General features: G+C 51.9%; 8 protein-coding genes and 1 long non-coding RNA gene across 16 annotated transcripts in view; 4 read left to right on the top strand and 5 right to left on the bottom strand.

Moving 5' to 3' along the window:
• Nucleotides 1-2,506: 2,506 nt before the first annotated feature.
• Nucleotides 2,507-11,303, bottom strand: LOC133343232 (dual specificity tyrosine-phosphorylation-regulated kinase 4-like). The gene is made up of 11 exons (XM_061552670.1): nucleotides 11,202-11,303; nucleotides 10,500-10,648; nucleotides 9,628-9,764; nucleotides 8,922-9,062; nucleotides 8,081-8,219; nucleotides 7,079-7,160; nucleotides 6,234-6,406; nucleotides 5,486-5,546; nucleotides 4,772-4,889; nucleotides 3,306-4,164; nucleotides 2,507-2,524 (listed from the first exon to the last, which is right to left on the bottom strand). The coding sequence occupies exons 1-11, from the start codon at nucleotides 11,281-11,283 to the stop codon at nucleotides 2,507-2,509; spliced, it is 1,959 nt and encodes a 652-aa protein (XP_061408654.1). The 5' UTR covers nucleotides 11,284-11,303.
• Nucleotides 11,304-20,318: 9,015 nt separating this feature from the next.
• On the bottom strand, nucleotides 20,319-44,787 carry LOC133343263 (regulator of G-protein signaling 12-like). Of its 2 annotated transcripts, XM_061552712.1 has the most exons (17): nucleotides 44,725-44,787; nucleotides 36,356-38,145; nucleotides 35,157-35,246; nucleotides 33,092-33,113; nucleotides 29,474-29,655; nucleotides 28,859-28,951; nucleotides 28,397-28,540; nucleotides 27,961-28,137; nucleotides 27,419-27,583; nucleotides 27,148-27,221; nucleotides 26,053-26,179; nucleotides 25,322-25,424; nucleotides 24,871-24,941; nucleotides 24,270-24,420; nucleotides 23,029-23,673; nucleotides 22,215-22,403; nucleotides 20,319-21,335 (listed from the first exon to the last, which is right to left on the bottom strand). In XM_061552712.1, exons 2-17 carry the CDS (start codon nucleotides 38,099-38,101, stop codon nucleotides 20,989-20,991), a joined length of 4,326 nt encoding a protein of 1,441 aa, XP_061408696.1. In that variant the 5' UTR covers nucleotides 38,102-38,145; nucleotides 44,725-44,787; the 3' UTR covers nucleotides 20,319-20,988. The 2 variants fall into 2 exon arrangements, with proteins under 2 accessions (XP_061408696.1, XP_061408697.1); XM_061552713.1 differs by lacking the exons at nucleotides 33,092-33,113; nucleotides 35,157-35,246; nucleotides 36,356-38,145; nucleotides 44,725-44,787 and adding an exon at nucleotides 31,038-31,281.
• Nucleotides 44,788-45,047: 260 nt separating this feature from the next.
• On the top strand, nucleotides 45,048-49,099 carry FAHD1 (fumarylacetoacetate hydrolase domain containing 1). Its single transcript, XM_061552774.1, has 6 exons — nucleotides 45,048-45,194; nucleotides 45,982-46,081; nucleotides 46,483-46,672; nucleotides 48,153-48,235; nucleotides 48,506-48,623; nucleotides 48,796-49,099. Exons 1-6 carry the CDS (start codon nucleotides 45,124-45,126, stop codon nucleotides 48,903-48,905), a joined length of 672 nt encoding a protein of 223 aa, XP_061408758.1. The 5' UTR covers nucleotides 45,048-45,123; the 3' UTR covers nucleotides 48,906-49,099.
• A 2,466-nt stretch (nucleotides 49,100-51,565) lies between these two features.
• HTT (huntingtin) lies at nucleotides 51,566-98,865 on the bottom strand. 3 transcript variants are annotated; one of them, XM_061552700.1, is made up of 67 exons: nucleotides 98,696-98,865; nucleotides 94,062-94,145; nucleotides 93,617-93,737; nucleotides 93,258-93,317; nucleotides 92,581-92,660; nucleotides 92,124-92,262; nucleotides 91,655-91,796; nucleotides 91,241-91,419; nucleotides 90,802-90,988; nucleotides 89,294-89,338; nucleotides 88,789-88,896; nucleotides 87,953-88,296; nucleotides 87,038-87,170; nucleotides 86,630-86,730; nucleotides 85,414-85,525; nucleotides 84,598-84,729; nucleotides 84,050-84,196; nucleotides 83,134-83,210; nucleotides 82,560-82,699; nucleotides 82,250-82,310; nucleotides 81,249-81,343; nucleotides 80,899-81,057; nucleotides 80,619-80,736; nucleotides 79,826-79,971; nucleotides 79,223-79,353; nucleotides 78,722-78,921; nucleotides 78,205-78,331; nucleotides 77,482-77,606; nucleotides 77,151-77,261; nucleotides 76,412-76,489; nucleotides 75,638-75,858; nucleotides 75,235-75,313; nucleotides 74,692-74,853; nucleotides 74,017-74,072; nucleotides 73,768-73,916; nucleotides 72,846-72,982; nucleotides 72,365-72,481; nucleotides 71,512-71,634; nucleotides 70,860-71,248; nucleotides 70,341-70,483; nucleotides 69,624-69,828; nucleotides 68,923-69,049; nucleotides 67,996-68,175; nucleotides 67,347-67,523; nucleotides 66,709-66,785; nucleotides 65,642-65,792; nucleotides 64,686-64,808; nucleotides 64,033-64,252; nucleotides 63,700-63,884; nucleotides 63,328-63,505; nucleotides 62,487-62,582; nucleotides 62,093-62,268; nucleotides 61,495-61,621; nucleotides 60,992-61,095; nucleotides 60,176-60,330; nucleotides 59,723-59,862; nucleotides 59,196-59,278; nucleotides 58,430-58,557; nucleotides 58,102-58,231; nucleotides 56,100-56,255; nucleotides 55,428-55,618; nucleotides 55,006-55,120; nucleotides 54,494-54,707; nucleotides 54,155-54,266; nucleotides 53,754-53,916; nucleotides 52,941-53,101; nucleotides 51,566-52,338 (listed from the first exon to the last, which is right to left on the bottom strand). In XM_061552700.1, the coding sequence occupies exons 1-67, from the start codon at nucleotides 98,800-98,802 to the stop codon at nucleotides 52,137-52,139; spliced, it is 9,441 nt and encodes a 3,146-aa protein (XP_061408684.1). In that variant the 5' UTR covers nucleotides 98,803-98,865; the 3' UTR covers nucleotides 51,566-52,136. The 3 variants fall into 3 exon arrangements, with proteins under 3 accessions (XP_061408684.1, XP_061408685.1, XP_061408683.1); XM_061552701.1 differs by lacking the exon at nucleotides 89,294-89,338; XM_061552699.1 differs by lacking the exons at nucleotides 94,062-94,145; nucleotides 98,696-98,865 and having other exon boundaries at nucleotides 93,617-93,970.
• Nucleotides 98,866-99,010: 145 nt separating this feature from the next.
• On the top strand, nucleotides 99,011-102,043 carry LOC133343298 (uncharacterized). Of its 2 annotated transcripts, none has more exons than XR_009755235.1 (4): nucleotides 99,011-99,318; nucleotides 100,167-100,216; nucleotides 100,884-100,931; nucleotides 101,420-102,043. It is a non-coding gene; the product is annotated as an uncharacterized LOC133343298 (long non-coding RNA). The 2 variants fall into 2 exon arrangements; XR_009755236.1 differs by having other exon boundaries at nucleotides 100,144-100,216.
• A 1,899-nt stretch (nucleotides 102,044-103,942) lies between these two features.
• On the top strand, nucleotides 103,943-117,562 carry BORA (BORA aurora kinase A activator). Of its 3 annotated transcripts, none has more exons than XM_061552732.1 (12): nucleotides 103,943-104,026; nucleotides 106,003-106,183; nucleotides 106,901-107,007; nucleotides 107,469-107,514; nucleotides 108,047-108,131; nucleotides 109,505-109,570; nucleotides 110,079-110,135; nucleotides 110,568-110,788; nucleotides 111,814-111,934; nucleotides 112,990-113,846; nucleotides 115,635-115,688; nucleotides 116,196-117,562. In XM_061552732.1, the coding sequence occupies exons 1-12, from the start codon at nucleotides 103,968-103,970 to the stop codon at nucleotides 116,268-116,270; spliced, it is 1,929 nt and encodes a 642-aa protein (XP_061408716.1). In that variant the 5' UTR covers nucleotides 103,943-103,967; the 3' UTR covers nucleotides 116,271-117,562. The 3 variants fall into 3 exon arrangements, with proteins under 3 accessions (XP_061408716.1, XP_061408717.1, XP_061408718.1); XM_061552733.1 differs by having other exon boundaries at nucleotides 104,005-104,036; XM_061552734.1 differs by lacking the exon at nucleotides 103,943-104,026 and adding an exon at nucleotides 104,594-104,623.
• A 1,188-nt stretch (nucleotides 117,563-118,750) lies between these two features.
• On the top strand, nucleotides 118,751-131,052 carry FRG1 (FSHD region gene 1). Its single transcript, XM_061552767.1, has 9 exons — nucleotides 118,751-118,867; nucleotides 119,296-119,354; nucleotides 121,513-121,635; nucleotides 122,673-122,727; nucleotides 123,522-123,633; nucleotides 123,810-123,914; nucleotides 125,515-125,606; nucleotides 126,886-126,996; nucleotides 128,022-131,052. The coding sequence occupies exons 1-9, from the start codon at nucleotides 118,803-118,805 to the stop codon at nucleotides 128,059-128,061; spliced, it is 762 nt and encodes a 253-aa protein (XP_061408751.1). The 5' UTR covers nucleotides 118,751-118,802; the 3' UTR covers nucleotides 128,062-131,052.
• On the bottom strand, nucleotides 128,854-134,271 carry LOC133343297 (uncharacterized). The gene is made up of 6 exons (XM_061552778.1): nucleotides 133,927-134,271; nucleotides 133,038-133,391; nucleotides 131,916-132,099; nucleotides 131,065-131,136; nucleotides 130,191-130,372; nucleotides 128,854-128,958 (listed from the first exon to the last, which is right to left on the bottom strand). Exons 1-6 carry the CDS (start codon nucleotides 134,269-134,271, stop codon nucleotides 128,854-128,856), a joined length of 1,242 nt encoding a protein of 413 aa, XP_061408762.1.
• A 4,559-nt stretch (nucleotides 134,272-138,830) lies between these two features.
• Nucleotides 138,831-139,092, bottom strand: part of LOC133343285 (uncharacterized) — a 7,489-nt gene continuing 7,227 nt past the window's right edge. For both annotated transcript variants that reach the window (XM_061552757.1, XM_061552758.1), the window contains exon 7: nucleotides 138,831-139,092. This exon is cut by the window's right edge. The gene's annotated coding sequence lies outside the window, so the exon portion shown is untranslated.

The raw sequence follows: 139,092 nt of genomic DNA, 5'->3' as shown, positions 1-139,092 counted from the left end.
CCACCCGTGAAGGACTGTAAAGTTTAACTTGAATAATCACAGAACTCCTCTGCGGTGACATTAGGGGACGATCCACATCTCAGATCCACTTTGTGGGGTTATCCGCGACTTATTTTGCTGCTGACTCCGTGGTACGAGGAAGAGTTTGCCGCCTGACGGCGCTGTGCGGGAGACCCGCGAGGATGAGGACGCCGCCGCCTCACGATGCCTTGTGGGTCAAATTCGTGGATAATGGGAAGAGAGCTTTGGGGACCCTCCAGCTGGGAGTTCCAAACATGCATGAAGAGCATGAGACTACCTAAACCCTGGACACTGTCCGTGCAGCACGCCAAGGAGTCCGTGACAGCTGTCGAAGAAGAGGCTGTGATGCCGCCGCCACGAAGCCGTTCGGCAGGCGCCCCATCCCCGACCTCGCCACCACCAAGCAACGGAGCCAACCCCTCGCCCCCCGCACCTCACCTCACATGAACACACCCGCACGCATTTTCCCCCACCCATAGAGCTGGAAAGGGAGATCACCTGATCGACCGGTTTTTATCCGAGAAACCCTTATCGGGATTAACTCTCACGGTTTCCGGCGATCAGGGAATTGGACGACCTCCCCCGTGCTACGTTGCGCCGCGGCGCTGCGACCAGCCTAAATATGGTATGGTCGCAGCGTGGGGCATTCGGCCACCGCGGTTGAGGCGCATCCCCTCACACACACCCCCACGGGTCGACGAGACAGGCGGAGGAGGGAGGGGACAGCATGAATAGCGGGACCGCAGGGGCTCTTGCGCATAGTCATGGAGGGTTGGGATCATTACGCTTGAGCGCGCAGGCCCCATTGTTAGGAAGGGTAAGGGATTAGTTAGGATTTACGCCGCGCACGCCGCTCACTGATTAGCATATCAAAAGCGCCCGGAACCGCCGTGCGCGTGCTCGAGGTGCGCGAGCCCATTGTTCAGCGCAGCATCCTTTTGAGGTAGGGAGGATAAATAGGGGGCGCAAAGGGGAAATCAGTCTCTTCTCTCCAGCGCCAGGCGACAGGACGCTCTCCAGTCCAGCGACCCGAACGTCCGTGAGACGCATCGAGGCACGCTGCGAGTACAGGATCAACGAACCGCCGTGGGCATCTAACAGGGAGTAAGAAGGTGAAGTAGGATAATAGCCGATGGATAGGGAATAGGTACAGGTTTAGTGGAATAGGCCAGCCTCGTCGACTCACTGATTCAACATTAGTTACCAGGTAGCAGGTAATAAATCATTAATAGCGAAGCGTGGCCTCGCGTGATCTTGTCGAGCAGTGTGAGCATGTGGGTGAGCGTGTGTACACAGTGGTTCGCCACGTGAGTGAGTGCTGCGCGGAGCTGAGCGTGTGGGTGAGCGGGTGTACACAGTGGTTCGCCACGGGAGTGAGCGCTGCGCGTGTGGGTGAGCGTGTGTACACAGTGGTTCGCCAGGTGAGTGAGTGCCGCGGGGAGCTGTGTACGTGAGGGCAGCGTCATCCGCCCTCCGACCCCTGACCCCCGTTAAATAGCGCGTGATCCGTGGAGAGACAACGCAGCGTTTGCAGGTGAACGAGAGTGGGCGGCGAGCTATGCCTCTCACACGAGCTCGCGGAGGGACGGACCAGGGAGGGGAGCCGTCGGGCGATGAGCCCAGCGACAGCAGCAGCTACTCGCAGAGCAGCGAGGGGTCGGCGCACGGCGGAGCCCCTGCCATAAGCCCGGAGCACGGAGGGACTTCGGGGGCCAGCGACCCCGACAAGGCTGCCATTGTGTTCTGGCGTCAAAGCCCAAATTTGCCAAGTTTTAAAAGTAACTCACAAATTTACTCAATTGGGAAATGCGTAGCGGTTATTATCCGGCCCTACTGTAAACGCGAACGAGGCCCTCCTCAAAGGGGTTGAGAGTCTGCGAGGTTTCCCCGGGTCAGCAAGCAGCACACAACGCACGTTGACCTGCACTGCGCGGTTTGTTGAACGTCTTCCTCTCTCTCTGCACGTCGCCAGCCGCAGCTCAAACTTCTACCCCGTGGGGGGTTTGGCGGTGGCTCGCGTCGGGGACGCGCTCACGAAAGGTGCGACGACGACGACGAATATGGAAACGACGCAAATCAAAGCAATTCTCAGGGAAGATTGTGGAGGCGGCGGATACGAGAGAGCGAGAGAGAGAGGAGGCTGCCGTCAGCGGGTGGCGGTGTTCATGAGACAGTGACGAGGCGTTTGCGACACGACGCTAAAGGGGGAGACGTAGGCTGTGGTAGTCCCGTACGGTGTTTGATGGCGAGTACAGATCGCAGTCTTAACCAGGGATGCTGCTGGGCTTGATATTGATGAGCTGTGCTTGTAGACCCAGGGCTTCATGGTGGTGGTGGCACCCGCCGTTTGATTTGTCTCCACCGGCCCTGATCGTGCGCCGAGTGTTGCATGAGGTGGCAGTGCGCATTTGTACTCGTGGAGGATGCGGGATTCTAACTTCACCACCTGGAGATAGAGAGTCAGTGTGCGTCGCCTCGCGTTAACTTAAAGAGCCGCTTGACTCTGCCCGCGTGTGCACGTCACAGGCGCGGGTGTCGCCATCCTGTCCACGGCGATGCGTGAGGCATCGAGGCTGCGTTTTTGTGCAGCTGATCGAGCTTCTTGGCCACTCAATAAAGGCGCTGAGAAGAGACACACCACAGAGATGGAGACCGCACGGCAGGAGGCGTGCAGCGCGCCCTGGTGGACACATCGGGCGACCGAGTCGCTTGAGCACGAGGGCCGTCGCAAGTCCATGGCAGTGACGACGACTCATCATCGGGGCCACCATTCTCCTCCCCAGTGAGTCAAAGTGCATTGCTGACGAGGTAAGTCTCGTCAGCAATGCAGTGTTTGTGACTTTAACGAAAGAACCAAGAATATGAGCTAAGTCTCACCACGGCGTTCCCGATCTGTCATGAAACGCCCTGTCTCCGCCCACATTCACTCCGAGTTGTACGACACACCACTTTGAATTGATTTCACAAATGCATTTTCATATTTTAGTGTTTTTATTATTATTATGCGGTTTACAACAACGTGAATATTTACAAAAAAGTAATCAGGTTGATCCTGCATCTCACACCCTGGCTCGGCTATCCTCTTCCATGACCTGAAAACCACGGCGAGGTCATCCTCTGAGGACTGCCTGGAAGAAAACCAGCATGGAAGAGCCCAGGGTGGGGCTGGCTACTAGACATCACCACACTTAGTTCCTCCACTATTCTGCGGTGGGTGAATCAACGCAGTAGAAGAGAGCGCGGAAGATTGAGCGGACCACTCTGCACGCTCGAGCCAGGGACACGTGCTTCTTCTTCCTATTCTCCTCCTCCCCATTCTTCTGCTCCCGATTCTCCTCCTCCTCCTCGCTCTTCTTCTCCTCGTCTGCCCGCTGGAGCCCAGGCTCGTGCTGCTCCACCTGGAGCCCATCCTGGAGCCCAGGCACTTGCTGCTCCACCTGGGGCCCAGGCTCGTGCTGCTCCACCTGGGGCCCAGGCTCGTGCTGCTCCACCTGGGGCCCAGGCTCGTGCTGCTCCACCTGGAGCCCATCCTGGAGCCAAGGCTCGTGCTGCTCCACCTGGGGCCCATCCTGGGGCCCAGGCACGTGCTGCTCCACCTGGGGACCAGGCACGTGCTGCTCCACCTGGGGCCCAGGCTCGTGCTGCTCCACCTGGGGCCCAGGCTCGTGCTGCTCCACCTGGGGCCCAGGCTCGTGCTGCTCCACCTGGGGCCCAGCTTGGGGCCCAGGCACGTGCTGCTCCACCTGGGGCCCAGCTTGGAGCCCAGGCACGTGCTGCTCCACCTGGGGCCCAGGCTCGTGCTGCTCCACCTGGAGCCCAGGCTCGTGCTGCTCCACCTGGAGCCCATCCTGGAGCCCAGGCTCGTGCTGCTCCACCTGGGGCCCAGGCTCGTGCTGCTCCACCTGGGGCCCAGGCTCGTGCTGCTCCATCTGGGGCCCAGCTTGGGGCCCAGGCACGTGCTGCTCCACCTGGGGCCCAGCTTGGGGCCCAGGCTCGTGCTGCTCCACCGACGCGTCCTGTTGCATCTCATCCTCCTGGGCGGATGCCGCTGGCTGCCTGGGCACTCTCTCGTCCGGTGGCGTCCTTCCCAGCCAAGGGTGCACCAGCGCCTCGACAGGCGTCATGCGCAGAGTCGGATCCCATCTGGCAAGATGGGGGCACACATGGCGCACGAGGGAAGGGTGATTATGATTTCAGCGTTCACGTGCGTCTCCCCCTATCCGTAAACTTATAGCGGCCAGCAGCTGTCCTCCACTTTTAACAATCGTCGCCATCATCATCGTCACCGTTAACCATCTGCTGCTGGGATGACTGGCAGGTGCATCTCCTGTGCTCCCCATTGTGCCACCTCACTGAATTTTATCCACCCAGCGCTCCGCTCATTGTGAGCATCACTCCTCCAACCCTCCATTGTTGTTGCAGGGCGACCGCTTCCAAACGCTGAGTAGCCTCAGAGTGCGTGTAGCCCGGCGCTGCCTAGTAATACCCTCCTCCACGCACACGACGTGAGGGTATGGTTCGTGTAAGTTCACGTACGTCTATAGTTCTTTTATGTAAGTGCATGTACATCTATGGGTCTCTGTGTAAATGTATGTACATCTCCGCATCTCTATGTAAGTGTATGTGAGTCTATGTGTCTCTACGTAAGTCTATGGATCATGCAATAATGGGACATCCTCCGATCGCTGATCGCTTGGAGGAGAGTGGCCGATGGGGAAATCCTCGCCCAGGGGGTTGGTGGGGCTCTTACTCCAAGCAGCGGCTGATGAAGTCGTTGAACTCCGTGTCCTGACTCCCGAGGGCCACGCTGATTGGGTTACTGCCCGGTACCCTGTCTTGTCCGGACATCACAGGATTGCCCAAAGGGTCTGCAGGAACCGCGCGGAACAGGAGAAGCGTAGTCACAATGCACTCCGCCCTTGCGCACTCGCAGCGACCCAGTTCTGTGCCATGGGCCGGCAGTCGCGCGTTCACCGCTCGTTACAGAGCTTCGCGATTCGAATCCTTCTGGCCTACCTCGTTATCACGGCGGCCCCTATTCACTGCAAGCCGCAGTGCGCCAAAGTTGCTTCGCAGTGGAACGTTAAAGATCTTGAGTCATTGTAAACGTAGGCCATTGTGTGCCGGTGCCTTCATCCAGATTTCCCCAATTTGAAAATTATTCAATTGGCATCACACACAGCAGCAGCAATTTGTTTGCCTGTTGGCTGGTGGAGGGTCGTAACGACACAAACTAGGCCAGACCATTACGTGGCCTAACCCTAACACAAACATCTATTATGAGTTATATCGGCTATGACATAACACGTGGAAGTAATTGAAGTTACAAAGTGATACCCCACTAAACTAGAACAGCCCCAGGCTCCCCTCAAATTAAACCCAGTCCCTCCCCTCGCCCCCTCACCCCCTCACCCCCTCACCCCCTCACCCCCTCACCCCCTCACCCCCTCACCCCCTCACTCACCAAAGTATTTGTTCCTCTCGGGCGCGGCATTCACCAGACTCTCAGGAGGCATTCCCAGGACCTATACAGATCACACAGACAAAGATCACCCATATAGCATTAACATATTGTCGTAGCAAGTGCTGTTAGCGAGCAACTTTTAATGACGGTACATGGCACACAACTCCACACCAGCAACTTTACACACTGCAACGTTTACTTATTTAAGGCTGAGTCGACCCAGGAGAGGACCGGTTCAGATATTCATCACCAATGTTCGCCACAAGCGGGAATCGAACTCGGGTATCCGGGTTCGTAGAGCAGTGCGCAAACCACTAGACTATCACTCCCAATGGTCCACACACAGGCAGAGGGCAGTGTTTATGGCACACCCAGTGGCCGCCCTGGTTATTACTGCGGTATTCACCATAACATACAACACGTCATCTGCCTCATTTACAGTGGGCGCGAAAGGTCCCTTGACATTATTTGAAACAAGTAAGCCATTGTGCGCAGACATCATGATCCCGAACATGCTTGACATCGTTTCAAGCAAAAGCATCCAATTGATGAATGTGGTGATGAGAATTGTCCTCCAACTCCCTATCGGTTAAGCTGGACCAATAATAATCACTGCGATAAACGCTCGTACCGCCAGCAATCCGTTTTGTTTTACCGTGTTGGGTGGCGGAGGTTACAAGATTTGGCCAGGTCATTCTGTGGCCTAGCCCACAAATCATAGTGAAACTGCAAAGTGGGAATACCGTACCTCCATGTAACATGGAAGTTGGTCATATCGGCCGACGGCCGGAAACAGGACGCTCCCGGTAGCCAACTCGGCCACCGTACAGCCCAGCGCCCACATGTCAACCGGGAACGAGGCCGCGTGTCCCAGGAAAGCCTCTGGGGCAAGGTACGCACGAGTGCCGAAAATCTGTGAACCTGCCCAGGACAAACGACAAAGATCACCGACATAGCCTTGAATGGCACCATCATCACACGCACAGTGATATGCACAAGCAGAATCATAATCTTTATCTTGGAGAAATCCGATGAACAGTGCGGCTCTTTTTCACGAATGTTGGCCATTTGCCACGAAGTATAGGTGATGTCACCACCGTGCTTGTGCTCGGCTATGTGCCCATTGAGGCGACGTGAAGTGTCGAAGGCTCATTGGCAAGTCACAGGACACACCCAGGTTCCATGGGTTGACTGACTGAGATGACAGGCATATTCACCACCTGCGCCCCCTACTGTGCCACCTCGCTGTATTATAGCCGCCCGACGCTCCACTTGTTGTGAGCGTCGCTCCACTACCCTCTGCTGTTGCTGGCAGGCAACTGCCTCTTAACTGCCGAGTCGCGTCTTTCACGAACCTCCTCCTTGTTTCCCAAGTGGCGACATTTACTCATTGCACCAGGTACTCATTTAAGGCTGAGTCGACCTCGGGGAGGCCCAGGACCGGTGGAGATAATTGTCACTGGTGTTGGACATGAGCTGGAATTGAGCTCAGGTTTCCGGATTTGTTAATCAGCGCACTACCGCTCCTCACACACAAACTCTCTTACTCACACACAACACACTCACACACAAACTCTCTCACACACGACTCACATTGAGATCCGGGAAAAAAACTGCTCTCCACGTTTTTGATGCGGATGGTTCTTGCCAAGGCGTCCTTGAATGACAAGTTCCTCTAGAAGGGCGGCAGAAGGGATTCACACTCGAAGGTTAAGATTGTAACAATTTCAACTTGTCAAGCGCCACACTGTTCCTGCCGTCTTGAAGAGATGGCACGACTCAGAAACGGGAGGATCCACAAACAAGGCAGCAGCCAGGCACTGAGCTGGTGGCACAGTCCCCCCAAGGTCTGCAGTCCTCTGTATATGAAGGTGTTATCGGGCATTCAATGATTGTTTATAGCGTACATGTAGGAGAAAACCACCAGCCCGCAGCTCAGTGCCAGATTGTAGACAAGCATCTCCATTGCCCGACTGATCAGCATTCAGCCAGCAGTAGATTGGTCGTGTACCAAAATACCGCAAAACATTAAATGGGGAGTCGAAATAATAATACGGAATGTTTTCTGACAGCTGCCACTGGGGGTGCCCTTTCAAATATACGGATGTATGTTGAACTTCTTTTGCACCGTACATAGCCGACAATGCTAATGGGAGGTGTGGGGGAAGGATAACAAAGAAAGATGAGATGTGATGCCAGTCTCTTATGTCGTGTGTAAAGTGCTCTGAGACGTCCCGGTGTAAAGGAGAGTGCTCTTATCAAACGTGAATCACGATTGTTAAAGGAAACCCAAACGAAGCTCCTAGCTGTAAGTGAACGTTTTAGGAAAAACGTGCACACAGACGGTGTTGGTAACGCATCCTCACGCGCGTTTGTATCCCAAAGGTTTTTAGGAGCAGCATAGAAGCTGATGGGTGGCTGTCGGGCTTTATAAGTGTATCTGCATGTTTGCAAACAGTCCTTGTTACTTGCACTGGTTTGTGTCTTCACGTTCAGAGCGACGCTTTGATCAATGTGTCCGGTTTTCTCTCGGGCCAGTCCCCAATAGCGATGCGACGTCACGGTGGAGTTGCACTGAATGCGGAGTCCACTCACCGGCTTGATGTTCCCATGCACAATCCCCTTGGCGTGGAGCTGGTTCAGGATTCTGAGAATGGACTTGGTGATTAGTTTCACTATCGCCATCACGTCTCGCTGGGATTTCATCGATTTAATAGAATGGGAGACACTTGGACTGCAAAAGAGACAACAACAACAACACAGTTAGTGCCATCCTGTGAAAGGCTGAGTCAATTCATGATCATCGTTTATTATGATTATTTACCCAAGAAATGCTCTCAAAACCTTTTCAAGTGTTACTGTGTTTTTAATCTCAATTGGGTAATTGGAAGGTAATATATTAGCATTGAGATGTTTGGGCAAATACAGGTTACTTGTGGGGTTATGTTAGCTTTGGAAGGAAACCGGAGAACCCGAAGGGACCCATGTGGAACAGGGGGAAAGAATACAAACCCCACACTCACACTTTTGTAACACACACACTCACACTCTTGTAACACACACACACTCACAATCTCTGTGGAACAGAGAGAATACAAACCAACTTCACACAGAAAGACAACAGTCAGGGATTGAACCCAGGTGCTTCTTGTCGTGAGGCGTGAGCGTAAACACTCTGCCGACGACACCCTGCCAGTTGAGTGTGCCTGACCGTGTAAGAGTGTGCCTGACCGTGTAAGAGTGTACCTGACCGTGTAAGAGTGTGCCTGACCATGTAAGAGTGTGCCTGACCGTGTAAGAGTGTGCTTGACCGTGTAAGAGTGTGCCTGACCGTGTAAGAGTGTCCCAGACACGTGGCAGCTTCACAGTATTATCACGGCGCGTGGTGCCGTGAGATCATCAGATCTATGGCCCGAACAGACTGCGCGGTACGTACTTGCATAAGTCCTCCAGGACGAGGCAGTTGTGCCCTCTGAAGTAAAAATGGTCCAGAAGTTTTACATTGAAATCATTGGCCAGTTCCTGAAGTCTGATGAAGATCTTGAGCTGCATCGCCTGCATGTGGTTATCCTGGGGGCTGCACAGAGGAAATCCACAATTTCATGTGAACAGCAACAATAATTGACGTGTAATGTGCACATTGTGTTGCTCGCTCTCTGCAGAGAGCACGACTTGGAGGTGCTCGGAAGCACAGACAACCTGGAAGGCAGCAGCACGGTTGGCTACATACGGTGCGAACAAAGTTCAACGTATTCTTAGGTAAAGTCGCATAGATAGGTTCAAAGAAAATAACCTATCTACGTGACTTTACCAAAAGACCCAAGAATATGAATTCCTGCAGTCACGAAAGCTTTAAGTCAAAAGTTCAACGTACATACAGGTGGTCAGCTGGTCCTACCAACATTTTCCCAAGATCTGCGGTTCTCAATATTTGAAGATGATTTCAGCAAACAAATTCTTGTTGAAACAAGGGAGGAGACCAGAGCACAAGGAGAAAACCCGTGCATTCACGTTGGCGGGGGGGGGGGTAACACTATCACCATATGAATGGAAATCAACTCACTTCTTGTACTGCTTTCCTCTGGTGATCCAGGGTTAATAATATCAACCTCAAAATCGCACTTCCCATTGTGAAGACTTACCTCGTTGGCTGCCTCCACATCTTCACGTTCACCATGGTGTTGGTCTTGTGGTCTCGGCATCTAAAGAGCTGGCTTTGACCTTTGAGCACCAACCATTCCAGCACCTCGTAGCGGAAATTTAGATGCTCGTATTGGACCTACACAACAATCGAACCATAAGAACCGATTCAATCCACGCTCATTCCATCACTGCTGATTCAGTTCTTATTACACAAAGACAACAGAGACATAATCCATCCAGCGCCAAGAGCTCTGTCAATTCTAGTAAATGATGAAGAATGAGACGATGTGTACTCATCTGCTGTGCTCGGTAACTGAGTGTCGGATGCCATTTTGGCTAAAGGGTGGCGGCGATGCTAACAATTGTGGCTCACAGCAACAATGGGCTGGGTTCAATTCCAAACTAGAGTGCCTTTCTGAATAGAGTATGTGTACTCTGCCTGTTCTGCAGAGTGTGACAATGCGAGTGAGAGAACGTGTGGAGTTTATTCTTCACAGCAGGGGGGCAATGGTGCTACGCATAACCTCAATTCAGTAATTTGCAAGTAATACTTGAAATTTGGACCTTGACGCCAGGACCCAATGGCCTACTCGCTTTGAATGATGTAACGGGATCTTTAACGTCCACTGTAAAGCAGACGATGCGTCGTGTTTTACAATCAGCACACTCCGTCTTAACCAGGGTGGCCACTGGGCTTGATGATGTTTTGAGCAATGACCCTGTGCTTGATGATGATATTACTGTGTTTGACAAGAATGTGATTGATAGCCCTGTGCATGTGTGTGATGTTGGTGGTGATGATGGCCACAGTATTAACCAGGGCAGCGGACGCGTGGCCCATGTCGCCCACTCTGAAGCCGGCGTGTCTTACCGAGACGTAATGGTTATAGGCATCATCGTAGTCCAGGTTCACGGTGCCTAATCCTCTGTTGTGGAGTCCGAAATACCAGACACGGTCCACGGTGAAGAGTTCACTCCTCTCGACAGGGGTCAGGTTATCTCCAAAGAGCGTCAGGATTTCTTCACCAACACAAACGACAACGATTAGTATTTTACGATTGTTACTGTTCCACTTGCTACTGTCTACACAGGAAAGCACCACCAAGTCCCTCGACTCTTTGTTAGGAGCGATACTGCTGCTGTGTAATCCCATTTGAGTTATGTGCAGGTAATTTTTTAGCTTTGGATAGTTTTTTGGCCAATACAAGATGCATTTAATATATGTTTTCGCTATGGGAAGAGGTTGAAGAACCCAGAGAAACTCCAATGCTCAACAGGGGGAGAACATACTCTTAGGTTTTTTCGGTAAAGTCACGTAGGTAAAAAATAAAATTAAAATTAATAAAAGTAAAATAAAAAAAGGGGGAGAACATACAAACTCCACACTGAAAGGCACCCAGTTGGGAATGGAAACCAGGCACTTCTTGACTGTGAGGCGCGAATGTTACCACCTCGCCTCACAAGGTTTACAAGCCATAACAATGCATATGGTTGCTGTCAGGCTGTCAGGCTGTGGCCACCGTGACGTTCCCCACACAACACGGGCGTCGTGATGTCACACCGCGTGGATCACCTTGCGGGGTTTTGCCAAGGCCGGTGGTAATGGCGTTTGATGGAATCTGCGCGCTCCACTGCACGTCCCTGCTGCCACCCATCTTCTGATCTGTAACCGCGGCCATCTACACACACCGATACAAAGAAACCCACGGAGAGCCTTGGACAGTCTGCTGGGGCACGTGCAGTGAACGAGCACTGAGCCCGCCATGCGTCGCCGAGGGCCGGGATCCCTCATTCTGGGGTCCTGGCAAGTCGTGGCGGCAGCAGGGGGCGATGTCGCCACGTGGCGGAGACTGAGGACACCCCAGTGACACAGACCCACATCATCAACACGGACCCACATCATCAACACGGACCCACATCATCAACACGGACCCACATCATCAACACGGACCCACATAAATTTCGATTTAAAGCTTTCGTGACTGCAGGGATTCATCTTCTTGGTTCTTTCGGTAAAGTCACGTAGAAGGGAAGTAATAAAATAATAAAAATAAAACATAATAAAACAATTCTCACGACGTTTCGGCCACAACGCAAGCAGCCGTCCTCAGGTGAAAACCAGGTCCGTCGAGGCGACAGAGTCTGAATGAAACAGCACACGGGCTTGGAGCATATATATAAGCTGGGCGCATTAACAAAGGAATTTGCATATCAACAGGAATTTAGCATATTTATGGGAAATGCAGGAATGTAATTAGTACTGCATATGCATGTGCATTATGCAGGATTAACAGCATCAAAGGGAGCTGCAGTTACTGCTGCTGCAGTAGTTGCTGCTGCTGCTGCAGTTTCTGCTGCTGCTGCAGTTGCTGCTGCTGCTGCAGTTGCTGCTGCTGCTGCACTTGCTGCTGCTGCTGCACTTGCTGCTGCTGCTGCACTTGCTGCTGCTGCTGCACTTGCTGCTGCTGCTGCACTTGCTGCTGCTGCTGCACTTACTGCCTTATCCATTTTAATATAACACTATGTATTATTCTACCCACCCTAATGTGTATCATACTGCTATATGTTTACTGTACAATTACGACACCATACATTACTCTGCACACTGCACCATGCCAGTGAGTGGAACGCGGTCTGAAAGTCACCGTTAACGTGAACACAATCAGTTAAGATCCGAAATGGTTTATTACGTCCTTCCAATGATTGCTAAGCCAGAATCCATCTTCTCGGTTGAAATTGTCTCTGTGTTTGTATATGTGGATCGCCTCATGAACGAATCTCTCATGATAGCCAGATGGCTTGCAGAGAACCTCTGTCTTGGAGAAGTCAATGTCATGTGAGCCCACTGAATTGTAACAGTGATCTGCCACGGCTGAGGTGTTTGTCCTACCGTGTTTCAGGTCTGCCTTATGTTCACGGATGCGGTCCGAGACATGTCGTTTGGTTTCTCCAATGTAACTGCTACCACAGAGGAAACTTAGTTTGTAGACGCCAGGGTACTGTATGTCTGGAACCACATCTTTTACAGACGGGACCAGATCACGGATTTTATGTACTGTGTTGAATCGGACCTGGATCTTGTGTTTAATCAGGATTTTGGAGATCTTTTTTGTGACCCCAGCAATGTAGGGTAAGGTGATGGTCTTAAAAGGCTCCTCAACAGGATCCTTCTTGATGGTTGGAGTGATGGCTTTGCGGATTGTGTAGTCGGAGTAACCATTAGCCTTAAGAGCTTGGCGTACGTGTTTGAGTTCACTGGAAATGTGTTCATGGTCGGAGATGCATTGGGCTCTATGATATAGAGTCTTGATGAGGGAATTCTTCTGGGATGGATGGTGGTGGGAATCCGGTTTTAGATAAGCATCGGTGTGGGTGGCTTTCCTGTAGACAGAGTGGCTCATTGAACCATCAGGTCTCCTTTTGATTAGGACATCCAAAAAGGGTAGCTTGCCATCATTTTCGACTTCCATGGTGAATCTGATGGCTGGGTGTATGGAATTGATGTGGTCGAGAAATTGGTCTAGAGCAGGCCGGCCATGTGGCCAGATGACAAAAGTGTCGTCTACGTACCTCTTCCATAAGGTCGGGCGTAGAGTGGCAGTCTGGATGGCGTCCGTCTCAAATTTCTCCATGAAGATGTTGGCTACAACCGGAGATAGGGGGGAGCCCATTGGGGTGCCCTCAATTTGCTTGTAGAAGGTTCCATTCCAGGTGAAGTATGTATTGGTTAAGCAGTGTCTCACCAGGGGGGGTACCCCAGCATTCAGTCCTTGATGAACCAAGTCTTCAATGATTGCGATGGTGTCAGGCACAGGCACCTTGGTGAACAAGGAAACCACATCAAAACTGACAAGCAGGTCGTCTGGGGACAGGGCAATCCCCTTGATTGTCGATACCAGGTCAGTAGAGTTTAGTACTGCAGAGGTGGTTTTTCCAGTGAAAGGCCGTAGGATTTCGGACAAAAAACGAGCCAGTTTGTAAGTGGGGGAGTTGATAGTAGAGACAATGGGACGAAGAGGTGTATCTTCTTTATGTATCTTTGGCAAGCCGTACAATCTTGGTGGCCTGGCTGCAGAAGGTTTCAACGAGAACTGTTTGGTCTGATCAATTAATGCGGTTGAAGCAGAAATGATGTTGTTGGTTTTGGAGACGAGGCTGTTGGTGGGGTCTCTTTTTATTTTTGTATAGCTGCCATCTACTGACCTGGTATCGACAATCAAGGGGATTGCCCTGTCCCCAGACGACCTGCTTGTCAGTTTTGATGTGGTTTCCTTGTTCACCAAGGTGCCTGTGCCTGACACCATCGCAATCATTGAAGACTTGGTTCATCAAGGACTGAATGCTGGGGTACCCCCCTGGTGAGACACTGCTTAACCAATACATACTTCACCTGGAATGGAACCTTCTACAAGCAAATTGAGGGCACCCCAATGGGCTCCCCCCTATCTCCGGTTGTAGCCAACATCTTCATGGAGAAATTTGAGACGGACGCCATCCAGACTGCCACTCTACGCCCGACCTTATGGAAGAGGTACGTAGACGACACTTTTGTCATCTGGCCACATGGCCGGCCTGCTCTAGACCAATTTCTCGACCACATCAATTCCATACACCCAGCCATCAGATTCACCATGGAAGTCGAAAATGATGGCAAGCTACCCTTTTTGGATGTCCTAATCAAAAGGAGACCTGATGGTTCAATGAGCCACTCTGTCTACAGGAAAGCCACCCACACCGATGCTTATCTAAAACCGGATTCCCACCACCATCCATCCCAGAAGAATTCCCTCATCAAGACTCTATATCATAGAGCCCAATGCATCTCCGACCATGAACACATTTCCAGTGAACTCAAACACGTACGCCAAGCTCTTAAGGCTAATGGTTACTCCGACTACACAATCCGCAAAGCCATCACTCCAACCATCAAGAAGGATCCTGTTGAGGAGCCTTTTAAGACCATCACCTTACCCTACATTGCTGGGGTCACAAAAAAGATCTCCAAAATCCTGATTAAACACAAGATCCAGGTCCGATTCAACACAGTACATAAAATCCGTGATCTGGTCCCGTCTGTAAAAGATGTGGTTCCAGACATACAGTACCCTGGCGTCTACAAACTAAGTTGCCTCTGTGGTAGCAGTTACATTGGAGAAACCAAACGACATGTCTCGGACCGCATCCGTGAACATAAGGCAGACCTGAAACACGGTAGGACAAACACCTCAGCCGTGGCAGATCACTGTTACAATTCAGTGGGCTCACATGACATTGACTTCTCCAAGACAGAGGTTCTCTGCAAGCCATCTGGCTATCATGAGAGATTCGTTCATGAGGCGATCCACATATACAAACACAGAGACAATTTCAACCGAGAAGATGGATTCTGGCTTAGCAATCATTGGAAGGACGTAATAAACCATTTCGGATCTTAACTGATTGTGTTCACGTTAACGGTGACTTTCAGACCGCGTTCCACTCACTGGCATGGTGCAGTGTGCAGAGTAATGTATGGTGTCGTAATTGTACAGTAAACATATAGCAGTATGATACACATTAGGGTGGGTAGAATAATACATAGTGTTATATTAAAATGGATAAGGCAGCAAGTGCAGCAGCAGCAGCAAGTGCAGCAGCAGCAGCAAGTGCAGCAGCAGCAGCAGCAAGTGCAGCAGCAGCAGCAAGTGCAGCAGCAGCAGCAGCAAGTGCAGCAGCAGCAGCAAGTGCAGCAGCAGCAGCAACTGCAGCAGCAGCAGCAACTGCAGCAGCAGCAGCAACTACTGCAGCAGCAGTAACTGCAGCTCCCTTTGATGCTGTTAATCCTGCATAATGCACATGCATATGCAGTACTAATTACATTCCTGCATTTCCCATAAATATGCTAAATTCCTGTTGATATGCAAATTCCTTTGTTAATGCGCCCAGCTTATATATATGCTCCAAGCCCGTGTGCTGTTTCATTCAGACTCTGTCGCCTCGACGGACCTGGTTTTCACCTGAGGACGGCTGCTTGCGTTGTGGCCGAAACGTCGTGAGAATTGTTTTATTATGTTTTATTTTTATTATTTTATTACTTCCCTTCTACGTGACTTTACCGAAAGAACCAAGAAGACGGACCCACATCATCAACACGGACCCACATCATCAACACGGACCCACATCATCAACACGGACCCACATCATCACGAACACATCAACACCAACACATCATCACGAACACATCAACACTAACACATCATCAACACGGACCCACATCATCACGAACACATCAACACTAACACATCATCACTAACACATCAACACTAACACATCAACACTAACACATCAACACTAACACATCATCAACACGGACCCACATCATCACGAACACATCATCACTAACACATCAACACTAGCATCATCACTAACACATCAACACGGGCCCACATCATAACACACATCATCAACACTAAGGGGCCGTCCATAAATGACGTCACGCACCTGGGGGGGGGGGGTGAGAAATTTGACGTCACATAAAAATGCGCAACTTTAAATATAAACGACACGTTCTACTTAATTAAATATAATTGTTATAACACAAATTTTTATACATTTTCATTATTAACTATTTGATTATTTTATTTTACTAAGGTCATCTTTTATTTATTCCATGGAGCATTTTGCTTCTCCATCGGAGAATGGAGAAGCATAAATGTAGTTATTCAACATTTTTATTTTAATGATTCTCCCAGGGCTTTCCATTCTGTGGAATGAATATGATTGTTATAATTGTACTCTTGCATTTTACTTCATTTTACTACAAAGTTTCAAGTATTTCTTACAATTATAATTACTTTTAATATATGATAATTATAAGAGAATTTCAATATATTCTGAACATCTGAAGTTTTAGTTAGACGATTAATATTTTCAAGTGAATTTTTTGCTAAATTTCAGCTTTCCAACGCCTCCTTTGTAATAAATGTTTTCTCCTACAACATCAGAGTGCAGCGCCACATTAAATACGCACGACAATGACGATAGTTTAAAGCGATTTGAAGCATGTTTTGTTTTCAAAATGGAAATATGGTTTTGGGGGGGGGGGGGGCAGAGCTTTGGGGCCGTCCATAAATGACGTCACGCACCTAGGGGGGGGGGGTCAGACATTTGTGACGATGGGAGGTGGGGTTTGAGAAATGTGACGTCACATCAAAATGCGCAACTTTAAATAAATATAGACAACACGTTCTACTTAATTAAATAGACTTTTAATGTTTTCTCCTACACATCAGAGTGCAGCGCCACATTAAATACGCACTGCAATGACAATAGTTTAAAGCGATTTGAAGCATGTTTATTTTTTTAGGGGGGGGGCAAGCTTTGTGACGTCATATTTGAGGGGGGGCCTGACTTTTTGTGACGCCGTGTGACGAGGGGGGGGGGCGTAAAAAATCGTCCAAAATCGCGTGACGTCATTTATGGACGGCCCCGAACACGAAAGCACTGGTGTACCCACACTTTACCCCACCACGCCACGCGACTGAAAGCGTGCAAGGGACTCGCCCATGTGAGCGTGGATCGTATAGCTCAGTGGACCCTACCAGGCAGCAGAGTGACGTTTTGATAGTTTAGTATCGAGATGGGCGCCTCGTCTCCACCTCGCCGCCTCCACTCACCTCAAGGACTCGGGCTGCTTTGAGCACACGTGGGTGCATAGGTAGCCACGCCCCCATTTCACGTGACGTCACCGTAGTGATAGACGCGTCACCGCAGTGATAGACGCGTCACTCGACGTTGTCCACGTGATCTTGCAAGACACGCCCACACGCAGTCCTCCTCGTGGCCATATGACCCAATGGTTCGTGCAGATGTAATGTTGCTCAACTGTACACAAATATTGATTTAAAGCTTTCGTGACTGCAGGGATTCATATTCTTGGTTCTTTCGGTAAAGTCACTTAGAAAGAAAATAACTTAAATAATAGAATGCGACGTTTCGATTGCAACACAAGCAAAGCAACCATCATCAGGTAGGAATGAATGAAAAAACAAACCTAGTAAACTTAGAGATATAATGCAATACAACACAGAGAGTCGGCTAACACAACAGTCAACACCCTACCTGGTTGATTACGTTCTTCAAAAGATTGCTAAATTTGAGAGAGACACAAAACACAGACACGGAGACACATAGACACACAAGCAGAGAGAGACACAGAGAGAGACACACATAGACACACAAGCAGAGAGAGACACAGAGAGAGACACACATAGACACACAGACAGACACAAGCAGAGAGAGACACACATAGACACACAGACAGACACACAGACAGACACACACATAGACACACACAGAGAGACAGAGAGAGAGAGACACAGAGAGAGACACATACAGAGACACACACAGAGAGAGACACATACACAAACAGAAAGACACACAGACAGACACACACATAGACACACACAGAGAGACACAGAGAGAGACATACAGAGACACACAGAGAGAGAGACACATACACAAACAGAAAGACAACGCCTCTATGTCGAGGCCTTAAATAGAGAGGGGGGGGGGGGTTAGCCGACTCTCTGTGTTGTGTTGCATTATATCTCTAAGTTTATTAGATTTGTTTTTAAATCCTTTATATTAAGTTCGCTTGCTTGCTTACGACCGTGCAAATCTTTCGGTCGTTTTTTAACCCACTTCCCGTGATCCAATCGAGCTGACATTTTGCACACAGACTCGTTGTGCGTGACAATGAATGTTCGTGAAAAAATGTTTCCAAAATGTTACACTTTTTAGGACAAAAATATTATATTTAATTACCAATTGCTTAATGGTGCAATGCAATCATCTGACTCATAGGTGGCAGCCATCTCAAGCCAGAGGACGAGATGACTCGAGCCGCCACGCATATAAAGGATTTATAGTGAAAAACTTTGTTTTTACGGGTTATACTTGTTTCACTCATTCTTACCTAATGATGGTTGCTTGTGTTTCAATCGAAACGTCGTATTCTATTATTTATTTTATTTCTACGTTACTTTACCGAAAAAAACAAAGAGTAATTCCTGCAGTCACGAAAGCTTCAAATCAAATGATGTTACATGTTGTTGTTTACACTCGGATATTGATTCTATAACTTCCAATGGAGCTCACAATCCAGCCACTCCCTATCCTCTCCAGGCTTGGCTGAACTCCCACTGCTATTTCACCCCTTGTTGTATCTCTACTCCCTGAATTGCCCCAAGTGACAGCCCCACGGCGGTCTACCGATCCCACTGCGCCTCACAGCCACGAGCTGTAGGAGCGGGCCTCTGTCGACTCAGTGGTGCTGATCACATTCAGCACCATACGCTGGGAGTCTCATCCCTGCAGTTCCCAGTTGTGGGGTCACCTCCCTTTTCATAGAGCCTCTCGATTTCTTTATACACGAGGATTGCGTTTCACGACACTGAGAGCGTTGAGTGTGCTTCTTCTGCAGAGTGATAGTGTGGATGTTGTGTTCCTCCCCTGTTATGCAGTGGGTGAGGGCAGTGGTGAGCGCATTGCAATCCAAACCCAGCGACACGAGTTTGATGTGTGGTGTGTACGTGCCTGTGTGATGTGTTTGCGGTGTGTGTGCAGTGTGTATCTTGGCAGAGGTCGTCCTCTGGACGAGTTCGACAGCGTCTCACCAGGGTCAGGCTTGCTCAAAAACGTCGATACACGACCTCGATACAGTAAAACATTTGTGCTGCACTTGTTGGCCCTGCTGGAGGTTCCACCTGTGCCATTCTGTGCTCACCCCTCGGAACGAATACAGTACAAACTTCACACACGTGAGCGCCCAGACCTACATATGGCCGACTCAGCGCTGACACTGATGCAGCAGCAGTTGCCACCAGTTTGTAAAGGTGTGCGTTTTTCTAAAGCTGAGTTACTGTAAAGGTGATTGAGCTGGTTATCATTTGTCACAGGAATTCGGAATATTTGGGCTGTGCAGCCCCTTGCAGTGACTTTGTAAAACTCTCTATGAACTTGACACCTTTCGCAAGCTGATATTGCATTGGGTCATAATTTATTTTTGGGATAGGCCACGTCCTGTTCTGGACAAATACATGCTACAACACCCTCCACCACCTAACATCGCCAAGCAATTCCCACAACCAACTTAAGTTATTACATACAATGCATGGAATTTCCAAGCTAATCTGATTTAATTGCTACATTTTCATGAGAATTGTTCAACGTAGTAGTTAAACATGTCTATAATGACTTACCATTGTATGGTTCAATAAAAATTGAGCTTTGCTTTATTGCACGTGACCGTTTAATGTATTTGGCTATCGGGTGGTGGAGCGTCTTACCACACATTTGGCCAGATCATGACATGGCTTAACCATAAAATAAATTATAAACCAACTGTAATGTAGACCGTGGGCTGGTGTGCGTATATGTTAATCCATATGTACTCTGATAAAACTTGAATGCACGCTCTCTGCCTCATGTGTTGGGGTTCTGATTTATGTTGTAAAAAGCAATCTTGTAGGTTGGCTTGCTTACACCGTGCATGGCTGGCTCTGAAATGCTATGGTCCTTTGTTGGGCAGTGTGCATTTTGCACTTGGTGTTTATTGTCTGCCGAAAGAGATTAACAGTTGGGTGCTTGTGGGTGGGTACGTGTCTGCACCAAGCATGACAATGAACGTCACCGGATGTGGACGGTCAGGAACGAGTGATACATCCTTTATTATCCACCTTGCCAGCAGCATTTTGCAATACTTACAGAAGCATGAATACTCAGACTATGGTTCGTTGAAATGCATCCTAACTACACTCAAGATGCACGTGTTGTTTTGTGCAGATGCGAATCGATCGTTTTGAATTGGCATGTTTATATAAACTATATTCCAGTAGTTTTTGTAGTCCCACCACAATGTTCGACATATACCACAAATACACCAAAACAATTGTGAATCGATTTGCAACTGTAACGTGTCATCAAACTGTGGAGAGCTGCATTGTCACATTCCTAATAAATAATAATTTACTGTAACGCTTGTCAGTCGACTGCTGGATGAAGACCTCCTCTGGCTGTGGTGGTCACGTGAAGTTTGAGCAATTCTAATACCACTTTCCTTAGCAATACAGTATATTTGACACTATATTTAGTTAAAATACTAATACATCATATATTAGTGGTCCTAAACATAGGTCAGTCGAATTATTAGTTGTCTAATTTGATATTAGGCCGTTTAGAATAATATTTTTTGCATTTACTGCATTTATGCCATGGGCCTCTTGGGTTGAAGAATGCTGTTTTAAAATACAAAATTTGATATCAGGTCCAGACGAACTGAGAAATGTATGGCGCAACGTGTGGTATCCAACAGACTGATGCTAAACAAAAGATGCCTTCAGCATCGTTTCTTGTCGGGTTCTGCAAAGCGATTCGTCCCCCGCCCCCGCTGCCGCCGGCCCTGAGTGGCGGTAGATGGGCACGCGGGTGCGGCCTTGTCGCGCCGTCAGCTCGTGGGCGACCTGCTCCAGGCTACAGGAGGCCTGGGCGCCGCGCGTGGCGTCAGTGGCCTGTGCCCCGTGTTGCGTTTTTCTGGACAATGGGGGGCCCCGGGGTTTCGCAAAGTCCACGCTGTCGACGTCCAGCGCTTCCCGGTAAAGTGGCTTCTTCTCAGTGCCAAGAACGTCGGTGCGGCCTGGTGGCCTGTGGCTCCGCGTGGCACTGTGATCTGCAGCGCACAAATGAGAGTTTGCAGTCCTCGGGTGATACAATAAAGGTGGCCGCAGTTGCTATGTGGGGAATGGGTTTGCGACAAAGGAAGTCTGCGTGACAAAAATTCAATTCAGAATTATTTATCCGTTACATGGGAGACAAACGGTAACACTTATCAATCCACGTCTCTTATCAGGTAAAGCCTAACAGGCAGACATTCCTCCTATGAAGCAGTGTCATCAAGGCCTACCGCATCAATCAGTGTAGAGAAAACGTGCAGAGGTCAGCCGCTCACAAACAGCAACAAGTCACAACTCCCATCATGCCTTGTGTGCATTTCATGTAATCACATCGCATGTACAATGCTTTCAGCCTTCATTAGGAAGCCACTGGAGCCATGCACTTTTAAATGTAGATTAAAAAACAATTTGTTTACAACTGCGGATGATTACGTACGGTGTGAGAGAAGTTCAATATACATACATGCACCAGATCAAGGGATGTGTGGTCGTATTATTGTACTGATGAGTCCTTGAGAGGATGAAACTGGTCTACAGTTGTCTCTGTTGGAATGGCCACAATTTTCAACTCTGTGAGTTCATAGCCTTACGATAATAGGAATGTTGCAATATGGTACATCTAATCACGGCTTATTTTCATACAGCGGCGTCTTTAGCGATGTTTGCACAGAGGTGCAGTAGACAGCAGACAAGTGGGAATGCAGCCAGAAAAGGCTACCAACTATTGCCCAAGCTCTGTGGCCCTACATCGAGATGTTTGGCGAATTCCATTACGAATGATGCATGACGACGTTACGACGAGCACGCGCGCCGCTTAGAATGCGAGTTTCGCGAGCAGCAGGAAGCAGGCCGTGTTGCACGACGCGCTGTGTTACCGTGCGGAGGCGCAGACTGCGGAGGCACGCGCGACGGCCGAGACGCGACGCCACCGCCGTGCGGGTTGCAGTTAGGCAGCAGTGCGGTGTGGTTGGCCACTTTGGAGAGTCGCATGGCCGTGGCGTGGCTCGCCAAGTCCAATTCGGCCACCAGATTCCGCTTGGCTCCTTCGTTGCCATTCTCATCATCTAAGATCAAGAATTCAGGATGAATGCGGGCGCAGGTCATGATTTACACGGGAGATGTTTTTTGTAAATAATGTTCGTATATGGCAACATGAGTGGTGTGGGACGGTGCCTGTAGTCAGATAGACGTGCATTAGACACTCCGCCAACATCAAAATATCGCACAATCTTGTAATAATCATACTTGTTAGCGTGATGGACTAAAAAGAGACGTTACGCCCGATTCACGTATTTGTCTCCCCGCATAAAAAACAAAAGCACTTCCTACACATTTCATCAGCCACATGACTGCACAGAAGAGCACAACACAAGCAGGCTGGAGGAGTCCTGACATGAGGTGTCTCATCAGCATTGTGTCAGGCTCGCTTGAAGCAATGCTGGTGAGCTGACAGACGTTATAGGTAAGGACCATACGTGAAATATGGGTTCTAGATCGACACAAGATAATATCATAGATGACACAAAATAGTGATGAGTGTTGTGGAGAATTTCAGTAACAAAATAAATGTCCAAAGAATACACCTTCATATAGCTGTCCCTCCACATGAAACACTGAGTTACACATACGCTTGAAGTGGCCAAGACAGAATGTTGTAACCAGAAGCAGACACGTCTGGCACAACTTCACCTCGCATCCTGCTGTCCGCCACTCCACGGTGCTCTGTTGCCATCTCCCCTGTGCCCGCGCGGTAATCCTCGGCGCGCGACGTCTCCCAAGGGTGCAGAGTCTTTCCCGGGTCTCTCGTGCGCACAGACTGAGTCCTCTTACCCTGCGCCGCACTGGGCCGGACGCTGGGGCTGGGATGACGCGTGGCCCTGACATCTCTCGCACAAACCGCTACGCAGGCGGCCCTGGACTGGCGACTCCCCTCGGCGCCATTGGACTCGTGGTGCGTCGGGCCCAAGCGCGGGCGTTCAGAATAACCAGGGTCGGGTCTCTTGTGCTGTGAGGGAAGAGACTCGAGTCGAGAGTACTCATGGGTCCTGTGGTTCGCAGGAATACAACTTCCCCTGGACTCCTCAAGGGTGGCCCTGTTGGTCCTCTGCGCTCCTGGCTCTGTGGCCTTGTGATCGAGCGGGTTTCTGTGGAGTTCTCTCTTGTGGATGGCAGCGGAGGTGAATGTGTTGGTGGCTGCAGGCTGGTGGTGCCTGTGCTTGTGATGAGCAGAATTTGCCTTGAGGAAGTCTGGCAGGATCAGGTCCTCTTTGCAAAGCAGTCCCCGCTGATCGTTGACACGATTGCTCTGCGCCTTCACCAGGATTTCAAATAGTTCTGTCGAAACACAAAGCAATATCATCACAATTAGAATCTTTATTTAGACTGCAGCAATCCAATGAGCTATGAAGCTCTTCACAGATTTCCAGTCGGAGTAGGTCAGCAGGTTACAACAACAAACAATACAAAAAAACGATAGGAGCGTACAATAGAGAAAAGGTAAGCAAGTCACTACAATAAATAAATATAGATAAAGTATATAAGTACAAATTAGGATCATTTAGCATGGGGAATTAAATATTTTGAGTTCCGCAAGAAAAAAACGCGTGCTTTTCACAGCCTACCCGCTTCAGTGAGTTTTAAATCCGCTTACTGACTGGTTTGGAACAGAGCGCGCACACGACCCCGCGTACGTGAAACTGACGCGCGGCGATTCCGAGAGACATGGGGCACGCTCCACGCACGAGCCGTGGGCACAGGCAACGGGGCTGGCAACACCTCTGGCTATGCTCTTTTGTCTGCACAGGAGACGCAGAGAGCACGTCGTAGAGTAGCTCACGAATAAAGACAACGTTCTGTTTGTTGACATCTCGGCCGACATGGATTAGTGGACCCCAACGAGTAACATCTTTTAGAATGCACACAGTCCTAACCTTCAACATCATCCATCTTTGTCCCAGTTTTCTTTTTTCTTGATATATAAGTTTGTTTTGACGAGTTTTCACATTTTTCACCACTTCCAAAAATAGCTTTCGCAGTTGAAATATGTCTTGCATAGGACTTTTTTTCATTCCCCGAACGAACCTGCATTACACACAAAAGCATGTCGCCAATTAGCCACTCAGCGATCAAGCAATATCTGTTCACGAGCACCTATTACATTTGACAAAGTAGACTTGAAGGTGATTGTGCCAGGCTGCGTCTGAGTATCCTATGCTGATGTTGGTCAGGGGCGAGTGTACAGAAATCGCTCCTGAAATTTTTCTGGCAGGTTGCGATCACAGTTTGATTCTTAATGCCATCAGAGGTTACGGACCACCAGTCAAAGTAAATACATGGGTCTTAGTGAGATTGCAAAGCTGTGAGCGTTCAGTGGTTGCTAGGGATTACAACATCTCTCCCACTGCACCAGCCAATCAGAAGCTAAGATGACAACCCCCATGCAACATGGCTACCGTGAGCATCACGGGTGCGCTGCCACCCTGCTCACACTGGCCCATGCGTTCACGTGAGTGTGACGTGAGCGGCACTCACCTGGACCGGGCTGCTTGCGAGCACGTGGGCAGTTGCGGGCGGCGTGTGACCGCATTCCGTAGCGTCACCGCCTGGAATTTACACACCACCACGACCACCACGAGCTACGTTTCAGCTCCATCATCAGATTATTATCATAACACTTGTTTACCCAGGAAGCCTCATCGAGTCTCAGTGCTGTGGCTAAAAGCCATTGGGAACTTGGTTAGAATATTAGCTTCACGATAGCGTAACTACACATTCATATAAAATCTATAAAACAAAGTGACATTTGTATCAATGCTGACCGCACGGTCAGGATGTAATCAATAATAAATTCAGAAACAATCTCAAGACATTTGTGTAGAAAATTGAAACAAACTAATCCGGCGATTCTTAACGATCAGCGCGGCATGTGGTGGCGACGCAGCAGCCTCGGCGCGGGTTTACGCCGCTGCGGCCGGGACCTCACCCTGCTGGGTGCGTAGCTGCTGCCGCCGCGTGTCCAGCACCACGCGCTGCCCGTCCAGGCTGGACACGGCGATCCCGAGGTCGAGGGGGACGCTCTGCCCTTCCTGTGAAAGACGCGTGTTTGTGTCGCCGCATTGAAACGTTTGACCGTTACGGAGAATTCAGAGCGTAGCTGGGCATCATTATCGGTGTTAATGCGTTGGTTTAAACAGCATTGGCTTATGCAAGCCTGACTCTGTTTGTGAGACAATTAATGTGCAAACCGATCCAGAGTTTGCTTGTGATAAACCAATGGTACTGAACATTATTACTTCAAGAAGACCATGTGGCCAATGCGATGTTTAACCAGGTAAGAACTCAAGATAGTCTCAGTGATCCAGAGCAGTGGGGGGCAATGATTGCTGTGCGTAATCCCAATTGGGTAATCTGCAATGTTTTATTTTTATTTGGAAAATGTGGACCCCGACGTTGGCGCACGAAGGCCGAATCTTGCGAATCGCGTCGCGGGATCTTTAACATCCACTCTGAAGCAGATGGTGCACAGCAGAAGTATTATTATAATCGTTATCATGCACCTCAGTAATAAGCAGGGCGACTGCAGGATTCGATCCGTGAACCTCTGCAATGAGCAGCGAGCGCTGCTATCGCTGGGCCACGCCACCGCCCAATATTCTCCGTAACGAGGTGAATGATGCTCCCCTGCGAGCCGTGCGTCTTGCAGGCGGGACCCACCATGGTAGCCACGAGGTCCTCCAGCTTCATGCCGTACTTGGTGACGATCGGCTTCAGCACCTCGGTGACGGCTTTCGTGGGCTTGGCTTTCACGCCCACGGATCTGTTAATGGGAACCAGGTCCAGCCTACGCACAAAACAAAGAAAAGATCCCCCGTGTTGCCTTTTTAGCACGGGTGGCTACGTACGGTATGAAGGAAGTTCAACATACAACAGACTTTTGATTTAAAGCTTTCGTGACTGCAGGGATTCATCTTCTTGGTTCTTTTGGTAAAGTCACGTAGAAAGGAAATAATAAAATAATATAAATATATTTTTATATAATATATTGCTTTATATTAATATTATTTTATTATTTCCCTTCTACGTGACTTTACCGAAAGAACCAAGAATATACCACAGACTGTTTGGGCAAGTGCTGTTAGCGATCGCACACACATACCCAGCAGCCATGCACATGAAGCACCTTCTGAAGGAATTGTGGGAGAGACAGCGCTAACAGAAGAGATTGTTACGTAAATAAGGGGTCAGACTGGGTTCACATGACCACGTCTGAAATGTATATGCCTTGTATAATGCAAATCATCTAATTATATTATTTACGTGGCTGTTAGCATGTGTGATGATTTGATGCGACTGCTGTGCGAAAGCTATAATCAACACACAGCTCTCCAGGAGGTTGTGTCATTACCGTGGATTAAAACGGATGTTGTTCTACTACAAAACACTGAGATGAGATAGCCCATGAGGCGCCTTCCTCAAAACATTACGACGCTTCATGGACACTGGTAAACATGGGCGGATGAGTGCGAAGTGGTAACACTCATGCCTGGCAGCAAGAAGGACCTGTGTTTGATACCCAACTCAGTTGTCATTCTGTGTGCTGAGTTTGTACATTCTCCCCCTGTTCTATCGGGATTTTTCCCACGTTCTCCAGTTTCCTTCTCAAGATTAAACACATACAGTACATTGTATATTGTATTGGCCAAACATCTCAATGCTGAAAAGCTTCACTGCAAGCTAATGAATTGGGATTAGACAAAGCAATATCGTCCCCGACTGCAAAATCCAGTCGTCTTGTGTGCGAGAACTTGCCTGAACAGCGTCCTGGGCTCCAGTCGGATTTCGCGCATCGCCAGGGAAGAACTTTCTTGCTCCATGACCAAGGGCTAGGGAGATGAAAAGTCAAGCGATTATTGTAGCATGCACATGGGGCAGCTACGCGTGTATGTAGCCTTGCCTATAGCCTAGCGTACACGAGAATTTCCTTGACAGCAGCCGGCTAGGCCGTGCGCAGAGTAGCATGTGCAGAAGCGGCGTGGCACTGAGGCCATGCCAACGCCTGAACCCAGGTGAAGTGAAACACCTTTTCTCCGCCGAGCAGGAAGACGTCTGTGGCCGCGAGCGGGAGACCCCTCTGCTCGCAGAGCGACCGCAGAAGCTCCCGGATGGAGAGGCGTGGCCTCACGTGCAGAGTGGCGCTGTGCCCATCGGGCAACACCACACGGCACCAGTCCTCATCGGTCCCGGCCTACACATGCTCACGACAGCCCTCACCGTTGCACTTCCCATCTCTGCTTTGTTGCATGCACATTTGTAAACACAACATCGGGATTAATTTTTAATCGGTATAATAACGATGATGATATTTTCTTATTTACCCAGAAAAGTCGCATCGAGTCTGAAGACTCCTTTTCAGATGGGTGCTGTTACATTGGGACATTTTGACATAAGTTCCACTGTACGTTTTTGATTACTTACGCACGGAGAACCGAGTTCAATTCCTCCACTGGTTTATCATGACAATTGTATCGTGCTCGTTCACAGTTGCCCTGTTCAAGGCCAATGTCGTATTTGGTCCCAAAGCCGGTGCAAACGCCACTGAGACCGGGCGCAATGTCTGGTCACCTGGTCCGGAATGGCAGCCGAAGCTTGGTTGGCAGTGAGCTGTGAAGCTGCCGGGCTCACGGCGGGGGAGGCAAGGGAAGGCAGGGGATGTCCCCCGACCTCCGCCAGAAGGCAGTGCTGGTAGAGAGCCGACTTGAGGAAGCGTGCGTAGCTGTCAAACTTCATGAGGCTGAAAATCTGCACACGTCACCGCGACAGCAGCGCCACAGCGCCGTGAAGGGACGGGGGTCGTGGACGAGAGAATTCGTGAACGAGCGGAGTTGGACTAAAATCGTGGAAACGAACACGAGCGCGGTCACCTGTTAGCGTAGCAGCCTCATGGCGGGCTCCCCTCGTCGCACGCATTCTGCGACGCGGAGCGGTGAAAATTCGCGTGGCGTCTATGTCACGATCGCGTCCAGGAGGACGGCAGAGAGGCGGGCGACGACACTCGTACCTGCTGCTGCTGCTCCAGGAACATGTGGGCGTGAGGATCCTGCAGCATGCGCTCGCAGAGCTGCCCGTGGCTGTCGATGTTGACGGGGTTGGGCGCGCGGCGTGAAAGGAACGCGTGGAAGATCTCTCTCGCCTTCTCCCGCAGCTGTGAAAAAGTGACGCGAATGCCAATAAAGCCAACAACTCTTACAACAAATTCAACAAACTGACATGCTAAGTGATCACTTTCATATACAGCTGCTAATTGTCCTGTAACTTGTGTTATACTACCTATACAATGTTCCTAATTGCGTTCTGCCAAGGCATTCACCAAGATAATAAATACATGCGTCTCTTTTTAATTCGAATACATTTAATTGAAGACAAAACACGTGTGCTACGAGCACTGCAGTGCTGTGAGAACGACAGTGATTGTAAGAGTGACACTCACTGTGTATGGCAGTGCTGTGAGAGTGATACTCACGGTGTGTTTGTCGTGATAGGCAGTCTGCTTGAACTGTTCGCATGCGAGCCAGAACAGGATGTTCTCCTCACTGAACTCCTTCTTCAGGAACTCCTGTTCAATCAAAGGGGAGGCTGCTTCATTGAATAAACACAACTTACTTCACAGATGAATCCCAATACTTGCAATGTGCAACAACATAAATACCATTAATCTCTAACTCAAGTACAGACAGTACGTGTTGTATTTATTATCAATATTATTATTAAGCCAGGAAAACCTCACCGAGTCTCAAAACTAATTTTCAAGTTTCTGCAGTCGGGGGAGAAATCGGTATGTGTGATCCCAATTGAGTAATTTGCGGGTAATTTTTCAGCATTGGGATGTTTGGCCAACACCAGGTACATTGTACTTTTGGTTTCAGCTATGGGAGGAAACTGGAGGAAACCGATGCAGAACAAGGGAAGAACTCCGCACAGAAAGACAGCGCCCAAGTTGGGAATTGAACCCAGGCCCTTCTTGCAGCGAGGCACAGACTTGTGACTGCGCCAACCTGCCACCCGGCATGTGCAGCTCTGATGGTTCTACTGCACTGGGCGCTCTGCCGGCGTGAGGCCCGCGGGGCCGTGCGCTCACCGTGAAGTAGCGGAGGCCCAGCGGGTCGTGCAAAAGGCGCTCGAAGGAGAGGGCCCAACTGGCCACGCGGCCCTCGTAGGAGAGCTGCTGCTGGCGCCGCACGCCGAGCGCCGACGGCAGGCTCGCGTTGCTGCTCACACTCTGCTGACTGCTGCTGGAGTTCAGTTCTCCCCGATCTAACTCTGTCCAACACAATCATCAACATCCAGCTCCACATCCCACAAGGAAACCCAGGCAAGACAGTGTGAAAGTGGAAAGACAGCTAAATATACTAGTTTCAAAAACTAAAATAGACAAAGTGGTTTCCTGCACACATGAGCATTGAGGCAGTGCTCATCTCCCGTTTAGAGCGCTGGGTCCATCCATCACGACAGCCACTGTTGACTTCTCCACCACAAAGTGTCTGAGTGAGCTACGCTGACCTGGTGCTGAGAGCACTGCATGGGAGCAATGCCACTCAACCAGTCGTTGTGAACCGCAACAGACCGGCTTCCAGAGGTGAAGAAAAAAATACTTTGAAAAGTAAAGACAAAAAAGAATTACGATTGTTCACAGCAACAACACAGAAATGGTAGAGTTGGTACAAATACCAGTTACCAGACGTGTGTTGTGAGGGGTTTATCGCAGAATAAGGTTGGGGATGTCGTCAAGGTGATGGTGATGATGTGGAGGATGGCGTGTGAAATTAGGCACGCACCCGCTAAGGGAGACGACATCGCGTGTGAAGGGGAAGATGCGCGGCTGTCAGACCACGATGTTTGCGGTGTAACGCGGGCGCGGGATCACGGAAACTCCGCAGCCAACCCTAACCCAAAGCGGCTTCGTTAGTGCCTAGTATCCAGAGGCACTGCGATGGTGATGGATTCTAGGGAAGCAGTGGCTGAAAAGCGAGGGAGTGGCGGAAACCCAGAGGGCCGCTCGCCAGGTCTGCACACTGTTGGGCCGCGTGCGTTTTGGGCTCGCGAGGGCAAGCGTGCGCGCGGTCCGCGAGCGTGCGACGTGACGGGACCGGGGACGGCAGCGACTCGGGGAGTGGCCGAGACGCAGACAGAGCAGGGGCAGGGAGCGCGGAACAGCAGACGTCGTGCGGGGACAGGGAGAGCGGCGCGCGGGGCGCGGGACGGGAGAGCGAGAGTCGGGCCGACGGACGGGGTGACAGCGGTGGCGGGCCGCGAGGGGGAAAGAGGCCCTGGCGGTAGCGGCCGGTGAGAGCAGGGGGCGGGGGGGGGTCTGCAGCGGTGTTCACCCAGGCCGAGTGAGTGGACAGGCACACAGAGTCCGAGAAAAGGAGAGGAGTTTACCACATCTAAACAGAGTTATAGCAATAGAATTTGTTATGTTGGAACTGAAATATAATTGTCAGTGAATTGAGGATAGGATCCTATGAACCAGTGTTATGATCTGCATGTAATTTACTCTATTTTGTTATTTGTTTGTCATTTTGTAATCAGAGCTTGTAAATACGTTTAGAAAATAAAGTGAAAACAGCCAGGAGATCACCACATATTATAACGAATACCACGAGATGCATTCATTGTAATAGCACAACATTAAAATGTCTTACCGCATTCCATTATCCTGCACGCATGATGAGGGAGAAGTGAACGTGATTCCTGGCGGCTTAGGTCTAGAGTGAGTTTGCGAGACCGCCGGCCCGCCGCGGGGTCATCCCCATGACGGCTCCGGCAGCGGACACATCGTCCCCGGGACGGTGAGTGCCACTGCCACCAGCCGAGCCGGCACTGGAGCAACGCAGACTTCGCGCCACGCACACGCAGAGACGACTACGGCGCGACTGCGTCCCTACGCACTCGGCTCACACGTGGACGAACCTGCCAGGGACTGCACCTCACTCATTACACACTGCACCAGCCTCAAAGTGACATCTTACACTAAAACTGATCCATTGCTTTCAGACAAAATCATAATCGCGGGCTTTATTTGGTCAACGACTAATCCAACGGCCGAGACCATCCCTCTAAAGCGCGTCCCTTAGCAACGTGCTGACACACAACGTAAATTATGCACGTGCTATGCATTATGTATTAAACGCAATGAAACCGCATTTCGTGTAAGTATCCTAATTTGCCAGACACATAACCTCAACCACAACTTACGAGTTTTGTAATGACAACCCACATGATGCAAAACCATCTTTATATTTAAGATGTAAAGGATGTTGAAGAGGACTTCACAAGGGAGGCTCTGAGAGCGCTGGCCAATCTCCCAAAAGCAGCAGCAGTGTCCCCACTGCCGGTGCTGCCGCTGCTGCCGCTAAATCAACCGTCACGCGCTGACAGAACTAAGGCCGATGCATGCCGTGCCTGGGATTAAACTAAATATTGTGTGCTGAAAACACATTTGACAATTATGCACAAACAATGGAATGAAAATATATCTTACGACATTCACATCACCCCACGCCATCAATAGTGGGGTGCCATCGTGCCGAGATGTTAACTACCTTGTCTGGTATACGGGAGGTCGTGGGCTCGATCCCACCCCTGACGATGCCTGCTGCTGTATATTTGGAGTTTGCGTGTTTTTCCCGTGGTCGCGTGAATGTTTCTGCGTTTAGAGTATTTGGCTGCTATAAATTTACACGTGATAAGCCACTTCGTTGAGCTATCATTTGTGGCCAGGCCGCTTCTAAAAAATAGCTATATAGCTGAGTGGGCCTTACCTATTAAGGAAAAAAATAGTTTAGTTTAATTTTGTTTTTTAGTGGCAGTCATCGAAATACAATTTGAAATTTTACAAACAACCGTGTAAATTTATGACAGATAATAATTGTTTTTGGGTCAGCCCACGTAATGCATCTCATGAAGTTTTTTGTCGTGTAACCATCCACGACCTGACACAGCCAACCTAATTAAATTGTCATGTGCACGAGTTTTTAACATGTTCATTATTATCACATCAACTCACTGCAAAGTTGGAGAACAATAACCAAATTTAGCAATTGGATGTTAGATAATGTTGAAATAGAGTAATTGAGACAGAACAGAGTAAAATAAAGGCAAAAATGAAGAAGGAAAGCAATAGAGAGAAGACTACACGAAGCGACACCCCGCCGCCATCACCCCCCGGCTCTCGCTCTCCCATCCCGCGCCCCGCGTGCCGCGTGCCGCTCTCCCGGTCCCCGCACGACGTCTGCCGTTCCACGCTCCCTGCCCCTGCTCTGTCTGCGTCTCAGCCGGCCGAGGTCCCTCGACGTCGCCGGCTCCCCGTAACGTCGCACGCTCGCAGACCGCACGCACGCCGCCTTGCTTGCACCCGCGAGCCCAGAATGCACGCGGCCCGACAACCCAAGGGCCCCGGCGAGCGGCGCTCTGGGTTTCCACCGCAGCTCGCTCGTCAGCCACTGCTTCCATAGGATCCTTCTCCCTCACCGCTCCGTGCCCGCTTAACACCGCAAACATCGTGGTCTGACAGCCACGCATTTTCCCCTTCAGACGCGATGTCGTCTCCCTTAGCGGGCGTGTTCCTAATTTCACACGCCATCCTCCACATTATCACCATCACCCTCGCGACATCCCCAACCTGATATCGCCATAATGCCATCACAAACACATGGAAGTTATGAAAGTTAAAGTAAGGGCAGAACGCAGAACTTACCTCCATCTGATGCCACAGTGCCCTGTGGAACACAAACAGACAGCTTATTTACACACAATCCACAGAGCTACTGCCACTCGCCAATGCATTACATCATACCGTGGCACCCTTTAAGCTTGGAGTACATACACCCATATACATGGAGCACACCTACTAGATACCAATTGTACATATTTCTTGACTGATGTTAAACTGTGATGTATTTATTTTCTGTACGAATATTCAAAATGACACGTGACACAAGCCTACGTACTTGTTGTTAATTATGATTCATACCATTGATTTAGTTTCTGACTCTGAAAAATCTGAAATAAAATTAATCAAGACTATAATTACTCTTTGGTTCTTTCGGTAAAGTCACGTAGAAAGAAAATGCATTTTCTGTGTTTTGTCTCTCTCTCAAATTAGCAATCTTTGGAAGAACGTAATCAACCAGGTGGGGTGTTGACTTGTGTTAGCCGACTCTCTGTGTTATATTGCATTATATCTCTAAGTTTACTAGGTTTGTTTTCTCATTCATTCTTACCTGATGACGGTTGCTTGTCTTGCAATCGAAACGTCGTATTCTATTATTATTTAATTTATTTTCTTTCTACGTGACTTTACGTAAAGAACCAAAGAGTAATTCCTGCAGTCACGAAAGCTTCGAATGAAGACTATATTTTTGTGAATATTTGGATGAGAATGCGTTTCTAGGTGTAAACTTGAAAAAAATTTGGCAGTGGGTGACAATGAGGATAGGCAACTCCCAGCATCACTCGTCATGCGCAAGCGTTAAACACAGACCCAAAATATCAAGCGGTCAGCAACAAACAGCACCATCAAAGTTGAAATGGGTAAGAGTGGAAGGCCATTAGAAGAGCTTGAGAAAAGAGAAGGTGGAAGGGTTACCCAAAGTGGAGTAGTGCGAGGGACGAATCGAAATGAGAAATGAGGTGACCTGCAGTCTGGTGAGTGAGTGAGCGAGCGGGTGATTTATCGGGTGAGAGAGTGATTGAATGAATGAGTGAGTCGGTGAGTGGGAAGGTGAGCGTGTTGTTGTGTGTGCAGTGTGGTGGTTGAACACAGTTTTGATGAAATGAAAGAGTCTGGTTGATAGGCCGAGTCCTCAACATGGGTGGAGCAATCAATGAGTGAAGTTCACAGGACCAGTAACCATCACAGTTAAGTGCTCCTCGGGATTACAGAAGGTGACAACAGCCCTTGCCTGGGGCACAGCACCCACACCTACGAGCGATGACTCCCACACGTGTGTTGGTTATATTCGGCACGAGCATGCCGCCCACCATATCCTCCACGCTCGTGCAACACCACACACAATGTGACTGGCATTGGCCAAGCTTCCCAAAGCTGAAAATGTACCTGCTTTTCTCAATTGGCATTACATTGTCGGAATATCACCCCCTACTGAAAAACAATTGGTAGGACCCTCCTGAAACAGAGCCCTGAGACTCAATGAGGCCCTATAATAATAACGTGATTTTGCCTCTCTCCTTTTTATGGTGTTCACCGGCAGGTTCGTTCGACGTCACACATGGTAACCTGATGTGCAGCTGAATCATCTAGAATTATACATATTTTTTTTGAGGGGGAAAGCATGACTGTGAATATGGACACAGCCCACATGAATTGTACTACTAGGCACGCGACAGTGCTAGCCAGTGCAATAACAATGCACAACATTGATTGAAGGGTTGCAGGTGGATGCCCTGCTGCATGACCCCGATGACACAATCGGGATAAAAATACTCGCGCAGAGCTGACGGGCACCACACAGAGGCCAGCGGGATCTCCTTATTTGCCATGGGTGTCTGTGTGGGGTAAGGGCAACAGGCAAGCCGGCATCACACACACACACAGGGGAATGTGCCCCGCACAGCCACCCACATCCTGCACTGAGACCCACACGCCGCACCCTGCGCTGAGACCCACAGAAGGGCACAGCCAGTGGCAGGCTCAGAGTCAAGAGAAGGGCACAGCCAGTGACAGGCTCAGGGTCGATGCCCAGGAGATGTGACGCGAGGCAGTGCCCATGCGGTGGAAGTGAAGACCAACCAACACTCACATCCAGTGCGTCAGCCGATCGTGTGGATCTGTTTCCGTTGTGTCCTGTCCTTGTGATGGGATCTGTGAGCCTTCCAGATGACTCCAAGTCCTGCATGGAAACACACCGCACCAATTAAGCATGAGCGTGAATAAACAAGTATCTCTCACACTCGCTGGAGTTTCAGCTAACACCATACTTTAGCTTCACATTCTGCTTCATCACATTACACACAGTGACAAACACATTAAAACCTCTTCAAGCTGGCAGGTCTCAAGTAAGCCAGACAGGCTACGGAAATAAATATAATCCACAAATACTCCACGCAGAATACTGTGTGCACACTAATGAAGCGGTAAAATTATATGCTAATCATGTGCAGAAAATTCGAGATGTACGTTTCACCACGAAGAAATGTCAGATGCTCATCCCCCACCACTGCAATAAATAGAATTGTGTGTGTGCATGAGCAATTCTAAAGCCATAAATGTATTTGTTGTATGCATTTCGCCGAACATGTGCCCTTGGATGCCTCTGTGATCTAACGTTCTCCACTCGGCCTCCAGGAAACGTTTTGTAAAGCACCGATTCATTGGTACTTCTATTTGTGTTTGTTCGCAAATATTTTGTCGGCAAAATAAATATTTTATTAACAAAATGAGCACGATAATTACATGACAACTCTATTTTACAAAACAGACAATACGACTGTGGGGACCTTATACCGCACGATGCATCAAAGTGGAGCCACATCTCAACTTACTTTCAGGAGGGTCTTGCCAAATGTTCGCAGTCGGGAGGTGATGTTGCTGCTGTGTGTAATCCAATTTACGGGTCATTTTTCATTTTTGGACTGTTACGCTCGCACACAATGGCCAACTCTTGCGAATGACGTCACAGCATCTTTAATGTCACGTTCTCTAATTAGCGAAAACATTTGGTGATTTCACCTGTAGTTATCCCAATTGAGAAATTTGCAGGTAAATTTTCAGCATGAGGATGTTTGGCCATTACAAGATATATTGCACGTTTTTGTTAAACAAACCCTGGCGCTTCCTGACGTGAGGCACGAGCCTCACCACTGCGCACCACCCTGCTGTTTGTATAGGCATGAATACAGCTCCCTATGGAGCAGCCGTACAGTTTCTGTGTGTATTCAATAGAAGCTTTGATATCACACCACATTAAACTATATTCCATTAAACCGCACTGAATTGTACCTCTGGTTGACTGAGTGATGGCCGGGTGAGATCCTCATTGGTTTGAGAAAGCTGTTGAGTGAGTGAGCTTCTGTCGGACGTGTTGCCCTCAGCTCTTTGCTGTGGAGCGACGGCCTTCTTGTACTTGTTCATCTCAATGTGCATCATGGGAGGCGGCAGGTCGCGTGGGTAACTCGCTGACTCAGCGTGGTCGCGGCCCACTCCCTCCGCCACGCACAATGCTCCTTCTCCAGCACAGTACTCCTGGGTATCATTGTACTCCGCGACGGATGGCGATCCGCTCGCGGCTACGCCAGCGTCCTTGCTGCAAGAACAATCCTCTGTATTGCGTCGTTTGTCAAGGTAAACGTCATTGCGTCGAGATGCCCCTTGAGTATCGTTGTCGATCAGTGCAGTGAACCTCGCACCGTCTGTAGTCCGGTTATAATTACTGCCCACTGAGACGCTTGATGTGTAAAGAGACACATTCTCATCTAATAACAGAGTTTCTCCGGTAGGCTCTGCGCCGCCATTCCCATCCAACGGCAAGTCCTTCACCTCCATCCCAAAGCCTCCGATGCCACTGTCACTGTTCAGGCTGTAGACGCTTCTCTTGGCTTCCACTTCTATGTGTCCCACGTCAGCAAATGCCACTGCCCTGATCTTCTCAATTACTTCTCCCATTTCACGATAGAGCACAGACACAAACTGTAGCAGTGTCTGGCTCGAGTCTCCAAACTCGAGGCAGCCGTTTGTATCGGGGTCAGGTGTGCACTCGAAGAGAAACTGCTGGGCAACTGGAACATGGCAGCTGTGTGCGCTCAGAGTGGGATCAATAAAAAACACGTGACAAGACATCCTCAGTGCACCACCGCCGCCCTCACCCGCAGTGTCGTCGACGTGCGCTACGGTCACAATGCCAACTACATTTCTGTCATACGGACAGACGACACTGAAGGCCAGCTTGTCCGCTGGATACGTGGCGATCAGAGCGTGTTCTTCATTGTACAACTGAATGCAGTCCTGGAGGATTTTCATGAGCAGAAGGGAATGGATCCTGTGCTTGGTACGAAGGCGCTGTAAACACGACTGTATGGTGGACAACACTTCCACCTCTGCGTCCATGTCAAACGAAGGTAGCTCCACTGACCCCAAATAGCACACAATCATTTTAACGCTTAAGAGGTCAACATCCCCCGACAGTGAATCATCAGGGTCATCGGTCCCTTCCCACCGAGATGGCAGCTCGCAGCCTCCATCACCTGAGCCTGCGTGTGGGACCGCCACAATGGGATAAACCAGCGACTGGGCCCTGTGGGCAGGAGGCAGGCGCTCGTCTGTCATCAAGCCATGGTTGTTTTCCATCTTGTGCAATATGGGAGCACCTTTAATTACACCATCCATTTCAAATGATTCTCTGTATTTGCAAGGGGATGTCTCATTGTTTGAAAGAACATGTGGTTTGTTGTAATGTTGTGCCATCACTAACTTCAGAGTGTGGAGGGATTGCCCAATAAGGGCGACCACACCGTGATGGCTGGCGCAGGACACATCTTTGTCGTTTATGGCCACGATTTGGTCTCCGGCACGCAGGCCGGCCACGTCGGCGGGGCTTCCTGGTAGCACGCAGTTCACCAGGCACGGGGCACGCGCCACCACCGTGAAGCCGTAGCCGAGCGGGCCCCTGGCGAGCTCCACCGCGTGCAGATCCTCCCTCCTGTGCCCCGCCAGACCCACGGGCCTCGCCTGGGCCAGTGCCGAGTCCATTGCATCTTTGTTCTCCAGCACTTGTGGTGAGCAGAGGCCCTCATCTACAAATACCACAGCGCAAAGACCATCCTGTGCTCACAGTGCACAAACTCTCTCCTGAACCCCTCTCGTAGCTATCAGACCTCGATATTTCTATTTAGTTCCTGGACCTATTGCTGCTGTACACAACAACAGAATTGCAAAGTTATCCATACTCTACAGTCCGCGCTTACGGCACGTGACATGTCGCTTCTACGCACATGGAAAATATTCACCAGCATGTAAACTATTTTTTATGATTCATAATTGGTTTTTGAGTTAAGCCACGTAATTATTTGGTCAAATGTGTCATAAAAACTTTCCCCACCCAAAATAGCCAGACAAAATAGATTGTCACATGTACAAAGTTCAACGCCCCAGTTAGTATATTGTTTGAGTTCAGCGGTTAAGTTAAAAAACAATTATCATCATTAAATGTTGCAATTGGATGTAGTACATTATGTTTCGCTTGAAACTCTGCCAAGTATCTTCAGGACAGGACCCTGCAAGTTTGGTGGCGGCGGTTTCATGACACAAATTTGGCCAGATCATGACGTGGCCAAACCAAAACATTAATTTCGACGCATGAAATGTATTGCCTGCGAAAGTTCACACCCATTTTGAAATATGGTGCAATAAGGCACATTATTAAAATGCGGAAATTTTAATTAGATACAAAAACATCTATAACATAAAAGCCATGCTGTTTAATTAGAGTGGAGGCAAGCTTAGCTGCAGGATCCATCACAGCCACTACTGCTGACATTGCCACTTGTCTACATACACGTGCACCATTTGTTGGCGAGTGATAAGGCGGCAGTTATCTCTTGGTGGGCCGATGCCAGTGGTGAACATTCCACATTACAATGGGGGGAACCAGCCTTTGCCTCAATTGTTATTTAAACTTGTAGATTTGTTTTATTGCGTCCAGTGCTCTGACACAGTTGCACCTGTAGCTCCCAGACTTTGTAAGGGTATTCCCAATGATCTAGCTATTCCCCAGCCACATTTGTAAAATTTCCGATATTCCTGGGTGACTCTTTTCTGCACGAAAGTTCGAACTGGGAAAATGCAGAGCGCGGAGAGCATAACAGTGAAGAGTTCTTCGGTGTACGAGCGAAAAACAGCCTCGCACAATCAGTCCACTCGACGACAGCAGACGTCTGTGGAAGGAGCGTCAGCTGGGAAACCCGGCAGCGTGCGTGCACCTGGGCACGACATTGAAGGCGGCCTGGGACCAAAGCGATGAGACGGAGCGGCGGACGAGAGCAAGCGGCGGTGTGTTTGTAAAGTGCAGCTCGATCCTCGTGTAAAGCAACGTAGCAGTGGTCCCGAAGAGGAAGGGTGTAACCAACGTGTGTATACTACCTGCTATGCGCTATGTCGCATGCTTTAGAAACACGATCCTTCATTAACAAATGCTGAGAACACCCCGAGATGCACGCTGGGAATGAGACCGAGAGGCAGGGAGGATAACTCGCGGATTAGAGGACAGGCTGGGCGAATGGAGGAGTCATTGCGACTGTGAATCAAAGTGAGCGCGGGCTTTGGGGGGGGGGGGGGGGGGTTCGTCACGGCCAGAAGGGGCGGTGGGCGATGGTCGAGACGAACACCGGAACGGCAGCCACACGGCCGAGAGAGGACGCCCACCGGGGAGACGGAGCGATGAGATCGACTCGCGGGTTGATACATCGCGGGACCACGAGGGGTGGCTCGCGATGATGATTCTCAACCACGGAGCACAATCTCCACGGTGGTGTCAGCGGCGAGTCTCTGTGTGTGTGTGCTGTGCCGGGCTCGTGTCGAAGCGCCCAACAGTGGTCGTTGTGAGGCTTCACAGTGAGCGGTGTCTCATTGTTGTCGCAGTGGTGAGTGTGCTGTGGTGAGTCGTGAGTGGTGGGTGTGCTGTGGTGAGTGTAAATCAGTGAGTATTGTGTGAGTGGTGGGTGTGCTGTGTAAATCAGTGAGTATTGTGTGAGTGGTGGGTTTGAGTGTTAATCAGTGAGTGTTTGTGAGTGTTGTGTGAGTGTTGTGAGTGAGTCTGTGAGTGTTGTGAGTGAGTGTTGTGTGAGTGTGTGAGTGTTGTGTGTGAGTGTTGTGTGAGTGTTGTGAGTGTTGTGTGAGTGTTGTGCGAGTCTGAGTGTTGTGTGAGTGTTGTCTGTGAGTGTTGTGAGTGAGTGTTGTGAGTGAGTGTTGAGTGAGTGTTGCGTTAGTCTGTGAGTGTTGTGTGAGTGTTGTGTGAGTCTGCGAGTGTTGTGAGTGTTGTGTGAGTCTGAGTGTTGTGAGTGAGTGTTGTGTGAGTCTGTGAGTCTCAGTGTGAGTGTTGTGTGAGTATTGTGAGTGTTGTGTGAGTGCTGTGAGTGAGTGTTGTGTGTGAGTGTTGTGTGAGTGAGTCTTGTGAGTGTTGTGTGAGTCTCGGTTTGAGTGTTGTGTGAGTGTTGTGAGTGTTGTGTGTGTTGTATGAGTCTCAGTGTGAGTGTTGTATGAGTGTGTGAGTGTTGTGAGTGTTGTGTGAGTGTTGTGAGTGAGTGTTGTGTTAGTCTGTGAGTCTCAGTGTGAGTGGTGTGTGAGTGTTGTGAGTGAGTGTTGTGAGTGTTGTGAGTGAGTGTTGTGTTAGTCTGTGAGTCTCAGTGTGAGTGGTGTGAGTGTTGTGAGTGAGTGTTGTGAGTGAGTGTTGTGTTAGTCTGTGAGTCTCAGTGCGAGTGTTGTGTGAGTGTGTGAGTGAGTGTTGTGAGTGTTGTGTGTGAGTGTTGTGAGTGAGTGTTGAGTGTTGTGTGAGTGTTGTGTGTGTTGTGAGTGAGTGTTGTGTTAGTCTGTGAGTCTCAGTGTGAGTGGTGTGAGTGTTGTGTGTGTTGTGAGTGAGTGTTGTGTGAGTGTTGTGAGTGTTGCGTTAGTCTGTGAGTCTCAGTGTGAGTGTTGTGAGTATTGTGTGTGTTGTGAGTGTTGTGTGTGTTGTGAGTGAGTGTTGTGTGAGTGTTGTGAGTGTTGCGTTAGTCTGTGAGTCTCAGTATGAGTGTTGCGTGAGTGTTGTGTGAGTCTCAGTATGAGTGTTGTGTGAGTGTTGTGTGAGTGTTGTGAGTGTTGTGTGTGTTGTGAGTGAGTGTTGTGTGAGTGTTGTGAGTGTTGTGTTAGTCTGTGAGTCTCAGTATGAGTGTTGTGTGAGTGTTGTGTGAGTGAGTGTTGTGTGAGTGTTGTGAGTGTTGTGAGTGAGTGTTGTGTTAGTCTGTGAGTCTCAGTATGAGTGTTGTGAGTGTTGTGTGAGTGTTGTGAGTGAGTGTTGTGTTAGTCTGTGAGTCTCAGTGCGAGTGTTGTGTGAGTGAGTGTTGTGTGTGAGTGTTGTGTGAGTGTTGTGAGTGTTGCGTTAGTCTGTGAGTCTCAGTATGAGTGTTGTGAGTGTTGTGTGAGTGTTGTGAGTGAGTGTTGAGTGTTGTGAGTGAGTGTTGTGTTAGTCTGTGAGTCTCAGTATGAGTGTTGTGAGTGTTGTGTGAGTGTTGTGAGTGAGTGTTGTGTGAGTGTTGTGTGAATCTCATTGTGAGTGTTGTGTGAGTCTCATTGTGAGTGTTGTGTGAGTGTTGTGTGAGTCTCATTGTGAGTGTTGTGTGAGTCTCATTGTGAGTGTTGTGCGAGTGTTGTGTGAGTGTTGTGTGAGTCTCATTGTGAGTGTTGTGTGAGTCTCATTGTGAGTGTTGTGTGAGTGTTGTGTGAGTGTTGTGTGTGTTGTGTGTGTTGTGAGTGAGTGTTGTGTGAGTGTTGTGAGTGTTGTGTTAGTCTGTGAGTCTCAGTATGAGTGTTGTGTGAGTGTTGTGTGAGTGAGTGTTGTGTGAGTGTTGTGAGTGTTGTGAGTGTTGTGAGTGAGTGTTGTGTTAGTCTGTGAGTCTCAGTATGAGTGTTGTGAGTGTTGTGTGAGTGTTGTGAGTGAGTGTTGTGTTAGTCTGTGAGTCTCAGTGCGAGTGTTGTGTGAGTGAGTGTTGTGTGTGAGTGTTGTGTGAGTGTTGTGAGTGTTGCGTTAGTCTGTGAGTCTCAGTATGAGTGTTGTGAGTGTTGTGTGAGTGTTGTGAGTGAGTGTTGAGTGTTGTGAGTGAGTGTTGTGTTAGTCTGTGAGTCTCAGTATGAGTGTTGTGAGTGTTGTGTGAGTGTTGTGAGTGAGTGTTGTGTGAGTGTTGTGTGAGTCTCATTGTGAGTGTTGTGTGAGTCTCATTGTGAGTGTTGTGTGAGTGTTGTGTGAGTGTTGTGTGAGTGTTGTGTGAGTGTTGTGTGAGTCTCATTGTGAGTGTTGTGTGAGTCTCATTGTGAGTGTTGTGTGAGTGTTGTGTGAGTGTTGTGTGAGTCTCATTGTGAGTGTTGTGTGAGTCTCATTGTGAGTGTTGTGTGAGTGTTGTGTGAGTGTTGTGTGAGTCTCATTGTGAGTGTTGTGTGAGTCTCATTGTGAGTGTTGTGTGAGTCTCATTGTGAGTGTTGTGTGAGTGTTGTGTGAGTCTCATTGTGATTGTTGTGTGAGTCTCATTGTGAGTGTTGTGTGAGTGTTGTGTGAGTGTTGTGTGAGTCTCATTGTGAGTGTTGTGTGAGTCTCATTGTGAGTGTTGTGTGAGTGTTGTGTGAGTCTCATTGTGAGTGTTGTGTGAGTGTTGTGTGAGTGTTGTGTGAGTCTCATTGTGAGCGTTGTGTGAGTCTCATTGTGAGTGTTGTGTGAGTCTCATTGTGAGTGTTGTGTGAGTGTTGTGTGAGTCTCATTGTGAGTGTTGTGTGAGTCTCATTGTGAGTGTTGTGTGAGTGTTGTGTGAGTGTTGTGTGAGTCTCATTGTGAGTGTTGTGTGAGTCTCATTGTGAGTGTTGTGTGAGTGTTGTGTGAGTGTTGTGTGAGTCTCATTGTGAGTGTTGTGTGAGTCTCATTGTGAGTGTTGTGTGAGTGTTGTGTGAGTGTTGTGTGAGTCTCATTGTGAGTGTTGTGTGAGTCTCATTGTGAGTGTTGTGTGAGTGTTGTGTGAGTCTCATTGTGAGTGTTGTGTGAGTCTCATTGTGAGTGTTGTGTGAGTGTTGTGTGAGTCTCATTGTGAGTGTTGTGTGAGTCCTCATTGTGAGTGTTGTGTGAGTGTTGTGTGAGTGTTGTGTGAGTCTCATTGTGAGTGTTGTGTGAGTCTCATTGTGAGTGTTGTGTGAGTGTTGTGTGAGTCTCATTGTGAGTGTTGTGTGAGTCTCATTGTGAGTGTTGTGTGAGTGTTGTGTGAGTGTTGTGTGAGTCTCATTGTGAGTGTTGTGTGAGTCTCATTGTGAGTGTTGTGTGAGTGTTGTGTGAGTCTCATTGTGAGTGTTGTGTGAGTCTCATTGTGAGTGTTGTGTGAGTGTTGTGTGAGTGTTGTGTGAGTGTTGTGTGAGTCTCATTGTGAGTGTTGTGTGAGTCTCATTGTGAGTGTTGTGTGAGTGTTGTGTGAGTGTTGTGTGAGTCTCATTGTGAGTGTTGTGTGAGTCTCATTGTGAGTGTTGTGTGAGTGTTGTGTGAGTCTCATTGTGAGTGTTGTGTGAGTCTCATTGTGAGTGTTGTGTGAGTGTTGTGTGAGTCTCATTGTGAGTCTCATTGTGAGTGTTGTGTGAGTGTTGTGTGAGTGTTGTGTGAGTCTCATTGTGAGTGTTGTGTGAGTCTCATTGTGAGTGTTGTGTGAGTGTTGTGTGAGTCTCATTGTGAGTGTTGTGTGAGTCTCATTGTGAGTGTTGTGTGAGTGTTGTGTGAGTGTTGTGTGAGTCTCATTGTGAGTGTTGTGTGAGTCTCATTGTGAGTGTTGTGTGAGTGTTGTGTGAGTCTCATTGTGAGTGTTGTGTGAGTCTCATTGTGAGTGTTGTGTGAGTGTTGTGTGAGTGTTGTGTGAGTGTTGTGTGAGTCTCATTGTGAGTGTTGTGTGAGTCTCATTGTGAGTGTTGTGTGAGTGTTGTGTGAGTCTCATTGTGAGTGTTGTGTGAGTCTCATTGTGAGTGTTGTGTGAGTGTTGTGTGAGTCTCATTGTGAGTGTTGTGTGAGTCTCATTGTGAGTGTTGTGTGAGTGTTGTGTGAGTGTTGTGTGAGTCTCATTGTGAGTGTTGTGTGAGTCTCATTGTGAGTGTTGTGTGAGTGTTGTGTGAGTCTCATTGTGAGTGTTGTGTGAGTGTTGTGTGAGTCTCATTGTGAGTGTTGTGTGAGTGTTGTGTGAGTCTCATTGTGAGTGTTGTGTGAGTCTCATTGTGAGTGTTGTGTGAGTCTCATTGTGAGTGTTGTGTGAGTCTCATTGTGAGTGTTGTGTGAGTGTTGTGTGAGTCTCATTGTGAGTGTTGTGTGAGTCTCGGTGTTGCTCGAGTCGAGTTCACCCTCCAGCGCGGTCGCCATGGCGACGCGTCCCGTCCCCTCGCCCACGAGCCTCCCTCTCACCGCCCTCACATGGCCGCCAACTCCGCGCACTCCCTCAGTCGTCCACCCTCACCCACCCTCACCCACCCTCACTCACCCTCACCCTCACTCACCCACCCTCACCCTCACCCACCCTCACGCTCACCCACCCTCACTCACCCTCACCCTCACTCACCCACCCTCACTCACCCTCACAAACTTCACTTTTCTCACGCACACTTACACTCACCCCACAGTACACGGCGGAGCCCCGCGCACTCTCAGCCGCTGCAGCGATCTCGCGCCCCTCACCCGCAGGCCCCGCCCCTCACCCGCAGGCCCCGCCCCTCCCTCGCGGACTCCGCCCCTCACCCGCAGGCCCCGCCCCTCACCCGCAGGCCCCGCCCCTCCCTCGCGGACTCCGCCCCTCACCCGCAGGCCCAGCCCCTCACCCGCGGACTCCGCCCCTCACCCGCAGGCCCCGCCCCTCACCCGCAGGCCCCGCCCCTCCCTCGCGGACTCCGCCCCTCACCCGCAGGCCCCGCCCCTCACCCGCAGGCCCCGCCCCTCCCTCGCGGACTCCGCCCCTCCATCCGCGCCCCTCCACTTCCGGCGCCCTCCGTAGGCCCCGAGAGGCGCCGGGGTCGCGATGAGCGCCACCGCCGCGCTGCGCTTCTGGGAGCGGGGCCGCAAGGCGGTCTGCGTGGGCAGAAACTACGCGTGAGTAGCCCCCCCCCAGTCCACGGGGAGATGGGGGGGAAGAGAGGGGGGAGGGAGAGAGGGGGAGGGGGGGGGAGGCAGAGGGGGGAGGGGGGGAGGCAGAGGGGGGAGGGGGGGAGGCAGAGGGGGGAGGGGGGGAGGCAGAGGGGGGAGGGGGGGAGGCAGAGGGGGGAGGGGGGGAGGCAGAGGGGGGAGGGGGGGAGGCAGAGGGGGGAGGGGGGGAGGCAGAGGGGGGAGGGGGGGAGGCAGAGGGGGGAGGGGGGGAAACGGGGGGGAAGGGGGGGAGAGGGGGGGGAGGGGGAAGGGGGGGGAGAGAGGGGGGAGGGGGAGAGAGGGGGGAGGGGGGGAGGCAGAGAGGGAAGGGGGGGAGGGGGGGAGGCAGAGGGGGAAGGGGGGGAGGGGGAAACGGGGGGGAAGGGGGGGAGAGAGGGGGGAGGGGGAAGGGGGGGGAGAGAGGGGAGAGAGGGGGGAGGGGGGGGATGGAGGGGGAAGGGGGGGAGGGAGGGGGGGAGGAGAGGGGGGAGGGGGGGAGGAGATGGGGGAGGAGAGGGGGGAGGAGAGGGGGGAGGGGGGAGATGGCGGGCTGAGATGGCGGGGGGGTCACCTAACAAACATCTTAAAATTGTAGATCATTAAATGTGCGTCAATCCAGCGTACGTCGACAGCAGTAGCAGAGTTGGAGGCACAGTGCGCCGTGTAACAACTTAAAAGTACGTTAACAGTAATGGCCAATGTCTTCCATCCGTCCACATGGAGGTGACGTGGCGTGTGATGCACGAGGGCGCAGGGAGCACGCGAGGGAGCTGGGCAACCCCCTGCCCCAGGAGCCCGTGCTCTTCCTCAAGCCGCCCACGGCCTTCGTGCGGGAGCACGGCCCCCCTCTGCGGGTAGCCGCACCCAGCAGCACCACCAGCAGCACCAGCAGCAGCACCAGCACCACCAGCAGCACCAGCAGCAGCACCACCAGCAGCACCAGCAGCAGCAGCTTCGCCTTAGCTGACAGGACACCGGCTTCGTTTACATTCAGTTGAAGTATGGTCATAGAACCCCCACGAAGCGCACGGTGTGGGGAAGCCCTCATCCAGCAGTGGACTGATGAGAGGGGCTGGTATCTAAACCTTGAGTGCACGCTGGTTCGTGCGGCGCGCACCGGGATGGGCTGACACCAAAAGGCGTCGCCAATGACCCTCAATCGACGGGGAGCCCGTGGGAGACGCGGTCACTGAGCCACCGCGTGACGCTCCGTCTGCGTCTCCCGCCTCGTGCGTGGCGCTGCTGTTTGTTGCAGGCTCCGTGGTTCTGCTCGTCGCTGCACCACGAGGTGGAGCTGGGAGTGGTCGTGGGCCGAACCGGGAGCTGCATCTCTCAGGCGGCCGCCATGGAGCACGTGGCAGGCTACGCGTTATGCCTGGACATGACGGCGCGGGACGCGCAGGAGGCCTGCAAGAGCAAGGGCCTCCCCTGGACTCTCGCTAAAGGTCGGTGGTAGTGGTGTTGTTGTTGTTGGTGGTGTTGTTGTCACACGCGCCCCAAGTTCCCAGTTGGGCCCCGTGAGGTGAGCCGCTGCTCCACTCGATACCCTCCCCCGTTCACGACCTGGGGCGGTCCCTTGACCGAGCGGTTCGACATCCGGCGTCTGCCCTGATTAATGCCGCGGGTGAACTGGCAGCAAACGCGGCAAGCCGTCTGCTTCGCAGTGCTCGATACAGATCCAGTGATGTCGTTTTAAAAGAACAATAGGCCATTGTGTGCCAAGCGTCACGGTCTAATAAAAACAAATACCGGCAAACGACTTAATAGGGACCCCCGCCCCCGCGTGCTGCTGTTGTTGTTGTTGTAACTTGCTGACCCGCCCCTACCGGACATTTGTGAAAAAGCGCTTCAGTGCTCGCAGCTCCGATGAGCACGGTTGGCTCCATTAAACAGACAACACACGCACACAGCTTATTGGATTCCTCCAGTCTAAATATGCCGATTCTGAAAATGCCAACACTTAGTAGGACCCTCTTGAAAGTCTTGTGATTTGGTGAGGCTTTGCTGGGTAAGCAGGCGATACAACGTCAGGGCTATCCCTGCGACATTCAAGCGGTGGTACTTCTAGTAGCGAACCCTCGCACGCCCCACCGTCTTCTCCCTCCGGCGACGTGCAGCAGACATCGGTCCAGGGGATTCACCGCCGTGCTGCTAAAGTCCTGTCGATGGTGGCCGCCACGCGATACGCGTACACGGCCACCATAGGGGATGCCCCTCACGTGCCTGAGCCTCGCCTCCCTCGTGGGAGACACGCACCCTGATGCGATGTCCAGCAGCCACATTGGGAGCCTGCGAGGAGTCCGAGCCCTTGGGTGACTCATGATGTGAACGGGTTTCATTCGCAAGAACTGAAACTTTAACCGCAGCATTGTAAACCATTTCACTTATCAACTGTAAAACAATAAACTATATGGGCGACAAGGTGGCGCAGTTGTTAAACGTGCCCCGCAGTAAGAAAAATCTGGGTTCCATTCCTGACTTGGGCACCAGTTTGTGGAGTTTGTATTATTGTATCCCGCTCGGCACGGAGTTCCTCCAGCTTCTCGAGTTTCCAACCGTCCGTAACCAAAAGCACGGAGAATGTCATTGCCCAAACATCCCAAAGCAGCACCATTCTGAAAAGAGGCATCTTCAGACTTCATGTGGCTTTCCTGGGTAAATAAGTAACATTTACCACTTCGTTTAGATTCAGTAACAGAACCTGCTTGGGTGGAAGTAGCGGTGTGAGCTGCTCGGTCTGTGCCATTTATTTTTAACAACTAGATCGTAAATATATATTTAATCGTTGTGTAGAATCTTTCAAATTGTATGTTGAGTTTTAGTGTCCGTCTGATGATGGCGCTTTGAGTGGGAGATTTGTGCCACACGTATGTACGGTAAACAGCAATACTGATTACTTGACTTGCTGGTGCACGTGTGCCACAGCCTTCGACGGCTCGTGTCCCGTGAGTGACTTCATCCCCAAGGAGCGCATCCCCGACCCCCACGACCTTAACATCTGGCTTGAGGTGAGCTCCCCACTCACGCCGGTACTGGCGGCTAGCCCCCCTCCCTCGTCCCGTGGGGCTCTTAGGGGGGAGCGGCATGGATACCGTGTAGGAGAAATGTAACTGTGCTTGGGGAATATTGACGGTACGTTGCTGCGCCAGAACACCGATAAACAACGTGAAACAAGTGCCTAATGCACGACTTGCCAGCACATGAGGCAAACGCCTTGCACAAGGCACTCACATTTGTTGATTCAGGCTGATACGGGGGTTGGTGGTGTTGTTGTGTAGGTGAATGGGGAGCGGCGGCAAGATGGCCACACCTCCAACATGATCTTCAGCATTCCTTTCCTCATCAACTACATCAGTAGCTTCATGACTCTAGAGGAGGGGGACCTCATCCTGACAGGTATATCAATCCTTACAATACGAAGATGGTGCTGATGATGATGGTGATGCAAAGTCAGGACATACACACATGTCCACACCAATGGATTCAAGAATCCACTTGCATTTCTGGCCACCTCGCTGGCCAGCGGGTGTGGGAGTTTGGTAAATTCGTGTCCGTGTCCGTGCGCCAGGCACCCCCTCGGGGGTGGCGGCCGTGCAGGAGGGGGACGAGCTGGTGGCCGGTATCAGTGGCGTCATCACGATGCGCTTCAGAGTGGCGGCGCGTGCGCCGCGCCCCTGAAGACGCCACCTACAGAGGGGAGTGAAGCTATTTGGAGACATTGTTCAGCTCAATTGAAAATGTGGAATGTGAGAGTTAACTGTTAAACAATGACCATCTGTCCTCAGATTTCAAACTAATTTAAGAGTTGCCATGTTTATGAATTGTGCAATTATGAAAGAATACGATTAAATGCTTTTCGTTGATTATAGGTCCACTGGTGTGACGGTTGCATTTTTTGTCGCAGCACCTCTTTGGATTAAAATGTGTAGACTCATACAGGTTTTAATGCTTTACCAGCAATAACCACAACGGTGCAGGCAAAGCACCACGCTGGGTGACCTGGTATAGCCACCAGGATCCCTGGCGAGGCCACGCGGTGAAATACACCATATGGGCGATGTTTCGGGCAAATGACCATTTGTGTGAGAGTGCATGTGGCAATGCCGCCCGCGTTGTCCTCTTGTGTTAGCGGTGCCTCTGCACCAGCACCAACAAAGCGGTCTCTACTGTTCCATAAAGACAAACGCACATCGTGGGACGCAGGGCAAAGTGAGCAATGAAATCCAGTTACATTTTATTATTCAATTATATTGCCTTCAACTGTACATACAATTCAATATTTCCCAACAAATATACGTAGGGGTATATTCTTTAACAAATGCGTTATGTTACAAACCCATTTCCAATAAATCTAAGACCATTTTTATTACAAGTATAACCAGTGAGACACGACGGAGACGACGCCAACATGTAAGTAAATAAAAAAAAATCACGCAAAGGGAAATGTTGGAAGATGGGCGTTGTAGTGCGGGTCTTGCTATTCCTACCAACGGCTGCAAGGGTCGGCCAAACCATACCAACGTGAGCAGCAAGTGCCAACGAAGGTAGTAAGCTGTAAGAACAATAATTCAAACCTATGCTTCCTTCGTTGAGGGTTCATTGCGGTTAACACGTCGTGCACGACCGCGGAACGAAGTAGTGTTCCTTGATCCTTTGGTTATTCACGAGAGCCACACTGCATTCTCGTCCCCGTGAGGATGTGGAGAAGCGCCAAGCTGAGAGCGACACAAACGGGGCCAGCCACACGCTCAAGGTGCGCGGCCACACGCTCAAGGTGCGCGGTCACCCCCGTGCGATGATGCCGTCCACTCGTAATAAACCACCCAACTACATCGCTACGTTTCACTAACCCATTCACTTTATCAAGACGCAGAATCACAGAAGACGTGACGTTGACAAAAATCAATCCGAGGTCGGGTCCACAGAGCCACGTTGCGTGGCCATTCAAGGGCCACGCCAACTCCACGTCGAGACGCAAGCCGGGTGCGGCTGGACGGCTCGACGCGGCACTCCGACGGTGCCACCGCAGAAGCACTGTGCCGCCTTCGTCGCCCTGACCGGGGGTCCGAGGAGCGAGTTGGGCGAGTCGCCAGTTTAGTAGCATATTCTTAGGTTTTTTCGGTAAAGTCACGTAGGTAAAAACATCAAAATTAATGAAAATAAAAAACAAAAAATCACAACGTTTCGGAGGCAACACAAGTCTCCGTCATCAGTTGGGACCGTCACAGCCGAATTAGCTGTATCAAGTGAGGCAATGATTCAAGATGTAATCCCTTATAAGCAAGTTGAAGGGGGGGGGGAGGAGAGGGGGGGGGGAGCTCATCAGAATGTGGTAGCCAATGAATGGAAACGTATCGGGAGGGAGGGGGGCGGGGCTCAAAGACAGCACGGAGTGCTCAACACATGGGGCAGAGAGGGGGAGAGGGGAGGCCTGATACACATAGACAAAAGAAGGAAAATGCCCCTGTTTATACCAATGCTGGCTGAACAATGAAGAGAGTACTGTTAAAAAATAACTGGGGATGTTAATACTCGGTAAAGTAAAGTAAAATAGTGCCTGTCAGATAAGATGGTCCAAAATGATTACTAAGTTTGTACCCATCATCACGGAAAGATGTTATCAACCACGCAAAAAAGACTTAATTACACTTTTTTGGACCATCTTATCTGACAGGCACTATTTTACTTTACTTTACCGAGTGTTAACATCCCCAGTTATTTTTTAACAGTACTCTCTTCATTGTTCAGCCAGCATTGGTATAAACAGGGGCATTTTCGTTCTTTTGTCTATCATGTGTATCAGGCCTCCCCTCCCCCTCTCTGCCCCATGTGTTGAGCACTCCGTGCTGTCTTTGAGCCCCGCCCCCCTCCCTCCCGATACGTTTCCATTCATTGGCTACCACATTCTGATGAGCTTCCCCCCCCCCCCTCTTCTCCCCCCCCTTTAACTTGCTTATAAGGGATTACATCTTGAATCATTGCCTCACTTGATACAGCTAATTCGGCTGTGACGGTCCCACCTGATGACGGAGAATTGTGTTGCCTCCGAAACGTCGTGATTTTTTGTTTTATTTTATTTTCATTAATTTTGATGTTTTTACCTAGGTGACTTTACCGAAAAAACATAAGAATATGAATCCTTGCAGTCACGAAAGCTTCAAATCTAGTTTAGTAGCAGACACTGGATTCGACTCGGGCTTCACACTGTTGCCATTGGTAACTTGTGACTATTATTCCAGGTGACCCTCCGACGACCACAGACTACGCAACGTCACGGTGACACAAAGCGCAACCCGCGGGGGCTGCACCCGCGGGGGGGGTGGGGGGGGGCTGGCGGGGGGGGGGGCTGGCGGGGGGGGGGTGTACAGTGCACGTAGAGCCGATGTCAATTCACTGCTGGACGAGGGCCCCCTTACGCTGCGCGTTGGTTGTCAGGGTCTGTTTGACCATACTTCACCACGCTGGTCAGTGCGGGTTGGTGAGGTGGGGGAATGTGGACTACTGTGCAATTGCTGGACTGCTCCCTGTTGATGTAATAAACTCCGTATATAAGAGGCAACATTTTGGGCCATTGCCCAAAACGTTGCCTAGTATACATTTTTCCTTTCAAAGGGACGGTTTTGTTATTGACAAACGTGTTGACTTGTTTTGTTATTTGGACACCGCTGGCAATGCAGTATCACCACACAATCTGCTGATAGCTCAGTGCTAAACCACATTTGTAACCAAGTGTAAAACTAAATCGCGCCATTAAGCCAATGTTACAACTGGACGTGACTATGCACAAACCGTACGCGCAGGACACGCTGAAGATGTTTTATCAAGTATCCACCACTCTTTAACCAAACACCTTCAACACGGAGTTAAGTACTCGAGGGTTCAGGGCTCGTCGGACGCACGGCGCCGCCGCTACAGCGCCACGCTCGCCAGGCAGACGAGCAGCTGTGCGTACGGGTTCCCTGGGGCGGCCACCACCTCCAGCACCGACTGGAACGCCCGGCGATCCAGCTCCTCCTCCAGCTGGTTCCGATAGAAATCTAATCCAAGCACGCAAAACAGACGCCTGTCCGCTTTCTCAAACTTTCCAATGCGGCTGATCACGTATGGGAAACTGATGGACGCGGGGTTAAGGAAAAAGAAAAGCGTTTGGCCGATGACCGCGATTCACAACTTTTGTGGAACCATGGAGTACGGTGCAGTGAACAACTCGGCGCTCTGGGGGGAACATCGCATCATGGGGCCACTCGGCCACAGCACAGGCAATGACGATACACGCGGCTGCGTTACCATCTTCATCACGGCTTCCAAGCTTCTACTCTGGAAATCCTTGGCATGAATGGACATGAATGGAAGTCTCGCTCCCAGACAACGCGGAGAGGCGGCTATCTCAGGACAAAGTCTGATTAGATCATAGAGTAGCTCAGCGGTAGGGTGAGCGGCTCACAAACAAAAGGTCAAAAGTTCTAATCCCGGTTGGGGGTTGACTCAGCCCATCAATCCCTCCGGGGTAGACCCATATTGCAGGGAAGTCAACAGTCGTCCTTTGGAGAGACTCGCCCACGCCATAGGAATGTGGAATTTCACCACTGGCTGAGGGCTGTACACAATGACTCACACTAGCACAGAAATAGCTCAAGATTTGTTTCGTTTACCGCAACGAACGTGACAACCGTAGCAAGCGTTTGGCTCCGCTGCCAGGCGCGGGAAGGATACAGCGCAGAGATCCACTGGGTGTGCGACGCGCTCACGAAGAAGCAGCTGAGGCTCCACACGGCCATGCTCATGGGCGTCCGCTGGGTGAAGTTGGACAGCGACAGCATCACCCACTCGCGCACCATGGACGTGCGCCCACTGTCGTGTAGGCCTTGGAAAACCTGCGGCAGGTGGCAGTGAGAAGCCGTGAGTGGAGCCGTGCCGAGGGCGACCAAGATGGACCGCCACCAAAGCGGCCGTCCCCATTTGAATTGTTTGCTCAGAGCCGACGTTCATCTTATCGTTTAAACTTTCAACACGCCGCCGCTGCCGCCGCACAATACTCGCTCGCTCTGAACACGACAGAGAACGGCACGGAGGCGCGAGGAACCATGGACAAGCAGGACCCAAGTCACGCGGCGAGCTGGCGCAAACAATTGCCTGCACATGTGGGGGTGGAGACCAGAATACCCGGAGGAAACCCACGCGTGCGAGGGAGGAACACTATCCCATACATTGGGATCTTTGGATGAAATGGCCCTTACAAATGTAAATTATTATTATACAGAGGGAACAGGTGGAGTCCGCATTTTTGCTGCTACTGACTTTCTGGTTAGCCAGAGTATGGCTCCTCAACACCCACGGGGAGGGAGTTTCGCAACTTGTGTGCGGTGATCCACTAACCCTCGCTGCTGCCTCTACACACAGCGCTGGATTACGGCCACATGCAGTGTAGCCACCACCGGCTCTGCGGCGCCAGCCTCCACCGACCGCATCAGGCTCGGCCATTCACCGAGTTTGCGTCTCGCCGTCGCCACGAGCGCCACACCTCACCTTGTAAACCACGTAGGCCATGAACTGCGGGTACGGCTGCTGGCTCGAGAGGAACTCTCCGATGATTTTGTTCATGATGTCTTGCGGAGGGAAGAAGTCGTCGAGGAACTGGGGCAGGATTCGGGACACGACCCCGGCCTCGCACGGCACGCCCCTCCTCAGTCTGTCCGCGACAACGAGACGGGAAGTGTGGCGGCAATCACCGACGGGGGTCGTGGGGCACTCAAAAACGCCCCGGACTCACGTCCGCACAATCGTGGCCCGCACAATCGCCACACTACCACTGCGCTCGCCTGGCACCGTCAGGTGCGACGCTTACCTAGTCGCACCTGCCAGTGCTGGAGTCGCACCTGCCAGTGCTAGAGTCGCACCTGCGGCGAGAGGACCGCACCTGTAATTACCTGTCAAAGAGGACCGACACCCTCTCCATGGCCACGATGGTGGACTCGGTTTCGTCGGCCGCGTGGCCGCCGTCCATGGTATCGCCGCTGGAGGGGCCGCCCTTCTCACGTCCTGCACACGGGGGGGGGGGGGGCACAGCAATCGAACTTTGGCCAATCGCACCCCAACGCAGTCGTGGGACGAGCGTGTCAAGGCTTTGCTCTATAAACAGGATTCCCTCTTTCACCATCACCAGGGGCACGCGGAGGGGGGGCACGGTGAGCGTGCGGACGTGCGTGCGGACGCGCATACGTGCGTGTGGACGCGAGCGTGCGTGTTGTCGGTGCGGTGCCACTCACCTTTGTACATGCACGTGAGCATGAGGCCAAGGGCGGCCAGTGCGCGGTGCGGGCTCGACATGTTCAGACGCTCCACGCTCAGCTTCACCAGGGCGTCTCCATCCATCTTGGACAGCTTGCCGGACAGAGCGAGACGCTCCAGCCCCCGCAACACGCAGTGGTAGATGATGGAAGAGGTCGACTCTTCGTTGCCAGATATTACGACTCCGCAAATCTAACATGCGCACCAGGAGGAAAGACGACGATGCCGCGTCTTTGTGACCCCCCCGAGGTAGACGGCGGTCAACGGCACAACGACGGCTCGGGCAGCGAGTGAGTGGGCGGCGAGTGAGTGGGTGGTGAGTGAGCGGGCGGTGAGTGAGTGGGTGGTGAGTGAGCGGGCGGTGAGTGAGTGGGTGGTGAGTGAGCGGGCGGTGAGTGAGTGGGTGGTGAGTGAGTGGGTGGCGAGTGAGTGGGCGGCGTTCACCTCCGCGCGCCGATGGCGATGCCCGCGTGGGTTCTGCGGTGGTCACCTGTATGACGCGCGCGGTGAAGTCCTGCTCGATGTCGTCGGGGTAGTTCTCGATGAGGTAGAACGCAGCGGCGCACATGAGCAGCGCGTGCTGCTGGCTGTGCAGGTTCACGCAGCTGCAACACAATGGCCGCGGCGAGGTTACAGCGCGGGGAGGTTACCGCGCGGCGAGGTTACCTAGCGACGCGTTTACCACGCGACGCGACCCCGGCCGTGCCGTTCTAGCGCCTCCGACGGTCGCGTTTTGCGCACGGGCACCGACCGGCTCCGTCGCCGCGAACGTTGAACAGGACCCGACGGCCGATTGTGCAGCTCGAGGAATCGGTAATGAGTCGGGAGCCGATTGCCATCAATGGCACGACGGTCCGGCGACCGTGCGGACGTGCGGGGAGGGGCGTGGGGTGGTGGGCGCAAGAGACTCACTGCGCGATGCCCTCCAGGTTGCGCAGCAGGTAGTGCGACACGGCGGGGATGAGCTGGCGCGTCGTCTCCTCCAGCAGGTCGCACTCGAGCACGTAGAGCACGCCGTGCAGCGCGCCCACACGGCACGAGATGTGGGCGCTGCGCAGAGTCAGCTCCAGCAGCTGGCTCACGGGCTCTGCCATCGCACGGTCCTACTCACCGCACACACCACACACCACTCACCATACACCACTCACCATACACACACACACACCACTCACCTACTCACCACACACCACTCACCATACACACACACCTACTCACCGCACACACCACACACAGACACACCACTCACCATACACACCACTCACCACACACTCACCTACTCACCACACACACCACACACCACTCACCATACACACACACCTACTCACCACACACCATACACACACACACACCACTCACCTACTCACCACACCACACACCACTCACCATACACGGACACACCACTCACCATACACACACACACCACTCACCTACTCACCACACACACCACTCTGCTCCCCACACTCACCACACACACATACTAAGACACCACACGCCCCTACATGCCACGCTCGCCCCAGTGGGACGGTATGCGCGTGCCGGCTCGGCTGGCATGCGGGGGAGTCGTGGCGCGCCGCGAGGACTCACCATGCCCAGCACGGCCGCGGCCTTGCAGATCGCCGGGACCGAGTACTGGCTGAAGATTTCGTCCTCGGTGGGGTGAACCTTGAGCAGCTCCGTCAGGATGGCGAACATCGCCTCGTACTGGCTCCTCTCCGAGAACAAGTCGGAGATCATCAGCAGCTGTGGAGCAAACGGAGCGGCGCCATCATCCCACGGCGAGCGCGGCCAACGGCGAAAAAACCGCGGCGGGGACTTGCAGCCTCGCCGCTCCAGCGCGGCACAGGAGAGTTTCGGGAATTCACAGCGCGCACCTTGATCGTCACCACGGGCTGGTCACGCGTGTCATCTCACAGCGAGTTCGGTAACGATGCTCGAATGAGCCAGTGCGTGGGCGTGAGTGCGAGTGCGTGGGTGTGAGTGAGAGAGCGTGGGCGTGAGTGTGAGAGTGTGGGGGTGAGTGTGAGAGTGCGGGGGTGAGTGTGAGAGTGCGGGGGTGAGTGTGAGAGTGCGGGGGTGAGTGTGAGAGTGGGGGTGAGTGTGAGAGTGCGGGGGTGAGTGTGAGAGTGCGGGGGTGAGTGTGAGAGTGCGTGGGGGTGAGTGTGAGAGTGGGGGTGAGTGTGAGAGTGCGGGGGTGAGTGTGAGAGTGGGGGTGAGTGAGAGAGTGTGGGGGTGAGTGTGAGAGTGCGTGGGGGTGAGTGTGAGAGTGCGGGGGTGTGAGTGAGAGAGCGTGGGCGTGAGTGTGAGAGTGTGGGGGTGAGTGTGAGAGTGCGGGGGTGAGAGTGAGTGGGGGTGAGGTGAGTGCATGGGGGCGAGTGAGAGTGAGTGGGGGTGAGTGAGAGTGAGTGGGGGTGAGTGAGAGTGAGTGGGGGTGAGTGAGAGTGAGTGGGGGTGAGTGAGAGTGAGTGGGGGTGAGTGAGAGTGAGTGGGGGTGAGTGAGTGCATGGGGGTGAGTGTGAGAGTGCGTGGGGGTGAGTGAGAGTGAGTGGGGGTGAGTGTGAGAGTGTGGGGGTGAGTGTGAGAGTGGGGGTGAGTGTGAGAGTGTGGGGGTGAGTGTGAGAGTGCGGGGGTGAGTGTGAGAGTGTGTGGGGGTGAGTGTGAGAGTGTGGGGGTGAGTGTGAGAGTGTGTGGGGGTGAGTGTGAGAGTGCGGGGGTGAGTGTGAGGAGTGGGGGGTGAGTGTGAGAGTGAGTGGGGTGAGTGTGAGAGTGAGTGGGGTGAGTGTGAGAGTGTGTGGGGTGAGTGTGAGGAAGTGTGTGGGGGTGAGTGTGAGAGTGCGGGGGTGAGTGAGAGTGTGGGGGTGAGTGTGAGAGTGCGGGGGTGAGTGTGAGAGTGGGGGCGAGTGAGAGTGTGTGGGGGTGAGTGTGAGAGTGCGGGGGTGAGTGAGAGTGAGTGAGAGTGCGTGGGGGTGAGTGAGAGTGAGTGGGGGTGAGTGAGAGTGAGTGGGGGTGAGTGAGAGTGAGTGGGGGTGAGTGAGTGCATGGGGGCGAGTGAGAGTGAGTGGGGGTGAGTGAGAGTGAGTGGGGGTGAGTGAGTGCATGGGGGTGAGTGTGAGAGTGCGTGGGGGTGAGTGAGAGTGAGTGGGGGTGAGTGAGAGTGAGTGGGGGTGAGTGAGAGTGAGGGGGTGAGTGTGAGAGTGCGTGGGGGTGAGTGAGAGTGAGTGGGGGTGAGTGAGTGCATGGGGGTGAGTGTGAGAGTGCGTGGGGGTGAGTGAGAGTGAGTGGGGGTGAGTGAGTGCATGGGGGTGAGTGTGAGAGTGCGTGGGGGTGAGTGTGAGAGTGCGTGGGGGTGAGTGAGTGCATGGGGGTGAGTGTGAGAGTGAGTGGGGGTGAGTGTGAGAGTGCGTGAGGGTGAGTGAGAGTGAGTGGGGGTGAGTGAGTGCATGGGGGTGAGTGTGAGAGTGCGTGGGGGTGAGTGAGAGTGCATGGGGGCGAGTGAGAGTGAGTGGGGGTGAGTGAGTGCGTGGGATGAATGTGAGTGAGTGTGCGCAGTGAGCGAGGGAGCGAGCGAGTGGTGGAGTGGGGCACGCACCGACTTGACGACCTCGCTTGCCAGGCTGCAGGGCACCCTGCGGGAGGAGGGCCCCGCCAGCAGCCACTGCCCGTAGAGCTCGAGCAGGAACTGTGAGCACGAGTGCACGTCCACGCTCACGCGCTGCTTCCTGTGCACACCGCACACATCGCGACAACGATGACGGCGATCTCTGTGTACCGTGGACTCTCTTAAAGACGTCGGTGACCATGGCCTTTCTTCCACCTATTGCTAGCAGCAGCACCAGCAGCACCAGCAGCACCAGCAGCACCAGCAGCACCAGCAGCACCAGCAGCACCAGCAGCACCAGCAGCAGGGTGTAGCGCACCTGGAGTTGAGCGGGGACGATGGCAGCGACTCGGCCTGCAGCTCCACGTCCTCCTCCTCCTCGCCCTCCAGCTCCTCGGCGCGCAGCGGCGTGATCTTGGTGCTGAGCCAGATGGAGTGCACCGAGATCTGGACACGGACGGTAAATGGGCTGAGCGGCGACAGGGCGGCAGCGCGGCCGCTCAGTGGTGATACTGACGCCTCACAGCACCCAGTTCCTGCGTTAGATTCCTGCCTCGGGCACCTGACTGTGCTGAGTTTGTAGGTTCTCCCCCTGTTCTGCACGGGGTTCCTCCGGATTCTTCCAATGGATAAAAACACGCGATGTAAAACATCTCAATAATTAAATATCTCCAAATTACTCAATTGGGATTCAGCAGAGCAACATCACCCCCCCCCCCCCCCCGAGTAAAGAAGCAGAAGCCTAATAATAATAATATTTATTTTGTTACTCAGATTATACCACATCTCTCTCCACCTCGGAACAGCACTGCCAGTTTCCCTTGCCGGGTCAAGTCCAAACCGAGTCCTGAGGTTTCCCATCAAAAGCTACACAAAGCAAGCCTACGTGTTAAACTAAGCTGTCGCCCGACGGACACTCGCCCACTTCTCAACGAAACGGCCCCCAGGTCCCCGGCGGCGAGCGACAAAACCAACGGGCGGCGCGACGTGCGCGACGTGCGCGACGTGCGCGGGAGGCGTGCGCCGCCGTGCGCCGCCCCGCGGGTCGAGGCTGCCGACGCGTGGCGAGAGCGGTGGGGGCGCACCTGGCCGTGCTTGTAGTCCGTGTTGCCCAGGTCGCGCTCCACGTTCGCCTGCAGCAGCAGCCGCCTGTGGTTGACGAGGCACCCTGAGAGGAGGGGCACGCGCGCCGCCGCGTCGGCCCGTCAGCGCTCGCGACTATCGGCAACTCCGAATCGCTCGGCCAGTCGGCGAGCACCGCTCGCCTCTGCGGCGGCGCAGAACCAGACGTGGGAATTCCACGTTCCTACGTCGTGAGCCAACGCACACTCGGGTCGCTTTGCAAAAGAGGCACTGTCGTTTCACGGGTCTCGGTGCGTTTATTGCATCTCCTGGTTAAATAAAGGAGACGACAACCCACCGAGAGATCGATGACCACTTACAAGCAGTTAAGAGCCACTACCAATTTCCTGCAAAGCGGTGTTCACTTTAGAGAGATGACGAGCCGGGTAAAACACTTCCCGAGTATGGCACCTCAACGCGCACAGGAAGGGAGTTTCGCCGCATTTGTGCGATCCACCATCTTCGCGACGCCCAGTCGCTACGTTCTTACCAGACCCCGAAGGCGTGAGCGAGAAAATAGGCTCCTTCTCCTGGTAGGGGTAGTGAGTGGCGCAGCCATCGCGCTTTGAGGCCAGCGCCCAGATCTCTCGCTCCACAATGCAGCGCACCGCGTACAGCTTTCTCCCGATTCTGACCGACAGAAGGAAGCAAATTGTCGAAGATAATTTAGATATTTGGCAGTGACGTCCATGCTAAGACAAGCATGATGACCCATTTCAATAACCAAGGATGCCTCTCCAAACATATTTATCGCAATGCTCATAGCATGCCGAGTAAGTGAGAGTGGGCCGACTGAGTGAGTGAGGGGGGGGCTGAATGAGGGGGGGCTGAGTGATTGAGTGAGGGGGGGGGTGCGGGTGAGTGAGTGAGGGGGGGCCGGGTGAGTGAGGGGGGGCCGGGTGAGTCAGAGAGGGGGGCTGGGTGAGTGAGTGAGGGGCCCTGCCTGGTATTGAGGGCCTCGATCGCTTTATTCCGGGGCTGCTGCTCCATGCAGCCGCCCGCGGGGCTCCCCGCCGTGGGCAGCAGCATGGCGCTCAGCACCAGTGCCGTGATGCTGCGCACCGACAGCACGGACAGCTGCGTGCGCTCGCTCTCCTCCTGCACCACCGCACAGCGAGCCGTGGCGAGTCACGGCGAGCCATAGTGAGCGCACGTGGCGTCAAACGCAACGCTCCTCTCCCCAGACACTCAAACAATCACGCGGGAGGTGCACGGTCCGCCCAGACAGTGGCACCCGCTTCAATGCCTCGGCGCCTCGGAGTGCCGTACTGCGCTGCTCGTCTCAACCGTGCCCTGGCCCCGAGGTAGCCGAGCCAAGGGGACGTCTGCGGTGAAAGCTACGCGGCACGAGTGGAACGCGGACACCGGCCCTCGAACTGGTACGGTCCACCAGCGGAGGTCGATGTTGCTATGTCGTTTTCCCAATTAAAGTGATTTTCATGCAATTCTTTAAATTTGTCTCATTTGAACCGGCACACGCGGCCGACTGCTGCTTGAGCAGCAGGCTCCAGTTGAGCTATCGTACTGCGGGCCTCACTGGGACCACAGGGAAACCTGCATTACGTAAATGTTGTTCTCCTGGATTCAGTTTCTGAACTAAACCCAAGTCAGGTTGCTCTGCATTCCACATCATCCGTGTAACGCGGCGCGAGCAGCACCGCGGACGTCAAGAACCGCGACGAGGTGTCAGCATGGGAGGCGTGAACCCGGCGCGATGTCCCGGGGGGCGGCGCTGGCGCCGCGCAGCAGCGAGCATCACCTCAGCGGACAGCGCTCCCTCAGGCTCCAGGCCCAGCGGCTGCATGACGAGCACCCCGAGCAGCGTCGCCCACGACTCCTCAAACTGAGTGCGCGACGTCCAGCCTGCACACCACGACGCACGCGGCGTCACGCACCGGGCCTCCGGCGGCGCTGCCGAACGGCGTAAACGATCTCTGTTCTCCTCTTGCTCCAGGAGTCCCACAGACAACGAGACTCACTGCGAGAAGCGACATCGGCATGGCCGAGCCTTCATCTTACAGTGGATGGAAATTTCTATATATACATCACAGTTGCTGAGCACAGACCCAGAGGCCCAAAAGGTCAAGCGGCCAGCAGCAAGCAGCAATGTTATCAAAGTTGTAAAGGAAGGGTGTTAACTCTCAAAGTGGTTGTCTCTTAAAGTGGTGACAAGAGCTTGGGAGAAGAGACGGTGGGAGGGACTCGACCGTGGATGGAGGGAGTGCACTCACTCGGCGTGCATTCCTCCAGCGCTGCACTTGCCTATAGTGTTGAGCCGGCACACAAACTCCTTGAGGACGTCTTTGTCTCGCAGGAATTCAATGGGAATTTCCGAGAGGGTCGTTCCAAACACGCCCCCAGCTGTGGGCATCCAGCCCATCTTCCACACCTCCACAGACACGCGGACACACGGACACAGGAGAATCATTTTCAGAAGGGTCCTGCAACATTTTGTTTGGAAGCTGGAAGACACCCATGCAGCGCACGGAGACAACACAAACCCCACAGGGCAAGGTGCCCAAGCCCAGGCACTTGTTGCTGCGATTTCCATCGCGGGACCCTGTAGCCCACAAGATGCGACACGTCTGACGTGGAAATCCACGCCGTTTCCAGAGGCGAAGACGTACACATGGAGCGGGCTCACAGAGAAACCTATCGATGTGAATTCATCGACGTGGTGACTGCTTGCACGCGGTGCGGACGAGAGTCAGCACAGTCGGCCCGGCCGGACGCCTCCTTCAGTTGGCCGTGCAGTCCCCGTGCGGTCCCCGTGCGGTCCCCGTGCGGTCCCCGCGAGGCATCGCCAACACGAGCGCAGGGGGACTCGCGGCACGAGGCGCACGGAGGAACCGGCACTCACGATGGGAGGGGTCCTGGCGAAGCTGTTCACCAGCGGCAGCCTGGCCAGGTTCACCACCAGCTGCTTGATGGGAGCGACGAGGAAGGGTGGCACTTTGGCGCAGTCGCCCGCCGAAAGGGGCCCCAGCACGGCCTGCAGCAGCGCCGCGATCGTCTCGCACGCCTGCGAGCTCGTTTCTACGCCAACGATAAACCACCCACAGAGCAACTCTCGAATCGAATACGTCGCGTGCGCAATTCACCCTCCACGGTCATTAATAACGTTTTGCTTGTTCTATGTAGCTGGAATAAATCTATACAAATTAGAAGCAGAAACGGAGAGTTAATCTGGAATAAAAAATGAGGTGCCGTGCCCATTCGTAAACGCGCCGGCTAGGAGAGATGGCGCTGCTCACCCGCCATTGCAGCCACGTGGCCGCCCGCGGCGTCCTGAGGCCGGGGGATGTTCTGAGGAACCGGCACCGCGTACTTCTCCATCGGGAAGGAGAAAACTAGAGCCGCACACACGTCGCACACAATCACATGTCACGCACGCACACACACACACACGTCGTACACACACACGTCGTGCACACACTCACAACATACATTCACACACAGACACACAAGTGTGGATGAAGACAACACACGACTTGAAAGTAACTGCAACAACACTTGAGGGGGATCGACGTAGTGCGGAAGCTCCATGCACGGCGGCAATGCCACCGACGGCATCCTGAGCGCACACAGCCCCCGGCGTGAAGGCGGCGCCGCGGCCTGGCGACGAGTGAAGGGCGACCGCACGAGTGGGCAGTTTGGTTAGAGCCGCCCTCCTCTACGCCGGGGCGACTCGATAAGCGACTTGCATCTCATCTCATCTGAAGCGTATGAAAGGGCTCCCCCAGTGGTCGCTCTCGTTGCAGTGCAAGATGGCCCAGCGCCTGGCCTGCAGGTGCTGGGCATGAGTCTGCTACCAGGAGGGGGGCCACGACTACTGCCGTGCCTCATCCCAATCTAGTAATTTGCGGTGTAAAGATTTGGACCGTGACACCGGCACGTAATGGTCTGCCCGCTTTGAAATGACGCCCGGGGATCTTTGACGTCCGCTATGAAGCGGGCGACGCGTAGTATTTGTACGGTCAACACATCCACTGCAGTGACAACCAGGGCGGCCTGCCATATTCGAACCGCGAATCTTTACAACGAGCGGCGACCGCGCTACCGCCAGGCCGCGCGGAGGCGGCCCCCGGGGCCCACCCTGCCGGAGGACGAAGCGCAGGCAGTTGAGCAGCGAGCAGGCCCAGGTGACGTGCCGTGCGGAGGCGTAGAGTTCCCACAGGCGCGGCTGCTGCATCGCCAGGCAGCAGCACTCGAGCGCCGCCTGCACGTCGCCCACGGCGGCGCGGCGGCCGCGTGCCGCCTGGCAGCAGATCACCTGCGCTCACGCAAAGACAAAGGTCCCCCGTGGAGCCCGAACTGACGGCGAGGAAAAGCGTTCCGACACGGCGCACTCATTTAAGGCCGAGTCGACCATAGAGGGGCCCACAACTGATTAATCACCGATGTCGGTGCGAAAGGTGTGAGATGCGAAAGGTGTGAGCTTGAGGCGCGAGGTGGCAGTGCTCTCACCTCCAGGGTGAGGAGGGCAAAGTGGCAGACGTCCGCCTCCCTCTCGGGGGGCACCACGGCCCCTCCCAGCGCGGGCGCCGCCCCCGGCATGGCGGGGGCCGCCGAGAGCAGGGCCTCTCCGGCCAGGAGGGCCTGCACCACGCACTCTGCCAGCCGCATCAGCCGGCCGCAGCTCGCCTCGTCCTCTACCACCACCGTCCCAACGCAACAGAGAGGCGCTTAACGCAACACGCAGGCGCATAAGACGCTTGTGGCGCGTAGAGATCCACAGTTTCGTCACGTAATGGCTGCATTTGGTGTTAGTGCTATGAGCTGCCCGATGCGTGCGGTTACCGGCGATGGCCGACACGAAGGCCCAGTAGGGGTTGGGGAGGGGCGCGGTAGCCGGGCGGAAGACGTGGGCGCTGACAGGCAGGCGCGCCACTGCGTCGGCTACCAACTCCATGGTAGCGGCGACGGCGCTGCGTAGCAAGGCCGTCCCCTCCCCCGCACCCAGGCCAAGCTGGAACGCGCCCAGCGACACGCAGGCCCGCAGCACGGCCAAGTTGCACTCCTGCAGCACGCGGCACGCGGCACGCAGCACGCAGCACGCGGTGAACAAGCTGCACAACACATGGTGAATAAGCCACACACGGTGAACAAGCCGCACATGGCACATGGTGAACAAGCCGCACATGGCACATGGTGAACAAGCCGCACACAGCGAGCTGCACGCAGCACCACGGCGAACGTACCGCGCACAGCACACGTTGCACAGCAATGACAGCAAGTCAACACAGTGAGCACAGGGAACTATGAACTTTTATCAGTCACTCAGTTGTTGTGGATGTCAGCTTGTGGATGTCAGCCTGTGACTGTCCATTTCACACACGAGCCAAGAATAGGATGAGCAGCAGCTCTGTGCGCGTCTATCGGGAAGGCTCACGCGTGGCACCGTCACGCGCGGGGCACAACGCTCGACGGGGTCACGGCGACGGGAACCGTACCCGGGCACGCAAGATGGAGAGCAGCTCCGTGCTGTCCGGTAGCTGGCCGAGAAGCTCTGCGCACTTAGCGGCGGAGCAGCTCTGCTGGAAACACTGGCCTCTCACCAGCGACACGAACCAGGCCTGGGACAAACGCAGCCCAGGGTTAGACTCCGGAGCGGCAGGGCTGGCACGCCGCCGCGAGGCCCGGTGTCACGCGCACAGGCAACCACCCCCCATCCCGTCTCACGTGGAGGAAATCCCTCGGCGATGCGTTCGTCCGGATCGTAGTTAAACCGAGAGGTTCGTGAAACTGCTGCTCTATGCAGTACGACTACAAACAATACTGCACCCGATTGCTGATAAAAGGTAGGAGCTTTAACAAGTTATGTTAATTACACATGTATTTACACACCGATAAATGCCATCCCCCTGGGCCTGACAATCGCTAAGCGATACAACAATGCCGTTACTTGTAGTGTCCGTGTGTTTTGCAAATAAAACCGACAAACGTCTCACTCTCAAGGCAACCGCAGCCGCTACCACTAAGGAGCGTCAGTACGACCCAGAAGTGTGCACCACTTAATTACGTAAGTATTTATTGTGTTTTGATTGATGGCAACGTCTATTTATTGTATTGATGCTTACTGTATAAGTTGTATATTTACAATGTGAGTATGTATGTCATTATGTGCCAGCTATGCACTTTGTGTGTGTGTGTGTGTGGGCAGAGGTGGTGTAGCGGTTAGTGTGCTGCGCTATGAACCCGGCAACCAGGGTTTGATTCCCGCTCATGGCCAACACCAGTGACAATTATTTGAACTGGTGCTACTCGCTATAAACACGTCACAGCATGTTTGCTACGTGTCACTGGACGCCCTTGCCAGTGAGAGAAGTCCCATCTCAAGGGATTGTCCAGGTGACATTTTGACTGAAAAATGGAGCGGCAACTCGCGTGAGCGTGAGGGTAGCATCACCTTGTTGGGTGTCACGTTCTGCGGGGCGACCTCCCCCTCCTCCTCCTCCTCCGTGAGGGGGTGCGCCGCGAGGCGAGCGCGCGGGGAGACGCCGCACTCGGCCGCCATCACCTCTTGCAGCCTGTCCAGGAGGGACGCCAGGCGCTTGTGCCTGCGGACACCAGCAGTTGTGCGGCAGCGGACGGTGGGGGGGGGGGGGGGGTGCACTCGTCATCCGAGCTGTCGATGATCGCGGCCCCGGCCAGGTTCCGGGGTCGAGGGTTCTTGCCGATGACCGGCGAATTACCCACGACCGAGATACCGTTCGCGCGAGCGGGCCACCATGTGCCCGGCTGCTCAAATTACCCAGCGGCGGTGAAAAATGCAACCATCCCGACATAACTCCCACAGGCCAGGGATCGTGGGCAAGCTGTATGAGCTGGCACACGTGTGCAGGCATTCTGTCCTCCACAGTTCAACGCATGCTGGTTGCCGCTAAAGGTGCAGAACTTCTAAGCCGGCTGGCGGACAGCCAGCTGCCTGCATGCGCCAGTACCCTCGTAACGGCTTGCCATGTCATGGCGCTACACAAACCGTCGTTATTTATTACGCCACAGAAATGGCACAGGTCAGCAGTGAGTACACGTCGAGTTCTAGAACACGCTGCTGCTGCTGCAATGCGTGAGGGATACACCGAGAGTAGGGAGTCGCGTGACGAGGGATTTGCGTCACCGGTGACCGTATAGAAAAACGCGTAGGTGGCCGGTTTGCCATGCGTGCAGACACGTCGCGAGCGGCCAAGAGCTCCCTCGAGTGGAGGCCCTTCAGCCGCGATGCCGTGAGCAAGCTATTGCAGGGCTGCTCCTTTACCTTTTGACCGAGAGACAAGGGCAACTGTACCACGCGATGACTTGGGCTGCCGTGCCGTGTGTGCGTGCCAATCGGTGCGTTCATCCAACATTCCACTGCAATCAGCTGCTGGTTCACGACTGGTAACCGCCTGTGTTTGTGAAAGCGGTCGCCACTCTCCCGGTCGCCGGTGTAACAGCCCTGGTGGTGTCGGCCGTTCTCTCAGTGAGGCACTGCACCTGTTAGAAAGCCCCGTCTGCTGCAGGTGGCTTTGAATTCTCTCCAGATCTTCAATGGGAAGTTGGCTGCTGCTATCCTGTGGACAAACCCACACAATGCTTAGCACCACGAAAGACAAACAAAAGCGCCACACGATACGGCCGACATGCTGTGGTGGGCGAAATATTTAATTTAGCAGCAGATCTGTACAGTTCAGACGTGCAGGACTTCACTTTCATGTCACTTTCATGCCAGATGTTTAGAGGCAAGGACTCGCTCCGTTCGAGATGGCTGCTAGCTCGAAGCACAACTCTGTCATGCGTAAAGTACAAGAGGCGACGTACGAGCCGTGGCCCGACTGATCAGCACGCCACGTGTCCATATAATCTATTATACACAAATATATTTATTTTTAAGACCACAATGTTATTGATGACTGCGTTGCATTTATTGCTATGTGTGCTTGGGCACCACTGCCAATAAAGCAGCAGCAACAGCATCGCCCTATCATCTGTTTACTATATAACGGGAGGAGTTCCACTGCGATAGATTATCAACACCGCGATGGGAGCATGCGGGGCCGAGGAGGGAGGGAGGGACTGAGGGAGGGAGGGACTGAGGGAGGGAGGGACTGAGGGAGGGAGGGAGGCGTCCGCACCTCCAGGTTCTCGGCGAGCAGCATCTCGACGCGGCGGCACGCCAGCGTGTCCACCATGTGGCCCAGCACGCGAAGCGGCGTCGCCAGGAACGACTCGACAAGCAGAGAGAGGACGGCGCCCGACTGACTCAGGTGGATGCCCTCCAGGCGCTGCAGCGTCCGGCGCAGCACCACCGGCTGCGACACAAAGCGCAGGCTCGGCTCATCGCCGGGCACCGTAATCAGCGCCACCGCGGTGTGGCCGGTGCGTGCGCGCTCGCAGTCAGCGCCCCTGGGCGAACAACTCGGGTGCGATTTGTGGTTGAGTTTTGAGTCGGTCCACCGGCCACATTGGTGTCCCACAACCCTCGCCACCCGACGCAGGCCAACAAATTAAATTGCCATGAGGTGTACAGGCGCTTAATGTGCCATTCATCGCTGGTTCGGCTAACCTGTAAGTTGAAATACAATTATCACAATAATATTCAGAAATCATAAATAACGTTTCGCTTGAAGCTGCATCAAGCATCTTCAGGTCGGAAACCAGGAAGTCGAATGGCCACATCATCACGTGGCCGAACCCAAAAGTCACCAATGTCTGTGACGGTGGCAACAAAAAACCGACGTGTTGGGCCGAGAGAAAAGGTCACGAGGTGAACCACGCCGCCACCTTGGTGAGGTCGAGTCCCCGCGACTGGATGGCCTGGATGAAGAGACCGCTGGCGGCCGCGTTGCGATGCACGGCGCTCACGCAGTCCTGCACGGGTGGCTCGGACGCCAGGGCCACCAGGTCGCGCACGTGGTTGACGATCAGCCACGTCATGTGCTCCGAGTCGTGCAGGTTCTGACACTGAACGCAACAACGACAGTGCCACGCGGCGACGCCGCATCAGCCGGGCGGAGACCGCTCCCGGACACGTGTTGCGATCGGAACTCGAGCTGATTGTTGTGCAAAGCACGCACCACGCTGTCAACACAGCCCCTCCACGCTCGCCGCTCTGCGGTGCCATCCGCTCCACGCCGCACCGCATTGTGGAGCGGTGAATATCGCACTTGGCGCACGTGCCAAGCCAGCCACCCAGACACCTCAGGATGTGTTTATCACTGAGCTCATCTGCTCTGCTGAGACTGCGGATTACAGCCACAATGTAACACCGGATTTGTTCAGACTCGAGGCCACGTCATATTGTCTCGGCGTCTCACGCAACGCAGTGCAGACTCGAGTGAGAACCTCAGAGACGCAAGCCCAAGAGAGAGACCACTGGCGCATTGTTTGCGACGATCCGAGATGACTCTCCTCTTCCCTGCGAATTCCATTCGCAGTAACTCTCTCTTTATCTTTAACTAAAACACACGCTTATTGAACAAGACTGAAATAGAATATCAGACATTAACCGTCACAGCTTGAGAGGCTGGAAAGGGTTTGCCAGGGTCTCAAAATGTAATTGAAGGGGACTCTCATGGGATCGACATTGGGAGAGGGTGGCCCAGAGATCGACTCAAGGAATTATGGCACAGAGCAGAGTTCTGTGCCTGGGAGCAGAGCCATGCCCGGGAGTGCCAGGCAAGGCAGGCTGCAGGAGGCGCCAAGCCTCACCACGTAGTCTGCGAAGAGGATGAAGCTGCCGCGGCGCACCATCTCGGCGCCACACAGCAGCTGGCTCTCCGGCGCCGACTCGTGCGGCTGCTCCGGGTGTGGTGCGGCGCCGGACAGCACCGGTCTCCTGCGGGTTGAAGTGCAGAACAGCAGCAACGTTAGCGACGGCGATGGCCCCGACACTGCGGCCCCAATACCCACCAGCCCACCTGGCGTGCGCGGTCCACTTTTTAATTTCAAGTCTCTTTTTTATTCTTGCTTTTAATAATGACAAGAGCGTTCTCCAGCACAGTGGCAGCTGTCCCTGTAGGCACAAGATGCATCAGCACCTGGCCTGCAATTGGCCAACAGACTGCCAGTAGGGGGCGCTGATGATCGACTCGCAGTGGACACGAGTTCACACGGAGACGCGTAGACTCACACAGAGACCCATACACTCACACAGACACCAGTACTCACACAGAGATCCGTACACCCACACAGAGACCCGTACACTCACATGGAGACCCATAGACTCACACGGAGACCCATACACATACTCGGAGGCCTGTACACACATACAGATCCGAACACTCATACAGTCGCATAGGGCGAGTTTTATTTTTACGTATGTGCAGAACTTGACTGCATCGTCATGCGCAGTGCGGATGATGGGGGAGGGGCAAACACAGAGTTTGAGGTGGGCGCGAGGGACTCTGTACCGCTGAGTGCGCAGCACGGCCTCCCACCAGCTGCGCTCCGTGAAATCCATGAGCAGCAGCAGCTGACACCAGAGTAGCACGGAGCAGGGCTGCGTGGGGATGAGTGCTCCGGCCAGCTCGTTGAGCTCGCCCAGCGAGTACTGCCCGGCCTGCTTCTCCTGCCGCAGATGCCGCACAGTCGCCCCCGACGTGCGCCGGAACGTCCCTGTTGGGTGTGAGGAAACACGGGCGTGGAGACACGGGCGCGGAGACACGGGCGCGGAGACACGGGCGGAGGGAAACACGAACACGATGGGGCTTCACGCCGAGTCGACGTGGTGGCGGAAAAGGGTGCGGCTCCCGTGCGGTGCCACGCCAGACGGGCCTCGAACGGGAGGCGTCGGCGTACCAGCTCCTATCGGCGCTTGGAGACGCCGTGCCCTGTGCGTTGTGCTGTGAGGAAGGCCCGTTTGCGGAAACGTCGCCTACTGTACGTGCGTACGTTGCTCTTTATATATCGCCGAACGTGTTTGAGTTTTTGTTACTTGCGCACCACTGCCCTAAGCAGCAGCATCACAGCACAGGCTGTTGAGCGGCGTGCGTGGCTTACGGTGGCACGGGTGCGTGCGGAGTCGGAGATCGCACAAAAGGGCACACGGCGAGGAGTGCCGTGGCGTGGTAAGAGAGAAGACTGTGGCGACTGTGGCGAGTGTGGCGAGCGTGGAAGGTGTGCCGCACCGGACTTGAACATGTGGATGAGACACATGAGCAGGGCGCCGAGCTGCTGGGCAGACAGCGCGTGCTGCGGTGGCGTCACCCCAACGCCACCGCCACCGTTCTCCGTGCGCTCAAATAGGATGCCCACCAGCTGGATCATGAACCTACAGCGCACACACGCATCATCCGATGTGTGTATTGTGAACAATAGAATAAATTCCAATAAATAAAAAAATACATTTCTGACATGCCAACTAATGATGCCCAAGCTTGCAATACAGCAGTAGCAAGCAGCAGCAGTAGTGACAACAACAGTGGCAGCAGGAGTATCAATAGCAGCAACGGTAGTTACAACAGCTGCAGCAGTACAAGGCAAGTGGGCCCCAAGTAGGCAAATGGCACCCGCGACAGGGCAGTGGAGAACCCGGGTGCCGAGCCAGTAACATATTATGAAAACGTTGTTCACGGTTAACTTTGCCGGGTATCAGGCGCTTGTTTGAAAGCAATGAGACCGGACGCAAGTGGGGTGGTGTCGGGTACCTTGCAAACCTCTCCTCGGCCGGCTGTGCATCTGGCTGCTGCTGCGCATTAAGAGGGGATCCCTCTAGAGGCCCGGGAGCGGGAGGCGTGGCGCAGGCCGCAAGCTCGGGCGATTGAGCAGCCCGGCCCCTCGCGCCATCCCCTGCCTCCGGTCCCTCCGCGTTGCCCGGCGGGAGAGCCTTCTCCTCCTCCTCCTCCTCTCCCCGGGTGTCGAGCGTCTCGTCCCCGCTCCCCGGGATGCGCAACCCGCACGGGGGCATGGCCACCACGGGGGGGCCGGCGAGCTCCTGCATGCGCGATAAGATGATGTCCTCCGACGACTGGGAGATGAGCACGCGGAGGATCGCCAGGATTCCTGAAATCCACTTCTGCACCGTCGTGACGCACTCCTGCGGGCGGCGCACGGGGTTCACGGAGAGGCCGAGCGGCACAACAGCAATTCTGCGTTATTATTTCCACGCGCGCACGTAGAGATTCCCCATATTGCCTTTAACGGACTGTGGGGCAGGTGCCGTTAGTGAGCATTTACAAAGGCCGACACGGCACGCGAGCGAGTGGCGGGGCCCGCACCGCGCCCGGCCGCAGCGGTGCCGACGAGGGAGCCCCCCCCCCCCCCGCTAGGTTCGGGGCGAACGCGCCGCAAGCCTCTCACCACGTCGCAGGGCAGCACGAACATGCTCTTGAGCAGCATGTCGACGGGGCGCAGGGCAGAGGGAGACACCTCCTCAAACAGGGTGTTGAGCACCCGCAGCGCCTCCCGCGAGTCCGTGTTGATCTGCGACACCGCACGGGGGACCGGTGAGGCATTTCGGCAACAAACCCACGGAGGCGCGTCGCAACGAACGTTTCTGGTCAGTCACACGGGACGAGGTGAAGCTGTCAACACCACCGTCCCCCCTCTCCGGGCCCCGCTCCTCTGAGCCCACGTCACAGACTCTTCACGTAGTCGGTCTACTTCTTCGTCGACGACGGAATCTAACTTTCACGAGGGATATTTTAGCAAAACACTTTGCGGGATTGCCCACGACGCTGCCGTGCGTGCGAGCGAGCTGTGCCCCGAGGGACGATGCGGACCAATAGCATCGACGTTTGAGGACATTGAAAAGCCAGCAAGACTCGAGAAACGATGCACGCTCTCAGAGGAGCCATGTCGATCACTGCAGAGAACAGACCACAAAATCATTTTGGCCATTTTCCCATATATGGGAAAAAGATACGGTGGCGTTTTCCGTAGGGGTGTGTCTCTGCCCATATATGGTATTGTGAAACCTGAATAGAGGCGTCTATTGTATTGATTCTGCTCACAATCGACCCAAAAAACACTTAAGTATCGATTTGGGATTAATCGTTGTGTCGATTCACTGGCAAGAAATTCGTGGATGGAGTAAACCCATTGGTTAGAAAAGCGTGGTATGAAACGCCCCCTGTTTTTGATTGGCCAGTATCCGCGCGATCGTTGCTTAGCTCGCAATGCGTTTGTACCGCACGACACAGCGCCCCGCTACCTGTTGCTTGGCCAGCATGGGCAGCACAAGGTCGGTGACCTGGCGGGAGAGCTTCTTCCACTTGTCTTCACTCTCCTTGCGGCACTGCTGCAGCACCAGCACCAGCAGCTCCAGCACCTGCACGCTCCACGGCCACCGCCACCGGGGGGCACTCGCGGGTGTGAGCTCACCCATCCTCACCCGCACCCGCTCGCTCCACCCGCTCCCTCCACCCGCTCGCTCTCATTCGCACTCACTCTCTCGCTCTTACCCACGTTCACCCACACCTGTGATAGTGGCTGGATACCCGTGGTAGTGACTGTGGGACCTGTGGTAGTGACTGTGGTACCTGTGGTAGTGACTGTGGGACCTGTGGTAGTGACTGTGGTACCTGTGGTAGTGACTGTGGGACCTGTGGTACCTGTGTTAGTGACTGGGACCTGTGGTAGTGACTGTGGGACCTGTGGTAGTGACTGTGGTACCTGTGGTAGTGACTGTGTACCTGGTGGTAATGGATGAGGCGGAGCAGCATGGACACCACCACCTCCTTCTGCGTCTCGAGCTCCTTCCCCACGTCGGCCTTGTTGGCGCCGCGCACTACGAACAGGTCGTGCACAATGGGCTGCAGGGCGGGAATGGCTGCGCCGCACGCAACAATGGGGAGTGAGCGGAGGGGAACAAAACGGCGCTCGTCAAAACCACGCGGCTGAGATCCACGAGAGATCATTTCTACGGCCAGTCCACGTGTCGCGTCGCACAGCACGCCACTCTCCGGCGACCGATCGGCCACAGCCGTGACGATGCACGGTCCGGTCTGCCGGGTCGTCTCCGCTCGAGTGCTCCATCAGGAAGCGACGTCAAAGGAAGTAGTCACACCGTTGTCATCCGCCAGGGCTAGACGTGTCAAACGCCAAATGCGTACGGCGCCCCCACTGCACATCTGTGAACAAGAGCTTCACAGCTCAACGGATTCCTCCTCCAGTCTAAATAAAGATTCTGAGAGCCAAACGCTATTTGAATAATGACACGTCATGCACAACTCACTCCATTTACTGCTCCGGTGAGTTCAAGAACAATTCTCACAGTAATATCTGATTGTGTCTGATAACGGCGACACTTATCGTGTGGATTACACCTTCAGCTTACCGGTGAGCCGAGACAACAAACGTTTGGCTCATTATAGTCTTGCACACCACCTGACTATTTCATTTGTTCAGCTAGGTTGGCTAGTGGAGGGTTTCACGATCCAACGTTGGCCGGATCATTAGGTCGCCTAACCCAAAAATCACTTACAAATCGTAATATGGGCTGCAAATATAAATGAGAAGTACCGACTCCACGTGTCAGGGTGGAGGGAGTGCAACATTTAGCGTTCGTGGTGTTCCACGTCCAACTCGCTGTACGACGCTGCATGCTATCCGTGCCGTGAGTGATGGCTTTGCGTCCGCTGGCCATGAGCCCATCACACAGCTGGATGATCTTGGGCATTCCGATGATGGACTTGGAGTGATAGCGCTCGTAGGAGAGCAACACCAGGAAGTAGAAGATGTAAGGGATCAGAGTCTCCGAGTCCCTGTGAACGACAAGGCAACGTTACTCCGGTGAGAGCAGACGGCAGGCCAGGGCGATTCACGTGCATTGATCGACCAGTAGGCGATAGATACGGTACTCACTTGATCTGTCCCTCTTCTATGAACTCAAATTGCTTTATCACAAAGCCAATGAAAACCTGCGTGGAAAAGTCACAATTAGCAAAGGCACGATCTCGATTGCCATAGAGTAATTTTTTTATTGTTTTAGGTTGATCAATGGATCCGCACCGAACACCAGGTGAGAAAGCACATTGAGAAGAAATTAAATTTGAAAAGGGGAGTCTGGGATAAGAGAGGAGACGCTAATCCAGGGCAACGACATTCACTGCAGAAAACTAAAAAATTAACCCGTAAAAACAAAGTTTTTCACTATAAATCCTTTATATGCGTGTTCAATGGGCCACAACCCAGCCCACATTGGTCTTTGAAACGGGCGGCTAGAGTCCTCTCGTCCTCTGGCTTGAGATGGCTGCCACCTATGGGTCAGATGATTGCCTGCCACCATTAAGCAATTGGTAATTAAATAAATAAAAATTTGACCTAAAAAGTGTTACATTTTGGAAACAAATTTTCACGAAAAGAAATTGTCACGCACAACGAGTCTGTGTGCATAATGTCAGCTCGATTGGATCACGGGAAGTGGGTTAAAAAACGACCGAAAGATTTGCACGGTCGTAAGCGCGCAAGCAAGCAAGCAAGTGAACTTAATATAAAGAATTTAAAAAGTAAACAACGCAAACGCATGCTGGCGCTCACCTGGTCGGAGTCGAGGAGGCAGTAGTTGACCCGAAGCTGCACGAGCTGCACCAGCAGGCTGAGCACCTGCTTCTGCAGTGCCACTGATGTCGTGATGGTGTACTGTTTCAGCGCCTTGATCACGAGCGGCTCGAACAGGCGGATGTAGTTGTGAATGGCGCCCTGTAGGCACGGGGAGGGGGCGGCAATGCAGGAAGCGTGCCCACCAGGCACCGCCAGTCACCGTCAGTCACCGCCAGTCACCGTCAGTCACCGTCAGCCAACGCCGGTACCACGGTTGCTGTCATACGGACGTTTAAGATCCCGTGATGTCATTTAAAAAGAATAGGCCATTGTGGGTCGGCGTCACGGTCCAAATTAGAAAAATTACACCGCAAATTACTTAAATGGGATGACACACACAGCAATATCGCCCCCCACTGTGCAGCAACTGCAGACTGTCTTCCCTGGTGCTAGCCCTGCACCCTAAGAAAGGCGCGAATAACAAATGTACAAAGTATCTTATTACTGTTATTATAATCACCGCTGCACGAGTCATCGTACCTTGTCGGCCTTCTGCTTGGTGGCACTCATGGGGCTGGATTTTACTTGGGAGGCTTTTCTCTTGAGGATATCGAACCACCTACACGAAAAAAAACGCTTAGAACGCTTCCCATTGACAGATACGTCGATTTTCTACGCAACCGGAGTGGATACATTACGCCGTATTGTGTTTACACGCCGGTGCAACAGTAACCCGAAAACTATGTCGACGTTTCGGTAACTGGCCAAGACGCCGAATCGTCCCGCGGCCCGTGATGAAGCCATTGGCCGAGCCGCGACTCGAGGCCCAAACCCCGCCCCCCACCCGATCTGCGCGCAGCAAACTGCCAACGCTGCCGCTGCCGCACTCGCGGCTCCCAAGAGAGGGATTGTTGCCATGGCGTCCCACGCCCGCTGCGCTTACCCCAACGTGTCGGACTCCACCTCCGTCTGCGCCATGTTGCGCAGGCTGGCCGAGGCAAGGGCCTGCGTGAACTGAGTGTAGGGAGCCATGAAGCAGTAGTGGTAGAGGCCCGGCTGGAGGCCCGAGGAGCCCAGCTGCTGGCCGCGGCCCTGGCCGCGTGGGTCCACGCCAGCCCCGTCCAGCGCGTTCACCAGGTTCGTTCCAAACAGGGCCTTCAATAGCTGCAATGGTGGCACAAACACTGCCGCTTAATTCACTCCTTTCCTTACAGCTGAGAGCACATTGAGGTGAAGAGTGTCTCTTGCAGTGGAGCTGCCACTATTAGTTTACTCGGGAATACCTCACCCAGTCTCAATACTCTTTTTCAGGAGGGGATTGGTCTCCTGAATGACTCAATTGCACTCCCAATTGAGTAATTTGTGGATAATTTTTCAGCATTGGCATGTTTTGTACTGTACTGTATGTGTTTTTAGCTACCAGAAAACCCGGAGGAAACCCGTTCAGAACAGGGGGAGAACAAACATACTCCACACAGAGGTGCTCTAGTCAGGAGTCGAACCCAGGTGTCTTGCTGTGAGGCGCGAGCGTCACCACTGCAATGCCTTCCTGCCATCCACCATGAGGGTAGCGTATCGCTGTTATTAACGTTGCTCATAGGATTGCAACTCTTCGACACGTGCCGCGTACGGGCGAGGATTTACACTGCACGAGTGACTCGACTGCTTGTGAGAGGAGTCGTGTGGTGGTGGTGGTGGTGCATCACTCCGCGCATACCTGCTGCACACACAGTGTGGTGACTGTCGGTTCACGGTTGAAGCAGGATTTTAAATATCCCAGAACCTCTTCGGCGTACTGTAATGAAATCATAACACCAAACTGAACACAGGTTGTGCTGAAGGCAAGGTGCCCGACGAAGTCAAATGTCTCTCGCTCTGTGCGGGTTACGTGCTCATCACAAATGTAACCTGTGGTGGCTGCTGTGCCCCGATTGTACGTGAGAGAGAGTGTGCGGCGGTGGTGGCGCATTTGTAAGGACGCCGTGCACAAACCCGGAGAGTTTGATACCCACTCAAGGTCAATAACGGTGGCGAATATTTTAATCGGTCCTGGGCCTCCCCTAGGTTGGCTCAGCCTTAAATCAGTACCTGGTGTGGTGCGTTAACATCAGCACTGGGGAGACAAGGTAGCCGGGCGTGGTGTGGGCCACTCACCCCCTTGTGTGCCGTGCTGCCCTTACCCCAACAGCCTGCTATGCCTACACGGAGGGTACCTGCTGCTGTGTTTGTATTTCTTTTGTTCCAGCCTCATATCTTCTGGATACTGTTGTCAGATTCTTGGAGATGCTAATACATATAAGAGGTGAATAAATGCAAAAGTTTACTTATGCTTAACAGTGAAGAATTAATTAATAGATCCTAATGTTTTTACTCTAGTATCAGGAATAATGTTGAGGACAATGTTTCCAAAGCCTTTAGCGGGACCTGCATCGTCGTTAACTACTTGTTGGAGTTACCTTCCCCACGTCCTGAAGCGTCGCAATCTCCAAGAGCTGGGCCAGCACGTCGAGTGCCGTGCCCAGAAATCCACCAAACTTCTCACTCAGACTCAGCATGTCCAGCGACATCTGGCAAAGGGCACGACAGCACGGGCCGGGGTTAGGGTTTCACGTCCACAAAAGATGACGTATGTGACACTCCGATTTGTAATTGATTTTTGGGTTTGGCCACGGAACGATGTGACCAAACGCGTGTCGTGAAACCCTCCGCCGCGTGGAATGAGAGAGCAGGAAATGGCGTGATGAGCACGGCCTACGAGGTGCCGCACAGTGCCGCGTGTCCTGGCACCTTGTAGTTGGTGTAGGTGGCCTTGAGGATGTCGTGCAGACGGACGTAGTGGGGCAGGTGGTAGAAGCCACCCAGCAGCGGCACGCTGCGGCCCACTCCGCCACCGCTGCCCTCGCCCGCCTTGCCTGCGGCGACGCAGCGTTCTACTCAGCGCATCATCTCTGCCGGTGCCATTTCTTAATTTGTTTATTAATTTTAGATTTTGCTTGGTAGGGTTTTCATTTCCTTGGTAGTGGTCCTGTTCTATACACAATTAATGTACAGCAGCGTGGGATGCTATATACAATTACATTATTATTACCTTTATTACGCAATGTAAATTAGTGAAAGGAGACGCGGGAGGTTTTAAAACCAGAACTAATCTTTTATAAATGTTTAATGGGGGGGGGGGAACCTGAGGAGAAACAAGGCTGGGTCTAATTTGCGAGAGTGCCTTGCGTTGTACGAACAAACGATCTCCGTGGTGCGTTCAGCTTAAACGTTGATCGGTCGCAGGTTAACTCGGACCACCGTCCCCTCACTGGGCGACGAAGCAAACGTTACCACGTAAGAATTTGCGAGCGGTCAACGCGTACGGAGACTGACCGCCATAATGGGAACGTGGAATTTCCACCACCGACTTTGTCCCGACAGCGCAGGCATGCGGTGCCCGGTCGCTCGCTCGCGCGAGCGGGGAGCCCCCGAGTGCGGTTTGTCAAAACGCGAGCAGCGCGGCGTTCTCACCGGCGCCCGGCTCGCCGGGCTTGCGGGGGCTCGCGGGAGCCGGGGGGAACTCCACGGCATCCCTCTCTTTGGTCTTCTTGCGGATGGGACTCAGGGAAGGGGCGCTCGGCAGCGTTGGCAATGTGGGCTGCACTCCAGAGCAGACGGTGGTGATTGAGTCAAATCACAAGTCGCGCACGCGGTGTTCGTGCCTTTCTTAAAGCGCGAGGCTCTTGCGAAGGCAGGCGCTACGTTTGGCAGACACGGTCTGCAGTAGGTTCGCAGCAAGTCTACTCTTTTTGAATGACGCCAGATTTTGAATGTCCACGGCGAAGCAAACGGCACGTAGTATTTTTACGACTAATATACCCGCAGTATTAACCGGGGTGGCCTGCCGAGTGGCGACCGTGGTACGTCACCGGCCGATGTGCCCGGTTCCCGACGACAAAGTGGAGACAAAATATCCACCATACCACCCCCAGCAGCATCCTTAGGGGGGGTGCTTATGCGAGATAGATGGAGAGAGTGCGAGCGTTGCCTTGAGAGTGGGCTGGACGGGAGGGACGTCATCCAGCACGTGCGTGCAGATGTTGAGCAGCTTGAGCAGGTGGGAGAAGAGCTGCTCCACCATGGGCACCAGCGAGCGGTCGGCTAGCGCGGCCCACGGCTCCTCCACCTTGGGCATCGCTGCGTCGTCCTCGGACACGCATGGCCTGCGCAGCGACCTGCATGCCACCGCTACGTGCACAGGACACGCGCTCGCCACCCGGCACTCCTCGCCTGGCACTCGCCGCACCACACTCGCCACCCGGCACTCACCACCAATCATATGGTAGGGGCGAGTGTGTCCCTAGGACAACCACCGTTAACTTCCGCACAACGTTGTACTCAATTTATCCATCCCATTAGGATGATGAGCCGTGTCAACACCCAACTAGGATTTGAACTCGCAACTTTTTGACTGCGCCCGGCAGTCGGCCGGAAAATTTAACGAGCAGGAACGACGGCAATTCTCGTTGGTCGCTCGGTGTGCTCCTACCGGCGATGAGGTTCCCCGTGAGCAGGAGGGCGTCCTGGTGGGCCGGCAGGTCCAGGGGGAACCACGACGATGAGAGCAGCGTCAGCAAGATGGGCAGCACCGACACGCGGCCACCCCCCTCCACACCCGTCCTGCACACGCGCACATGCACACAACAACAACCGCCATTCGCCACTAAGTGGCGGTGACGCCACCACGATGCTTGTGCCAGGCTATGTGCACGTTGAGGCCACGTGAAGTGTCGAAGGCTCGCTGACAGGTCACGGGATAGATCCAGGTGTAATGGATTCGCTGACTAAGATTTAGCAGATGCACAATGTGTGCCCGCTTGCTGCACTTTAACTGCAGGGCACTCCACTCACTGTGGGGAGCTTCTAATTGCCCAGTAGCGTGCTTCAAAATCTTGACACCGCTCGTACCGGTCTTTGGCAAGTCAACTCAGGCCCACATCCTCCTGTAACGGATCAGCCCATCTCTTCTCTATCCTGTGCCGTGCCCATTTAGTCCTCTCAATCCGGCCAGACAGAAGCTGCTTGGGCATGCAGTGGCTGGGCACAGACAATTCTGCACTGCGGGGATGACGCCTTGCTTGGCGTCCCATACCTGGGTATGTTTGTCAAGGGCAGCTGTGGCCTCGCATGTGCTGGCGGTGGGGCTGGTGCAGGCACAAAGCCACAGTGCCAGCCATTGCTCCACATGCTCACGGGGTACGCAGCTGAGAGCAGGTACAGGGCTTCACAGCAACCAAACTGAAACACAAGACAGCCACACGGTATTAGATGGGCAGGCAAACACAAAGATCCCCCGGATAGCCTTAACAGACTGTTGGGGCAAGTGCTGTTCGCGAGCGCCTATGAAGGCCGGTATGGCACCATGCCCGGCCGCCTTTGTCTCTACATCATAGACTGCCAATACGCTCACCAGCTTAATAACCATTGCTGCAGTCTACATCATAGACTGCCAATACGCTCACCAGCTTCATAACCAGGCTACAGTCTACATTATAAACTGCCAGTACACTCACCCAGCTTAAAAATCAGGCTACAATTTACATTATAGACTGCCAGTACACTCACCAAACTTAATAACCAGGCTAGTCTACATTATAGACTGCCAGTACACTCACCCATCTTAATAACCAGGCTAGTCTACATTAGTGGTTTTTCGTTTTTATTATTTTATTTTATTTGTATTTATTTACTTATATTTTTATATCTACGTAACTTTACCGAAAGAACCAAATAATGTAATGTGTAACAATGCTGAACTTACACTGCAGATTACGCAATGTGGTTTCCACTTAACAGCAACATCGCCACCTACTGTATGACATTTGGTATTTCATAAATGATTGTAATTATTATTCACGATTCAAGTAAAGATGGCCAGAACTTACTTTTAAATGTCGCGATTTGGATCGGTTGAGCGCCGTGGAGATGGCTGTGATAATTCTGGACAAATTGTTTTCCAAAGTTGCGTCGGTCGTGCAGGATGTCTCGTAGCCACGATAGGGACTGCGAGAGACAAGTTTCACATTTGTTTTGCGTGTGTGTATGTGTGTGTACGCGTGTACGTACGTGTGCGTGTGTGTGTGTACGTGTGTGTACATGCATGTACGTGCGTGTGTGTGTGCGCGCGTGTGTGTACGTGTGCGTGCGCGTGTGCGTGTCTCTCACCACGCAGCAGCCGTGGCTGCCCCGGGCGCGTAGTACCGCGGTGGTGCGGAGTTCTCGTGCACGAGCAGCTCGAGGCAGGAGGCCGTGTGGGCCCTCGCGATAGCCACCACGGGGTCGCTCTGGGCTTGGTCGCACTCGAAGAACAAATTCGGCACCAACCTGTGCAGGGACGCGGCACGAACGGATTATCCCGTGCGTGCGCCGCGCGCTCCAACGACCTTCTCGTACCCGGCCCGCCCGGACCGCGCGGTCCCTGGCGGAGTCCGCCAGGGTTCATCTCCGGGCTCGACACCGTCCCCCGCGGGGCCTCCGGCGTGGAGGGCCGTGCGCCGAGTGGTGGCAGAGCTCACCTGGAAAGCGAGGCGGCAGCCGCGTGGCGCACCCTGCCGTCCTCGTCGCTCAGCAGGCGCAGGATGCTGGCGACGGCGCGATCTTGCAGGCGCTCCTGGTAACAGCACACAGCGCACGCACCGGCACGCAGCCGGTCAGGGGGGCGTGGAGGTTGCAGCATGGATACCGTGCAGGTAACGTCTGCGCGACATCGCGGCGACAAAATGAAGTGATGCAAAACACGAAAAATATGCCTTGGTGAGCCCGGGTTGAGTAGTGGCGTGGGCACATGGTGTCTCTGTGTATTGTGGGCTTAGGACACGGGGGCTCGAGAGGGGGCCGGGACCAGTGGTCTGGATTTGGGGGCTGCCATACCCCATAGGGGGTGAGAACCACCGCTCTGCACAGTGTCAGCAACATTTTAATACAACATAAAAAATATACAGTAAAGTATATTTTACTAATGTATAAACAGTTGCCATATTACTTTGCTTGAATTTCAGGTTGTCCAAGTTATTCAAGCGAATTGGTAATGTTCGTTTTTCCAACTTGCATCTCTAAGCCAGCACAGTGGATGGAGAGGAGTGATGGGGATGTGGTGGCAGTGTTACGTTGGGATGTAAATCCATGAGGCCAAGTGGCTTCCTGCTCAAATGTGCATCGAGGGGGGTGAATCTCTACAGAAGACAACGACTGTTGACTTCTCCACAAAGTGGTGCCTATTTTAAACACCCTGGAGGGATGATGGGCCAAGTCAACCACCCCCGCCCTCCCCCCTCAACCAGGATGTGAACTCGCAACCTTGAAATTGTGAGCCACTCGCTCTTCCGCCGAGCAGCCCGGCTGTCGAGCTTAGACAGCCAGAAAGTCTGACGTGATGCCACAGCAAGCAGTGCATCAGCCTGCACCAGGCACCCTGCACTGAGCACCCTGCACTAGGCACCCTGCACCAGACACCCTGCAGCAGACACCCTGCACAACTGTCCTTGGTGGACAACGGGGGCAGCGCGGGTGAACGTACCTCGCTCTTCTCATCGCATCCAGAGTGACAGCCGACATTCTTTTCCAGAAAAGCAATCAACCTGAAATAGATGAACAATCACAGTCTCTTAGCACAGAGATCAATCACAACCTCTTACAACAGTGATCAATGCCTAGACAGAAGTAAATTAACCTACTTGTTTTGCTGCCATCATACCCTGGCCAGTCGGGTGTGTGCGATCCGCCAACCCTCGCCGCCTGCTCCACGGTGCCACGGCCAGTGGCCGAGCCAGGGAGGCCGTGGGGGGCTTCCGGCGTGCGGCACGAGCCTCGCAGGGGGGGGCCGCTACCTGAAGTCAATGTCGGCCACGGTGTCCATGAGCTCCGTGCGGACCAGCCAGTACGAGTTGTCGTGCAGGTGCAGCAGGGCGGAGAGCAGCGTCAGGCCCAGTCCACTCTGCTTGCTGTTGCACAGCTGCATCACGCAGTGCTGCACACGCACAGACACGGGTCCCACACGCGGCCCGCTTCGAATGCTGTTGGGAAAACCACTGTCGGCGAGAGCCACCTGACCCGGACCCTAACCTATAACGGCCGGCAGAGCGCACAAGGAGTTGATGAGGACAGCTCCATCTCGGACACCTGTCCCTCCCCAGTGCTGATGTTGACACACTGCACCAGGCATTCATTGTAGGCCAAGACGACCAAGGAGTGTCCCCCAGGACCGCTTCAAAACACATTCGCACACACGAGTCCACCTCGTAGGGAGTTGCTGGTGGTTACCCCATCGGGAGGGTGTGGAATTTCCATCATTGGCTCGGATCCTCTTACCCACACCCACACACAGGCCACGCAGCCTCACCCACACAAACACACAGGCCACGCAGCCTTACCAGCACCCACACACAGGCCACGCAGCCTTACCCGCACCCCCACACAGGCCAGCCGGCAGGTGACGGACGACGAGTCCTTCAGGGCCAAGTGCAGAGGACGGACGACATCTGGAAATAAATAACGCCCGGGATACCTTCACACCCGAGGGCCAGCCACACATCACTCGTAAGTATAGCCCAGGGCTCGGAAACCTACGGCTGCGGAGCCGCATGCATGGCTATTTCATTCCTGCTTCATGACAATATTTATTCTGGCACACGGTCTCAAATTCAAATGCATTGCGGCTATTGACGTAGGATTTTTTTTTTACCAAAAACCCAATAAAATGGCACTTCTGGTCATTGTGCTAGCCGACCCCTGGTACAGACAGTCCCAACCTGCTGAGTATTATTACGAAGCTTGTTCACCTACGACACTTCAAGAATCATTTTCAGGAGGGTCCTGCCAAGCTTTCGCAGGAGGGGATGATGTTGCTGCTTCTGTGCGATCCAAATTGAGTCATTTGCAGGAAAATTTTTCAGCATTGGGATGTTTGGAGAATATCGGTTACATTGTGTGTGTGTGTTTTTAGCATTAAAGTGAGATGAAAACACTGCTTGCTCTAGCGGAGGTAGTTGCTACTGCAGCGCAGCACTGCGCCGGCACGCGTGCATACGTGTGCGTACACATGCGTGCGTATGTGCGTGTATGCGTGCGTACGTACGTGTGTGCATACGTACGTATGCGCGTGTGTATGCGCCTGTGTATTTGCTTGCCTACGTTTGTGTTCGAGTTCGATTCCCGCTCACGGCCAACGCCACTGGGGAGACAAAGGCGGCTGGGCGTGGTGTAGGCCACCCACCCCCTCGTGTGCCGTGCTGGCCTTTATAGGGTCTTGCTAACAGCACTTGCCCCAACAGTCTGTTTAGGCTATACTGGGGATCTTTGTATTTGTGCACGTGCGTACCCTCCAGTTCCGCTGGGCTCAGGATCGCGCTGTGTGGCGTTGCCAGCACCGCGCTCACGATGACGCCGCACAACACGGCCACGTTTCCACGCAGCTGCGGGTCGGGGTGCGAGATGAACTGCAGGAGGTCGCTCAGCTGCTGCTCCTCTGGGGACGGCACAGGGAACGCAGTCGCAACGGCGCCACGGTCAGCCGATGCGGAAATACAAACCGCGCGTGCGTAGCGGGCGGCGTGGTGGTGTTACGCGCCCACGCCGTCTGGCGGTCACGCCGGGACCGCACTGTTATGCTCTCGCGCACGTGTGTGGTGCTGTCCATGGGCGTGGTGCTGGCCACACACCTCCTCGTGTGCCGTGCAGGCCTTTGTAGGTGCTCGCCAAAAGCTCTTGCCCCAACAGCCTCGTAAAGGCGACAGGGGCGACTTTTGCCTTCACCCGTGCGAGTCCACACGTGCGAGCCGCATGCGGCCGCTAACGCAGGTGCGCTTGTCTGCGCGCGGTGCACAAGGAGCGGGGGAACGCGACGGCGTGGGGGATGGGAGAACGTACGTGGCTCCGGGTGGAGCGCGCGCCGGTAGAGAGGCAGGAAGAAGGCCGAGGGCAGCATGGAGACGGCAGAAGCCACGCAGCCCACGGCCAGCGCCTTCATGCTCACCCGGACACACCGGTCCGACACCAGGCCTGAATTCACATACACGCACACAAAGATCCCCCGTATAGCCTTTCCAGACTGTTGGGACAAGTGCTGTTAGCGAGTAGCACCTATGAAGGCTGGCACGGTACGTCAGGGGTTGGGTGGCCAGCACCATGCCTGGCCGCCTTTGTCTCTCCAGTGGTGAAGTTTACACGTTGCACTGGGTCCTCATACGAGGCTGATTTAACATAAGAGAAGCCCAGGACCGGTTCAGTTAATCATCAGTGGCGTTGGCCGTGAGCGAGAATCGAATTCGGGTCGCCAGGTTTGTAGCGGAATGTACTAACCACTGCGCCACCTCTCGTCATACGCACGCATGCACACACACACAAGCACTGAGACCAAAGTAGTCACTTTTGAAAGCGTGATTGACCTGGGTTACACCATGGAAGCAAACAAAAAATCAGAGCAAAGACAACCAAATAGAAATCAGAGCAAAAAAAAAGGAAAGAGTGCCCAGAGAAATTCTCACAAAAATGGGGAGAACTTTCACCAGGGGAGAGGTCATACACGCCTATTTGTTATGCTGCCTCAAACAGCAACCACACTGCTCGGCACACAGGCGTGTAGCAGGAATAACGGTTCCATCTCGGCGCCATGCGGGCGCTGGATTGCGAGTCAGTGCCCCGGCCTGGGCTCACGGTGCTCGTGAGCGAGCCGAGCACACTGACCGTTGGGGGTGCCTGTGAGCAGGAAGGAGGCCGAGATGAGGCGGACGCAGTGGATGATGGGTGGCGTGTCTTCGTCCGTCATCTCCCCCACAATGCCCTTTATCACAAGCGGCTGAGATGCACGGCACATACGAGGAGGAGCAGCTCGTAAGCTTCACAACGCGCACAACGTCCGTCTGCACGAGAAGCGTTGCGCCGCCTTGTGTGCAAGTCAAATCGACCACGCAGGAGCAGCGAATCAAGACACAACGTAACTGGTCATGGCCAAACATCCCAATCGCCCCCACTTTGAAACTACTGCTGTAAAACACAGTGGCACATTTACCAAATGTAAAAAATCACAAGTTACTGTTTTTATTTAACCAGGAGGGTCCCTTGAGATTAACTTCTCACTTCAGATGTACCTAACATTTACAGCACAATCAGCAGACAGTAGCAGGTAACATACGACACATTTCCTAAGAACTGCATTTTGTGTTTATTTTGTTGTCCTTCCCCCACATCTCTGATGAGCACGGTTGGCCACGTATGGTGCAAAAGAAGTCCAACATACATAAACCAGTACATCCATACTGGAAATAATAAAAATAAGCACATAATTAATATAAATTATGAATAAAGGAATACTATAAATTGACAAGTGGTATAAAATATTATAAAATGTTGTAAAAATTAAGCTCGTGGAAAGAAGTAGCCAAATTGGACCGTAGTGGGTACATCTTGAACGTTACGAGAACAATATTCAAGCTCTGTTCAAAGCCACGAGCTGAGACGCCCAGCCTCGTTCTGGGCGCTGAGTGGGTCGAGTGGGGGATGCTGCTCAGCAGAGAGAGCGCTGAGCAGCCCAACGCAGAGCTGGGGGGAACTGGGCGTGGGGGAGCTGAGCGTGCGAGAAGCCTGGCGGCCCAGAGGGGGGCCGCTTCCACAGGAGACGCCAGTCGGAGGAATTCACGATGACTTCCCAGATGAACGCAGGAAAGGCTCTCACACGCACATGGTCAGCGTGTTCTTAAGACGGATGGTCAAATTCGTCATCCGGGGAATCCACAGCGAGCCTCAACACCCTCTTTCCTGGAGGATTCTGCATTGGGATGTTTGCCCAATTCCTCAAGTAATATTTCACACGTTGGAGGAAAATTAGAATAACCCATTCATACACCGGGATGGAATTGCCGCGGGCTCCCCGCATTGCGACCACGGCCTCTTTCGCCCTCACCTTGCTTCCCTCCGCGCCCGAGCCGTCAAAGTCCTCGTCGGCGCCCTCGGGCGGCGGAGCCAGACGCGAGCGCGGCTGGAGGAGTGCGGCCACTCCGGGGGCTGCCGGGGGAGAAGGTGGGTAGCCAAACGGCGGGCAAAACGATTGGCTTAGCCGAGATGGCGCGAGCCCAGGGAGCGGAACACAAACGGATGACTCCGCAGGCCAATGTGGACGCAGCAGTGATGGTTCAACAAAGACAAACTATGGACCGGTTTCAAAATTCAGTTTCTCATCAGCAGAATCAGTCTCTGCTTGAACCGATGCTGGTGAACTGCCAGATGTTTCGAGGCAAGGACTGGTTTTGACATTCAGCGTCTCATCAGCAGAGTCAGGCTTGAACGGATGCTGGCGATTGAAGCCGTGTACCGTGACGCGGGGTCCGGTCTCGGGGCAACGCGTTCCTGGACTCCTCCTCCTCCTCGTCGCCGCCGCCGCCGTCGGGCTCCTGCAGTGCGCCCATGGGTAAGGCCGTGTACTGCAGGTCCCCGCAGTCCAGCACCTCACAGCAACACACGCAGCATCCAGCTTCGAGACGACATTCAAGTCGGATCACAAACACCATGTGGCAAGAAAAGGGATTAAATCCACAACAGGCAACGTTTCAGGCAAGGGGCCTTCTCCGTAGCACAAGAGGCCCATTACCTGAAACGTTGCCTATTATGTACTTATTGACGGATGTGTTGAGTTGTTGTTTTTGTGCTTGTGCACCGCTAAAAATGCAGTACCGGCCAATTTTTGTTCAAGTTTCAACAACGCATAAATATATACATCGCAGCATATAATTACATGTTTTTATGTTACTGTTTTTTTCAAGAGAGTCCGAGTCTCAAGACTCTTATTCAGGAGAGTCCTGCAAGTTTCCAAAGTCGGGGGCAATGTTGCTGCTCTGTGTAATCCCAATGGAGTAATTTGACAGTAAATTTTCAGCATTGGGATGTTTGGCCTATCCCAGTTACATCGTGTTTTTTTTCTTAAATTCTGTTCAGCATTGGGAGGACACCAGAGAACCCGGAGGAAACCCATGAAGAACAGGGGGAGAACATACAAACTTCTAATTGAAAGGTGCCCAAGCTGGCAACCAAACTTGGGACCTTGCATTGAGGCACGAGTGTTACCACGGGGCGGCCTGCCGCATTCCAACCGCCAACCTTGACAACAAGCGGCCACCGCGGGGCCACCGCGGGGCCGCGTCACCGGCCCGAACGGACGTTGTGAAACGGACTCGTTGAACGCAACGGCAAACCCCACGCAGGAGAATGAACGGGGACGGCGGTCGCTTACGGGTTCCGAGTTGTCGGACGGAGTCACGGCAGAGTCGGGGCCCTCGGTGGTCTGGGAGCTCTCGCTCACGGGGGAGGTGGGGGCGGGCCGTAGGGATGCGCAGCCCACGGCCCCCAGCGCCTCCAGCGAGGTGGCGCTCAGCTGGCTGGAGCTCTCGGCCGGCTCGGTGCTCAGGCTGGTGGAGTCGGACTCCTCGGCGTTGAGGTCAATGGAGTCGGAGGAGTCGAGCGCGTGGAGCAGGCACGGACGCTCGGCGGCGCCGGGCTCTGGCCCGGCGCCGCCCGCGCCGCCCGACAGCGTCGACAGCGCCGATAGCACCTCGCCACTCTCGCTCAGCGCCGACACTGACACCGACGGCGGCAGCGGCAGCACAACAGCGGCACATCCGGCGAGTGAACACAACGCGCCACCTTCACACGCCTGTCCCATCAGCCACACGGCCGTCTACGAGAGTATCCATTCCGCAGCACTGGCCCAACACAAGCAAACTCTGGTCCGGTTTCAACATATAGTGTCTCATCAGCAGAGTCAGTATGTTTTCCATCGTCCCATATTTCAATAGCTTTTACTGGACATGTTTACTTTTACAATCACTCACAGCATTCATATCTCAGTAGTGCTGTTTGTTGGTGGCCGTTCCTGTTTTTGGGCCTTTAGGCCTGCGATTTACAAGCGCGATTAAAACATTACGTAAACATTTTGGTAAAAACAAAACATAGTGGCAGCAATCGTAGCCCTGGACGAATTAACGATGAAGGAAATGAGAGAATTACTGACGGCGGAACAGAGGAGGCCTGCATCACCCGACCCGTAATGCCCCGAGAGTTGCAACTCACGCAAGGCCGTGTCGGGAGAGGGGGTCGGGGTGCCGTCACTCCCTCTAGCCTCCACATCATCCTCCAGCACGTCCTCCTCTTCCTCCTCCTCCGCTGACAGTAACTTGGCTGTGTAACCCACACACACACACAGCATCATCTACACTACTGCGTAACCCACACACACACAGCACCATCTACACTGCTGTGTAACCCCCACACACACAGCATCATCTACACCGCTGTGTAACCCCCCCACACACACACCATGCAAAATGCTGACAGAATACAAATGAAAGTGGTGGAGCCCATATGTTTCCAGACACGATGACAATGATGACGACGATGATGACGACGATGATGACGCTAATTAATCTACACTCCAAATAGCAATGGCCACGGTGGTTGAAGGCCCGAACGGGGCGGTGTTGCCTACACCCGCGCAGGACACGCACACACGTGGTGACACGGCACATGGGGACATCACACACAGATCATCTACAGCACTCGCGAAACAATCGATTACCTTGTGCTTTTGGTAAAACAGGACTAGCCATTTTACGCCACCCTCCTGAGGCCAGCACAAGAAGGAAACAAAGACTGTAGTAAAATGTGGGTTAAAGCAGAATAGTACAAGAGGGTTCCAGTGATCGTTGCCTGTATTGATTTCTGTAAAAGGGCAGAGCGACACACGGACAGCCAAAGGCACACACAGTTACACACATGGAGAAAGAATGGAGGGCTAAAGTGAATCACGTCCTCTGAACTTTGAAGAAAATAAGATTGATTTAAGCAAATCAATCGCCTCAACGACTAAATTTGGTTTGACTATTTTTGGAAATTATTTATGAACATAAACTATGTTGGTTCTTTTGGTAAAGTCACGTAGAAGGGAAATAATAAAATAATATAAAAACAACAATATCTTTATATTACTTTATTATTTCCCTTCTACGTTACTTTACCGATAGAACAAAGAATATGAATCCCTGCAGTCACGAAAGCTTTAAATAAAAAAATTAACTATGTTGCTCATTTTGTACAGACCATGTGGGTGCAATCGGCATAAATTATGTTAACGAATGCGAGGGAGGGTGTGGGTTGGGATTCCAGAGGCGCGCGGCGGCGAGGGTTTGCCCAGGGTTGGGTGGAGGCGCCGTGCAGGGTTTTACACGGGAGGCAGCTGCTGTGCCCATTTGCTGACCTACCCGTTCATCCCATTCATCTCTCAGCGGCGCTGTGACAAAATGTGACCTTAACAGATCAGACGCTCTGTCCTTGACGCTGGGGATTTGGGCCCCTTTATCTACAGTAAAAAAAACACATTGGAGACCAGCAGGGCAGCCTAGGTAATATCAATATTTTATGAGATTCTTTTTTAATTTTGGTGACTCGTATACATACACTCTAACTGGTATTGGCCAACATCCCAATGCTGAAAAACAATTACCTGCAAATTCAACCAACGGGAGACTAACGAGGACAAAAACGATTGAATTTTACCGAAGACGTCACGAGACACAGTGGGAGCATGAGAGCTGCAGAAAAACAGCGTCTATCAGCACTGGCTTCTGGAGGGTTTCCAAACGAGCTCAAGAGTAGCTGCTGCCGATCATTCCCGGCCAGAGGTCGTCTCTCACGCACAATGCTACGTCGCCCAACCCCTGCTGTGGCTTCGTCTTCAATTTGAGTATTTCACTTTCCACAAGATTCTAAAGTTATGGTGAACGCCTATGGCCAGAGTGAATGGGGTTGTTATCGGTCACTACCAGATGCATGCGATCGGCAATGTGATTTGATTTTACGTTTCAAAAGCAGACTTCCGTTTGGAGCAGGAATAGAGAGGGCCGCAGCCTGCCAAGAGGCCGCAGCGTGCAAAAGTCGCCACTGCGGGACGCTCCGGGGGGGAAGCGGCAACACCGGCAGCAGACCGGCCCCGGCGTCCCGCGACAGACAAACAACGTGAAACCGCGCGACGACCGTCGCTAAAACCAGATGCCGACTCCGACCGCGGCCGAACGACGCTGGCGGTACCGACGAGGCTGGACGCGCTGGCGGAGCGACGGGCACAGGGCAGGGGGTGGCGGATGCCGCCGGCCGTGGTCAGCGCCAGCTGCAGGGCGCTCGGTGGCATCCGCAGCAGCTGCTGCAGCATCTCGAGCGCCGTGGTGGCCACGTTGTGCTCCGGGTGCTGCGTGTAGAACAGCGTCACCTCGTACACCTGTGGGGAAACGCGCACCTCTTCCTCGTCAGGGTGAGCCGAGCAGAGACAGTGACACTGTCATGAAGACAAGCAGGATTGACGCTGATGTAACGTTACGAGAATGCCACAGACACAGAGTGCAAACAATTTCCTGCTCAAATGAGCATTGCAGTAGTGGTCCTTTATAGCCCCGAGTTATTGGAATGTTCACATTCGTACGGCGAGAGCGGCGCATAGCGGCTGCGCTGTTGCACGCCGAGGGCTACTTGCCTGCACGAGGACGTGAGGAGCGACGCCGGCGTCGGCCTCGCGCTGCGTCACGCCGAAGCTGCCCTTGAGGCCCGCGTCGGCCGCGGGCTGCTGCACGTGGGGCACAATCGCCCGCAGGCAGTGCAGCACACCGAGCAGCAGCGACGACAGGCGCGCCTCCCCCAGCGGCGTCACCAGCCCTACGCCGCCGCGTAGCACCGCTCGTCACTACGCCACACGGCGCAATTGGACGCGGGGCGGTGGCGCTCCGCTCGCGGTGAGGAGCGAGGTGGACACAGTGATGAGCGAGGAAGGGGGACGCGGTGAGGAGCGAGAGAGGGGGATGCGGTGACGAGCGAGGTGGATGTGGTGATGAGCGAGAGAGGGGGATGCGGTGACGAGCGAGAGGTGGACGCGGCGAGGAGCGAGGCTCACCCAGCAGCACGGAGAGCAGCCAGGCGTAGAATGCGTGCGGGCGGCGTGAGTGCTGGCACACGGCCACGGCGCACGTGGAGGCCGCGCGCCGCATGGCCGCCGAGCCCGACTTGAGGTTCAGCACAAACGCACGCAGCAGTGTCTGCATGGGGCAGAGGCAGTGAGTTCACGACGCGGCACTCATCAGCACCATCGTCACCACTCCTCACTCCGTCGCCACCACACCATCATTCCTCACAGCACCATCATTCCTCACAGCACCACCATCACTCCTCACACCATCACGACCACCACCACTTCTAACACCACCACCATCACTGCCACAAAATACACTCTAACACACTGCATCCACTCACTGCATTTTCAAAGACAAAGTAAAGTGTCATCTTGAAACACCGCAGCCAACAGCAATGCCGTAAAGTTGAGGCCTGAAGGCCGCTGCACAGCGCTGACCGCAACCCAGTCGCACCTTGATCTCGCCGTCGTTGGTGAAGCTGCCCAGCACGCTGACCATCTTGGGCACGGCACCCGCCAGCGTCTCCTGCACTGGCTCCTCCAGCCGGCGGCTTACGTGCACCAGGCATGGCAGCAGGTTCAACATGTAGGGCCTGTGTAGCAGCAGCCGTAGCGGGGACACAAGCAACGGTGGTACCACAACGCAGAGCTCAACACCGCGCAAAACTAGACAACGCCGCAACACAAAGCACTCCGCCGTGCCGCGCACCCTAGCGACAACGGTGCCTACATCGCATTTGACGAACCTGTGAAACGTTACGTCCCTCTCGGTCAGCGAACAAGGCGCTCGCTCCAGTGTACTTCCCCACGGCCCATAGGCGGGCACCACAGGGGATCGAAATGGGAACAAGAGACGCCGTCTCTCCGCGAGGCGGGCGCTGGAGATGTCAGCATGCGGATGCAACCGTTACCTGCACTTCTGAGGTCGGATGAGATGCGCCAGCTCAGCAAAGCGCCAGAGGGCAGCACGGAGACTGCGAGAAGCCCCGTTCTGCAGCCCAACACAACGCACAAGGCCCCCCGTGTAGCCCTTAACAGACTGCTTTGTGGCAAGTGCTGTTAGCGAGCACCTATTAAGGCCGACACGGCACACGGTGGGGTGTGTGGCCAGCACGGTGCCTGGTCACCTTTGCCTCTCCAGTGCTGATGTTTACACACTGCATCAGGTATTCATGTAAGACTGAGTCAACCGAGGGGAGGCCTACGTCCAGTTCAGATAAACGTCAATGATGTTGGCCGTGAGGCGGAATCGAATTCAGACGGCCGTGCTCGTTCAAAAGTACGCTAACCACTACGTCACCGCTCCCGACACATGTCCACACCCACAAATTGCTGCAGTGCTTTCGCCTGGCATGTTATCTTTGTCAAATGTGCGGCAGAATACTCCAAAACAGCAGATAATTCCCCTCCGATTATCAAATGTATTTTACAATGCAGCTCAGAACATGAAGTATTCAAGAGATAATGTCCCTGCAGCTGTAACTGATGAGATGAATGCTCCAAGACAGCAGATAATTCCCCTCTGATTATCAAATGTATTTTACAATGCAGCTCTGTAACTGATGAGATGAATGCTCCAAGACATCACCTTCTTTATTTCCTTGTAGAGCTCAAGCTGGAGCCTTGCCACGTGCGTGTCCATGAGGGCCTACGCCACACGTACCGGGGCAGATAGCCACCGCTGTTAGACAAGGCGGCACAGAATCGACGAAGGCGTCCAGCAGAAGGAAGGGCACGTGCAGGAAAAGTAAAAGGCCGGCTCGACAACCGGCGTCTGCAGCGACAAACGCGCGGCGCATTGCGAGCTCACGCACGTGCACCCAGAGCGCTCCGCGAGGGGGGACATATGGTGCAGACAGCAGCCGCATCCACAGCTCGGACGTCGAGTCACAGCCACCACTCAACTCATACCCACGCGAGACAACCCCGTAATTCCAAGGCCGTCACCTTGATGACCTTGTTGAGACACTCATCGGCCACCATCCTCACATCGGCCTCCGTGTCATCGCAGCACAGCAGGAAGGTCTCCACAGCGATACCAAGAAACTTTGGGAAGTCCGAGGAATTCCTGAACGAGTGGAAACACGCACAGGTGTGCAGCATTGTGTGCACAAAAGCTCGTGGTCTTATCCAGACCACCAACGCAAAAGAACCAAATGCGTGGCCAAAGACTTGTGGCTGTCCCAACGGGCAGTAGTGAGAAAAAGACCCAACCAATGACGACTGCAAGGCTTCACACGCTCCTTGGCAGTGCGTGGCAAGCGTCCGGTGGTGCACACTCAAATTGGAGCCTGTTGACATGGGCACCCACAGAGCTTCCTAAAGGATACGTGCAGCGTTAAGTGGTTGAAACGCTGCATGGAAATCCGAGAGAAGCACTGTCATAGCTCACCTCACATTCGACGAAATGATGGTCTCCGCAATGGTCTGGCAGTACGAGATTCTCTCCTTTTTATTGGCAGGACCTTCCTTTTTCCTACACAATGAATGAAACAAGAATAGAATATTAATAAACAGTAGACTCCTCGAGCCCACTTCTGGCAAGGTAATAAAGCGTACAGATATCATCCCAGCTGCAACACAGATTCTATAGTTACACAAATGCTTCTTCATACGGCCCATGTTGATGCAGAGCAACAACTGTAATTTTACGATGAAGTGGTGGAGCCAAATAACTGTATCAGGAGTAGCAGAGTGGTGAATCATCACTGCTATGATGACGCCTCCTCCTTCGTGTTTGTGAATTGGACGTGGAATCGTTCTTAGTTCCATCGTTTTGTTCTGGGTGAACACAGTCACCGCACAACTGAAAGTTTTGAATTTTGCATTCGTGCTCAATGTAGTAATAATCCTGAACGCAGGACAGATTCAAAATGCAATTTCTCTCTTCAATAAAAAAAATTTGAATTAAAATATGAATTGCAAACATTGAGTTCGTCAGTTAAAGCAGAAGAGAAGAGAAATCACGGAAGGTGTTTTCTGCAATTGGCCACACCACTCCTCGTCCGGTGTCCTTCTTCTGTGCAAGTGGCTTGCAATTGGTAGGTTGCGAGTTGTATTTTGAACTTCTTTCGCACTGTACATAGCCAACCATGCTAATAGGAGTTGACTCAACCCATCATCCCTACGGGGTCAATACAATTATTACTGCTTTGTCGGAAGTCATAGTACTGGGGAATTTCCACCACTGGCTCAGGGCTGTAAATGGGATATTCATAAATAGGTCGTTCTTGGCAAGGATCTTGCTTTAATTTAATTCCCCCTCCCAAAATCGATCTTATAAATACCAATGTCTGTGACCTTGGTGCCATCAAAGCACCCTTCCTCTCTCTCACATCCCCCCAACCCTGCAACGCCATTTACCTCCCCCTGGTAACATCTCGTGCACCCGTGATTTCCTTACTCAGTCTGCCGCTGTGAGCTGAATGGATGTGCATTCCGCTTCCTGACTAAAGAACTCTCCCGCATCCCTCGGCAACACAACTTCAAAATCCCAGCACCAGGCTTTTCACTCGCACTTGTAAATGTGAGTGTCACTCCAATCCCAATTCTATATTAGATCGATCATGAGATTGTCCTTAACATGTTCGAGATCCTAAATGGTCTTGCTTCTCCCTCTCCGCTCCCCTAATGGTACACTGCTCTCCAGCAACCAACGCCTCTTGGTGAAACTCTAATGTGAAGTTTAACTTTATTTTGTGTAACTGTGTGGGAATTCAAGAGACCATGATAGTCTCATTATGCAAGAGTGACCTGGGTTACCAACATGACAAAATCAATACAAACATAAAACTAATTACAACACAGAAGCAAACAAATCAGAGCAAAAACAACCGAATATAAATCACAGGGGATACAACCGCATTGCAGAAGAAATCGAAAAGAGTGCACAAACATAATCAACATTAAATAAAATATATTTCCTTTAAAGTTGGCTTGAACAAAATTATTTAGAAAATCAAAGCTAGATTCTTAAAATATGAAATAGATTGTCTGATTATTGCACGAGTATTTGCAGAGAAAATGATATCAACTAGAGCTGCAAGTGAAATTATCAACCAGAATCAGACAGCTCCGCATCACATTGAGATTTAGATGGAAGAGTAACCGAGGGCATTTAGGAAGCGATGAGATCGCAGGCGTTTGAGGCACGAGGAGAATCGGTGGAGGTCGCTGCTTTTCCTCTGCTGCCGTGACTGTCGCCTGCAATCCCCCCCTTCCTGCTGCTGGTCCGCAACGTGGACTCCTCTCCCCCACATCGCACAGGGAGCAAGGCTCCTCTCGGCCCCAGTCACGGCCCCCCGGCCCTCACGTTCATCGGCCCTCTCTGCTCACCCCGTGCATGCGCTAGCGCACGTGGTCGTGCACGCGCTAGCGCACGTGGGCCGTGCACGCGTTAGCGCACGTGGCCGTGCACGTGCCGCGTGCAGCAACGTCAGCCAGCCCCGTCAACCAGCCCCTGTGCGATTACGTCCTCCCCTCACTGCTGGCGGAAGGGCTCCACTAGAGAGGGCGCGCTAGAGAGGGAGCCCTAGAGAAGACCCTCCAGTCACGTTGGGACAGATGATTGCACAGTTGTGTCGTCCTCGATCGACTGTGCAATCATTGCCTCTGCTTTAAGCCCGAGGCATTACACATTTCTTGCGATGGTTTTCCATTCTGCTACTGCCTCGCTGCCAGGTTTTGCAAACTAAAGGTCACCGTGTGAATCATCTATACACATAAAGAGTGATTTTGGAGACTTAAGAAACCATCAGTCAGTAATTGACTATTTTCCTCTAGCAAGCGGCACCACAAACTTCACTCAGGAAGCCACTGAGACGCGACACGCGCTCCGAAGGGCAATTCCCTGAAACGTCACCGATTCTGATTTCCTTCCATGACCACGGTGCTACCAACGAACGTGGCGAGTTGCTGTAATGTCCCCGTGCTGCTTGTGTGCCACTGCCAACGCAGCGTCCCCAAGTAACCTGCGCAGAGCAGAGGCGCCACACAGAGCGGGGAGTCGCCGGAATAATGGGGACATCCGAGCCCAGTTTGATTGTACAGCACAAATGTAGCGTCGCCTATGGTGTACTATGTAATGTACATAAACAGTAAGAGCGGCCTCCTGCACGAGTGTACGGTTGAACCCATATGGGTAAAACGATTTAATAAATAATAAAATATCCCGTTACACACTTGGAACAATCGGTAGCGTGTCTACTTGCACTGTACCACTTATATTATTGTTATTATTCAACTACAAGCGGAGCTCTCACAACCTAGCCGCTCTCTCGTCTTCTCCAGGCTGAACTCACTCTCACTGCCCTTCAACTCCATGAACTCCCTTCACCGAGAAGAGCTCGTCCTGTCCGCCCATCACACTCCACGTCACCCTCACGAGCTGTCTGTCGGTCCCGGGGCTCTGTCCACTCCGTGGCGCTGTTGGCGTTCACATTCAGCACGAGTCGGGCGTCTCGTCCCTCAAGTTCCCTGTTGTGGTGCCACATCCCTCACCATACCTCCACCCTCAATCCCCTCGAACACGAGAGGCAATATCTCCATGTGTTCCACTACATAAACACAGGTGGCACGCACGGCGCCTGCTCGTGTACTCAAGTACATGGCACGCAGCCGATTGTACATGGCACGCAATGTATACGGCATGTGCTGTACATGGCAAATGGCCATTGAAAGTATCACAATCTGCCAAACTCAGCGTCACCCCCACGGATTTAACAACAACACAGGGTGCAATAAAAACATGGAGAGAGTACAAGTGAGAGCGAGTGGACGGCGAGGAGGAGGCGTGGGGAGACGGGGAGCGAGCAAAGGGCCACGAGGCGATGAGAACCCCGAGATTTCGGTTGCCACCTGTCCGGAATTTTCCCGAACAGTCTTGGAATGGGGTATCCGTGTTCGTGTGCCAGGAATGTGTTTGTGCCGAGACCTGCTACCAGGATTGTGTCTGCACGGCTGTGACAGCTGCCCTCGGCTAAAGAATATATCCTGGGTTGGTCTACAGGGTCATTGGTGGCCACAGAGTGGCCATTACTGAGCCTCGTTAGCAAGCACGCACAGCGCCCCCCCCACTTAGTGCCGTGGCGAGCACGAGGCCGTGTTGGCAGTGCGGTTAATACTACTACTGCTGCTGCTGGTGGTGGTGGTGCTGGGGGTGGTGTCCCATGCCAGCCTAACCGCGCCGTGTCAGGAGGAAACGGAATTGAGTTTCTTGGCCAATTTCGGAAGTCAGAGAACGCGGGAAACACACGTAGATTGGGGGTGCCAATCAAAGGCTCCCACAGATGGATTCAAATAATCAATTATCTTCACTGCCATCTCCGGGCCACTTCGCTGCCCATCTGTGTCGTGGTGTGCCAGACGGGAGACGAGACGGGAGACGAGACGGGCTCGTGTCCGCGAGGTTGATATCACATCGCGTCAGAGGCGGCTGGGAGAGGCCCTCATCCAGCAGTCGACTGACCATGGCAGCTGCTGCTGCTGCTGCTGCCGCCTGAGAGTGCGTGGTGCATGCAGGAAGCACGGCGCCGGTTCACACAGCGCGATAACACAGAGTACAGTGGGGGGGGCGCGCAGCGCCAATGTTTATAGTGCGCGCAGCGAGTGGCGTGCCCATGTGCACAGCGCACACGGTGCACATGGGCACGGTGCGTCCACAATGCGTGTACAGTGCGCGTACAGTGCGTGTTGTGCGTGTACAGTGCGCGTACAGTGCGAGTGCAGTGCGTGTACAGTGCGCGTACAGTGCGAGTGCAGTGCGTCCACAGTGCGTGTACAGTGCGCGTACAGTGCGTGTTGTGCGTGTACAGTGCGCGTACAGTGCGAGTGCAGTGCGTGTACAGTGCGCGTACAGTGCGAGTGCAGTGCGTCCACAGTGCGTGTACAGTGCGCGTACAGTGCGTGGTGTGCGTGTTGTGCGAGTACAGTGTGTGTACAGTGCGTGTACAGTGCGAGTACAGTGCGTGTGTGGTTGTCGGTGTGTAGTGCGAGGTGCAGGCGGCTCGCGGGGCTCGCGGGTCTCACGTCTTGCCCGGCCCGGGCTGCTGCTCGTCCGCGTCCCACGCGGGGCCAGCGCCCTGCGAGGCCTTGAGCGTCTCGAACGCCTTCACGAGGCGCTCCATCGGGGTCATGGCGGTGCCGCGACACCGGCCCCGTGCCTCGCGCGTCACCGAACACAAACACGGGCGGCCCGCGTGACGTCACCCGCGAATGACGTTCCCGACGCGGTGACGTGTGACCCGATATAAATAAATGACGTCATCGCTCAGCGATCACGGCGCTACCAACATACTGTTAACCGTTTGCGTGACGTCATCGCGCTCCACACGATGACGTCACTCACGGTGGGGCCGCCATGTTGCGGCGCCATGGAGGAGAGGGTAGAGCGTGGTTCGTTCCGCTCTCCCCAAATCCTCACCCCGCTCTCTCCCGACACACTCACACGCTACTCTGCAGTGCGCACAGACACTCGCTCGCCAGCCACACTCACACGCTACTCTGCAGTGCGCACAGACACTCGCCCCGCACACTCGCACGCCCCAACACTCCACTGTCTAATACGCACAAACACCACGCACGCGACGGGGCTCTGTCTCGGCTGGAGGCCGCTGCGATGAGCCCCGAGGTACGCGGGGAGCCCGACTGAGGTACGGCATCGTGAGTGGCATTGCGCCGGGTGTGACGAGTTGTTGGCCATACTTCCCCCTGCTGGTTCGCGCGACTTTGTGAAGGGGGCGGCCACGTGTGCGTGTACAGTGTGCACGTGCGTGTACAGTACTAATGGAAACGCGCTGTGTAATCTTGACTTTAAAGCTTTCGTGACTGCAGCAAATCATATTCTTTGGGTATTTCGGTAAAGCCACGTAGATAGAACAAATATCACGACGGTTTTTTTTTCACTTGATGACGATTGCGTTGTGATCGAAACATGATCGTTTTTAATTTTTTCTATCTACGTGGCTTTATCGAAATACCCAAAGAATGAGTTGTGTAATGTCTGGTACGTGTGTGGGACCTATGTCTCACATTCCTAGCCCATAAACATCTCGAAGCTCACCTGTAAACCTAACTTTGTTGCCGAGACTGTCAAAACGGAAGTGTTTAATTGTATTGAACTTAACCAATGCGTCCTAAACGATGGCACTCCCCAGTCGGCCGTGCGGCTGATTTGATGTGCACGATGGACACGCTCTCTCTTTGTTTAGAATCCTGCCCCAAATGTCAGAACTCTTCGAGAATGCAGTTAACATAACGCTTTTATTCTTGCGTTAAGTGTGAATCGTGTGCCCTGGTTCCACTCGCCCACTAACTTTATCTGCAACCTGGAGGAGAGGTTTTCTACAATCGCTGTGCTTCCATGATGCCTAAAATGTCTGACCTGAATATTTGTGTAGACATCCTTCATCTGAGTTGCAGCACAGCCATTGAGACATTCTTGCGAGATTTAATTTACATTTTTGTCTGACTTGAAGTTTTGAAATTATTATTTTTCAAGATTCTGGAGTCGTCGTCGGTTGCAATCGCCTGAAGGTTGCAGGTTCCAAGGTGAGGTTTTGCCCAAGCGGTCAAAACGCGTTTTCCTTTACTTAGTTCTGATTTATTTTTAATTACATCCCCTGCACGTGACAAGCCATAGTTAGTTTCATGAGATGAGTGGTATATAAATAAATAAAGCCCCGTTACAAAATGTAGATGCTCCCAGGCTCGGTCTCATTTAACCATAATATGAACCCGTTGAAACACGTGGAGTCACTTTGCCTCTTGAGCAAGGGTGACGGACCTTGGTTACAGCCAAACGTGGCATGTACACTTTGTTTTAAAACATTTCAATGCAACAAATCTAGTTACAGCTAAATAAACATCTGAATACGCTGAATCATATCTTCTACATATACAATTTCTCGAAATGAATTTTAGGCATGGATTGCTGTACTGGAGTATTGTGTAATTATTGAAAAGTCAACCTCCGTTGCTAAACTAAAACAAGTTAGGACAATTGCCATACATTTAAATCATGTGCTTGTGTTGAATTACTGTTAAACACCCTGTAATAAAGGTGTTCCTCCAAACTCTGCTTCGATGATGCCTAAAATGTCTGACCTGAATATTTGTGTAGACGTCTTCTATCTGAGTTGAAGCAGAGACGTGAAGGCGTGTCTGCGAAATTACATTTCAACTGTAATATCTAACGAGGTTTTTAAATTATTTTCAGATCCTGGAGCTTCAAAGATTTTAATCACACGAAGTTTCACATTCCAAGGTGAGGCTTTAGCCAAGCAGTCAACATGCCCTTCTATCTGCTTATTTTTTGTATTGATTTTGAAGTACATCCTTGAAAATATGGATTGCTGCAGTAGTGGAACGTTTAGCATATCTGATTATATTTCATTTTCCAGGGGGACAGTTGAAACAATGGTGAGAGTTCCTTAAAGTCCTTACACCTCTGTCGGCCCAGCAATATGTATGGGTCCACCACAGTTGATGGCCAGGTCGCGTGCTGGGGAAATGTCACCTCTTCCAGACTTAGGGCCAGCGTGAAATACCCCCCAGAGCTCCCTCTACTGAGGCCATTGCCACCAGTGGCAGAACTTTCAGTGGCAGCCTTGCACATGAGCCCTAATTTCACCACAGCAGCGGTAGAATACAAATGGTGCCGTTTCAATGACTCGCCATATTACATGTGCTTTGCATTTCATGGATTTGTGATTGTTTTGGATTTTTAAGTATTCAAACTGTGTTGTATTGCAGGTGATATCCACGTCTTGAAGATGAAAGAAAATGCATCCAAGCCTTGTCATTGGTGAACATGGAGTCAACACAATTCCTCTACTGAAGTCTTAACACGGGGTCAATTACAGGCATAAACATACATATAGGGAAGTGAAAAGCAAAACTAGGAAACACGAGGCGTTTACAAAAGATGGCATTGGTGGTAGGAATGTATACAATGAAACGGATGCATAACAATGAGTTGAGATAAATTCAAGGCCCTTAAATATACAAGTTATACAAATATACAAGTATATAAAATGACCGGTCATTCCACTTTGAATAAACTGATTCAATGTTCGAGGTGAACATTTTAACTTAGCTTAACCCTAACTTAATACAGATATTAGAATGGCCTTGACAAGAATGAAATATTTAAACTATTACATCTCATGGGTCTCAAAAGAGAACCATTGTTAAAGGGGTAAACAATGAAGTGAGAAACCTGGCGCCATCCTAAAGACAGTAAGAGAAGATGCACCTTTGTCATGGTAAAACACAGAGAAGCTGCACCTTTGTCATGGTGATCGGCAGCGCTGCACCATTGCGATGTACAATCGGTATACACTGTTACGTTGTTTTCAATAAATGCTCCTTTTGCAAGTATTTTGTAATTGTTCAAACACCAGCACCTGTTTCGCACAGCTGAGCTCGGGCCCAGTGTCATGGCCAGCAACAAACGACACTATGTGTGGGACTAGGGATGGATTTTGCAAGTACTGTAAATGTAATCGCAGAGAGGGTCGGGGTGGGTGTCGGCTAATCCGAGGGGGGGGGGTGAAATTTACAGAGGCCGACTGAGTTGCATTACATTTCTAAGTTTGATAGCTATTGCCTTTTACTCTGTAGATTTCACTCCTGTCCGTTGCGCCCGTTGTGACAGCTCCCCTCTCGGATGAGCCGACTCACCCCGACCCTCTCTGCGATTACATTTACAGTACTTGCAAAATCCATCCCTAGTCCCGTCCACTACCCTTAGGTGGTACCCACTACAAAGTCTTATCACCCTTGGTTGTAGCAGCGCTCTCGCTACATTTCCTCAGCAGCAGTCTACCTGCTGTATCTAATTTTTCACCTGAAGACGATGGCTTGTGTTGCTATCGAAACGTGATTTATTAGTTATTTTTCCTATCGACATGACTTTATTGAAAGAACAAAAGTATGAATTCCTGCAGTCACGAAAGCTTCACATCAATATTGACACTATCGGAGTTGTTATCGATATCCCCTGCACTGAATACCAAGATTTGGCGCTGTAGTGGAACTTTCTTAAAAGTATGAATCAAAAATCACCATTTGGGTTCCATCGTCCAATTCTAGGATCCTTTAAAAAAAGATACCTGCTTGCTGGTGCGGCCCAATGACCCTCTTAACAACACCACTGATCCTCGGTGGTTAACACTCAAACCCACTGAGCCTCGGTGGTTAACACTCAAACCCAATGAGCCTCGGTGGTTAACACTCAAACCCAATGACCCTCTTAACAACACCACTGAGCTTCGGTGGTTAACACTCAAACCCAATGAGCCTCGGTGGTTAACACTCAAACCCAATGACCCTCTTAACAACACCACTGAGCTTCGGTGGTTAACACTCAAACCCAATGAGCCTCGGTGGTTAACACTCAAACCCACTGATCCTCGATGGTTAACACTCAAACCCAATGATCCTCGGTGGTTAACACTCAAACCCAATGAGCCTCGGTGGTTAACACTCAAACCCAATGATCCTCGGTTAACACTCAAACCCAATGAGCCTCGGTGGTTAACACTCAAACCCACTGATCCTCGGTGGTTAACACTCAAACCCAATGAGCCTCGGTGGTTAACACTCAAACCCACTGATCCTCGGTGGTTAACACTCAAACCCAATGATCCTCGGTGGTTAACACTCAAACCCAATGAGCCTCGGTGGTTAACACTCAAACCCAATGAGCCTCGGTGGTTAACACTCAAACCCAATGATCCTCGGTGGTTAACACTCAAACCCACTGATCCTCGGTGGTTAACACTCAAACCCAATGAGCCTCGGTGGTTAACACGGAACCCGAAGGGAGGAGACATCGTCTGGCCTCATTACGATCTATGACAACTGGTAAAGATCCGTAGCGCTAAGCTGCAAACGAACGCATTTTCAACAGCTACACATCACACGTTTTATTCAGCGCATGTACGGAGAACAAACGTGTTTTGGGTATTATTGCAGAACTCTCCGTATGCAGGAGTTGAACATTTCCTCTGAATTCAGTAAGCACGTGTTGGGGGGCTGTGCCACGTGGGCGCGTCCCACCGCTGGTTGCGGCTGATTGGCAGGCGCGCTCGTCACGTGGGGGGCGGGGCTCTTGTCGGGCATCTGTTGGTGACGTCTCTCGGCGTGGGTCCTCGTTAAATTTTGTATCCGCGCCGCTGATTGGCCCAATGTAATACGTGGGCGGGGCGAGTGCTGTGATTGGCTGTGGCTTGGGGTTTGTGGGCGTGGCGAGCGCTGTGATTGGCTGGGGCTGGGCGGGTGACCCGGCGTTGTTTGAATGCGGGAAGCGACGCGACAGCTGCGCGTCTTTGTAACGAAGCGGGGGCTGAGAGATGGGTGAGTGGGGGTGAGTGGGTGAGTGGTGAGTGGGTGAGTGTGTGGGGGTGAGTGGGTGAGTGTGTGGGGGTGAGTGGGTGAGTGTGTGGAGGTGAATGTGTGGGTGAGTGTGGGGTGGTGAGTGGGGGTGAGTGTGGGGTGGTGAGTGTGGGGGTGAGTGAGTGTGGGGGTGAGTGAGTGTGGGGGTGAGTGGTGAGTCGGTGTGGGGTGGTGTGTGTGTGTGAGTGGGGGTGAGTGTGTGTGGGGGTGAGTGTGTGTGGGGGTGATTGAGGAGTGGAGAGTGTCGGGTGGAGTGATGATTGGGTGAGTGTGGAAGTGAAGTGGTGAGTGAGGGGATGATTGAGGGAGTGAGTGAAGGGTGGAGTGGTGAGTGAAGGGTGGAGTGGTGAGTGAGGTGGGTGAATTAGTGAGGGGGGTGGAATGCTGAGTGAGGGTATTTGTGTACTTTTTTTATTTATAGTGTATAGTAGTGTGTAGTGTACAGTGTAAGGCGGTGTACAGTATAGCGTATGTTGCGGTAGTAAATAATGTCGTGTATATAGTGTGAGGTTGAGGTGGACGTGAGTAGGGGTGAGTAGGTGGTGAGGTGAGGCTGAGGTGAGTGAGGCGGCTTTGCACCTCCCAGGCCCCCCCCCCCCCCCATGGGCTGTGAGGCGCTGCAGTGCGCCATGCAGAGCGCTTAATTTGGGTATCGGTACCGATTATTATAAAACAAATTCATCCGAAATTCCCCCACAATATCTCATTTAACAACGTTTCACGTCACTTTAGTATGCCTCTGTATCCTCTTTCGGGCCACATCTGTTTCATGCCCTGCAGAGGGTGTATCAACATGTCGATCTAAACTGCCTCTTCTTCTCGGAGCTGTCACCTGCTGAATGAATGAACAAAGCGACCACCCGGTCGCTGCGCGGATTGCGTGTGGGCGGTGTGTCGCCTTGCTGCTGCCTTTGTATTGTGACCTTCCTGTGGCCCTCTGAGCCCCAACCAGCCACCTCGGCAGCGCAGTCGGTGTGTGTCCGAGGTGTGTGTGTCTGTGTGCCATGGCGGGTGTGGAGCTCCAGTGAGACCCGCCACCCCGGCAGGTTGAGCGCAGGCGAGGAGGAGGAGGTGCCCCCCAACTCGTCTGGCTCGGCAGGCGAGAGCGCCAGGCTCGCGGTCGTCTGGGTTCCACTTCAGGGGCTCGTGCTCAGAGCCAGCCGCATCTGTCGCCGATATTAGCGACATGCTTCTCTTTAGTCCATCAGCCAATTGGCTTACATCCAGACGCAATATTCAGAAACAATTGTCGTGTTTGTTAAATCAGAATCTTTATTTAAAACACCGAGAGCGTAAAGGGCGCTCTTTCAAAAACATTAATTTTAGGCACAGATACAGAGCCCCCGATTAGCACGTTTGGTGACATGGCGCGAAAGAAGTTCAACATACATATAGAACAGTTGCACCACATATATCGTGGACTGTTCGGCCCAGCTTGGCTCGTGTATGCTCCTGGACGGCTTTGTTACCGAGGACAATTACCAGCAACTCCGGTTACAAAGAAACAGACGTAACGCTGCTCACACAGATGATAATGACGTCGGGACGTCTCGCAGCGTTTTACATTCGATCTCAACCTTTTGAAAGGGCACTTTTAGTGGCAACTGTTCCTCTGTGACTCAAGAGGACTCGGCACCTGACCTGTAAGTGGGCATTAGTCTTCTAGTAGGGGGCGATTATTGCTGCTGTATGTTATCCCAAGTGAATAATTTGCGGGTAATTTTTAAAATTTGCAGCATGATACTGATGCACAATAATCTACTCTTCTTGAATAACATCTTGGGATCTTTCATATGAAATGTGAAGTAGACGGAGTAGCCACTGCAGTTGGACTTGTGAACGAGCGGTGAACTCCTCGCCACCCTTGACAGCCGTGTCTGTCGTACGGTTGTGCCACGGCGGCTCATTGCTGGGACTGCTCGTCTCTATTCCCACAGAATGGAGAGTCCTCAGTCGAGCAGAGATGTGTGTGGCAGTGCGGGTGCCGGAGCTGGTGATGATCTGCACGAGACGGTTGTCAACCCATTTGAGTTCCCGGGGTTTCTCGCTAATCATGCGCTCAGTCCAAATACGTGCACCTTCAAAATCAGCACTCCATCAACCAACTCTGCAAAAAAGGTTTGGATATACACACACGGTGGAACTCGGTGGAAACCCTTGCACAACAGGGTAGAGAACACTCAAACTCCACAAGGAAAGGCGCCCAAGTCGGGAATCGACCCCAGGCCCTTGCTGTGAGGCACCAGTGTTATGACTGCGCCACCCAGAAAACACGTTTTTTTCTGTTGCATATTTAAAAGCTGTCACTCTTTTTCCTCATTGCTAGAGGATACGTAGCAAACTTGTTACTTTTGTCAATTGTAATTCAAAATGCAGTCTATCCTTGTTTTAAAGTGCCATGAAAAAATAACATTGCCCTACTTGCACTTAAGCATCTTAAAAACTTGATAATGCTCAGATTATATTGTAACTTAATGTAACGTGTCACATTGTGTAACTACTGGCAGATTGGTGGTTACTTGTTTGCGTGCGGGTGTGTGTAGACACCACACTGTTACAAACCCGGCTATGACCCAGGTTCGATTACAGCTCACGGCCAACACTAGTGGACGAATATTTGAACTGGTTCTGGGCCTCCCCTAGGTAGACTCAGCCTCAAATGAGTACTTGGTGTGGTGTGTAAACATCGTCACTTGGGAGACAAAGGCAGTTGGGCATAGTGCTGGCCACCCACGCTCTCGTTTACCGTGCCAACCTTCATAGGTGCTTGCTAAAAGCACTTGCCACAACAGTCTGTTAAGGCTATATCGGGTATCTTTGTTTTTGTCTTCGTAGACACCGGCACGATTTCGATGGTCCATAGACCAAATGGCCAATCTTAAACCAGCTGACATCCATCCTGAGGAAATACAACGACAAGCTCTGTACCTAAGCACGGTCAGGTGGGTATTGCCGTGCACTTTTGTTGCTGTGTGCTTCTTGGAAAATGTCTATGCACGGTCGTGTAATTGGGTTATCACGTTTATTGTTTAATTGTGAAATTCCTGTTCACTATGGGGTGACGTTCTGTAAATCTAAATGAAAGTTACCGTAAAACCCTGGCTAGCTGGATCCACACTGAGCTGGATCAGTCCTGCAGGTAGACTGAATACATGTGGACGGACGCGGTGCGAGGCTGCATTGCACGCACGGCGGTGTGCCGTGCATTCTGTAGCTCCCTGTCGCTCGCTATGGCCCTGTCTCTCTATGGATATTCCTTGATCTCTGGCCCCGTCTCTTTGGCTCTGACATCATTCCTGTCTCTACATGGCCCGGTTGTCTTGGTTTCTTTAATTTCCTTGTTGTGTCAATTGCTTTCTGACATGATGTGTACTGAATTATAATTTGTTTTTCATGTATTCAGCTTGGATCAAGAACTTGAAGAAAAAACCCAGCTGGAAATTGAGCAGGTTTGTATAATTGTGCATTGTATGCACTTCCCATGCTATGAAACCTGTTGTATCCACACGTGCTGTTAGCGCTCTATCTCTCTAGTTACATTTTTCTTCTTTACGCGCCAGTCCATCTCCAGTCTCACCCCTCACCTATCACTGTGCTACTCACGTTGGGCTCTGTTTAAGCCTGCGGAATTTCCTCAGTGGTCAATAACATGCAACTCATTTATGTTTGTTCCATATAAGTGCGTTCCTCTTTCAGTCTCGGAGTGCTATTCCATTTCTCCATGCTGCTTTATGCAATCTTTATCTTTTTTCTATTTTCTTATTGAATGTCCACGTTACGATTGATGCCATAGCTGGCAGTGTGCATCGATTGAGAAATGTGGAAGTATGACATATTTTACTCAAAATGTTATCACACTTATGAGTAGAAATTGTTATGTTGTTATTTATTGGTGTTTACGATGATGAGTGGTTGGTTTCCTGGTGCCATGCGAGACATGTTTGTGGAAATGCCATGAACAGGCGACGTGTGCTCGTGTAGTTTTTCTCCAGAGGAACAATCGTCCCATCGCCATGGACGCAGAGTGACAACAAACCGCCGGCACGCAAGCAATACGCAAACTCACGTGAGGCAGTAGCACACACCACACCGCTCGGCGCCTTCTCCTTCACCAGTCTCTGCAAAGCTCGACCATCACATTTTCTTTTGTGCTGTGCCTTAGCGGCAGGTCCTTGGCTGACATCGTCCCCATCCCCCTCTGCCCTCTGACCTTCGCTTCATTTCTACAAACGGCCCCTTCACCTTCTCCAGCGTCCCAATCCTTGGCCTTCCTCTCGTTCTCAGTGACCGCGTTTCCGCCCACACATCTCTGCGCCATAGTCTGTTGTTGAGCTATCGCATTACAACACATTAGGGAGAGCATACTGTTGGTTTAGAACTGTTTAAAACTTCTTCCTAGCGTTGTTCCCGCTGTGGCGCAGGGTCCGCTTTTCGGCATTGTCTTCTCCATTTGGCTCGGTCCAGGGCATCTTCAGGGGATGCGTTGACCGTCTTCATGTCTTCCTTTATTCGGTCCAGAACTGTTTAAAACAACAATGTTAAATCTTTTTTTTTCAATAACCTGCGAACCCATTTCAAAAAAAGCCAACAGCTGTTGTCAATATGTTGAATGTTTACAGTTGACATTTTCAAACTCCATCCGTATCATCACCATTATTATAATATGTATTTTGTTGAGGTGAGGTGGAGAGAATTATGGCATGGGGTAATGGTTGACTCAGCAGTATAAATAACGGTGCAGATTTCTTAAATCCACCTGACCGCCTCAGTCCACCCAGTAGTATACATTTGTGCACCACGGTCCATCGGCAGGTCGCGTGCAGAGGAGTAAAGTGTGGGTACTCTCTTCTCTCACAGGATTTGTGGCCAGCATAGAAGGAGTAAGGCCAAATACCCTGTAGAGGGGCTCTCTATAGCTCCCTCTAGTGGAGGCCCTTCCGCCGGTACTGGCATGTCAGCAAGCAGATGCAATGCTGCACCGTTAACTTTTTATATTCTCTATTCAGTTTTCAGAAAATCTATTGCAACATTGCTGTCTGACAGAGAAATTGGAGAGTCACCTGTGTTGTTACTGTGCTGCCATTTTCCATATCCTCTTTACTTTTCAACCGATTATGTAAAACTTGAAACTTTGAATTATGTTTTCGTGTTTAGAGGCCCCTCATAATGTGAGGCCCTAAGCTGTAGCTTACTTGGTGTATGCCTAAATCTTGTCCTGGGCCTCTCCCACTGCAACCTCCTCCGCCCAGTCTTAATTCCTCATCGTCGCCCACCATGCCCGGATGTTTCCATTGCTATTTCTGTCGTTTCGGAGTGTTATTTGCTTATTTTTTTTACTTGGAGTCTTCACATCGATGCTCACGGTTATGTTGTGTTAAGATTTACGTGTCACCGAATTTGTACGCGTTTGGTTTATGATGGCGTGTTTCTTTCTCAAAGCCATGGATCCGCTGAAGGAGTCACCTACCGCAAAATCCTCAACAAACCTTAGCAAAACATGCGACGGTAATGCACACAAACGCACACGCAAGCTCAAACACAGTGACGTGCCTCTTGGCCATCACTCTCTTGGCTAAAAATCAAAGTGATTTCTTGCTCAAATGAGCAAATGAGTGCACATCTCCTTTTTACAGTCCAGAGCCAGTGGTGGAAATTCCCTGTTCTTATGGTGAGGGCGAGTCTATCCATAGGCCAACCACTGTTGACTTCCCAGAAAAGTTGTATCTATTTTATCGACCCTCACAGGTATGATGGGCTGAATCAACCTCCAATCAGGATTTGAACTCAGAATCTTGCGATTGTGATCCGCTCCTTTGCACAGCCGCTAAGCCACTGGGTCGCATTATCTCATAACCGTTCATATATTCAGTGAGCTGTGATTGAGAGCTCAGCCATAATCTAAAAAAATGTTGCGGCTGTCCTTAGGAGTGTTTTTATTTATCTTATTACGTCGTGAATGAATGAGTGTGTTTGTAGTGCTAATAACTTTGTTTGAAACTGTGTGTGTGTGCAGTGGCATGCCAAACATCAATTTCCCTGCCAGTGGGGTTTGACCTGGAAGCGCTGTTGGGTGAGTGGACGCACGCACGCATCACAAACACGCACATAGCTACTGCAGTGAACTGCGAGGTCTTATATTAATAATTTTCTTTATTATGTATTTGTGTTAATTTACACATGCTGAGCACAGGCCAAAGGGTCCAATAACCCCAAGAGGCTAGTAACAAATGGCATCGTTCAAGTTGTAATAGATAATAGTAAACACGTTTATCGACATTAGGAATGTTATAAGAACGGTGTGGTGTTTGAGTGGTGAGCAAGTGAGTGGGTTAATGAGTGTCAATGAATGAGCCTGTGGATGAGTGCGCGAGTGTATTGTTGTGGGGAGCGGTAGTGTAGTGGTAAGCGCGTTGTGCTACGATGCTGGCGACCCAAGTTAGATTCCCGTTCGGGGCCAATGCAGGTCAATGTCAACAAGAATCTGTTGTGTATTTGTGTGCAGCGGACTTTCGGCGCCGTGAGGACAGCGTTTGTAGTGATGGCAGTGGACTCTCCTTGCGGAGGAAGCTCTTTGTGGACAATTCAGAAGAAAACTCATGCGACAGTTCAGCCCAGTCTGTCTACACCCCGCCGCACTTTCAAACAAACCGCTGGAGCTCCTCTCCATCAGCTATAGAGCAAACAAAGGATCGTTCATCTGAACAGGGGACTACACACAGCACGGTATGTGATTTCATAATCAGCATCTTTATTTAGACTGGAAAAGGAATCCGATGAGCTATGAAAATTTTTTCCACACATGTCCAGAAATTGTGTCTGTGTCTATATATCTGGATGGCTTCATGAACGAATCTTTGTTGATAGCCAGTGGGCTTGTAAAGTACCTTCGTCTTAGATAAATCAATTTCGTGTGAGCCCACCTCATTAAAACAATGATCAGCCACGGCCGAGGTATTGGTCCTACCGTGTTTCAGATCTGATTTATGTTCATGAACACGGTCCAAGACATGTCACTTAGTTTCCCATCCGTATGCGTAGTTTTCCTGTAGACATTGTGTCCCATTGAGCCATCTGGTATCTTTTCAATTAAAACATCCAAGAATGGTAACTTGCCATCCTTTTCCACCTCCATGGTGAATTTGATGGCTGGGTGTATGGAATTGGTGTGGTTGAGGAATTGGTTCAGAGCTGGTCAGCCATGTGGCCAGATGACGAACGTGTCGTCTACGTACCTCTTCCACAAGGACGGACGTAGATTGGATGCCTGGATGGCATCTGTCTCAAATTTTTCCATGAAAACATTGGCTACAACTGGAGATAATGGAGAACCCATTGGGGTACCTTCAACTTGTTTGTAGAATGTTCCATTCCAGGTGAAGTAAGTGTTGGTGAGGCAGTGTCTCACCAGGGCCGGTACATCAGAATTCAGTCCTTGTTGGACCAAATCTTCAATGATTGCAATGGTGTCAATCACAGGAACTTTCGTAAACAAAGAGACCATATCGAAACTAACGAGCAAATCACCTGGAGATGGTGAGATGTGGTGTGTAGAAAACCACCACTGGGAAGACAAAGGAGGGCGGGTGGGCAAGTCAAGTTTTCTTTGTTTACACACACGTGGTGTTGCCATTCGGGCACAAATCTGCCACTCAAAGGGCCATCGTCAACATTATAACTGAAACTCAACATAACATTTGAAAGATTCTTAACAACGAGAAAAAAATAATACAAGGGCTTTTGCATTTCAGAAACAGCTTTCATCGAGCCCCATCCAGGCCAGCGACGCCCCACGGTGCGTGTGCACGCCAGACTCGCCTGGCGCTAGGAATGGAGAGGCCTCCAGCCTCCCCTCTCCCATTCGCATCCACGGTACCGGCACAGCTCTTCAGCACCCCACACAATTTTATAGCCATTGACGTGACCCAGTGGTAGTGCGTTCGCCTCTGATGGCAGAGGTTTGTGGTTCGAATCCGACAACCCGCCCTGGATTATACCGTGAGTGTATGGATATACACGTAATGTATAGCTAGTCCCTGCTTAACCCTGGGGGGTTGCTTTCCTGAAAATTGCCGCGTTAAGCGGGAGTCATTTTCCCTTAATAATGGTAAAGGTGGGGATGCTGTCCCTTTCCGTAATTTTATATAGTATTTTCCAGAGGTGTGGACTCGAGTCATGTGACTTGGACTCGAGTCAGACTCGAGTCATGAATTTGATGACTTCAGACTCGACTTGGACTTGCATAACAATGACTTTGTCCCACCTCTGGTATTTTCTATAAATATGTTAGGTGTGACAGTAATTAAAATCAATAAAAAGTGTGTGAGAGATGTGGCGAGTGAAGAAGATGAGGGAGTCAGATGATGCTCCACACAAAGATGCCGGAACAAAGACTGAGGAAGAGGCAGGCATGCCGTGTATCACAGCACCCATCACTCCTACAGCACCACTCCTACAGCACCACTCCTACAGCACCACTCCTATAGTATCACTCCTACAACACCACTCCTACAGCACCACTCCTATAGTATCACTCCTACAACACCACTCATACAGTATCAGTGCTACAGTACCACTCCTACAGTATCACTGCTACAGTACCACTCCTACAGTATCAGTGCTACAGTACCAACATCACCGAACAATGCTGCCAACACCCACGCTGCTCAGAAAAGTAGTCCGTCACGCGCTAGACTCCTTGCGTTATAGCAGCGCGCCCCGCGTTAAGCTAAAAACGTTCTGTAAAAGAACCGCGTGGAAGCGAAAACGCGTAGTGTGAACGCGCACTTGACGTTGTAAAACGGCGATAATCGGGATCATGATAATACATCTGACCGTTTATTATAGTTAAATGCTTTTCATCAAATTCATGCCGAGAGACGAAACGTGACGTGTGTTTTCTTTCCCCACAACCTTCTTGTTTTTAGAGGAAATGGCAGCTGCTCTATCTCCCTTTGAGGAGAAGTGGACTCACCATCTCTCGCCATCACCTACAAATTCTCGCCTTGACAACCCCCACTGGAACGCTCCAAATTCCCAAATTGTCACCAAGTACCCTTCTTTACGAAAACCAGAATGGACCAGTCCAGAACCTCTCCAGCAGACACAACAGTGGGACAGTCCATCTTCGCCACGCTCACAGTCTCCTCCTCATGCCACTGCGGCATGTCCTCAGATGTTGGAAATTATCTCGCCTATTGCTTCAGTAAAATTGCAAAAATTGTCGAGTGAGCATGTCACTGATGATGCCGGGGACAATGAAGCTCACGGGCTTAAAGATTTGAGCTTTTCAACAATAAATGTTCACAAGAGCAATGGAGATCCATTCTCTTCCCAGAAGTACGCGTGTGCGGATTTCTCTCAAGGAAACAGAACTGTAAATGTGCAAGAAGCTGAATTCAGCATAGAAGCACAACTGACCGGAGAGCTGAAGTTGCCTGAAATAATGAGCAGCACGTACAACGCCGGGACACACTTACTGGATGTTGCTTCCAACGCTTCCGGAGCACGCTTTGAAAACGAACCGGAACTAAAAAAAAAAGTAAAATCTTGTCCGCTGACTGAAACCGATGACTTGGGCTGCAATGGAGGACGTTGTAACGATGGCAGGGCTCCACTGCTGTGGGATTTGAGCACCCGGAAAAGGTTGTGCGACGATGATGACGATGCTTTTGGCGTCCCCATGGAGGTGACCGGAGCGGACGACTGGCCACCACCTCCGAGTGCCGCCAGGGCGCTTGTGCTCCTCCAACCCCAGGCTGAGAGCAGTTGTCTTCCCAACGAGGTGGTACCTCAACGCAAAACATCCACACGGTTGACTTTAACCACCGGCGTCGCATTATCGTTGAGAATTGTGTGCGAGGCGGCAGGGTGTTGCTGCAGTGGCGACACTTGTGCCTCACAGCAGGGGAAGCGTCTCTGGTAGCCTCCAATAACCGCTATGAATTGTCACACTTCACCTCTCATGCAACTTCACTGTCTCCTATTCTTTGGTTCTTTCGGTAAAGTCACGTAGATAGAAAATAATAAAAAGGTAAAAAAAAAACACGACGTTTCGATCGCAACACAAGCGATCATCCTCGGGTAAAGAAATACAGCCGGCGGACCGTTGAGAGAAATATAGCGAGAGAGCTGCTTGAGCCAAATGCAGAGCCGCAAGATTACATATGCTTGGAGGAGGCGGGCTAGAGATGGAATTTGCAAGTAAATGCAAGATCACAGAGCTAAGAATACCTCGGCTAATTATGTCTGTATTCACCACAACACTTGTGGTCAGAATGCAAACAGAAATAAGGCGATCGGTATTACCTCGGTGTCGCGGCATCTCCTCAGAGAAGTGAGCGGCTCGATCAGATGAGCCCTCCTGTCTCGGAGTCTGTTAACAGATCTAATGGTTGTGTGGAAACCCTCCCCGTAGAGGCGGTTAAATCTTGACTGTCTCTGGTGTACCGCTGTCTTTTCAAATACCTTACTCATCATTAATCTCTCCCCATGGCTTTGCCATAGAGAAAGAATTGCTGCAAATTACTCAACTGGGATCACATGTAGCACCACCTCCGCCTTGCGTGCTGCCAGCACCACAGTCGTACGTTTGTCCAGTATCTGGCACTTAGTGGTGGTGTGGCCCGGTCTGTAGCCCTGGCGAGGTCCTTCAGGGTGCACGGCTCCTCCAGGAGCCGACAGGACAGTCGATGCTCCACGATCCGTGTCTCACCGCAGTGTTGCTAGAGTAGCCCCACTCCCGCACGTTGACTCTTGATCTGTCCACTCCTGTTCAAAGCCCATTAAAACATATCCACGTTGAGCCGATCTTTCTCTGTGCCGGCAGAGAGGTGTTGGGCAGCATTATGGCGTCTGTAGTCATTATGTATCCTGTTGTGTTCATATTTCCAGTCGTGTGCAGCCAGGGGTAATTTTTTAAGCAAATCTGTTGTGGCTAGGAAGCACACTTCCCTCAATTCAGGCAGCTTACAGCTGCAGTGTGGCCACCTAGCGGATGTCTAACGTCCTCAGTCCCGTCTTGATCATTCCATGTTGCTTGCGACTGCTCTGTATATCATCTGTTGGGGCTGTTCCGGCGAGCACATACAGACCGTTCACAAGCATTGGTGTTCAGGTGTCCGGTCGTGCATTGGTAGCTGTTAAGCACAAGACATAGCTCTTCCTTTTCGTGAGGCGATCTTTTTCACGCTTTGATCTCCTCGGTGCGAATGCCAATACCAACAGCTCGGCCATTCTCTTAAAGGGAGTTGATTCTGGAAATTAGTTCCGCCGCCGTGGATAGTGTCTCGGAATAGTTCATCTATGTAGCAGCATCACACTCTTGTGAAAACTTTGGCAAGACCCTCCTGACAAAAGAGTTTTGAGACTGAAGTTTTCCTGGATAAACAAGCATAGTAGTAATGATAATAATAATAGTTGTTCTTATGGTAATAATTACGCAGAATGTATAACATGCACAGTCTTTATTTGCTTCGAGAGCATGATTCAGATTGCCCAAGCTCTGTGGTCCTATATTGGGATGTTTGTCCAACTAAAACTCGAATTACCATTTGCTTTGATTTTTGTCCAGGTTGACAGTGGATACTCTACCTACCACATGACTGAGGAGGAGATTAAAGTCAAGGTAAGCACTGTGAAAGTGTTTAGGCCTGTGGATCTTTGGGTTCAACCATCTTAGGCTGTATTCACACCGAACCCTGTACAGTAAATTCCTGTTTAACGAGTAGCGTTCAAACTACACGGTTTCGTTTTAACGCGTTTTTTTTCTTACGGAATATCTTCTGCTAAACGTGCACACCATGGTATTATCCAGGGCGGGTTGCCGGAATCTAACCACGAACCTCTGCCACTGGGCCACGTCACCGGCATTCCACGTTAGGCGGGGATTTGCTGTACTCATACTTGTTGACCTAAGTGAAGACCAGAACAAGTTCGAATTCCTATCTTCGCTGGTGTTGTCCGTGGTCATGAATTGGACTTGGGCCGTAGAGCAGTGCACGGTCTCCACCGTTCCCAAGGCTGCAGTGTGCTAACCACTATTGCCCATCACCACATGCATGCAGTCACTTTCCTGCTGAATGTGATGTAAATCACTACTCATGGCCCCGTTTCACTTTGTGCTTCTTGCAAGGATGTGTCCAACATGGAAGTGGACCTGTGCTGCGCGTGTGCCACTGCGGACGGCAAGAGCAATCCATGCCACTGACTGCACCGGATGCCTCGGCTACAGCACGATGCAATCCCCATCAAGATGGGCCATCAACGTTTTGCCTCGACTACTTGATTATGGTGTTATGAAATCCTGAACTTGAACACGAATCGTTTATTTGTATAAAACCACTCGCTCACTCCTGATTATTACTGCACGAGTGAAATATATTGTTGATTTTAAGTTTATTTTAAAACAATAAACATTCATTTTAAGTAACTGACCAACTTGCCCAGATTTTAATTAAGTGTATGAATAGGCACGGTTCGTTAATCTATAGTTAATGTGTTTTACTGTGGTCTCATGTTCGTTGTATTTACGGTCCTGTGTGTATAGGTGCGAGGTTTAAGATATATAGATTTCCCTCGCTTCATGCTGGTTCGGTTTGTGTGATTGCACTTATTTGCGGCTTGAATCCACTCTTATGTCGCTGTGCGGTCGGACGTGGAACAAAACTGTACCGTGTGTACTGTGTCTACCATGTATACTGTGTGTGTACTGTGTGTGTGTACCATGTATACTGTGTGTGTGTGTGTGTGTACCGTGTATACTGTGTGTGTGTGGTCTGTGTGTGGTGTGTACCGTGTATACTGTGTGTGTGTACCATGTGTACTGTGTGTGTGTACCATGTATACTGTGTGTGTGAGTACTGTGTGTGTACCGTGTGTGTGTGTGTACCGTGTATACTGTGTGTACCGTGTGTACTGTGTGTGTACCGTGTGTACCGTGTGTACTGTGTGTGAGTACCGTGTGTACTGTGTGTGTGTGTACCATGTATACTGTGTGTGTGTGTACCGTGTATACTGTGTGTGTGTGTGTACCATGTATACTGTGTGTGTGTGTACCATGTATACTGTGTGTGTGTACTGTGTGTGTGTACCATGTATACTGTGTGTGTGTACCGTGTATACTGTGTGTGTGTACCGTGTATACTGTGTGTGTGTGTGAGTACCATGTGTACTGTGTGTGTGTGTGTACCGTGTATACTGTGTGTGTGTACTGTGTATACTGTGTGTGTACTGTGTGTATACTGTGCGTGTGTGTGCCGTGTGTACTGTGTGTACCATGTATACTGTGTGTGTGTACTATGTATACTGTGTGTATACTGTGCGTGTGTGTGCCGTGTATATTGTGTGTGTGTACCGTGTGTACTGTGTGTGTGTACCGTGTGTGTGTGTGTGTACCATGTGTACTGTGTGCACGACTCGGAAGGCAGCTGTCTCGTGCGGTTTCGCTTTGTGCACGCTTTTTTGAAATCCATCTCCCGCATAAAGCGAAGTAAACCTGTACACGTGTCGTCGTGTTATGCATGAGTCATTTGACGCCCTGCACACCGCTGCACATGGGATGTTCCATCTCGATAGATTATACAGGTGAAATCTTTTTAACGAACAACTTGTTTTGCCACTGACCTACCTATTAGCCCTCTTTCAGACGCGACCTGCTCAAGTCTCGTAATCCGCAGTCTTCTTCAATTACTCCATGTCCCCCTCCCCTCTCGGTGTCGGTGCTCTGCAGGGTGTGTTCTGGGTCAACTACTATTCTCTCGATATTTCACCCCTCGAATCTGGTATTTGCTCTTTCTGCTTTCCTCACCAGTTCTTTGTTGACGACACAAATATTTCAATATTGCACCCACCGTGACCTTTCCTCTCGCATCTCCTCCTCCTGCCTGGCTGGCATCCAATCCTGGATGGTAATTCACTTTCTCTCAATTCGTCCCAAACTTTATTCATTTACTTTCCGGCCTCTTGCTCCCCCGTTCCCACCATCTCCCTCCCTCCTTCTGCCTCTGCCCATCAACCTTGGTGCCACTTTTGGCTCCGCTAATTTCTCCAGCCGCATCACCGCCACTGCCCGCATCTGTAGCCTTCGTCTGTCTACTCGATATCAGGACTCTGCCCTTTCATTTCACTTTATGATGCCAAACTCCTGGTGGATGCTCCGATCTTTACCAGTTTTAGATGACTGCAATTATCCTCCTTTCGGTCTCCCTGCCTACACTCTCACTCCCCTCCAACAAATAAATCTCGACCCTGACGCCTGCTGCTGCGTATTAGGAGTGTGTATGTCTCTCTCCCCGTGCTCGCGTGGATTTTTCTCCGGGTTTTCCCTTCACATGAAGAAACACGCGGTTAGAGTATGTGTCTGCTGCAATACATTTCTACATGATAAGCCACTTCACCCTTGTTATCTTGCGCAACAGGTGAGGGAGTTCGTTCTTATCGGACTTGCTCTGTTTCGTGTTGCCTTTTAGCTGCGAATGCTGTCTCGAGTCCGGCGTGGCGGGGTCACGGGGTCACGCCTGACTCCCGTGACCCCGCCACGGAGGCGGGGTCACGGGGTCACGCCTGACTCCCGTGACCCCGCCACGGAGGCGGGGGAGTGGGAATATCGCCCTCGCCGGCCGAATCGATTCCTCTTCCCGCGATCCACGACCGACTCCAATGGGCCACAGCGGATCGTTCGTCACCGATTCCAGACTCGTTAGTGGTCGTGGTAACTCGATTCGATCCACAGAGGTCAACAATGGCGGAGTACGCGGGAGTGAGGAGCAGTCGCCTCGTCTTGAAGGGAGCGCGGAGCCACGGCGGGTGAGGGGGTCGGGGCGAGAGCGGCGAGAGTAGGGAGAAGGGTGAGGGAGGTTAGCGAGGGGTGAGGGAGGCAGGGTGGTGAGGGTGGGGGGGGGTGAGACGACTCGTGCTGAAGGGGCTGGCGGGGCAGGCGAGAGTTGGAGACTGTCCATGTCGGGGTGTGCTGACACGACGGGCTTGAGGAGGCAGAGTTCGCGATGTCTGCTCTTCCTCCTCCGTCGAAGGAGCGCACACTGCGGCGGGTCACTTTGTGGTCCACAGTCTGGGTTCTGTGGCCGCACGCGCACTGTGGCTTGTCTCTTTAATAAGCAGATGTTGCTCATCCCACTGTTGGTGTTCCGATGTTTGCTGCGTGTTTAGTGGCGCCTGGTTTATACAGAAGAAGACTTTGTACTGATTCTTGGTGGCTTGGGTTGTTTTGTTAACAGCCACAAGAAGAAAAAACAGAAGAAGAGAAAGGGGGACGAGGAGGAGGTGGACATCGTCGGTGCGTCGGGCGCTGATGCGGTGGGGGGCACGCTGACGCCTCGCAGCGAGAATGCCTGGGGTTGATGCCTGGGTTTCATTCCTGGGTTTCATTCCTGGGTTTGATGCCTGGGGTTGATGCCTGGGTTTCATTCCTGGGTTTCATTCCTGGGGTTGATGCCTGGGTTTCATTCCTGGGTTTCATTCCTGGGGTTGATGCCTGGGTTTCATTCCTGGGTTTGATTCCTGGGTTTCATTCCTGGGTTTGATGCCTGGGTTTCATTCCTCGGTTTGATGCCTGGGTTTGATGCCTGGGTTTCATTCCTCGGTTTGATGCCTGGGTTTCATTCCTGGGTTTCATTCCTCGGTTTGATGCCTGGGTTTCATTCCTGGGTTTCATTCCTCGGTTTGATGCCTGGGTTTCATTCCTGGGTTTCATTCCTCGGTTTGATGCCTGGGTTTCATTCCTGGGTTTGATTCCTGGGTTTGATTCCTGGGTTTGATGCCTGGGTTTCATTCCTCGGTTTGATGCCTGAGTTTCATTCCTGGGTTTGATTCCTGGGTTTCATTCCTGGGTTTCATTCCTCGGTTTGATGCCTGGGGTTGATGCCTGGGTTTCATTCCTGCGTTTCATTCCTGGGTCTGATGCCTGGGTTTTATGCCTGGGTTTCATTCCTGAGTTTCATTCCTGAGTTTGATGCCTGGGTTTCATTCCTCGGTTTGATGCCTGGGTTTCATTCCTCGGTTTGATGCCTGGGTTTCATTCCTGGGTTTCATTCCTCGGTTTGATGCCTGGGTTTCATTCCTGGGTTTCATTCCTCGGTTTGATGCCTGGGTTTCATTCCTGGGTTTGATTCCTGGGTTTCATTCCTGGGTTTGATGCCTGGGTTTCATTCCTCGGTTTGATGCCTGGGTTTCATTCCTGGGTTTGATTCCTGGGTTTCATTCCTCGGTTTGATGCCTGGGGTTGATGCCTGGGTTTCATTCCTGCGTTTCATTCCTGGGTCTGATGCCTGGGTTTTATGCCTGGGTTTCATTCCTGAGTTTCATTCCTGAGTTTGATGCCTGGGTTTCATTCCTGGGTTTCATTCCTGGGTTTGATGCTTGGGTTTAATGCCTGGGTTTCATTCTTCGGTTTCATTCCTGGGTTTCATTCCTGGGTTTGATGCCTGGGGTTGATGCATGGGTTTCATTCCTGGGTTTGATTCCTGGGTCTGATGCCTGGGTTTTATGCCTGGGTTTCATTCCTGGGTTTCATTCCTGGGTTTGATGCCTGGGTTTCATTCCTGGGTTTCATTCCTGGGCTTGATGCCTGGGTTTCATTCCAGGGTTTCATTCCTGGGTTTGATGCCTGGGTTTCATTCCTGGGGTTGATGCCTGGGTTTCATTCCTGGGTTTGATTCCTGGCGCGGGTGCCTTTCTGTGTGGAATTTGAATGTTCTCCACCTGTTGTGCATGGGCACACACACCGTAGCTGGTATTGGCCAATCATCCTAGTGCTGAAAATTACCTACAAATTACACTCGGGATTACACACAGCGGTCGCAACATCTCTCCCAACTGCGACCACTTGCCAGGACCCTGATCAAAACGATTATTGAGACTTGGTGAGGCTTTCCTGGACGAATTCAGAATAAAAATGTGTCGTGCTTGTTAGAACACAGCCACTCTGCTGTGTTCATCAGTGTTGATCTTGCCGTATTCTGCCGATTGTAAGACACTTCCCTGCGTATTTCAAAGCAGATGTGTGGATGCGTCTTATGCTCTGTTGGTGTTTGTGACAATATTTGTCTAACTTTATTATTTACAATAATGTTATAATCTGGGGGATATGGTATGGTTTGAACCAAGGATAATTTTTTCATAAAATATGTGCATGACAGACATGTAATGTTCTGGATGTTATATCGTCAACCACGACCTCTCCACTGCTGGATGAAGGCCTAACCAAGCTGTCGGAATTTCTCAGTTTTTCAATACAACAATCCACGTAGCTCCTGCACCCTGCTGCTGCTGATGATCTCATCGTTCCCACCCCGTGGTGGTTACCCTTTTGGGTGGGTTCCCTTCTAATTCCACTCCTCGGCGAGTTTCGATCATCAACGATCACGAGCGGGATTTGAAACCGATTGAAAGTTCTAAGACCGAGTGACGTTTACTTAAAATGTGTGTGCACACAGACGGCTGGTGGACTGTTTCCTGCGTCTCCCAAATCACGGGTTCCGTCTGTATTGAGATGGGGTCTGGGACGTACATCCAAGCCCTGGACAATGGGCTCTTCACACTTGGAGCACCGCACACAGGTACGTCGTGATATTTATTTCTACGTGAAAAGATATCTTTGTATTTGCCTGGGAGAATAAAGACTCTATAATGGATCGAAGTTGCCGCTCGACCCCTGCGCTTTCTGCAAAAGGAGAAAGTGGTTCCGTGCTACGGTAATACAGGACAGCATATTCTGTGGCTTTCATCGTACAAGCCCTCGTTAGACATATCAATAATAATCGGTCATTGTCTATCCATTGTTGGATGAAGGACTAGTCACGCCATCACCATCCCTCTCGGTCCAATCTTTTTCTGATTTTGTGGAGCTAAACGAGCAGCTACCCACCCACAAAGACCCATTGACTCGCATGTATGTATAATGTTGAACATCTTTCAGACCATACATAGCCAACCGTTCTTATCGGATGTGCATGAAGACCAATACACCCAACTGGAGACCCGCAGACTTGTATCGCTAACAGAGTCGGGGTGGTTTGGGTTGTGGAGGAGGAGGAAGGTGCAATGGTGTGTGTGGAGTGGCTGCTTGTGGGTGGGAAGCCAGTGCAGTGAGGCCAGCACTGGGAGGACCTGTGGAAGAGCGAGATTTCTCTGTTGTATATCGAATTTAGGGCTGCAGGGTGTGGCACAGTGGTAACACTTGTGCCTCACAGCTCGATGGACCTGGGTTTGATTCCATGTCTTGAGCACCTTTCTGTGTCGAGTTTGTATGTTTGTCCTCTGTGCTGAATGGTTTCCTCTGGGATCCCCAATTTCCTGCCACTGCAAGAAAATCCTCATCCAATGGAACTTATATTGGTAAAGCAACCTAATACTGACAAATGACCTGCAAATTACTCAATTGGATTACACCTAGCAAGCAACATTTCCCCTTACTGTGAAAACTTGGCAGGGCCCTCCTGAAAAAGTGTTTAGTTTTCCTGAGTGAACAGAAATAACAAAAAAGACAAGTGGTTTTAAGGATGTGCTGCGTTCACCTTGATGTGCTTCCCATGTCGGTTGTTTTGTTGCCCCTGGGCACCCGTCAATGAGTGGTGTGCATCTGCGAATGTTTCAGACGATGGCCCATCACCCCCTGAGCAGTTCACAGCCGTCAAGCTGTCTGACACCAGGTGATCTGTCCATCATTGCTCTGCAGCACTCGCATACACTTTATGGTGGTGGCTACGCTGCACGTGACTGTCGTCCAACGATGTGGAGGCAGCTGCAAGGGTTGTTGGATCACCACACCAATGTTGTCAAGCTCCCATCCTGTGGGCGTCAAGGAGAAGCCGTACCTTGGCTCTGCCAGGAGAAGGCGGTACAGCGAATTTTGGACTCCACGTGTTGTGGGATGGAGTGTTCCCCCTTGCATGCATGAGGTTTTTCCGGGTGTTCGGATTTCCTCAACACATTAATTGGCCGATAATACCATAATATATGTAGAGGAGTGCAGAGCTTCGGGGGGGCTACTTTGGTGCCGACCCAGTGTTCGCAAGTTTGCCGCTTGTTGCAGAGCTTTGTGGTTCGAATTTAGCAGGCCCCCCTGGTTATTACTGCAGTGTATTAACCATATAATACGACATGCTGTCTGCTTCACAGTGGCCGTTAGAGATCCAGTGATGCCATTCAAAAAGAGTACGCCGTTGTGTGCTGGCGTCGTCCAGATTTACCTTTTTTTAATAACCCGCAAATTACTCAATTGGGATTTCACGCTGCAACTTGTCACCCCCCTGCTCGCAGACAAATGCCCACTTGCAAACCATGCGCTGTCGCCCTGCGCCACACGGGGACAGCTGCCACTGGGGGGGATCCCCTTGGAACGGTTAAGATGAGACGTGACGTATCGCCCTTTGTGATCCTGAGGCATTTAAGCAACACTCTATATATGCAATGGTTATAATGACTTAATGTGTTGTCGCTGCAGGATAGCGTTGAAGTCTGGCTACGGGAAGTACCTGGGAGTGAGCGATGGTGTGGTGGTGGGGCGAGCTGACGCCATCGGTTCCCGCGAGCAGTGGGAGCCCATCTTTCAAGACGTATGGGCGTTGCACACACACACACACACGCGCGCGTGTCCACATGTACTGTGTGTACTGGATCATGCGCATCAAGAGCCGTATGGTACTCAGCCGAGGGGGCCCTTGTGGTGCTGGACTTCATTGGCGCTACTCGCTAACAGCACTTTCGCTGACAGCCCTGTGAAATCTTTTAGGGGAAGTTGGCCTTGCTTGCGGCGAACGGCAGCTTCGTTGGTGTGAATGACGTTGGAGACATCGTCGCTGCGAGCTGCACGGCCTCCGATGAGCACATCATCAAGGTAAGCCGCCCGCGTGGTGTGTATGTATCTTAAATCTACCAGTGGGGACATGAAAAACGCTTTTCTTTACCATTGGAAATTATTATTAAGGCTTGGTGTCCTATCCGGACCATGAAGAATGATTATCTTATTTCATATCAGTCATAACGTTTTTTGGGGTAGATTGCGTAAATGTGAATGGTGTAAACCCACCTCTACCCAACATGGCCAATTAAGGTTTGTCACGTGAACAAAACATGCCAATTGGTGAGTACTTGAGCACACCGGCGTGTTATAGAGTAAACCTACAACATCTACAATGAGAGGAAACAACGTTTCGCTGGTGATTACAACCAGCTTCAGGCGGTTGCCATAGTTGTGAGGAAGTATGTTTCCGGTCTTAAACAGAGGAAGGTCATCCCATCACTGTGCACCTACCAAGTGTGAAGAACCCAGGAGGGTTAAAAGCCGACGTTACATTATTTAATATCGCCATTGAAGCCGGGACACAATAACAGCCGAGTAGTTCCCACTCGAGTCACAGGCTGGCTTAAACCCTACAAAGGGAATCCAAAGGTCCTACCCCATACTCCAGGCTCTTCTCTATAAGCTGTCTTGACTTAAAGGTCGAATTACTCGAGCTACTCCGTGGTCTCAAGCCACAACTTAATTTCCTTTCTCTTTTCTGTCTAGTTATTTAACATATTCAGCAATCTACTGGCAAATACCTTAACTGGACTGCTCAACAGACGCATCCCCATCCTTGCTTGCTCTATCTATGTGCTATACAGGAGGGCCATTTCACAAAACGTAGCCTATTATGGCATTTTCTATTAATGCCCACAGTGTTAGATATTGTGCTTTTGCACCACTACCAATGCAGCAGCTTCACTTATTTTGTTCCCTAATCTGTCATCCAAATCTATTTGGTGAGGAACTGTAGGTGATAGAAAGATTTGTGGACATCACCTTACCCCTGAGAGGTTGTTGGATTCGTGGACAAAAATTATTTGAGTTTAATAAATGAAGCAAACTCCTCTTCTCTCTCGCAGGTTTAGCTATTGCGGTTTTATAGTTTGGCACCAAATCTATTGAGGTGCAGTTCACATCGTAACTGCACTGCTCGCGATGATGATGCTGCTGCTGCGGAACAACACACGTGTGCCGTCTTGTCTCCCAAGCGGCCCATCACGGGTCCTAGGTCACGTGGTGTTCCCAGCCTCCAATAGGGAGGCAGTGGGGGTCAGCCGCCGGCGATTTTCTTCTTCTAGTGTAATGTTCTGGAAACGGATACTTGTACAGTATTGTACACTACATAAAACATAGGTATATAAATACATTTACCATACAAGTTATATTTAACACTAGAAATTAATAAAAATGTATATTCAAAATACGTGTTTAATGTTTGGGTTGTTGTAGGATAACATTAAACAAGAGGGGTGCCTTTTGAGTTTGCACATCGTGGATTTGCTGATTGTGGCTATTTCAAGAATGTAACCAGACCCGTGATGGGCAAGCGTTTGGTGTACCCATATCATTGGAGCAAGTGTAGATGCCCAATATTGATAACTACCTCAAGTATCTTGCACACCGTATCATACGGCTACGTTTCACGTAGGTGCGTTCGAGTGCAGAGAGACAGACTGCTCCAAAGGACGGCCTCACGGCTGAAGACCGGGGAAACCTGAAGCACTGTGAAGTCAACTATGTGTAAGTGACCGCTGCCTGCCTGCTGCACCGCTGACCAGGCCACGTGGGGCAATGTTAGTATCCTCATTCCCTTGTTTGTTACGCTTCTGAGCCAGCTGGCCAAGATTGGGCAAAACCTAGCCCACTCTTTACCCAGCTAGTTGGAGAGCAGCACATCTTGTGATTTTAACATAACATAAAACGAACAATAACATATTTAAGAATCACATAGACAAACGTTATATATACTATTAAAAACATTAATTAAAAAAAAAAGTCCAACTTAAAATCTCGTCAAAGGTCCTCAAACTATCCGCGACACTGTCCCAGTGCCCAACCAAGCGATTATTTAATTTACAACCGCGAGCCAGCACCGCTACATGCGTGGTGCTGAGCTGGTGTGGATGTTCCTTAATCGTAGCAAATAATTCTACAGGCAAATATTTAGTGAAAATATTTGGATGACAGGGTGGCAACGTGCAGTAGGTGGCAGTCGACCCTCACGGCAATAAGGGCCTTGGTTGGATTCCCGACTGGTGTCTTTCTGCGTGGAGTTTGGGAGTGTTCTCCCTCTGCTCAGCATGGGTTTCCACTGGGTTCTCTGATTTCCTGCCATAGCTAAAACACAAAATGTTTTTGTGTGTTGCATTCCCATCAGTGAGCTCCTCCGGCAGCTAAAGCTGCGTTGGCTGGCCTACATAGCCCGCATGTCCAGCCATCGTATGCCCAAGCAGCTTATATTTGGCCGGATAGAGGGGGGTAAACGGGCATGGCACGGGCCGGAGAAGGGATGGAATGATGCTGCACAGGAGGATGTGGAGCTGAGTGGACTTGCCGAAGACTGGTAGCGCCAGTGTCAAGATCGGCCTCTGTGTAAGAGGCTCGTGAAGGAAGCTACTAGGAAGTTGTAGGCAGTCGCCCTCCAACAACAGCGTAGGGCAGAGGAGTGACGTTCATAACGAGCGGCGCGCCAGGCAGCTAAAACGCAGCAAGTTGGTACAGCAGGGGGCACAGGTGGTGCATCTGCCAGTCGTCTCAGTCAAGCATGGCACCTGAGTCTGTTCCGTGACTTCCTGTCAGCGGACCTTCGACACTTCACGTGGCTTCAGAGTTCATATTATGAACCGTGAACCAAACCCTAGTTTTCCCTGCAACGCTTTTGAGTTTGTGGAGCGCAGATTTGTCGATTACGGCTATTTTCCAGAATGCAACCCCCACGATGGGCAATTTGCTGTATTTTCACATCCGAGGAGATTAAATGACAGTTGTGATTTCCGTGTGCGTGGACACATTTTTCCAGAAAGAAATTTCAGAGTTTTCAAGACCGCAGATTGCGTGTAAGCGAGGAAGACAAGGAGGGCCTCAAACGTGCCCGCAAAGACGGCTCCTTGCACGAGACGCTACTGGACCGGTGAGGAAACGCAACTTGGGTATTAACTCGGATAGCCGCTTGGACATGGAACAATCTCCCAGTCACACTATGGCATGCCGCCAGTCTCACCTTCAGTAAACATTAATTGAAACAGCACATTTGCAATTGTAAAAGCTAGAGAGCATTTATATATGAGCTAGCTGTGTGCATATTTAAAATAATGGAGTGTTACGTCTTTGGCTGGGTATGATGTTCAATGTATAATGGGTGCAAGAATACAGGTGTTAAGATGTTTAAACGCCAAGTAGACACCTATTGCAAGGCTGCATCAATTCTGCATTCACTACACATGCTTGTGGTAAAACATGCAAACAACCATGCGTTCAGGATAATGTACACATCGTCCTACAAACTGGCTGACCTACACCAGAGGCAGCCTCCTCCTTATGGCCTTACCTCACCAATGTTAGACTGGTGTTTTTAATCATTTTCATACCAGCAAAAAGGGTTCCATAGATATAATAGGTGTGATGTTCAATGTAGAAATTCTTACTGTGTAAGTTATAGATCTGAAGAGTGTTATACACATGTCATTATGTGCCGTATACTATGTGTATATGTGTGAGTGTATGTGGGGAGTGGTAGGGCAATGGTGAGTGCGCTGTGCTACAACTCCGGTGACCCGAGATTGATTGCTGCTCATGGCCAACATCAGTGACGATTATCTGAACCGGTCCCTGGCCTCCGAGGTCAACTCTGCCTCAAATGAGTACCTGGTGCAGTCTGTAAACATCGCCAGTATGGAGACAAAAGCGGGCGGGCGTGGTACAAGCCACCCACCCCTCGCTACCAGCAATTGCCCCAAAAGTCTGGAAGCTATAGGGGGGGATCTTTGTGTTTGTGTATGTCGTTGTATAAGCGCCATTACATACATGTTGTCTATGCATCTATTAGGTGATACACTGGATACCCTTGCAAAGTGAATTTAAAGCTGGCACCGCAGCACCCATGGATTCTACTCGTAAAGAGAATCAACTAAAGTTGACGTTTCTTTTCCTTTGCAGACGCTCCAAGATGAAGGCGGATCGTTACTGCAAGATGTAGCGTGTGGAGGCTGGCGCTGCACCTGTGCCCAGGGGATGTGCGTTTAAAAGGGAGTCTTTGTCATTGCCTGTGCCGTACCCGACGCGCGATAGGGAAACGTTGTTCCGTACACACGCCCACATTACGATGATTGCCATTCATTGTCACCATTGCGCCGGTGATTTAACAATGTTTATTAAAACAAGTTTTAGATGGAGCTCTTATTGTTCATTACACTTCCAAATATTAACTTGTTACATATTCTCACTTCCACGCGAACACGAAGTGTAAATGCTATTTTTAACTCCAGCAATTGGCACTGAACCACCACCGCCACCACCTTATCTTATCGAGTAATATATCAGTGCCTGAATTCAAGGCGCTTTACAACAATGATAAAATTGTATGTAAAATTATAGTGGTTGAACTAAAAAGTGGGGTTATTGAAAGTGGTGTTGTGGTGATATGACACGTCGGAGTGGTTAAGGAGGGGTTGGGGTAGTGATAGGCCTGTCGTAGCTTGGGGGCTGAGACGGGGGGTAGCAGGAGCAGGATGGGCGAGGGGACAAGAGATGGAGGAGGTTGTTGTAAGGGAGGAACGGAAGCTGCAGGTTGTGATGGTGGTGAAGATGGTTGCTGTGTGCTGCAGGGGGTTCAGGAAGGAGAGTGAGACTAGGTGCTTTCCCCATGTCCTACAATTGGACGGTGAATTCAAACAATTATGAGAATGATCACACATCAAAGGCATCATTGTTAGCAGAATCATGACAAACAGGAATTGTATTTTCTAAAGTAAAAATCAAAGTGATGAGGTCATGGTATATCATCTTCATGGCTCTGAGAGCAGTGAAGTTGCGTTTTTTCTCCTGCGCCGTCTTGACTTGTCTTGGCCGTCAACTGTAGAGTTGCTCTCCCCCTCTGCACACCGCACTGACGCATGAACATTGGTCAAGACTGCTGTAACCATTACGCGTGCATCTCACATCCGCCTTGTGCCTTGGCGGCACTAGGTGACTCCACACCAGCACTTAAGTCGGGACATTAATCTGCGAGTAGTGGGCGATGATTGCTGCTCTGTGTACTATAATCCCAATTGAGTCCAGCATGATAATCAGTGAAACTGGAACTTCAGTTGAATTCAAACAATTGCTCTATCATTGTTATTTTATCTATGGGACCCTTTTTCTGGTATTAAGATGATAAAAAAATAGGCTTTACCCTTTCCGCCAATATGTTCACACACCAAATAGACACCTTTCACAAGGCATCAAGTCTGCATTAGCCACGCATCATGCTCGTGGTAAACATGGAAATATGCTTAGATAATGTATGCATTGTCTTTGAAACCGATTGGCCTACACCAGAGATATAACTGCTCGACCAGAGCCATTCATGCTTTGATATTTGCATTCTCTTTGTGCTGTCCACATTTTGACATTCTCAGGTCTCACACTGGTGAGACAAGGCCAGAAAGGAGGCTGACTGGTGTAGGCCCGTCAGTTTGAAGGATAATGCGTACATGTTTATGAAATAATGTTTGCATATTTTACAACAAGCATGTGTGGTGAATACAGACTTGATGCAGCCTGGCATTAGGTCTACTTGGTGTTTGAACATCTTAACACCTATATTCTTGCAAGAAGGGGTAAAGCCGATTGTAATGTTTACATACAGTATTTTGGTTGCACGATACATCATACACAAGAATATCCTCTGAGACATTCAGAGCTACTGCCACGAAGGCAATAGCTTTGAAAAGTTATTGATTTACCACCTCTGCTGCTTCACGACCGGACAGGAAGAGGCTTGATCGGCAGAGCGAGTGGCTCACAATCTGCAAGGTTGCGAGGTCAAATCCTGATTTGAGGTGGACTTGTCCCATCATCCCTCTAGGGTCATTAAAAAGAGTACCACTTTGTGGGGAAATCAACAGCGGTTATCCTAGGGAATAGACCCCCCCCTCCTGTCGTGGCAATGTGGAATTTCCCTCTGCTGTAAACCAGAGATGATTGAGCAATAGGAGGATATTGCTCTGCCCCATCAGTGGAGGTACGTATCTGCGTGGGGAGGGCCGTGCCACCTTCCTGCGTGCCCGTGGCTCTGAGCCCCCCCCCCCCCCCCTGTGCCACCCACGCTGTGCCACCACCCACCGTGTTCATGTGGCTCTTTGCGCCACCCACCGCGCCACCCACCGCGCCACCCACCGCGCCACCCCGCGTGCACGTGGCTCTGTGGGCGCCACACAACGGGATGCACATGCGGCCCGCCTGGCGACACGGGCACGCTCGCACGCACGCGCCGCTACATACGCAGGGCGACACCTCCAGGCAGCCTGCGTGGAGCCACGTGCAGCACGGACACACGGGGATGGGGGCAGACTTCTGAGGCTCCGGATGCAGTCGGTTACAGCTCCACGAACGGCACACGAGGGGCTGTGGCCAGGACCACATCCGCCCGGCCGCCTTTGTCTCCTCGGTGGTGATGTTTACGCACCACCGCACCAGGTACTCATTTGAGGCTGAGTCAACTTCTAGGGGAGGTCCAAGACCGGTTCAGATAATCGCTATCACAGGTGTTGATGGTGGTGGTCGTGTGTGGGAATCGAACTCGGGTCGCCAGGTTCGTAGCGCGCTAACCACTCCACGACTGCTCATGTGAGACCTGTGAGACAGTGACACGCTGGAGATTGACAGACGTGTGTATTATGGGACGTGTGTATTATGAGACGTGTGTATGTTAATCTTCGTTCACACCATACGTAGCCCACCGTGATAATTAGTGCAGGAAAATACTGAGACATGCAAAGCTGTCGGCGTTCCAGTTCACCGGTCAACCCGTGTCCTGCCCGCGGACAGAATGGCGTTTCCCTGTCTCTCGCTCTCCGTTGCTCTGTCGCCATCCGTCTCTGATCAAAGCAAGTGCCATCCATGAACTTGCTTTGATCAGTCCGTTTTGCTTTTATTAATCGGAACGATAATAAAAACCCATGGGTGATGTGTGGAATGTACAACATTTATAGGGGACCTTGATAGTCGTGTTTCCTCATCACAGCGATCAGATCGCGCTTGATCTCTTCTCGATCGGCTTCTCGTGACACTAGTGAGCACACACAACACGCACAAAACACACGACACAACACGCGCGCACACAAAACACACGACAGCGCTCATGGGATTCATTCCGTCACTCGGGTGCTCTCAAAGCCACGACTTGGATACCGTGGCCACTGTTCCCGTGAACCGAACTCATTGATTCCCCCCCAAGAAGATGAATCCCCCTCCCGTGTTGAGGACTTCGTCTTCTAGAGACTGCCTCGTCCTGCCCACACCGAGTTCACCGCCGTCAATACAACGGCCCCAATTCGCCACTAAGTGGCTTGTGACGTCACCACCGCGCTTGTGCCAGGGCAGGTGCACCCCGAGGCCTCTGCGTGAAGTGTCGAAGGGTCGCTCATCGGAGGGACAGACCCCCCCCCCATGTGCCATGGGTTGACTGAGATGACTGTGAGATGCACCACCTGTGCCCCTGACTGGCAACTTGCTCCATGACGGCGCTCTGCTCGTTGTGAGCGTTGCTCCTCTGCCCTCTGCTGCTGTTGTTTGAGGGCGACTGCCTCCAACTACCCCCAACATACCGGTCAAATTAACAAAATCGCACCACTTAACCACTCGCCCACCAACTCAGACAAAAATTCACGTTACAGCCTTCACATACTTTTGGGGCAAGTGCTGTAAGCGAACGCCTGTGTTGCGATCGAAACATATTTTTTTGTTATTTGCTATGAACCTATCTACGTGACTTTGCCGAAAGTCCCAAAGAATATGAATTCCTGCAGTCACGAAAGCTTTAAGTCAAGATGTAGCTACCGTACTCACCGATTCGAGGGTGTAGGAACAGACCGTAGGCACCCAGAGCTCGTTCAAAGTCCGCGGGCCTCTGTCGGCCGATCCCCGGCCCACGTGACGAGGCTCCTCTGGGCCTGCCCCGGGCCCCTCTCGGCGTGCCGCTCGGCTCCACGGACGTCTGGGCCAGGAAGTCGGCCAGGAAGGGGAATTTGTCCTGGAGAATCGGGACACCAAGTGCATCTTAGTCGTGCCCCCCAGTGCCACCGCACATCGACCGTTGTCAACACTTCGGAAGCGGCATCGTGGCGAATATAAGCAACAAATCAAGACCGTAATTATAATATATATTGGGGGGGGGACACATCCCCCCCCATATTTAAATTTGTAAAAAAATGCCCCCCCCCCGCAATATATTGCTATAAAAATATTTAAAAGGTATAATACTTGCTATGCTATGTAAATAAAAACAACAATGAAACAAGAAATGTTAAAAAAGTTAAATCAGAGCAATGTAATGCAATACACTATTAGACATAAAAAAAGTCCATCCCATGTGTTAGTGATTTTTTTTTATATTTTAGGCAGGAAACGAGTTTTCAAATTTAGATTTTTTTTTGTCTGGGTTGGGACCTCCAGACCCCCTGGAAGATTTGACTCCATGGCTACGGCCTTGCAACAAAGGCAGACAATCTTCCACTTAACTGTCTCCACATGAAACGCCCTGTATATTTTACCCATAATTAATATTATCATCAAATATGTTTTACACATCCCAGCAGCCGTATGACCTGCAGTGCTGTTTGTTGCTGGTGCTTGACGTTTCAGGCCTTTGGTGCCTAACTGTGCTCAGCAACTGAGCCAAGAAAACCTCTGCAAGGGCAATAACTTGGCGATCTGATGGCCCCTGCAGATAGCTCGGCTTGTGTGGAGGACAAGTGGCAGACGGAAGTCAGCCGACTGGCTGTACCAGAGCTGGTGTACAATGCTGTTTGTCACTGGCTGCACACCGCACCCTGTGCAATAATGAAGCGCGCACCCACGGACTTAGCAGCGGCATCAGCGGCATCAGCGGCATCAGCGGCATCAGCGGCATCAGCGGCATCAGCGGCATCAGCGGCATCAGCGGCATCAGCGGCATCAGCGGCGGCTTACCGGGTCCACATGGAGCTCGCCCAGCACGAGAGACACGGCGCCCGCGTATCTCGCGTACGCCTCCACGATCTGCCTGTTCCTCTGCACCTGCGCATGTAACTGCTCGTCCCCGAACCCCGCCATCTCCACCAAGGGCTCGGCGTCCCCCCCACTCGCCCCGCTCTCCCCGTCGGCGAGGCGCCCTCCCAGGAGCAGGGCGATGGCGTCCCGTGGCCCCATGAGCCGAAAGTCGCGTCCCAGGCTGCTCAGCGACCGCAGGACGCCCTCTGCTTCAGGGCGCCTCCTGGTCACGTCCAGCTCGTACAGGCGGCAGCAGCGCATGGCCACTCGCACGCCCGTGCTGGCCACGAACTCCTGGTGCGTGCGCGGCGTGGGGCGAGGGGCGCACGGAGGAGACATTGCCAGTGGAGGCTGCAGAGTTGGTCTCGTGTTGCAGGACCGGTCAATGAACCTGGTGTTGGCTAAACATCCCAATGCTGGGAGATTGCCAGCAAATCACTCAATTGGGATTACACAGCAACGTCGCAAACTTTCTGAGAAAACTTGGCTGGACCCTCCTGAAAATGAGTCTTGAGACTCGGGCTGAATGGGTAAAGAGTTAAATAACAACACGGACGTGAGCAGAGCCCTGAAGGTTGTGACTTTCTGCTGGAGGGACGAACTTGAACAATTGCGAAACGTGAATGATCACAAAGTTTGCCCTGGCAACTTGATATTCTGAGTAAAGTATACGACGGCGATGATGACGATCGGTAAGGGGTTAAAAATACTAGTTTAGTGGGAACCTATTGAGACCCTGCAGATCAATCTTGCGAATGGAAGTCATACTTGTATGTTGAGTTCTCTCCTTCGCGGTCCGACAAAACGAACGTGGATCACGCCCCTTCACCTGGATGTAGTCGACGCAGTCGCGGCACGGGCTGTACGTGGAGTAGCAGTGCACGGTGCAGTCGCGCGGTGCCTCCTCCGCGTCCCCCTCGCACCGCCGCGGCAGCGCGGCTCTCACGGCGCTCAGCAGCAGCACCTCGGCGTGGATGGACGTGCCCTGCTTGTTGTAGTTCACCACGTGGCCGCCGCTGAGCCCTCGCCCGGCGCCGTCGACGTCGAAGAGGATGACGGTGCCCCGCGGCTTCCGCGAGGGGGCGGCGAAGCAGCGCAGGAAGGCGGCGCGGCCGAGCGGCTCGTGGCGCACGCAGCTGCCCAGGGCGCAGTCCACCACCTCCCGCAGCTCCATCGCGAGCCGGGGGGAGGGGGGGGTCTCCTGCGCTGACGAAGGACGCTCGACCCGGTGGTGGTGGCGCTTCACTGCTCCTTGGCAGGATGTGGTTCGAACCCAGGAGGCGACCCTGGTTAATTGTAAAGTGCCATTTTTACGAGGGACTGTGTGTTGTCTTGGTGTGGTCTGGTAATGTGTTTGTTGTTGCGTTGGTGCCGAGTGACTCGTCTACATTTTCCCCTATTTTGCACTCGGGACATCTTTGAAAAAGAGCTTCATAGCTCTTCGGATTCCTCCAATCTAAACAACGATTCTGGTACTGCTGCGGGTTGTATGGTATGATGCGCCGTCACCTTCACTCACAGTGGACGTTAAGCTTCTATTTTATATTTGCAGGGCGCCTTAGATCACGGCGGTTTGCATGGAATTGCCGTTTGTGTTGTTCTTCCAACGCACCTCCGATTAGCATGGTTGGCTACGTACAGTGCAAAAGAAGTTCAAGATACAGTAAGTGCATAACAGCAGTAACAAAAATTGAGTGGTTTCGTTGGCAAGAGCAGAGAGCAAGTGGGAGTCGCGAGAGGGTAGGGGAGGGGAGAGAATGGGCAATGGAGAAGAGGTGGGGCTTGAAGAGATGCACTGCTTAATGTCCAGGGGAAGTTGATTCCCTGGTAGGGTGCAAGGAGGGAAAAGATCGCAAACAGAATTTGGCATGGGGGGGAGGAGGGACAGAGAGAAGATTTGGGACGAAGAGCATGAGGGGGGACAACATCAGCAACTCAACTCCAGTCTGACTCATCCTTTCTCTGTCTGACTCGGATTAAACTGTGCGGCAAGTCCTCATTTAACACGTGATGTCCTCACGACGCGTTTCCGCTCTAACGCAGTTCTCCCACGAGGGAACGCGTGAGACAACGAACTACTTTATTGGGCTGAGCGGAGTGATACAGTACGTGGGATGCCGGTATCAAGGTGATCACAAGAGACAACATTTATCTTTATACATGTGTAGTGGCATAGTGTTGGCTGCTGGCGACGAAGGGGAACTGCGGTTTACGGCAGTATTGAAGTCAGTAGGCCACGATAGACACGAGTGGGGGACACCTAAGGGGAAGGTCACAGAGGGGGGCCCATCGGGAAGCCTCGGGAACCCGCTAGTAGGTTCCAGAGAGGAGGCCGGGGCAGAGCGAGGCCACGATGAGAGTATAAGAAGGACCCCTGTGAGGGACCTCGGGGCTGTTGTTGGAGTGGGATCCCCGTCGTGCTGTTGAAGTCCATCGTCGCCATTCTTCTCGTCGTCGTCGTCGTCTCCATCTCTACCATCTCAGGGCACCGCTAGTCAGACAGCCTACCAACTATTTTTTGGGTCTTTCGGTGAAGTCACGTAGATAGGTTGAACCTATCTACCAGGCTAGGCGAGGCCGGGGGCTCTGCGCGGGACTAGGCCTCACCACGGCAATTTTAAGCACTATTTCCTTGCTTCTTTCGCTCAACTCATAGAGATAGAAACCTATTTAAATAATCACCTTGCAATTAATAAAACGTTTGTGTGCAGACAACTAATATTTAAAAATAAAAGTTTTTAAATATTAATGTGTTTTTATGAAGCTGCGCCAGTGTACTGGCAGTCTGTAATGTGGCTTGTTGCCCTGCTTATTAAAGTCAGTGCACTGGCAGTCTATTATCTACACTACAAATATTGCTATTGGGCAGGGTGAGTGTATGCCAGTCCATAATCTGTTGTCCGCTTCTTTACCTCGGTCAGTGTACTGCCAGTCTTTCATGTAGACAGTAGCCTGCTTTTTAAGCTGATGACCGTATTGCCAGCTTATGTCGACTGTAGCAATGTTTATTTAATTGAGTCAGCGTACTGGCAGTCTATAATCTAGACTGTAGCCTGCTTCTTAACTTAAGTGTGCGTACTGCTGCTCTATAATGTAGACTTATTCTAGCTTCTTCAATGCATTTCTATTGTTCCGTTTGCTCACGTCACGCTATTTACTGATATGTAGCACTGCGATGCCGATTTCTATGTTATACTGCCAAATACGTTGGACTTAACTACAGCCGATTACATTTCGTCTATCATTTTGTTACAATGGTGGGAAAATCAACCATTTTAAATTCGCCGTACTGCACCTTTTCTTTCGACCCAAGTGGGGAGCACGCAGGGAGGTTCAATGCCCCAACTTGTGTTGAGGTTGCTGTTCTCATGGTGGGTGAGGAACATGGTAAGAGAGACATTGTGCTTCGATACCAAGACAACACCATCAAACGATTTCCTGAGACAAACAGAGCATATGATGCCCTACAATACCTCATTTGACTCTGGCAAGGCCAAGATGGGTACCACGTCCAGATTCCTCAAATTATGAAAGCTACAGGACAAAGACATCCTCACAAAACTGTCTCCTCTAAAGACTTCTATTCCTTCATGATCATGGATGGAGAAGGGGGAAACCACATATTACGGTGCGCCAACCTCTTTCACCAGTATGTTGTCGATGATTATGCCAAAATTGAGAGTGCCTTCTTTACATTCAAATGAATAAAAAACGCCTGCATGTAGACCAGTATGCTCATCTCGGGGACGCTATCAATGCCGACGGAGATGCAAACGCTCAGAATGTGGGCAGATTCGTTATTTTGCCTTCATCCTTCACAGCTAGACCAAGATACAAGCATGAGAAGACTCAGGATGCCATGATGTACATCAGCCAATATGGCAGGCATGATCTCTTTATCACCTTCACTTGCAATCGTAAATGGAAGGAGATCCAGGTTGAGCGTTATCCAAACAAAAAGCCAACAGACAGACATGACATTGCAAGGGTCTTTAAACTCAACGTTGATGACCTCATGAGGCATATTACGACTAATGAAGGCGGCGTCTTTGGAAAGACAAGATGTAACTTGCACACCATTGAGTGGCAAAAACGTCGTCTTCCTCATGCTCACATTTTGCTATGGATGAGGGAAAAAAAATCATGCAAATGACATTGACACATTTCTCAGTGCTGAGCTACCTGACCCCCATCAAGGCCCTGCCCTATTCGATGTGTTCTGCAAGCAAATGGTCCATGGCCTATGTGGGGAGTTCAATCCTAATGCGCCATCTATGCAAGGCCGCAGGTGCACCAACAAGTATCCACGAAACTTCTTCAAAGACACTCAGTCAGGGCATGATGGCTATCCTCTATATCGTCGCAGAAATACTGATGGTGGTGGATTTGAAACAACGCTCAGACCAGGCACTAACTCTGAAATTAAGGTTGACAACCTGTGGATCGTTCACTACTGCCCTCTTCGGTGCAATTCTATGTATGTGTGAGTCCATGTGTGTGTATGGGTCGATGTCTGTGTGTAAGTCGAGGTGTGTGTGCCTTTTTCGTCCGGGCAACGCAGAGTACTTCCCGCCAGTACTATATAAACACAACGTGTAAACATAAACATTTAAAATAGTGTACTGCATTGCAAAATAAAAACAATACAATTATGGGAACAGCACCCCCACCTTTTCAATTATGAAGGGAAAATGACTCCCGCTTAACGTGAATTCGCTTGACGTGGCAGTTTTCAGGAAAGCAACTCCCAGAGTTGAGCGAGGACTTGCTGTTCTCAAACCACACACGACGAGTCAAACCTGCAGCCACTGCACAACTCGGCAAACAAATACAAAGATTCCCCGTGTAGCCTGAAAAGACTGTTGGGGCAAGTGCTGTTAGCGAGTACCTATGAAGGCCTGAACAGTACTGTGGCCAGCACCACGCCCGATCGCCATTGTCTCCCCAGTGGCAATGTTTACAGACTGCACCAGGTACTCATTTGAGGCAGAGTTGACCTAGAGGAGGCCCAGTTCAGATATCACTGGTGTTGGCCGCAAGCGGGAATCGAACTTGGATCGCCGAGTTCGTAGTGCAGCGCGTCAACAGGTACGCCATTGCTCCCCACAACGTGTCACACGCGGGAGCACATTCATGGTCCAGACAACGCAAGTCATTGAGATGAATGCACAGGATGTGCGCCTCATGGTCAACGATTAGAAATACCCCTTGATCAGTGCCGGATTATCCGAGTAGCAAAAGTCACATACTGCGGGCCCCGCACTTTCAAGGGCCCCACGCTAAATGCTTTCTCAAGCTATCAATTCCGGTTCAGTGATTCTGCACTTGCTCTATTACTATAGTACTATACTGCCTTCAACTTTAATGAACGACTGGGTGTTTAAGATTAGCGATTTGTCGAATTTGTATAGAAAATTTAAAAATACAATTACTTTACTATGCGACTTAAACATTTATGTGTTTTAATATTTATTTTAGGGCCCCTTTATAACATATGCTACAGGCCCCACACTAGCTTAATCCGGCACTGCCCTTGATACAAAACAGGCGTCAACTCACCAGCGTTTGTGCCACTTGGACTGCACAGTAACTACGCTGTTTGCTGTGTCGTTGATTGAGGAAACGAGACTCCAAATATATACAGAACCCCCACATTTATTTTTTTTAAAAATACGTTTGAAAGAAACCACAAAGGGGAAGAAGGGGACTGCAATGTGGAGGAGTGGTGTGTGGGGAGCAGCGATAGGGGTTGGAGGGACATCGGCAGGCGAATTGGCTGAAACAAAGTAAACAATATATAAGCGAAATTATTCAATGCTCCACCAACAAATTTTACAATGTTGACATTAGCTTGCTCTAAATGACAAGTGCAGTCATAGCATGATAATATACGTTTATCTTGATACATATTCTCAAGTATACTCTCGGTTGTATGGTACTTTAATATTTGTAATAAACTCTGCTTGAGGGAGGACACCAGACACTGACCCCATCA

This window comes from Lethenteron reissneri, chromosome 17, assembly GCF_015708825.2.
Source record: "Lethenteron reissneri isolate LAM-NWPU_2019-01 chromosome 17, ASM1570882v1, whole genome shotgun sequence".
NCBI classification, from domain to species: domain Eukaryota; kingdom Metazoa; phylum Chordata; class Hyperoartia; order Petromyzontiformes; family Petromyzontidae; genus Lethenteron; species Lethenteron reissneri.
This window is presented reverse-complemented; position numbering and strand designations above follow the sequence as displayed.

Bases quoted from the DNA above. Each gene is read 5' to 3' on its own strand.
- LOC133343232 (XM_061552670.1), bottom strand. From the start codon at position 11,283: ATGGGTGGCAGCAGGGACGTGCAGTGGAGCGCGCAGATTCCATCAAAC. The intron at 9,765-10,499 runs GTAAGACACGCC...ATTGTTGTGTAG, and splicing joins CCTATAACCATTACGTCTCG to GTCCAATACGAGCATCTAAA. The intron at 4,890-5,485 runs GTGAGTGAGGGG...CGGTTCCTGCAG, and splicing joins CGAGAGGAACAAATACTTTG to ACCCTTTGGGCAATCCTGTG.
- LOC133343263 (XM_061552712.1), bottom strand. From the start codon at position 38,101: ATGGACTCGGCACTGGCCCAGGCGAGGCCCGTGGGTCTGGCGGGGCAC. The intron at 35,247-36,355 runs GTACAATTCAGT...GTTTCCATGCAG, and splicing joins CATCACTCAGTCAACCAGAG to GACTTGGAGTCATCTGGAAG. The intron at 21,336-22,214 runs GTAACACAGCGC...TGTGCGCTGCAG, and splicing joins GCAGTCTGCGCCTCCGCACG to ATCACAGTGCCACGCGGAGC.
- FAHD1 (XM_061552774.1), top strand. From the start codon at position 45,124: ATGAGCGCCACCGCCGCGCTGCGCTTCTGGGAGCGGGGCCGCAAGGCG. The intron at 45,195-45,981 runs GTGAGTAGCCCC...ACGAGGGCGCAG, and splicing joins TGCGTGGGCAGAAACTACGC to GGAGCACGCGAGGGAGCTGG. The intron at 46,082-46,482 runs GTAGCCGCACCC...TGTTTGTTGCAG, and splicing joins AGCACGGCCCCCCTCTGCGG to GCTCCGTGGTTCTGCTCGTC.
- HTT (XM_061552699.1), bottom strand. From the start codon at position 93,970: ATGTCAACAGGCTCCAATTTGAGTGTGCACCACCGGACGCTTGCCACG. The intron at 71,249-71,511 runs GTGAGAGGCTTG...CGCCGCCCGCAG, and splicing joins TCGTGCTGCCCTGCGACGTG to GAGTGCGTCACGACGGTGCA. The intron at 55,619-56,099 runs GTGAGTCCTCGC...TGCGGTGAGTAG, and splicing joins CCGCGGCCGTGCTGGGCATG to GACCGTGCGATGGCAGAGCC.
- BORA (XM_061552732.1), top strand. From the start codon at position 103,968: ATGCGGGAAGCGACGCGACAGCTGCGCGTCTTTGTAACGAAGCGGGGG. The intron at 104,027-106,002 runs GTGAGTGGGGGT...CTATTCCCACAG, and splicing joins AAGCGGGGGCTGAGAGATGG to AATGGAGAGTCCTCAGTCGA. The intron at 106,184-106,900 runs GTTTGGATATAC...TTGTCTTCGTAG, and splicing joins CAACCAACTCTGCAAAAAAG to ACACCGGCACGATTTCGATG.
- FRG1 (XM_061552767.1), top strand. From the start codon at position 118,803: ATGGCGGAGTACGCGGGAGTGAGGAGCAGTCGCCTCGTCTTGAAGGGA. The intron at 118,868-119,295 runs GTGAGGGGGTCG...TTTTGTTAACAG, and splicing joins GGAGCGCGGAGCCACGGCGG to CCACAAGAAGAAAAAACAGA. The intron at 119,355-121,512 runs GTGCGTCGGGCG...GTGTGCACACAG, and splicing joins GGAGGAGGTGGACATCGTCG to ACGGCTGGTGGACTGTTTCC.
- LOC133343297 (XM_061552778.1), bottom strand. From the start codon at position 134,271: ATGGAGCTGCGGGAGGTGGTGGACTGCGCCCTGGGCAGCTGCGTGCGC. The intron at 132,100-133,037 runs GTAAGCCGCCGC...CCGATTCTCCAG, and splicing joins GCGAGCTCCATGTGGACCCG to GACAAATTCCCCTTCCTGGC. The intron at 130,373-131,064 runs GTCCCCTATAAA...GGCTCCACGCAG, and splicing joins GAGGAAACACGACTATCAAG to GCTGCCTGGAGGTGTCGCCC.